The sequence below is a fragment of the Dipteris shenzhenensis genome, chromosome 20 (assembly GCF_047967505.1).
Source record: "Dipteris shenzhenensis isolate YYH24624 ecotype China chromosome 20, Dip_SZ_1.0, whole genome shotgun sequence".
In the NCBI taxonomy this organism is placed as follows: Eukaryota; Viridiplantae; Streptophyta; class Polypodiopsida; order Gleicheniales; family Dipteridaceae; genus Dipteris; species Dipteris shenzhenensis.
The window spans coordinates 17,939,608-18,079,186 of NC_141615.1; the positions used below are offsets into that span (position 1 = coordinate 17,939,608).

The window sequence follows — 139,579 nt, forward strand, 5'->3', positions numbered from 1 at the left end:
TCTGTGCACTTGGCCAAGTGACACTATACTTTCTTTTTCTCCCCATGTTTGTCAGGTGAACCACCCATGTTGGACATTTGGCCTTGCATTTTTCCTTCTTGAATATTGTGCTAGAATATGAAATTCTAAGTACTCACCTCAAGGTCTTTTCTCGCTCTTTTTGGGATTCAAAATTTTAAATTTTTGAATTTGAAGCGATGTTCCTTCTTATTGTCTTCTTGGGTCCTATAGGTGGGTGTCTCCTCAAATGTCACGCCAAAGGGGGTGGTCGACAACAAAGAGAGGAGAGTCGAGAAGAGGACTCTTTTTGGGGCCTTAGGCAACGCTACGGTTGCAATGGCATCCAAGCTTGGCTCAACCAAGCTAGGGAGCTACCAAGGGTGGGCACAGAACCGAAGGCCCTGCCACAAGCATGGCGGGAGGTGCACCCACACCCTCAACATTTCAAGAGTCTTTGATAGCCTATCGTCAACTAGGCCAAGCGCCAACAACAGCACGCCGCTGGTGCACAGAAGCAGTAGGAGTTGCATGAGCAAGTTGGCGCAATCAAGCAAGAGCAAGGTGAGGCTGGATAGGAGTTGGATGGAGGGAGGGAGAGAGTTGGATGGAGAGAGAGAGAGAGAGAGAGAGAGAGAGAGAGAGAGAGAGGATATATTGTGTTAAAGTCCACTTGAGACCCTTTAGGATCTATGGGATTGGTGACCATTATTAACAAATAGTGATAGAGAGAGAGAGAGAGAGAGAGAGAGAGAGAGAGAGAGAGAGAGAGGATATAATGTGTTAAAGTCCACTTGAGACCCTTTAGGACCTATGGGACTGGTGACCATTATTAACAAATAGTAATCTTTTACATCTAGTGTGAAAAGAGATCTTTCCAAACTTTCTATGTTGTGAGTATTGCTTAGCTAGCTTGTGCACTAAACCCAAGGACTTTACTGCGGTGCTCCATTCTTTATTTACGTAGCTTCCAAGCTTTTGAGCTGGTTGTTCCAGCAGGTTTTTCAGGTTACGCATGCACATTTCTCGCCCTCCCCTGTGACAGATTTTGTAGATTATTTCCTCTCTTGGGATCCTGGTCTCGCTTGCCTACCCATCTCCACCTGTAGCTCATGTGTGTGCTGGTCCTTATTTGCGGATTAAAGGCCTTTTGAACATTGAGAGAGAGAGAGAGAGAGATTATCCTTTAGGAGAGCAAATATAGAAAGGATTATAAATGAATGTAGATCCGTGCCAGTATCCACATAGACTTTGTGCCCGTCTTACCACCCACATGCTTTAGCCTGAGTACTAACCTATTAATAATAGTAGACAAATTATTTGCAAAATCTAAAGAATAATGTAGATTTCCAGTTAAGCAATCATGGTGTATAGCTTCTTGTTCAACTATATCATTATTTAGATATATGTCACAGGTATTGAAGCTGTATAATCCTCCAAACTGGCATTATGGCACGAGTACCAACATTGATCTCATCTTGATAGACTGCTCACTGTATCACAAAACTGTCGCAAAAATGCATTATGATTGGTGTTTGCTCACAGAAAAGTCATATCCCAGTTTTAGAATTACTCCAAACTGACCTTATCGGTACGCAGGGGGATATGGTTGCCGCAAATCTCAATGTCAACCAGTATACCTTCAGCAAAATAATTTGTGTTCTCACATGATGTGAAAGCAGTTTCAAGCTTACAGCTTTGAAGGGCATTGCAATTCCACAATTAGCGACTCGAAACTGGAAATGTTCAAGTGGGCAAATGCATTCCCCTATTAGCCATGATGTTGGCTGTAGAGCCTGTTGGATTGTGATCTTTGCCTTCTAATGTGGATGGAGACAGCATGACTCACAATTCGGAGGCATTTTCACATTTCTCATGCCTCATGGATATATCCCATTGCTTTATCTGGCTTTGAAAAATGATCAGCCTCCAAATGTCTTTCCACAGGTCAACTTTTCACGAACTGTCAATCCATCAAAACACAGTCTGGCCTCAAAGTCAGCCTAGACCTTCCTGTAATATTGTAACCAGCAACAATCTCTGCTCGTAACTCACATGGGCATTCAGGTATCAAATGCTTTTGTCCCAGAATCCTCCCAGGCAGTCCCAGGCAGTCACCCATCTGTCAAACCCCCGTGTATTGCAGGAAAATTGATAATAGGCAGTCATCTCCTTAGATATTAGTCTAATACAATGCATTGCTTACAAAACTCAGCATACACCTCACATTCTGAAACATGTTATCGAGTCTCTGCCAAGTGGCTGACTGCAAATCCAACAGTATTTTTGCTTTTTCCTGTAATAAAGGCTGCTGCAAAATGGTTTCTCCATGTATCTGCAGGTGAAAATTTAAGGCCTATTCAGTAGCTGAAGATATGCTCCCCTAGATTTCAGCCATTACGGAATGCATCCAGAATCCAGAATCCAGATTCCAGAGATTCAGCTACCTTTCCCTCCTTATATATTTCCACAATCTTTAGACAGTCTCTATGAAAATTATTTCACAAACAACCATTGAGAAGCTTTAGTAGAAATTTGCAAGGGCATGAAAATTGAGAGAATGGACTTAACACATTGACCTGCTTATGCTCACCTTCAAAAATAGTCGTGTCAACGCCTGTAGAAATTCAAAATCTTTGTTCGTGGCTATCTCATTGATTAGGAAATCCAACAACATTTCTATCTCCCGCAATTGCTTGCCTCTAAGCTCATCCAAGGCACTGCTGTCATCAACCATCTTCAGCATGCAAAACTCCAAATCTATCTCAGAAGGTGATAAATCCTTGAGGAAAGAAATAAGAGGTCCAACTGCAGTAAAACAAGAGAAATAGTTTACCCCAAAGGCACCTTAACCAACATACAGTAAATATTAAGAGACATGGAAAAAACTGGATTTATACATACAATTATCTAACTCTGAACAGGAGTACAGCAATTTTAGGAAAGCCGATCCATGGCCTTTGCCAGCTTTTTTCACAGCACCACGCTTTGATGTCTGACTGCCCTCAAATGTATCTGAAATTCCCGTGCTGCTTGGAGCTACAAAAGTGAGCTCACCAGAGACGGAAGGAAAACTAGGCAAGAAAAAGGGAGCTTTCTCCGGCCTTTTAGGAGGTTCTGTTGGTTTATTTCGCATCTGTAAAATCATTGCATTGTAAGGTGTCACACCTGACGTTATCAGCAGGACTGAGATTACATTGAAGCATTAATAATCAGATTCTTGGGCCCCACTGCTATTCTTCCAAACAAAATTTCAAGAAATACTGCCACAGTAAGCACAGAGGTGCACATGCAGAAATCTATTTAACACAGAGGTATGACCCTGTAAAAATTCTATTAAGAGTACAAAGTTCCTCTACATATTAACCCAATATACTCTCAAAATCAAGTTGAATATGGGATAAGTGAGGAGCCGTAAGCGCCCTTAGGACGGGGAGGAGAAAAGGCATCTGACCAGCAAGCCGTCATTGCTGGCCCACAAACAGGCCCTTTGTGGGCCCACTAAGACTTGCTGGTGCCAGACCATTCCAGTCCCTTGTGGCCTTACAAAATCAAACCCACGTGGACCCCATGTGGACTGTTATGCATAGCCCATCATGGGGATATGTCCTGACCGTCTAACTAGCCATAGCCCTCTAGACCTCTTAATATGGGACTAGGCATTGCCTTATACTATTCTAACAATTTCAACATTCACCAGCAATCTCTAATGTGTCAAAAGACTTTGGTATCTTCAAATAAATTTCTCACCTTCAAACTTAAGTTCTCTCCTGAGTAGATGCACATGACTCCTAGCCTGACCTTGAGCACTTTTGTGTGCTTTCATTGATATGTTTTAAGCTTTAATTCATATCTCTTTGTACCTTCTCTGTCTTTCGCCCAGTTGCTATTGGGGATAGCATGACTCATCCTCAGCTAGAAAAAGCCATTCAGAAGAGAACCTGCATGTCCTACATACAGACCATCATAGCAGTTTAGCACATCCTTTCTTTGTCATTTGGGACACGTGTTCTACACTTCTAGAATATATTCTACAATTTTCCCTCCTCTTCACTCCTTAGCCAAGTGCCTTCTGAAAATTGTATGATGGAATGCCTTCTTCTTTATTTTTATTTGTGAAATGGTTTTGCCACTGACCCATTTGACTTTCAAATGTCTACTTCTTCATAAAATCTGGCCTTTGAGTCCTTGAGGCCTCAAGATTTGAGTGCACTTCTTTTCCAGGCCAAGCCAAGAAATTAACAGTGACCCAAATTTTCATATGAATTTCCTGTGATACCCCCCATAAACTGGTATTCTGCACTGATGCACACCAAACACACTACATTTTAATCTACTGTGAAAGTTTATTGTTGGAATACCAGCTTCTGAGCCCCAAATGAGGAGGAAATGGGAGTAGGACACCTCCAAGAGGATAGGCTATGATGGAGCTGCCACCTGGCATGAGCATAGGTGCCACATTGGCAGATCTGAGAGACAGGTGAGATCTAGTGTCTGTATGGAATGTCACATGGGCAGTAGGATTTGCTCAGCGAATCGCGATGTGGGTAAGGCTGCATGGAGGGCCCAGCTAGAGGGCTAGGTAGCCTGGAAGAGGGCCAAAACGAGAGCCCAGCAAAGGGGCTCATTGGATGGATTATGGGGACTTTTAGAAGCAAGACCCTTGTTGGCCAAATTGACTATAACAAACATCAGCGGTATCCTCCAAGCAAGAAGGCAAATGTGGGGGAAAGGTGAGGGATGAGAAATGAGGACTGAAGGACATGATTGGGACAGAAGTTGGGAAGAGATGCTGGAGTTATCCACCAAGGACGACGCCAAGTTGCAAAAGCTACTACCGGTGTTGTAGTAGCTGCCATCACTGAAGAGTACTCTTTGGAGTTTTACTGGCCTCAGATGAAGCTCTCTCTTCCTTGCCTTTTTCCTCACTTGTTCTCCAGTTTGCACTTCTTCCTCCCCTTTCGAGTTGCAATTGGTCCCACCACACATAGCTTGTTGGTCCAAGTCAACGAGAGCTTCGATAAAGATGGTAGCTCGAGTGACTACTCTGATGGACTCATGTTGTGCTCAAAATTGTCTGAACTGCTCGATCGAATAACACCCACTCTTTGCTCCTCAACACAAAAAGAGTCTCACTGTCATTGCCATAAAATGTATGAGAAGGGGTCCAATCTCTTCCGAAGATATTAACAGAGACCAACTTCCATTTGTGCGAGGTGCAAGAGATCTGTGGAACTTACGACTACATCTATTGATGTGACACTACATGCAGCTTCATATGATTGTGGCCTATGCTCTTGCTTGCGAGAACAAGGAGGATGATGACACCAAGGGCATACTCTTTCCTCCTAGTCCTCTTGCACATTGATTAGCTTGGACCTAGTAGCTCCTTTGTGGGCTCTATTATCATGGTGATCTAGGACCACTTGTTTCCGAATCCTTTGTGTCCCAAATCACTCTTAGGTTCCTCTTCATCAAGACCTATGTTGGTCATCGGGGGGTGTGTGTGTAAGTGAGTGTATATATACAAATCTATCTCTCTACAAACACCCCTCCTCCCCTACACCCCCCTCCTCTCTCTCTCTCTCTCTCTCTCTCTCTCTCTCTCTGTGTGTTGGTCCTCCTCTCGTCCTTTGAGGCTATCTCAGATTACTGTGCCTGCATTATACACAATCCTTTAGCCTCAACCCTGGGTTTCAGAAAGGGGTAATTCTCTTTGGCAAATGCATCGGCCAACTAACTGGTGGAGGAAAAGACTGCAACAACTTTGGGCATACAAGGTTCCACTTCGGCAATAGGCTTTTTTATGGCGAGAGCTTTTGGGAATTTTTCCATTTGGGAAGATATGCAAAGGTATCCATGGAGGCAGTATGCTTTTCTTTGTGGTGACTTCAACAATGCTCCTCAACTAAGGGATAATACATCTGGCCATACACATATGTTGGCCTCTGAGAGGTAGAGCTGGTCTAAATTGTTGCTTGAGTTCAATTTTGTTGATCTTTGGACAGCATCTTAGGTTTACTTTCCAACACAATGCGCAATCTACATATAAAGCTAGACTGGACAGGTGGTACAGAGTTGATCCTCAGCACTTTTACTACTACCTTGTCAGTTGATTATGCTTTTGTGCATTCTGATCATGCACCTCTATGTTTGAGGATTTCTCTGCATGACATGCCGGATGATCGGCTTCCAAACAAAAGGCTCCTCATGGTTAACAATAGTTATTTGGATCATGTTCATTTTAAGGCCATGGTGTATGATGCATGTCACCCTCTTTCACCTCAGAGTTTTATTGATATTGATTATGCCTGGGATGCATTTGTTGCTCGTATGCAATCAGTTATTCGGGATTATGGCAAAAATTATCTCAAAACATTAAGGGATATGGTTGCTTGGGTAAAATCTACCTGTCAGTCTTTGACGAAACTCAATCATTTTCGGTCTCTGTCTCTTGAAGAAAGCACATCTTTATGCCAAGCTAGACATTGTTTGCAAAGTAATGAACATAGAAAAATTGCCAAATGGGAGACAGGAGTTCGTTAGCGAGCTTTCTTGGATAAAGGTTGCTCATTGAAGGGTTTTTTAAAAAGCTTACATCATAAGCGACGAGCTACCAATATTTGCCGTACTCTGCTTTTTAATGGACATTGGACTTACTCTCGAGCTCAACTTGCTGCAGCTTGTGTTCATCATTTTTCCAAGCAGTTTGGATAGGCTGATCCTTTCTCCGACAGTATTGGCAGCCCGGACTCAATTACTGCAGCATGTTTTCCCTATTGTTTCTCATGCACAAGCTCTTGAGCTTGAATGCCCCTTCACCAAAACAGAATTGACCACTGCTGTCCGAACATGTGGTAAATGGAAATCTCCGGGATGGGATGGCCTTACAGTGGAATTTTTTCTTGCATACTGGGATCTTCTCAAGCCCATTTTGCTGCGTATGATCAACCATGCTTGGGAACAGCAACATATGCCAATTTCTTGGAAAAAAGGGCTAATAAAGCTTCTTCCTAAAAAGCAGATTTGTGAATCATTGGCTGATTGGAGACCCATTACTCTTATGCCAGTCATTTATAAAATCATCACCAAAATGGTGGTTGATCGTATTAAAGGATACTTGCATGATGGTTTACACCCTGCACAATATGGTTTTGTTCCTCGCAGGCATATCACTGATAATATCGCAAATGCTTATGTTGGAATTAAGTATGCCAAATATACAGAGCAAGATGTTCTTTTACTGCAAGTTGATATTGCCAAGGCTTTTGATACTGTTCAATGGGACTTCATCTCTCAGACAATTCATGCTTTGGGATTTGGACAGAAATTGCAGCATATCATATACTGGCTTTATAGTGACAATCAAGCTGCTTGTATTCTTTCTGGGGATATCTCTGAAGCATGGAATCTTCGTTGCTCCGTGTGTCAAGGCTGTCCACTTAGTGCGCTCCTGTATGCTATAGCCACGCACCCCATGCTTCAGTATATGGATCATCTCGTAGCTATGGATAAGCTACATGGTTTGGAAATTCATGACAGTAAACCATTGCTTGCTCAAGCTTATGTAGATGATTCTTTTTTCACTCCCCGCAATACAAAGCAGGATCTTTCTCAGCTGATACAAGCTCTTTCTTTATATGGTTTAGCTATTGGGATTCATGTAAATTTTCAAAAATCAAAATTGTTGCCTTTGCATTCCAAGGAATGGCACTCTCTTTTATGGCATGGAGAAATCATCCCACCAACTCAATTGGTTCGTCATCTTGGCTATCCTTTGAGTTGGACACTTTCTCCTCGTCAACAATCTGATTAGATTCTCGCAGCTCTCAAGAAAAAGCTGGAGTACTGAAAATTGGCAACTTGACCTCTGCATGTTCGTCTTCGAATTGTGCAATCTATTCTAATGGCGTATATTCAATTCTACTTGCCTCTTATTATGTTCAGCAAGGCTGATCTTGCCTCTTTTATGTCTGAGGTGCTGAAAATCTTCTAGTGTTCTCGCCATGGTAAAAAAAGCTTACGTTTGCTTCCGGTACAGCAGCTTTGTTCTCCAAAGATGCATGGAGGTCTTAATATCCATCTGCACATTCTTGCCCATAAGGGAAAACTCATGCTGCAGTTTTTGCAAGGTTCTCAACCATGGGCTGCCATGATTCGTCATTTACTCTTGCATGTTGAATCTCCAGCTTTTGGTCATTGGTAGCTTTCCTAGTGGGAGTTTCTTTTTGGTTCTGTGACAGGCAAAATGCCCGGCTGTCCTTTGGTTTCCCATTTGTTGATGGATTGGAAACATATCCTTTCCCACTTGGATTGGCATGGCAGTGATTCCTTGCAAGGCAACTCTTTCAGAGCTGAAAGTATACATTGGTCTAGAGTGTTCGCCCTTCCTTTGGCTTTGCAAGAGCCTCAACGTTCGTATTTTCTGAGTCTCAAGGGGATTCGTTCGGTTCACGATGTTGTTGATGATGCTGGAATTCTCCTTACTTTTCCTTTGGCCGCTACCAAATTTGACCTTGGAATGCATAATCGTCCACTTTGGCATAAGATTACTTTGATTCTCCAGCCTTTTCAGCCGGTTCCTCCATTGCATCTATAGGATCGTCTTCAAGATTAGACACTTTCTTTTGTGGGTTTGTCATACCGTCCTCTGCAATTTGCACATATTACTGTCTCTTCTCTTTATAAAGTTCTACTTCCTCCGCCATTTATCTCGCAAAAGGCAAATCAGCTTTGGCATCTTTATCGTCCTGTGAAATGTTGGCGGAAACGTTTGAGATAGGTTTGGCATTCTAAGATTCCTCTCAGTCAGCAGGTTTTCTTGTGGACAGCTTTGTTGGGTGTTCTTTCTCATGCCCTTGGCACGACGACATATTGCTTCCTCTATTTGTCACAGATGTCTGGCTCCGAGAGAGACTGTGCCTCATCTCTTTTGGCTTTGTCCTTCCTCTCGTGCTTTCTTGGACTTTGGGCAGATTTTGAGAGCTTGGTTTCCTCAGATTGCTTTTGGCAAGTTCTTCTAGCTTTTTAGTGTACATCAAACCAGACAGGAGTTTGATTTCTTTTTTTGTTTGGGTTCGGTACTGGGCACTATGGACTCTCTGGAAGGATTGTAATCATAGGGTCTTTGGTGATCCTGTTTTTTCCACTTTCTCTTTCTTCAGACACTCTTTGCAGCAATCGCTTTTAAATTGCTTGCAATCTCATGTCTTTGATCATGATGTATATTTGTCCTATAGTGAGATTTTCTCTTGATGTATTATAGCTCTCCCTTTCTGGGATAGTTTCTTTGTAATATAATGACTCAAAGATTCCACAAAAATGTGTGTGTGTGTGAGAGAGAGAGAGAGAGAGAGAGAGTGTGTGTGTGTGTGTGTGAGCGTGGAGCGTGAGGACGAGGAGAAGCACTCAGCTATGGTCTGTCTGCAGTAGCATGTCATCCTAGGATTTTTGGCGCCTTTGGAAGCCCTCTCTAGGTCTCATATTAGCTAGCGACTGCCCTGCTCTGCCCATTTCAAGTTTTTGCGCCCGCTCCGGCTCTGCATTCATTGACGCCATCTGCGGGTTATTAGAAACATGGTGAAAGGGGGGGGGGGGAGAGAGAGAGAGAGAGAGAGAGAGAGAGAGAGAGAGAGAGACTAGGGAGAGAAGAAGTGGTACACAAATGTAGAAACCATGAAGGCTTTCATTCATCCATCTAGTATGACAAGACAAGTGAAGTACAAGCCTTATGTAAGCTACTCACTCACACTCTCGCACCTAGTGCATATGGGATCAGTCCCATGATGACACGTGGCACTCACACAAGACTCACACACATAAACTAGTACTAGATCACCTAGTACTACACACTAACACACTCTTTGACTGTGATATCTCTTCTAACACCCCCCTTCAGAGCAAAGAGGTGTAAGACCCAACACACAAGAGCAGACCGATCCCCCCTCCACCACAATACTGCAAAGAGCAAGTCCAACTATTCAACACCTCCCGTGTGATAGTGACTTCTCAGTCACTTACTCATCATCCCCACTTACTCTGAACTGGGTGTTCAATACCATCAACCAAAGTAAAACACAATACAATCATTTTTTAGGGACAACCCAGGGCAGAGGACCTCTTATTGACTATTCAAACATTCATTTTAGAGGGACAACTCAAGGCTGGCTACCGCACGAGTGTGCACATCCTGATGCGAAGAGGTATATCGGTGAAGAACCAAGTGAGGATGCCCTCGAATGATGTGTCAATGAAGTCCATAGGAGCAGCTACCAGGGGAGATCATGTCATGACTCTCAATGTGTTGATCGAAGAGGTACCGAATGCAAAGAAGATCTTCAAATTTGAGCAATTATGCCCGAAGGAGACAAAATGCCCAAATGAATGTACAAGATAGTAATGAAATTACATGAATTTTGAGAAATCCCCAAATGTCTACATGCAGGAGACTTCAATACAGCTCAGGGGATGCAAACAACAGAAATGCCCTAATTTTGAAAATTAGGGTTTAGCAAAAAAATTAGGGTTTGGAAAAATTTGGGCTTTTCAAATTTTCTTGCAGGAGAGTGTTCTTGTAAGACTCAGGAGCCCTCAAATCATAAAAGCCCTAAAAATTTTGGAAGATCTGAGAAGATATTGCAAATTTTGACTTTTAGGGTTTCGGGGCGAGATCCGAAATCTGCATGGAGCAAGTCATGGACTAGAGAAGAGGCGAACTCAGCACCTCCAAAACACGAACTATATGGGCAAGTTGTACGACGGGCAAATCAGAGGGCTGGTCATACAATCGTACGGCAGATCCGTACGGTGGTGCAGCAATATTTCGTCCGTGCAGGGTACAGTACAGATGTACGGCGAATTAATGACAACAGATCTGTACGGTGGCACAACAGAAACGAGGTGGTAGCGCAGGACTGGTATGGCACTGTACGAACAATCGGACAGGAGCATTGACAACTGGTACAGATCGTACAGTTGTACGACGGAGCGTACAATCAATCGTATGTTAGTTTGTACGATTGTACGACTAATCGTACGTCTGTACGGCTGCTTATGGCGAGGCTTCCAGGCTGATGTTTGCAGCTGATGGCGAAGCTTCCGAGCTGATGGAGACTCTAGGTGGCAGGTAGGGGTGCAAACTTCAAAGGGCCGATGAAATAGGGTTAGGGAAAGGGTGACGTGGCAGCTATGGAAGGTGGCTCTGATACCATGTTAGAAACATGGTGAAAGGGGGGAGAGAGAGAGAGAGAGAGAGAGGCTAGTGAGAGAACAAGTGGTACACAAATATAGAAACCATGAAGGCTTTCATTCATCCATCTAGTAAGACAAGACAAGTGTACACACTCACACTCTAGCACCTAGTGCATATGGGATAAGTCCCATGATGACACGTGGCACTCAAACAAGACTCACACACATAAACTAGTACTAGATCACCTAGTACTACACACTAACACACTCTTTGACTATGATATCTCAACACATGTCTTCCTTCTTCTGTACTTGTACGGAACTATTCCGTACAATTCTGTACTTTCCGTAGGGCATGTGCGGTACTTGTTGACACATTTGTTGTTGTTGGTCGTCTGTCACATCTCCTCTTTCGGCGTTGGCTGTTGGTCGTTTGTTCTATTTGCTACCCTGTCCTTCCTTTGGTCGTCTGTTGTTTGCCTTTCTTTGTTCACTTAGATCTTCCTTGCTTTCTTCTAACGTCGTACAGCTCCTCTATCTGTCCTTTAGTTTATGCTTTATTTTGCCTTCATTATTCATAAGCCCGTCATCTTCTTCTCTTTCCCGTGTACTTATTTCATCTCATCATCATGGCTTCAATGAAGATTTATTCTCACAAGAAACAAAAGTAGGATTCGGGTCAAGATGACCCTGTGCATGCTTCTTATGAGGCACAGCTGGTTTTTGATGTTATGCATGAGGGTTTTGAAGATACCCACAAGGATTCGGAAAGATTCTACACCCACAGTTGGGATTATGGTGGAGGTTGATGATATTGTTGATCCCCTGCGGAATATAAGAAGCATGCTGTCATCATCTTTCTCCCAGGTCGTATGCCGGTTGCAGCAAATGTCAGGAATTGGTTAACCAGAACACTGGGAGGTTATTTTGTTCGCAAAGTGCATTATACAGCTAGGGGATTTTTTGAGGTCATTATGGTTGATGAGCAGCATAAACAGATGCTTCTTGAACATTCTCCGCTTTTTTATGGGCAGCAGATGGTTCATGTTTTGCCATGGTCACCCACCCGAGATTATCAAGCACTGATTCGCCATCGTTGGTTTGCCCACCTAGGCCAAATGGAAACTCAAATAGATTTTGCATTCTCTAGGATACTGATAATCCCACCCTTGACTCCTATTCTATTACAGTGAATCATGTGGCAATGGGAAGTGCATTTTATAAGCTCAAATGGGGGTTATTTGCAGGTCTCTTCTTTGAATGTAAAAAGTTTGGACACATGGCCTCTCAATGCCCTTTGGTTTTACACAAAATGCCTCCGGATGCTATGCCAGCTCAAATGCAGCAAAAGGATACGGGGGGTTCATCAATGGCTGAAAATAAGTCCAATAGGCCTGTCAGTGCAACCCAAGATAAGGGTAAAGCTCCCATTGCCTCCAATGGCAATGCTTCTCCTTTCATGCCTTCGACATCTCAATCCAAAGTAAAGGAGAAAACATTGCAAGAAGCTTGGAAAAACAGTGATAGAACGAAGACCTCTTCCTTCACGTACTTGGAATGGTTTGTCATCGAGTGGGAATACACCACAAGAAAATTCAGGGATTGGAATTACTTGGGCTGCAGTGATAGTAAGTCGAACTCTCTTTCCTGAGGAGGAAGTGGTTGCTCTTTTATCTTCTCCACAGACATTAGTTTCATCTCAGGGTCGGGGGCCGGATCTTGAGATTGAAATGCAAACTTAATCTTTTTGGTTCTTACATGTAAATACTTTGCAAATATGCTGTCATATATAAAGTGTCTTACTCTCAATGTATAGGGTCTATGTGATCCCAGGAAATAGAAGCTTGTTTGGGGATATCTGCATCAATTGCAACCTGATATAGTTGCATTGCAAGGGCATAGTCAGCATATGTATGCTGGTCAACAAGGACATTTTTCTAGTTATGATATTTTTTATGCAGAAGAACATTCTTTTTCAGAGGTGGTTTTCATGGTGAAACATAAGTTACAGCCAGTGGTTGCTTTAAATGATAGTCAAGGTAGATGGATGATCATCCAATGTCTTATACAGGGGGAAGTTTTTGAATTTGCATCGATCTACTTTCGCAGCAGAGGTTTGATTTGAGCTGATATGCAAAGTTATCCCTGGAAACAACATGCCTTCATTCGTGGAGATTTTAACAATGCTCCTCAACCAGGTGACAATACTTCAGGTCACACTCACATGTTAGCTTCTGAGCTTTAGCATTGGTCTACTTTATTGCTCAGCTTCCTCTTATTGATCTGTGGAAAGAATCACAACCTATGATGCCTGGTTACACATTTGAACACAATGCTCAGTTAACTTATCGGACTTGGTTGGATCGATGGTATAGAGTTGATCCTCAGCACTATGATTTTCTCACTGTCACTTTATGGGTAGATTACACTTTCACACATTCTGATCATGCCCCTTTGTGGTTGAGGATTGGTCTCCATGAAATACCTGATGACAGGCTTGTGCACAGAAGATTGCGTATTGTCAACAATAGCTATTTGGAGCATGAAGCATGTAAGGCTCTGGTTAAAGATGCGGTTCAGCCACTATCTCAACACGCTACCATTGGCATTGATTTTGCTTGGGAAGCTTTTGTTACACGAATGCAGGCAGTCATTCGTAGTTATGGTAGAAGCTACGTGAAGACCTTGCGGGACAATGTTGCTCAAGCAAAATCGCAATGTCAGTCTTTGACAGAACTGAGTCCCTTCAGGAATCTTTCTTCTCAAGAAAATCAGATTTTATGTCCGGCACGATATTATTAGCAATGTAATGACATAGGAAAATTGCCAAATTGAAGACACATGCACAACAGAGAGCTTTTTGGATAAAGGCTGCTCCTCTAAAGCATTTTTTAAAGGGCTGCATTACAGAAGGTCTTCACAAAATATTTGCAGGGCTTTGTTATCGAATGGTGTTTGGACTTCTTCTAGGGCACAGCTTGTGTTTGACATTTTTCCTCTCAGTTTGGGAACAGATTTACCTTTGCAAGAGGTCATTTCAGCAGGGGAAACATTATTATAGCATGTCTCTCCAATTGTCTCACCGGCATAGGCCTTGGATTTGGAAGCCCCTTTCACTAAAAGAGAGTTAAGTGATGCTATTAAATCATGTGGTAGATGGAAATCTCTTGGCTGGGGTGGCTTAACGGTAGAATTTTTCTTGGCCTTTTGGGATCTGCTGAAAATGCATTTGCTAAAAATAATTAATACTGCTTGGCAAAATCAATATATGCCAAATTCTTGGAAGAAAGGGTTGGTCAAACTTCTTCCCAAGAGACCCATTTGTGAATCATTGGCTGATTGGAGGCCTATTACTTTGATGCCGGTAATAAACAAGATCATTACCAAAATAGTGGTTGATTGGATTAGGGAATACCTACATGATGGCCTGCATCCAACTCAGTATGGTTTTATTCCAAGGCGGCGTATTACTGATAATATTGCAAATGCTTATGTTGGGATTGAGTATGCCAAGTACACTAACCAGGATGTGCTCATTCTACAGGTGGATATTGCAAAGGCATTTGACACCATTCAATGGGATTTTATAGCTCAAACTATGCAAGCTTTGGGATTTGGTCAGAAATTGCAGCATGTTGTCTTCTGGCTTTATTAGGATAGCAAAGCTGCATGCATTTTGTCTGAGATTCATCAGAGCATTGGACACTTCGATGTTCAGTCCGGCAAGGCTGTGCTATTTTATATGCTATAGCCACGCATCCAATCCTTCGATATATTGATCATTTGGTGGCGACAGATATGTTACATGGGCTGGAAATTCCTGCTAGTCGCCCATTGGTTGCTCAGGCCTATGCAGATGATCCATTTTTCATGCCCAAAAACACTCCAAGGGATCTTTCTTCGCTTATGCATGCTCTCTCCTTGTATGGACTGGCTGCTAGCCTTCACATTAATTTTCAGAAATCCCATCTGCTTCCATTGCATTCTAAGGATTGGCAAAGACTACTCTGGCCAGGGGAAATTGTTCCACCCACTCAGTTGATTCGTCATCTTGGATATCCTCTGAGTTGGAGCATTACTCGTTGTCAACAAATCAATTGGGTTCTTGCTAAATTGAAGAAAAAATTCAAATATTGGAAGTTGGCTTCTTGGCCGTTGCATGTCCGTCTTCGCATTGTTCAGTCTATCTTGGTGGCTTATATTCAGTTTTATCTGCCATTGATTTTTCATGCCGTCTTCGCATTGTTCAGTCTATCTTGGTGGCTTATATTCAGTTTTATCTGCCATTGATTTTTTTCACTAAAGGGGATCTGTCTTCCTTTATGTCCACCATTATGGAAATTTTCTGGCGCTCAAAGCATGGCAAGAAGCTTGTGAATACTTCTAGTACAGAGATTATGCTCACCCAAATTGCATGGAGGGTTGAATATTCTTAATATTCATGTGCACATTTTAGCTCACAAAGGCAAAATGATGCTTCAGTTTCTTCAAGATGATCAGCCTTGGGCTGCTATGATGCGCTCCTTACTTGTTCACATCACCACTCCTGCTTTGATTTTTGGCAACCCACGCAGTGGGATTTTCTTTTCGGCTGCATTGAAGGCAACATCAAAGGTTGCCCTATGCTATGATGCACTCCTTACTTGTTCACATCACCACTCCTGCTTTGGTTTTTGGCATCCCACGCAGTGGGATTTTCTTTTGGGCTGCATTGAAGGCAACATCAAAGGTTGCCCTATGGTTTCTCAGATGTTTCTAGATTGAAAGCATATTCTTTCACACTTGGAATGGAATGGAAGAGACTCTTTACAGGGTAACTCTTTGTGAGCTGAGAGCATCCATTGGTCGCGGGTTTTTTCTCCTCCTTTGGCTCTGCAGGAGCCCCAGCGCTCTTATTTTCTTAATACAAAAGGGATTTCCAATGTTGTTGATGTTCGTAAGGATGATGGCACTCTTTTATCTTTTCCTTTGGCTACTGCAAAATATGGTTTGGGATTGCACTATCGTCCGGTATGGCAAGTCATTTCTCGAATGCTTCAGCCCTTTCACCCGGTACCACCTCTAGAACTTCAAGACAGGCTTCAAGATTGGACTCTTCTTCCTTTATACTTGTCCATTCGTCCTTTGAAGCTGTCACATATAATAGTGTTCTTTATATAAAGTTATGTTATCACCATAGTTGCATCCATACGCGTATGGATGGCCATCCGTACGTACGGCCTTCTTTTTTTCTTTTTTTCTTTTTTTTTTTGGTGTGTAGTTTGGTTTTTGTGGGAGGGGGAGGATCGATTTTGTGCCTGGCCAAAACCTTGGAAAACACATTTTTAAGCACTATTCTATATATCTACATAGATAAAACCCACATGTTAGTGCATTTTGTGGTGTATATCATATACTGAATGATATAGAAAGTATGAAAAAAAGAGAGAGACAAAAACCGCCTCCCCCTTCAAGAGACTCTAGGCACCTGACCTTAGGAGTAGTCCCATATAGACCCCTGCCTTCTGGGCATGTAGAGACTATGGCTGGAATTTGATTTGTTCTTTCCTTGGGTTCGTTACTGGGCACTCTGGACTCGCTGGAAAGCTAGAAACCACAGTCTTTGGTGATCCAGTTTTCTCAACTTTGTTTTTTTCCGTCGTTCTTTGCAGCAATCGCTCTTAGATTGTTTGCAAATTCACTGCATAGATCAGGATCTATATTTGTCCTATATGGACATTTTCGCTTGATGTAATATTTCAGCTTGCTAGTTTTTTTCCTGGTTAGCTATCTTGTAATATAAAGCATTCAGAGTTTTCACTAAAAGACCACTAAAATGGGCTTCCCTACCCAAGGCTGATGCCTATGACAAGAATATATATATATATATATATAGAGAGAGAGAGAGAGATACCTTTATAATATCAAGGTTGACAAGGCTTTGCCATTGAACTTTTGGAAGCAACGATAGTGTCACCAGATGGGGCATTATCTGACTGTTCTTACTATGAAGTTGCTCCTCATGCAGCACCAATGTTGATTGTTCGTTCTCTCCGTTTACTAATTCCATGCTTATAAGATTTGGAGCATCACCATCTTCAAAGTCTGTCTTCTCTGCTGGAGACACTGTTGGTAGCGACACTTCCACCACATCTTTCCCACTTCCAATTATTTGAGACTCAAAAAACACTCCACCATAAATTTGTCTATTGGCCCTGCACCCAACAGGGGTCCAAAATTTCATTACATATTTCCAACTTCTTCATAATAACAATTCAAAATTAAAAAATCAACGAGATGACTAGCCCACTCTCCAGGACTTTAACTCACTTAAATGACAGCTGAAAGCAAACGATACATGAGACAAATTAAGCATTTATGTGCACCAATGCCAGAAAATATGTACGCTACTTGTGAGTTGCAAAAGGACATAAAGTGCAAACACACATATTCAGCTGCAAAGAGATCCCTTCTTTGAAGCTGTAAAACAGAAAACAATATTTAGTTCAGGTACACACCATAAGTAAATGCCATTATGCCCAACATGAGTGGTTGCTAACATATCCATGCTTGGTGATAAGGAAAGAGACGTCACAGCATCTTTTACATGCATTGCATCCAATTGCTTGGCAGAAATCACATCCCAAACGCGCACCGTTCCATCCATGGAAGCAGACAAAATCCATTTTCCATCTTCACTGAAGCACAGATCTGTTATGCGGTCATTATGTCCTTCAAAATGGCGGACCATCCTTGCTGCTACAATGTCATAGACACGGACTACCATGTCATCTGAAGCAGTTGCAAGAAGTCCTGTGATAAAACAGTTCATTAGAAAGTAAATTTCTGATTAGAGAACAAAATCACACCTCGCCTCTCCCAAATTCAGGAGTAGAAACACTAACAAAACGAATTCTCAGCTTAGTGTGTCTTAAAGAACAGTTCGCTTTTATAATAGATTCCTATGTGCGTGCATGCGCATGTGTGTACAAATATTCCTATGCAGATACATACATATGTATGTAGACATTGGATTGAGCCTGTCCTGAGGCTTAATATGATGAACACAACAAACATATGCAGTCTTCACAACTGCATTGCAAAGATTTAAAGTGAAACTAGGTGGTCAAGCCTAGTAGCCCAGAGCACATATACTGTAAAAAAGTCCTTGCAAACCTATTACAACCACAGCTATTGTAAACAGACCTTTTCAATTCTTTAACTAATGCCTTATGTAATATGTATTTTATTTACACATGCATATATACATACACACAAACAAACATACCACATCCACAGTATACACATCCATACATATGTGTGCATACATACATACATACATACATACATACATACATACATACATACATACATACATATATATATATATATATATATATATATATATATATATATATATATATATATAGAGAGAGAGAGAGAGAGGTCGGAAGGCCTCGCAGGCCTCTGAGACAAAGTACAACCAAAATAGTATCTCACATAAGCCACCATGGGCTGACACAGGGCTCGCTAGGCTCTCACTAAGAAACTCAAAAGAACTAGCTAGACCTCAAAACTCAAAAATGTTGAGAGAGAGTAGGAGATGTGATCAAATCAACAATGATTTTGGTGCCGTGGTAGTCTCTGATGGGATATGAGGATATCTCGCATCTGCCTCTACTGGGTCGCCCCTCGTTGTGGTGGGAGGTGTGGCATCCATGATCTCTGTATCTAGTGGGCCATCTCAAGAGTGATACCCAGACTCTGACAGTCCCCTCTGAGTAGAGCCTAGATGAGTCAGACCTCCATTGTGCATGCTTTGGTCTCTCTTTGCCCTGTGTGTGTCTCTATGGCTCTTGCTCCATAGCTCCTCATCGCCTCTTTCCACGATTCCGCTCTGCCCTCATATCAAATGGCTCCTCTTCCTCCACTCCACTATGTCCTAGTGCCGACTCGAACGTGTACAAGTCTATGACATGCCGCTATGTCTGATCTAGCCTAGTCTCCCATGTCATTATCACCTCCTACTAGCTACTCTGTCTCGATAGAGTCTCTTTGTGTCACCACATCTCAATAAAGTAGAGACCTATACAAGCCCGATCATGAAAGTAGACCAATCAAGGAAGTGGTCCAAACCCGTGTTCCTCCAAAGATATCTTCCATGAATCTCATAGTAGATTGGGCATGTACATGGAAAGTGCTCCTCTATCTTCACCTTCTCCAATGTGCATAGCCTACAAAGCTGTTGTCTCAATCCTCAACTGGTGGGATGAGACCCATAGCTGCCCAATGGCAATCCCTAATGAATGTGAACCTCGTCTGTCCTCCACGTACTCAAGTTTTATAATCACTCCATCCTTGGATACTCTCAAGATGTGATTATAAAAGAATTGGACCTTGGTGGGGAACTCATAGTTTCCCCCCCTAAGTTTGTGGTGTATAGAGCTAGAGTAGATCAAGTCCTATAGTACGGTTGATCTCATCTCGTGGGATATGAGAGAGCAAGCTATCCAAACTACAATGAGAAGTATGGAGTCGATCTATCTGAATACTATGACTAGCAAACCATTGAATATAGTGCATTCCAAGCAACTTTACACAATGGGATTACCCAAGCAGCTAAGTAGCCCACCCAAGCCCATGGCATTTTTTGAAGCTGAGCCTCTTCCCCTAGCCATGGAAGTCCTCTTGCCTAAAATGCTGCCGATTTTCAAGCTCCCACTCCAAGCCATCCCAGCTCACAAAAGCCTCTAAGTCCGGCACAACAAAGCTTCCTACGGCACCCACCTACACCACATTGTCCCTAATTGAGGGACTACAACCTCCACATGAGTCATTCATTACTCTTACCTTCCGACGATAGTCAGCCTATACAGCAAGATGGCCCAAGCCTCCAACGACAAGCAAAAGGCTATGGCTCAAACAAAGCGAACAAAGTACAAGACCCAGCGTGGCAAGCTGTCCAAGCACACATCACGGCACTCTTGAAGCCTATGAAGCTAATATTGCTCGACTATTTCCCAAGCTGCTTCGATAGCTAGAGAAATTACTAGCCATAACTCTAATAAAGTCTCGATCCATGTGGATCTCTTTACTTAGCATGCCCGAGGGTCATGCTCAATAAAAGCGTGCCCAACTCCGATTCATGCAAATAGGCATCATACATCCGGATGTTGTCCACGTGATCAAGTAGCGGAAGAAAGAGTGGTACATCTACTCGCACACATAGTTGTCTGAGCACTGCTAGCACACCTCTGCAATATAACAATAACATTCCCTTTATGAATCTTTTGTATTTTGACCATTTCTTCCGAATTCCTTGCATGTGCTAACATCTTTAAGCATCTTCACATGCCCATGCACCGTGTTGCAGCACGAACTAATCACTAAGTTGACATTTGCTTCCTTTCTAAGAGTAGCACATAGATCTCGGTCTACACCCACGCATAGGCACGTATAGAACCACAATGGAAGGAAATTTTCGGCAACATTAGGACACTCAACATTCTTAGGGTTTTAGAGGACTATCGGCACTCTCAAATAGACACTCAGCATTCTTAGGGTTTTAGAGGACTATCGGCACTCTCAAATAAACTTTCTTACCTTCTTCAAACTCCACTTTGCATCTACAGCCAATTAATTAACTATCACCCGCAAACAGGCATGACTTCTTTGTGTTCTTGGTAATCAATAATAAAGTGAATAAGGATACTTTCCCATCTGCCAGCAGACAGAATCTCTAACTGATGTAGCAAACTACCAAACTTAAGATGTTCTTCCTTATTGGCACTTCTGGTACTTAACAACCTATTCTTAGACGTCCTTATCCATACTAGGCCAAAAGGCCTGTCTTTTCAAAAGAGAGTAAGCCTTCTAAATGCCACACTCAGAGTATCATGATACTCATATAAAAATTAGCCTAGTGTCTTTGTTATCTGAGATAGAAATTCGACTCTTATAGAGTAGGTATCCATCCACTATGGCATATTTTTTTTATTTTTGTGCTTGCTCAACACCAACTATAGGTGCTTGACCAACAAGGGGCACAATTGCTTCATTTTGAAAAGCATTACTATTTTCACCAACATTTGGTGCAGATACATCAATGCCAACTATCGGCGTTGAAACTATAGGATGTTCATAAACACCCACAGCTCTAGCAATTGCATTAGTATCAGGTATGAAACGTCTATTAGAATTAACTATTTTAAAAATGGAACATTTGCTATGAACTATTTAATAAGCTGAAAAGTTCTCTCAGTCCAAGTAAAGGTACTTCTCTTTTCCAACCTTAGAATATTCTTGACATGATAGAAACCTGAAAGACCAAGAAATATTTAAAGTTCTTCTATATACCTTTGTAAGACTAGAATATACCCAATCATACAAATTTAGATTTTCTGTGGTTCCAAAGTCCAAAGTTCTACAAAGACAATAAAAGAGAAAACGAAAGGGAACGCAGGGGGCGGGGGGGGGAAGAGAGGCTTTTATAAAAAAAAGAAAAACAAAAGATATATTTGACAAGCAAAGTAACAATTATGTCGTCATCAGTGTCTGAGCATAAGCAGCTATACTGAGTTTCTAAAGACTCACGGAGTCTCTTGGACAAACCGAGTGCTTACTAAAATACATCAAATAAACAAAACAGAAAGAAAACAAGAAATAAAGACGAAAGGAAGAAGGTGACTAAGCAAAAACAAATAAATCAAAAAACAGGAATAAATCTCTCTCTCTCTCTCTCTCTCTCTCTCTCTCTCTCTCTCTCTCATTTTCTGCATTTTGCATTGGTGTGGATGCTCGTTTAGTAGCTCCACCACCACAGCTCGTTTCCAAGATTTTCACAATCTCATAGACCCATTGGTCTTTCGAAGACTTTAATAAATGTTCTCTCTCTCTCTCTCTCTCTCTCTCTCTCTCTCTCAGGAACGAAAGAAATAATTTACAGAATTAATTAATTATTTAAAACATAAGAGACTAAATGAACCTCTTACACTTATGTATCGCTTCCTACAAAGATGCGAAATTGCATTCCCAACTTAGAAAGCACATGCATACTCAATCAAACTCTCTTTTGAAACTAAAAGAAAAACGGGCTATTCAGCTCCCCACTTTTGGTTTTCAGCTTATGTTCAATCATTCTAAACATGCCTAAGGCTGATACACCATAGATAAAATACTTCATATCTAAGATTGGGCGTATTTTTTTCATTATTTTCCTTGGATTATACCTCTTGTGTATTAGTAAAGTGATCAAATTACTACATTGAGTGATAAAAGACTCCTTAGATGTACAAAGGAGGAAAATCTATGGAATTGGGAAGAAATGACTCCATATTTGGCCAAATCAGAAATGTTTGAGTCAATGTGAGGCATTTTTATAATGTGTAAACCACCATATTCAAGTTGTTAAAGTTTATCATATATATCAACCTCTAATCCGACGGTAGATTGAGAAAATCTAAGATCTAAGAAAACACAAGAATCCCCTCTTGAACTGCAATTCAGTTCACAAGTGTCACGATATCCCTTTCAAGAAGATAATATGAACTAGATACTTCACTTTGGTACAAAAGAAGTCTCAAGTCTCACTTAGATTGTTTGTGGCATACAACTTACATTACTTAAGCAACTCAAAAACTACCTTCAAGTGCTCCAAATTATCGTGCTTAGTCTTACTGAAGATAAGAATATAATTCAAAAAGACAACTACAAATTTCCTTCGGTAGGGTCTAAGCACATTGTTCATCAAAGTCATGAACGTAGCAAGTAACCCAAAAGGAATTACTCAAAACTGAAAATGACTTTCTAGGGTTCTAAAAACAATTTTGGCTGCATCATCAAGATGAATCCTTACTTGATGGTATCCAAAACGTATCAATTTTACTTAGCTCCTTGCAACTTATCAAAGAGCTCATCAATGCAAGGCATAGGATACTTATTTAGGTGTCACCTTATTAAGGGCACCATATTCTATGCATATATGACCAAGTGCAGTCACTGACAACTTTTGTTGCCAAGCCTAAAATCATAAGAAACAGAAAAATAACTTACCACTTCCACGATGAAAGTCCATCTTGATCAGGGGTGAGCCAATAGACCAACTAGATCGCAACTTGCCTTCTTTAAAGTTCCACACCTGCAAATGGAAAAGGGTGCAATCAGCTTATTGACATTACAGAAATGTCACCCGTGCTAGCAATATCCCAGACCTTTTGCTCTGAAACTACATTTTCAACTTTTCTCTGCAACTCTCAAATTGTGAGCATCCAGGTCAAAATAAAGATGGAACCATGATTGCAAATACCACAATTCAAAGTAGCATCTGCAGTTTTTACCATTCTAATGCTTCTATGTCTTAAAAAAAGAACCAATGGTTAAAATACTAGCTGATACGTCCTTGTTTTATTAGGAATGACGTAAAATTCCAAGAAAACATGGCCAAAAACTTTTCAAAAGACAAAGTCCCACCATTAGACAACTTAAATTTCAAGAAATAAATATCAACGAGAGGGGGCATACACATCCTGACCTTGAGATTTCAGAACAAATCACCATACCTTCACATAGCAATCATAACTCCCACTTATTAAATAAGTGTTTGTTGCATCACAAGCAAGACCAAGAACTGCTCCATCATGAGCTTTGGAATGGCTCAGAGCAACATCATGGTAAATCTGTCGGCTCAACCCTGATTGAATATTGAACCGTTCCACGCAGCCTGATTCAGTCCCAAGCAATGCAAAGTTCCCACAGGTGCTTATTGCACAAGCCTGGGAAATCAAAGTTTCAGACCCTTAGGTATCAAAGAGCACACTATAATTCAATCATTTGCAACCCCATTACAAAAGGTTACCTTCACAGGCCCTGCATCTTCAAGTGTTGGCTTCAGAACATGTTCGCCAATCACAAAGTTTTGGAGACGCCATGAATATGCTGCATTATCATCCATGTGGCATGTGACCACATTGCACCAATCTCGCTCACGGATATCAGCTGGCACAATAAAACACCATTTTAGCTCATACTATATGAAAGAGAATCCAAACATCTGAATGGATCTCAGAGATTTGACAATATGAGGTGGTCCATATGTACAAAATATCAATTTAAGACAGCTACTCCAACAGCACAAAAGGAGACAATGTAAACATACCCGTCTATCTATTTGATCCCCTAATAACAAGATCTGGACATGCAAATTGTGATCATGACTGACTGAATGACTGAAAACCATAATTACCACCACATTTCTACGGAGAAAAATATAACGTCCAGAAGACCAGATTTTGAAGATCTCTGATTGATCCAGGTGTGGGGAAGAAAGAAAGACCGAGGGGGGGGACTAGGAGTAAATGTACAGAATTGTTTGAGCTATAAGGCATTTCAAAAGATACACAACGGATGTGCATCGCTAGCAAGATTGGAGCGACAGCATTTCCAGCTACACTTCAGGCAATAGACGTCAGAGGGCATAAGTTGTGATGCTCTCTCACATTATCTGAGGGAAGAGATGTACCCCACACGATATCATACTTGCAGAGTTTGCATCAAGACCTCTGCACACTAACACCTGTTTCTAGATCATCACATATCTTGATAGAGCTAAAAATATGATCCAACACACGCAAGAAGACCGAGATTACCATGGAGAGAGTTCTTTCATCATCTATGCAGCTTGCAGGTGAGGGGGATGAGCAGTATCAGTATGTGAGATTTACCAGCTGCTTTCACTAACATGGCATGTCTATTGACCACTCACCTTCGTACCAGTGTAGAGGGGAAGGAGCACAGAGAATAAGAAGGGAAAAAAAGATAATATGGAGTGACAGTGAACAGGGTGTGAAGGGGGGACAAAAAGAAGCTTGGGAGACTATTGATGATTATCCTTGAGCACATTTAGAGGTTTTCAAAAAGAGGAACATACAAGCAACAGAAGAGATAGGAGGGATCGACTCCAGACTTGCAGCTTCGTCGGTTAACATCTAAGCCAATCTGAAATCTCAATGTCATCTGCTGCAGCTAGGGAAAGACACAATTCAGTTTCTGGGGAATGCAGAGTCTGTAAACATTATTTATCGTCACTTTCCATTCTAAAACAGTACCAGAGAAGGAAGCTTTACTTTCGTAAAATTCCCTCTCGAGTAGCTTCTCCAACACAGCAATTCAGAGTTCAGCACAGCACTTTTGAGATAATACAAACCACTCATCAATATAATTGTGCCCACTTGTATGTTCAGAATAAATTAGTTGTATGGTTTATCTGTCTGAATGCTTGACTACAAAGCAACCGCGTACATTCTTTGAGAGTAATTAAATTCACGAAAAGGGAAACCAACAAACCTGCAGCAAAAGAAACGACCGGAGGTAGCTTCAATTCTTCCTCCTGTCAAAACATGTGATCTGTACTATTAGTGTTCTTCTTATTTGTAATTCCAAAAGGCATATATCTTTTGAGCAAGAATAAAATGTGCTCTATAACATGCACTTCACTGTTTTCATCCTACTTTATGCAAACTCCACATTATGGCATTTAATCATCATTGTACTTCAAAAATATGACTAAATATAAAATGAAAGAAGAGAGTCTTGGAGCCCCCCAGAGAGGAGGCAGGGAATAACAGCTTTATGCTGCAATCACAAGCATACCTTCATTTTCAGCTTTTTCGCTCGCCTTGACACATGTCCTTGCGAAAGTTCTTTGCTTTGCTGGTCCTGTAGAGGTACATAATCCCATTACACTAAAATGTAGGCATAAAAGTTTGTTCCTGCTAATTCTCTATAAGAGACAAAAAAGTCAGCATAAAGACTGTCCACTGACCTAGCTCTTTGTGATGAATTTCATTACAATGGAATGATACTTGTTGGCTGCGACTAGGGTCAATGTAGCCTTTCACGCATGTACCTTATTAATTCCTATACTCGGACTTCAAGTAAATCTATAGGCTTGAGCTGTTGGTGAGATTATTTATTACATCCACCAATGTCTCAAAGATGGTGGATAAGCAGGAGAAGCCAAGTGTGACTGCCAACTTAGCACTATGCTCTAATTCTATATGTATACATTTTACGAAGAAAATCAACGGTTCTTTTCATATTAGCTCCCTCGCAAAGACAGAAAGAAAGAAAGGCTTTTTAATGTCTGCAAAAGACCAAAAATACCTCTAAGAGAGAAAGAAAGAAAGAAAGATATATTAACGTCTACAAGAGGTCTCACAGGCTTACGAGATTACGCATAGCATTTGTTGATCTTATTGTCCATAGTTGCTGTAATTTCATGCTTCACTGATTTGAGCTGAGTGGTAACCATGTCCTGGACTTTGGCCACCAAATGTGGTCTAGGTGCTGCTTAATTGTGTATCTGCAATACTTCCTGCTTTCCATGTTGAAAACTTTCAATTCCAAAGAGGCAAGTCTAGCCTTAACCTCTCTGATCTCCTGCTATAAATAGCAGACTTGAACCATGAGCTTGCTTCTTTGCCTTTGATAATTCAAAGCATAGGGGGAGGGAGTCCGGGCGAAGGCGGTGATGGCTGCATAAGACAGTCTCTCTCCCTGAGTTGAGATGGCAAGAGCAAAGATTGATCGCTATTTCTTTCCATATTGGCTGAGCTACAAACAATTTCCCCCGGGTGTTCGTAACCCCCTGAGCAGGGCTAGGGAGTCAGCCCTAACTCAGGGTGGAAGAAAGGAGGGGGGCAAAAAACTATTCGAGATGCCCTGACCTGTCTGTTCTGCGACCCAGCTGGAGGCTCATGCGTATGACTCCCCCGAACTGAGCTGTTGTGCATAGAACTAAGGTTGAGGGTGGCTAAGGCGGCCCGACCTGCTACTTGCTGAGGTGTTGAGGCAAGGCTCAGGCCACTTAGGGCTATAAGGCAGGCTTGAGACGCAGGAGCTGCAAGCTGAGGCAGGAATTACATGTTGGAGCTACACGCTGAGGGAGAGACACGTGCGCGTGCACACACACACATAGAGATTGATTAACATCCTCGAAAGACCTCACGCCACACGGGCCTATGGGACAAAGTACATTAAAAAGGAAACCCATACAAGCCTCCATGCACTGAAGCAACGGGCGCGCTAGGGCCCTTGCTGAGTGCTATGCTAAGCTAACTCAAAAATCAAAAACTGAAAAACTGCAAGCTCAAAATCTGAAACCTGGTGCCGTGGTGCTCTCTGATGGGCTGCAAAGATATCCTGGATCTGTCTATCGAGCTGTCTCTCGCTATGGCAGAGGACGTGGTCTCCTCGACCTCTATATCCGATGTGCTATGTCAAGGGGCCCTCATCTCTGGCGGTCTCCTCTGAGGTTAGCTGAGATGGATCAAACCTGGATCGTGTGTGCTCTGGTCACTCGTATCGTGTGTGGTCTCTACGTCCCCCGATCGGTAGCGTCACATCGTCTCTCCCCGTTGATCCACACTGCCCCCATGTCAGCTAGCTCTTCCTCCTCCACCCCGCTATGTCTTGGAGCTGAATCGAATGCATAGAGTCCGTGACATGTTGCTGTACTCAGTCTATCCCAGCCTCCTACGGCACAACCTCCTCCTACTACTCTCTAATCTGATGCAATAAAGTCTCTCTGTGTCATCGCATCTCAATCAAAAAGACCCCAATGCAGACCTAGTCATGGAAGTGGATCAATCGTGAGAGTGGACAAAAGCCGTGACCCTCCTGAAAGAGGCAGTGGTATCGTCCGCGGATCTCATGGTAGGCTGGGCAAACACATAAGAAATGCTTCTTTGTCTCAACCTCCCCAAGTGTGCATAACCTGCAAATCCATTGCTCTCTAGGTATGCATGCATCTCTCCCTACCTTGATCCTCAACTAATGGGACGAGACCCGCATCTGTCCAATGGCAATCCTCACTGCAAGTGAGACTCCTCTGTCCTCGAGGTACTTGGATCTGATGATGAGTCCATCCTTCAATACTCTCAAGAAGTGGTCATGGATCTTGGTGGGGAACTACTGGTTCCCCCCAAAAAGTCTGAGACGTATGGAGCTGGAGGAGATCCAACCATATGATACAGTTAATCTTGTCTCGTGGGATCAGCTCGGACGGTACATCCATACTAAACTGGAAGAGGGAAGCCAATTCATATGAATACCGTGACTGGAAAACCAGGTGGATACACATGCATACCATACTGTACCGACCCTACTCTCTACTAGCCTCTGGATGACTCTAGTGTCAGCCTCAGTAGTCTCTCAGTGGAGTAAGCTCAAACTCTGTAGAAGAATATTACTGTCTAAAAAATGGCATCAACCTAGAGAGTGTCATGGCGAACTCTGCCTGTATTATCTAATGGAAGACTAAGGGCTTACTCCGAATCATCCTAGATCCCATAATCCCCTATAGCCGCTCAAATCTTCTGCACTCCGTCACCAAGAGATCAATCTCCCAAAAAGGTGCTACATACATGGTGTCGGCCTCACTAGGATTGACTCAGTACTAAAAAACTGAAGCATGTCAGACGTAATACTGTAGCTGACAAAACCATTGTAGTCGGAAAGCTGCATCAGGGAAACTATTGCAGAAGCGAAATATCTCTTACGGGAATAGTGTATCAGAAAAACCCAAAGTGGTAAACCTATAGCACAATAGAAGTAGGAGGCACAACAAGACAAAGCAACTATAGACGCGCTTGATAGACGTGCAAAATAGCGGGCGCGTCTATAGGTGCTACTATAATAGTGAAGATATGGGCACGTCTAATAGTGTGTCTGCATTGTGAATTAGACGCGGATTTAGATGCAATACAAAGAAATACTTGTTCACATTATTGCGGTAGTACTAGTGTGCCCTTCTTACTTTGCCAAAACTTTGTGGAGTCAATAGTTACAAAGCCACTTGCATGGCGTTTGATTGTTGCATTAGGGCCTCTTTCCACCATGTCCTTAAACCACTTTACATCCAAAACATACATAAAGAAGCATCAAAAGTCAAGCTTAATAATATCCACAATAATCATCCATGGCTCCATTGGCTCCCTCAAAGCTAGCAATGACACTGCAATCTTGTCGAAAAGCCAGCCCTTCGTTGGCCGATCTTGAAAGTGTGCCTGAAAGTTCTCTCTCTCTTTAGTCGGGCTAAGGCTCCCTATCCTTGTGTGAGTCGTGCATTGACTGCATGAGTCATCGTGAAAACCGGCCCTGTGAAGACTGCCCTCTAGATATGTGTAAGACTGCACTATCTCCACTGACTCACGACCGTCTGTGACATTATGACGGTGGAGTACTGCGTGAGAGGTGTTGAAGCTCATAACCTTGGTCTTCCCAAGGTTAACTGTCAAGTCTCTCTCTCTCCAAAACACCTCCAAGGCCTCCAGATGTCTCTATAGTCCCTCTACTGAAGATGAGATATGAGGACTACATCATCCGCATATAGCAGGTGATATGATGACATAATCCTCATATCATCTGTTGAAGATGATATGAGGACTACAGATCTTGACTTCACCTCCTCCATGATAGCCCACAAGGGGAAGACATGGTCTAGAGTAGTGTTGTCGCCGGAGTCCTACATGTCCTAGAGGCCACTGCTCATGTGCCTCTGTGTAGCCATTGATCTCCCTCTCTAGTATCGACCTATAAATCTTGGCCAAAGTGTGGCCAATCATAAAAGTGCGGTAGTTCCCAATATCCATGGGTTCGCTTGCTTTGTGTATAGGCACAATGGTGGTAGTACTCCAAGCGAGTGGAAAGCCATGGCATACAGCATGGTTGAACATCCGCATCTCTTGCCCATGCGCGAAATGCTCAATCCATAACCCATCATCACCCTAGGCTCTATGGTTATGGAGCCAACGGAGTGCAGCCTATACATTCTGTACACTGAACAAGTGACAAGTAGTGGGCCTGGGCATAGAGGACATATCAGGTGGTACCTACATAATAGCATCATAGATATGTGTGCCAGACATCTAAGTCTATGATGGGAATAGGTGGCTTCCCCTCGGATAGAAGCCACCATCCAATCGTGGGATCTCCCCCTTGAAAAGATTGGATCACCTCATCCATCATGTGTAAGATGAAGGCTCACATCTTACGACACGTCAATAGCCGTGAGATCCGTTGCGCCTCATGTGTCGTCAGATGGCCTAAGGCTCACTCACGTGTGAGGTGAGATCTCCTCTCTTTGCACTCGTCATCGAACCAAGAGTTTTGAGGCATCTTCCCAGCTGACATATGTGTAGCGCCTCACTATCCAACACTCTATTGGATCTAGCTTCGGTACTATGACTATGAGGGAATCAGATGCAAAATCTAGCAAGACCACCACTCTATCTCATGTGCGCGCATTGAAGTCTCCAAGGAGGAGGATGTCTCCCTGCCTAGAGAACTCCGTGCTGTCATCATATATCGCCTCATATGGGCTTTGTTCATCTATAGTGACCTCATGCACGTAGGATGATGTATCTTGGAAAAATAGCGCACCATAATGAAGATCGACCATGCATCCAATAGCTGGACTTGTATCCACCTCTGTCGTGCCTGCTCCTCTCGCCGTATCACCAATATAAGTGGTCTCAAATGTGATCTGAAGAGAACTGCTACAGTCTACTCCTTCCGAGCCCCATATCCCTGATATCTCTCCTATATGCTAACTCCCAAGTATATCCTGTCACTGTGGTCAGCCTCCTCTCTCGACTCTCATGTGTCTCAGTGTACAAAATCATGTCTCTGTCCATGTAGGTCTCTGAGAAACCCCCTGGGTCAGACCAGAGCCTGCCATTACAATTCCACACTGCCATCTTCTACCTGTTTTGTGCTCTCATTCCGTCCATGTAGGTCTCTAAGAAACCCCCTGGGTCAGACCAAAGGGTAATTCCACACTGCCATCTTCTACCTGTTTTGTGCTCTCATTCCATGAGTCAGACACCATCATGTGCTGCCTATTTTCCCTTCTTCCCTTTCATAACTATATGCCCTCTCTTGAATGATCACTTTGCCGTCTCTATAGGCTGCCCCTTTCCTTTCCTATCTTGCTGCCATTACCTGCACCATTCCCTCCCTCCTATGCTCTTGCTGCAGGCGTGTGAGATCATCATCCAAGAAAATCCTAGTGCCCTTCAGTGTTGCCCTCATGCTCATGACGGTAGATCTATCTATCGCAGTCCGTAGTTTCACTACCATGGACCATGTCAGTGCATCTGCCTTACCCACTCTCCACGCTGCTTCACAGGTAAGGTTGACCCCCATCTTGACAAATAGGGCTTCAACATCTGCCATGGGGGTGTCACCAACTTTTAGACCTCTAACCAGCACATTCAATGCCTTGCTGCTCCGCCTCTTTTCTTCCTCTAAAGTTTCATATATGAGCTCCTTTTTGGGTGCTATTGTGCCCTTTTTAACCACTCCTTTCCATGCAAGAATATCTGCTTTCCCTTTTGTGATTTGCTGTGTGAATTCAGCATGTTTTCCTTGCACGGTTGCTTGCAAATCTGCAATCTCATTCTCCGATTTCAGCTCATCAATTATCTTGCATCCCCCTCTAGTGTCCCCTTGGTGTACTTGAGTTCCTGTATTTCAGTAGACATGGCTTGCATTTTATCTTTGAGGCAAATCCTTGCTGTTTTTTCCTTTTCCCATTCCTCTCTTTTGGCCTTCTCTTTCCTCCATTCTTGTTGCATCTTTCCTCCCTGCTTTTTCACTTCAGATAATACCTTGCCTACCTGTGATTTTTCAGCTAGTAGGGTCACATTTATAGCTTCCAAATTTTCCATTTTTTCAATCAAGACCAAGCAGATTTAATTGAAGTGGGTGATGACATCCAAGCTGGCCTTAAGTGGTGTCCCTGCTAAATATGCTGTCACAGCACTTTCTAGAGCTTGCTTTCCCCATGTATCCTCTACACACCCCAATGTAGGCATTGTGCACAAAAAATAAATTGAAAGCCCCACCAATATACCTTGAGATACCTTGAAAGTCCTTACATGTTTTGGCAGCTTCTTGTACCCTGGTATGTCTTTGGACTTTAGCAGGTTCTTCGCAGCTCCAAGGTCGTTTTGCAGGTCCTTGTGGATTCGGGAGGTACCAGCAGGAGAGACACTTGATTTTCTTAGTTTTCTTGACTGTGGATGGTTGTTTTTACAGGAACAGAGACTGCCGCAGCATGGGATAGGCCCTTACGAGTTGCTGCAGCACCAATGGGAGGCCGGGTGGAAGGCGCAGCCTAGGTGCTGCAGTGGCTATGTTACAGTCCCCCGAGTGGGCTTGGTGGCCTGCTGCGATCCCTCTGAAGCAACAGCAGCCCCCAAGGGGAGGCTTTTGGTACAGCCATGGCACAAGCAGCAGCCCCCGAGTGGGCTGGCGCACAGGATAGAGAGCAGCCCTTAGAGGGGGCCTTTGGAGGTCACCGCACGATAGACAGAGCTGAGGCGCCATGACAGTAGAGGTGGGGGGGGGCGGGGGGGGGGGGGGAGAGAGAGAGAGAGAGAGTTTATTGAAGATTGATGGGTCTATGAGACTATAAGAAACCTGATACAACAAGCTGAAAGGGTGGAGCTATTGAAACGAGCATCATCACCCATGCCAGTGCTAAATGTCACATAGTCATAAAAGGCATTAGTACTACATAGTCCTAACATACATCATCATCATCATCATCATCATCATCATCATGTCAAATAAAAAATCTCAAGTCCTGTCCGGTATATAGTAGAGGTCCCTAGAAGGGAGGTCATGAAGGACCAAGTAGCTGGCATGGCTGCGGTGGTATAAGATTAGAAATAGAGCGCTGATGGTTATCCATGTGTGTGGTCCGGCGTGTCCTCCTGGCTGCGGCTCTACGTCTGACAAGGGCCATGGTAACTCCTGTGCGTCACATAGGTCGCCCCCCGGGCCTTAACATGGAAGGGATGTCTCCAAGCATGATCTATGCATCCTCCCTCTATCGGGTGTGCTGTGTCATTGGCTCCGAATCTCTACCTCACTGACTACCCATCAACCGTGGAACAGTAATCTGTGCAATCTAGCTGGAAGAACTCTACGATCATACTCTGAGATGGGCATGCCCGCGTCCCTTGTCCCTGTCTCTGTTCTGAGTAGGCGAGAAAGAAAGAAAGAAAGATGTATTAACATCAGCAAGAGGCCTCGCGGGCCTATGAGACAAAGTACAAGCCAAAAAGTAACTCATACAAGCCACAGAGGGCTAAAGCAAAGGGTTTACTAAGACCTTTGCTGAAAGCTAAAATGCTCAACTAGTGAATCAAGTGTCCAAGTACTAGAGTAGCAAAAGCAAAATACCAAAGAAAGTATCAGGTGCTCAGATCTAGCACCCCTAGTACATGCTCAGGTTCCGTGTATCCATGTAACCAAGTGGCTCTCTGATGAGATGTGAGGAGCTCTTGTATCAGTGTCTGTAGAGTTGTCTCTCGACGTGGGGGAGGGTGTGGTCTCCTCGATCTCCAGATCCTGTGGGCTACGTCAAGAGTGATACCTCGTCTCTGGCGGTCACCTCTGAGGAGGGCTGAGATAGACCGAACCTCGATCGTGCGTGCTATGATCCCTCTCTGTGTCGCACGTGGAGTGTGTGTCCCACGTCTGACAGCATCGCGGTCGACACGCCCACTGCTAAACCATGATGCTCTCATCTCATCAAGCTCCTCCCTCTCAGTCTCACCGGTAGTTGGCTCAGATGCATAGAAGTCTGTAACAAAAGTTTGTGATCTGTCGATCTCGGTGACCTGTCGCATCAGTCCCTGCTGCTCCCTGGTTTGTCGCATCAATGTGTCTCTCCATCGTCGCATCTCAATCAGATAGAGCCCAACACAAACCTAATCATGATGGATCAACCGTGTAAGTGGACCAAAGCCATGTCCCTCCTGAAAGAGGCAGTGATATCGTCCTCAGTGATATCGTCCTCAGATCTCATAATACACTCGGTAGACACATAGAAAATGCTCCCCCCTCTCGATCTCCTCCATCTGGCATAATGTGCAAGTCCTATGCTCTCTGAGCTCTCCCTGCCTCAATCCGCAGCAGTTGATGTGATGAGACTTGCAACTAAACAATGGCGATTCTCAGTGCGTGTGCGAGTCTCATGTCCTCGAGATACTGAGATCTAATGACAAGACCGTGCTCTAAGACCCTCAAGAAGTGACATGGTAGAACTGAATATTGGTGGAGAACTCCTCTCTCCCCCAAGCCCTAGATGTATAAAGTTGGAGGAGGTTTGACCGTATGATACAATTGATCTCATCTCGTGGGATCATCTCGGGTAGTGCATCTAGACTATACTGAAAATGGGGGAGTTTGTCCATCCGAATGCTGTGACTATCCATGCATACCATGCCGCATCGGCACCGCTCTCTGCTAGTCGCTACGAAGAACCAACATTCTCAAGAATGCAAATGTGTGCAATGCATGCAGAATTTGAATGCCGATTGGCCCTCCATGGAAGAGCGCCCTCGCGAGAGTGCTTGTTTCTATTCTGACCTACATGCAAGGTGTGTGAGAGATGGCAAATGAATGCAAGGTGAATAAAGAATGCTACGTGAGATTCACAATGAAAGGGTGATACCCTTTCATTAATGTCCCTTGAGATCACTCAAGTTCCATCTTCCCATTTACACCTACCCTCGTCCTACGACCTATGCATCTACCATTCAATGCACCTTAATGCACCCTTCCCTTCCTATTGCCCCTAGGACCTAGACACGTGTGTGCACATTTTTATTAATAGAATGAGTGTCACATGTCCAAATTTGATCCCGTTTGAAGCAATGGCTCCAACTCAACTAGTCCTATCTACTGAGATGATCCACCGCCATAACAAATCGGTCGATGTCCATCATAAATACATATACATGTTACATCATCGGCGTATAATATATAATAATGTTTTAATGTCTACTAATCACGGATTAGTGATTTCTCTTGTCATGACATTCGCTTGGAGGACTCTAATGCTAACCTCGGTAATCTCCACTGGGGTAAGGCCCACACTCTGTGGAGAAACGTCACTGTCTAAAAGATGGCATCAACCTGGAGGGGATCATGGCGAACTCTGCCTGTATGATATGATGGAGAACTAAGGGTTTACTCCAAATCATCCTGGATCCCACCATAGTCACCTGTAGTCTCTCAAAATCTCCACCACTCTGTCGCTGAAATATCACTCCCCTAGAAAGGTGCTGCATACATGGCAGTCGATCTCACCAGCCTGTCAAAAAGCCAACCCTTTGTCGGAGGGTCTTGGAAGTGTGCTTGGAAGCATCACCTCTCTAGTCGGGCCAGAGCACCCCGTCCTCGTGTGAGTCGTGCCGTACTTGCATGGATCATCGTGACACCTGGTCCAGTGAACACTATCCCCAAATATATGTAAGACTGTACTATCTCCACAGGCTCGTCACAGTATGTGAAGCTCTGGCGACAGGACACTGCTCGCGAGATATTGAAGATCATAACTTTGGTTTTCCCAATGTTAACTACCAAGTGTCTCTCTCTACAGAACGTCTCCAAAGCCTCTAGATGTTTCTACACTCCCTCTGTTGAGGATGATATGAGGACTATGTCATCAACGTGCAGCTATATCTACACCATCAGGTCAGCCAGAAGCGAACCCTCTCCACCTAGGCGATCGACAAAAGAAGTGATCTCATCGATATAGAGCCTGAAAAGAGTCGGTGATAGGGGGCAACCTTGTTTTACTCCGATGGTGCTCTCAACCCACTCTGATAGGCCTTCTAGGGCACGTACCCTCCCTCTGACGGACTCATATAGACTCATGACTCCCCAAATCATGATCTCTGGGAGCTGCAACTCCTGTAACCTCCTGATCATGCAAGAGCGTGGGACAATATCAAATGCCTTACAAAAGGCTACGAAGCAAGTGTAGACTTTCTGATGCCTCGACTTCACCTCCTCAATAATAGCCCTCAGGGTGAAAATGTGGTCCAGGGTGGAGTGTTGTCTCCGACAACCTGCTTGCCTAATTGCCCGCTACCCGTGACCCTTTGTGTGGTTGCTATCTCCCTCTCTAGTACTGACCCATATATCTTAGCCAAAGTGTGGCCAATCATAAGAGTGTGGTAGTTCCCAATGTCCATGGGATCACCTGCCTTGTGTATCGGTGCTATGGTGGAGGTGCTCCAGGTAGGCGGTAAGCCATGGCATACGGCATGACCAGATGTGCTAGGATCAAGGTCAAGATCTCTTGCCCATGCGCAAAATACTCAGTGTGTAGTCCCTCACGATTTGGTGATATCCGGTTATGAAACCGAAGAAGGGCAGCTCATATATATTCTGCGTAGTGGATCTGGACATAGAGGACATGTCAGGTGGTGCCTGACTTGGGACATCATATAGGGAGCATGCATATGTATACCGGACTGCTGACTCTGTGATGGGGATGGGCGACTTCCCCTCCAAAAAGAGCCCCCATCCTGTAGTAGGGTCTCCTCCGCGAAAGGAGCTGATCACCTCATCCATTCTATGCAAGAGGAAAGCCCACTTCTTACGCCATGTCGCTCGGCGTGAGAGCCGTTGCGTCTCTTGTGAAGTCAAATGTCCCAGTGCTTGCTCACGCGTAAGGTGGGCTCTCATCTCTCTGCACTCATCATCGAACCAGGGGTTTCGGGACATCTTCAATCTAGAACACGTGCAAATCGTGTCGTGGGAAAGGATCGGGTGGCAACATCCTATATCACTAAGGTAAGGGTGTCTGATGCATGTGCAAGCCATTCCTTCCCTTCTATGCTCCTGCTGTAAAAGTGTGAGATCTTCATCCAGAAAGATTTTGGTCCCCTTCAGTGTTGCCAATGCACTCATGAGGGTGGATCTATATGTGGCAGTTCGTAGCTTTACAACCAAGGGCCTCGTCCATGCATCTGCTTTATCCACTCTCCAGGCTGATTCACGAGTAAGGTTGACTCCCACCTTGTCAAAAAGGGTTTTGGCATCTGACATGGGGCTGCCACCTTCTAACCAGCACATTCAAAGTCTTGCTACCCCGTCGTTTTTCTTCTTCAAGTATTTCAGAGATTGGCTCCCTTTTCTTGGTGTCGTGTCTTTCTTTAGTTTATCTTTCCATGCAAGCATATCTGCCTTCCCCTTCATGATTTGCTGTGTGAACTCAGCATGTTTCCCTTGTACCGTTGTTTGCAAAGCTGCCATTTCCTTTTTGAGCTGTTCATTCTTTCATTTCAGCATATCAATGATCTTGCATCCTTCCTCTAACATCCCCTTTGCATCTTTGAGCTGTTGCATTTGTTTTTTAATGGTGTTCAGCTCCTCGTTTAAAGATGGCTGAAACTCCCCTTCCTCCCAATGTGTACTTGCTTTCAGTTTGTCATTCTCATCCTAAGGGCAGCAACATGTGCTTCCAATGTCTCAATCTGAGAGGCCAAATGACTGGTTTTTTCCCCTAGAACACGAATCATGTCCTGCAGCATTTTACCTTTATGTGGTTTGCATCTCCTCTTGCCATTTCTTCATTTCATCTTGCATTTGGGCTCAAAGGTTTGAGAGCTCGTCTTCTCTAGTCTCCCTCAGCTTCTTGCATAGGCATTCAATTTATGTGTCTTGCATCTTACATGTTTCCTTGAGTGTTGATATGCAAGCCTTGATATTCGGGTCTTCTATCTTCTCCGCCTTTGTCCAAAGGAGAGGCTATACTTCCGATCCTTCTCACCCCGTGTTTTCTGGTCTGGTGAGTTCTCTTTTGTTCCCATATTGGCAGCCCGATGGGGATGGAGAGAGCCTTCTTGTGACTTTCTTGATCCTTTCTTGAGTCTTCTTGAGAATGTTTTTTGCAGGTGCAGATTTGGTGTAGACTAGAGGATCAGGCCTGAGGGTTTGAGGGGCTGGCAACCAAGGTCAGCCTCGGTCTTTAGCGGCTCAAGGCTGCCTCACAAGCTGCTAGGAGCCACGGGGCTCCCCTATGGCACTGTTTGGCGCAACTGAGCAGCTTAGGAGCCTCAAGGCTCACCCGGAACCTGGCAGCATCCCGCAACAAAGGAGGGGGGCTGAGAAGCCCCCGCGACAACGTGGAGGTGCAGGAGAGCCCCCCCCGCGACGGTGTGCAAGCTCATGCAACCCAGGCGATGGCTCCCACGATGACCTGGGGGCAAGCGATGGCTCCCGCGACGCAGCAGCATGGCGCGGGGGGGGGGGTGGGAGGGGGAAGGGGAAGGGAGGGGGGGGGGGGGGGGAGAGAGAGAGATTTTATTAAAGTCTTCGGAAGACCGGTGGGTCCATGACACTATGAGATTATAAGAGAGAGAGATGGTCTATGAGACTATGAGACTAAAAGAGAGAGAGAGACTTCTACTTGTCATCACCACTACTTCATTTTCCTTTCAACTATTTGTTTTCTCTTGATAATCATCTATTTCTAGTTCATTACATGGTGTGCTCCTCTTTGATATTTTTCTTAGTCCTGTCTATTAGAGTAGCACAAAACAGCTCAGCTGAAATCTTGTCTCAAGAATTTGCATTTGTTGCTTTCTCCATCGACGAAAAATGATAATATCATTCAAATTTCAAATTGATAGTTGAACTTCGCATGTCTTCACGCAGCTCTTGATTGCATAGATAATCGTAATAGGACAAAAGCCTCTCTCTCTCTCACTCTCTCACTCTCTCTCCCCCCCCTGCTCACTACTACTTGAATTGAGAGAATAATGCACTCAAAACACAAGTGGAACTGTGGAAAGTGTGAGAGTCTGAGGGAGGAATATAATGGGCCTCCGAAGAGGGAAAACAATAAATAGAATGCAAAGAACCTAGGCATGAGACTAAGCCTCAAAGACACTCAAACAGCTCCCAAAATAATATGAACCTTAAGATTTAAAGCATCCCCACTATACACTGGATTAAACCCTTCATCTAATATTAAAGGAACTATATTTTGTTGTCATTTTGTAGTTCTAGACTAATCCTTTCCACTTCTATTCAGTGTCAAGTCCTCTCTATTAACGGACATCAAGGCCAGGTTTTCAATAACCACGGTTAGTTTGATGAGAGCGAAATATATCTACACTCAGTCACAACTCCATGCCACATGGCAGCAGCAACATTGCATAACTGTCAGAAAGGGCAAAGAATGCTCTCCACCCTTACCTTCTCCTCTTTTCTTTTCACGCTTTTCCTTTCCTTCCTCTCCATGACAATCGATACCTGATTATAGTATTGTGCTATATAGAATGTTTCCCGTGAAAATGGAACTTTCAAACTATACCAAAGAAAAATAGTCACTTCTCGCTGCTTCTTTCTATGCCAAAATTTATCCCAAGCTAATGGTTATTATCACAAACAAGGCAAAATGTAAGAAGTCTTATGGACAATAGCGACCAATCTTACATGAACATACTTTGGCACAGGGATCCATAGGTCTCAATTGCACAAAACTACTATACAAATGGCAAACACATACCTGAATAGTTGAGAACACTCTGAAAGCACGATCTTGACCAGCAGACAGAATATGGCGTCCATTTCCATAATACCTTAACATAAACAACATAAAGCATATCTTGTCCTAAGTCTCTCTCTCTCTCTCTCTCTCTCTCTCTCTCTCTCTCTACTATGAGATTTGCAAACAATACTATAACACGAAAACTTGTTTACTCCTAGCTTGTTACGTCGAATCACGGGCGCAGGCACATTGAATCACCTCCCAGCCGATCTTGGTCGTCGTAAGTTCTCTCTTCTTTTGTCTAATTCGTTACGTGAAGCTCTTGCTTACTTAATTTCCACCAAGCCCCAAATTTCCCTAGATGGATCTAGTATGCCACATGTCTTCATTTTAGGGTCCTTCCTTAATGCATCATTTACCCCTCTCTTGGGATATCATTAAAACCATTTGCCCCTTGGCACATTTCATTAGGTCCCTTAGCCTTAGATCCACCTAGTCTAGTGCCATATCACCCTCACCAAGGACCTTGACCTTGATTCCTTTTTATCATTTACATGAAGCCCAAACAAATATAATACAAACATTGATCCTCTAAAGAAAAATGTCGACGGACCCTTCCGAGGTCATGTTACCTCGACTTGAGCGTAACATTCCTTCCCTCTGCACGCATCATCGTCCTCGATGATAAAGTCTGGGAACACTCTCCGTAACTTGTATACGGATTTCCAGGTAGCTTCTGATAGAGGTAAACCATGCCATGCAACCAACACCGTGGGTATCTTCCGATTGCGTACTTGCATTGTTCCTCGGTCCAGGATTCCTGTTGGTTTGTGTCTTGCATTATCCTCTATCTCTTTAAACAAAACAACACCCTCGATTAGTGAGTCACCTGTATGCAAAATTTTCTTTAAACGAGAAACATGAAACACTGGGTGCACCTTACAACCCTGTGGCAAGTCTAATTTATAGGCTACCTTGTCTATTCTTTTTAGAATTAACCATGGCCCACAATATCGAGGTGATAATTTAGCACACTCTCCTGCAGTCAAAGACTTAGAGTGCGAAGGAACTCTGAGAAAAACTTTTTCTCCTTCCTTAAATCCTCTAGCGGATCGGTTTTCATCCGCATACGCCTTAGCTCTATCCATAGCTTGGCAGATGTTAGCTCTCGCAAGTTCTGAACCACAAAGTTCGCGGCACTAGGCACTTTCTGAGGTATTCCAACTATAGTTGGATTCGCTCGTCTATAACCATAGTTCAGCTCAAAAGAACTGAACCCTGTAGAGGAATGTTTTCTATCATTGTAGGCAAACTCTAACAATGGCAATCACTTGTCCCATGTATGTTGCCTCAATAACACATATGCTCTAAGCATATCCTCTAAAATTTGGTTGATTCTTTCCGTCCGACCATCCGTTTCTGGATGATCCCCACTACTCATTCCCAACTCAGTCCTTAGTATCTCAAACACCGCAGTCCAAAAATGACCGGTAAATTTGACATCTCTGTCTGACACTATGGATTTGGGTAATCCATGCAAACGAAATATATGTCTAATAAACAAATCCGCCACTTGCGAGGCACTAACAGACTCTGTAGTTGGAATGAAGTGAGCCATCTTGGTAAGACGATCAACCACCACAAGGATAGAATCATATCCACCTTGTGTCGTAGGCAGACCTACAATAAAGTCCATGGAAATGCTGTCCCACCTACTCAGTGGTATCTCCAAGGGCTATAGAAGTCCGGGTGGCTTCACCCGTTCTGCCTTACTTACTTGATACGAAAAACAACGTGTCATATATTCATGAATATGCTTTTTCATCTTTGGCCAAAAGAAATCTCGTCTCACGAGATCATATGTCTTCTCGACTCCTAGATGTCCCGCACATGGGCTATCATGGCACTGTTGAATGACTCTCTGCTTGAGATCATTCTGATTAGGTACTACTACCTTGCCATTTCTTTTTAGCATACCATCCCTTATGGCATATCTTGCATAAGTTTGGCCTTTTCTGGATGCCAGGTCATCCTTTTCTCCGGGTTTGAATATATGAGCCTTAGGCCAAAGACTCTGGACGAACTCGTCCACCTTTTGAGTTTCTCTAATCTCGATCATTAGAGCACTCTCTAATACCGTGAAACTTCATATTATGCATAATGCGTGACACGCATCAGCAACCTTATTATCCTTCCCTCTTCGGTACCAAATCGTCAAGTTAAACTCTTGCATGAGTTCTGCCCACCTAGCTTCGCGACCTCTCAAGTCAGGTTGTTTACAAAAATGTTTCAGAGTATCGTGATCAACACCAACATAAAACTCTGACCCATACAAATAATGTCTCCATGTTTTCAGAGCATGGACAACAGCATATAACTCTAATTCATGAGTTGGCCAATTTCGTTGAGAGAGAGAAATCTTCTTGCTTTCAAAGGCCACTGGCCTTCCCTCTTGGAGGAGAACTGCTCCTACCACAATGCCACTTGCATTGGTTTCTAGGAAAAACGGTTTCTAGGGATCAAGTATTTTTAACACCGGTCCTGTGACTACACCTTGTTTTATGGTGTTAAAACTTTCCTGATGACTCTGTCCCCATATAAAAGGTACTTTATCTGAGGTCGGATCAATCAATGGCGATACTATTTCAGAGTATCCTTTGATATGCCTTCGATAAAATTGAACAAATCCCAAGAATGATCACAAAGCGGTCAAACTCTGAGGGATTGGCCAAGTCAGTATCGCAGCCACTTTCTTTGGATCCATTTCTACCCCCTCAGGAGTAATTATGAATCCTAAATATTCAAGTCTTACCATACACAGTATAGTTTTCTTTTTATTTACATAAAGACTGACTTTCCTCAAAGTACTGAACACTATTCTTAAGTGTTCGTGATGCTCGGTAATACTTTTACTGAATACCAGAATATCGTCAATAAAGTGTACTATAAACTTTTCGATATACGGACGTAGTAAATCATTCATAAGCATGACGAATATAGATGAAGCATTGGTAAGTCCAAAGGGCATTACCAAAAACTCATAATGTCCAAACCTGCTTCTAAAAGCGGTTTTATGCACATCCTCGGCTCTAATACGGATCTGATGGTAGCCACATTTAAGATCTATCTTTCTGAAAATTACGGCCCCATCTAATGCATCTAGCAAATCATTGATCCGAGCCATCGGATACCTGTGCTTGATAGTGATATTATTCAATGCTCTGTAATCTATACAGAGGCGAAAAGTATCATCTTTCTTCTTCTTCAATATCACTGGCGAAGCAAAAGGTGAGAAACTGGGTTGAATCTGTCCCAACTTGAGGTATTCTTCCAGTTGTCTTCGCACCTCCGTCTCTTCAGTAAAACTCAACCTATAGGGAGGTCTATTTACAGGTTATGTCCCCGGGATTAGTTTAATCTTATGCTGAACATTCCGCTCTGGAGGTAACCCATAAGGTAGCTCATCCCTAAAACAATCAGAGAACTCCTCTGCTATTTGATCAGCCAGCTTGGCCATCTCTCCATTTTGAGCAACATCAGTGCTAGCCGAAGAATCATCAATCGGCTCTACCGATGCTGTACAAAGAAACAAAAACTCTTCTTGAGCTTTTCGAATTTCCATCATGGAATCCAACGGTCCTTGAGGTATATTTTTTTCATCTCGTAAGACATACAGCACATCATTCATCTTGAATTGATAAATGTGCTTTTTCCAATCTATGGCTGGATTCTTCCTAGAATGCCAAGCCTTACCCAGGGCTATGTCTGCATGAGTAAGCTTAGTCATTCAAAATCAAGCTTCTCAACACCCAACTGGGTAACCCTTTGGTCCCATACTTCAATTGAACTTCCATCTGCCATTCTGACTGTATATGCATAGTCAGATGGGCTAGTCTTTAGTTTCAGCCTCTTTACAAGCTTGGAGTTAATTACATTGCGTTGACGCTGAGTCAAACAACACAATGACATCATGATTAGCTACTTGCCCTTTCATCTTAATTAACTCCGTATCATTAAAGGCTGTATACCCCGTTGCTGCAGGCTTTGACAGGATATTATCAGGTGCACTAGTTACTAACTTAGCAACAGACACACATAACAAAACAGGTACTGACCTTTGAGAAGATCCCGCTAGTTGAATCTACATCTGTTCTGCTCTAGGACTTCCCTCCATTTCCACGTCACACTCTGAGACCACCATCTCAGCCATCCGACGATCCTTGTTTCGTGGACAATCTTTCTACTGATGAGGCTGAAGGCATCCAAAACACAAGCCTTCTCTCCTCGCTTTTTCCCTTTGCTCTGGGTTCAAAGAAGACTTCGACCAAGCCCGGGCTGCCATTGGTGTTACTTTTCTTTTCATTTCAATGGTGGTACTTGATTTTGGAGTCTCAACTGGTTTCGCCTGCTTGGCTTGACCACTAGGCTGTGAGGCACTCCCTTTGCTAATCCACTTCTTCTTAAACCCAATTTTCTTCGGGTACCCATACTAAGTCCCAACCTGCACAAACCCACTTGGTATGTTTCCTTTTGCATCCTCATAGTTCAGGGCTATGGCAATTGCTTCATCTAGCGTGTTCACATACTTAGCCAAAACTTCCATCTTTATCCGATCATTCAATCCAAAGATAAAATCGTTTACTTGGATTGACTGAGGTAGAGGTTCATCAACCTTCATTACACTTTCTCTGAATTTATCAGTGTACTCCGCCACTAATAAATTTCTCTGACGAAGGTTTCGATACTGATCCCAAGCTCAGGATGCTTCGTCAGGAGGTAGGAAGTATCGTGTTCACATACTTAGCCAAAACTTCCATCTTTATCCGATCATTCAATCCAAAGATAAAATCGTTTACTTGGATTGACTGAGGTAGAGGTTCATCAACCTTCATTACACTTTCTCTGAATTTATCAGTGTACTCCGCCACTAATAAATTTCTCTGACGAAGGTTTCGATACTGATCCCAAGCTCAGGATGCTTCGTCAGGAGGTAGGAAGTATTTTTTTTTAAATTCCTTTTTAAACCCCTCCCAAGTAGTGGATGCCACTCCATCTTTCTGTTGTTTTATCCACCACCTATCCGCTACCTCATTAAACATATGGGTGGCCTCGCGGATTTTCTTCATATCATTCCTGATTTCACAAATGGCGAAAGCCTCGTCCCATTTGTAACCAGGTCTCAATGATATCGGAACTACGGTCAGACATCCGACCAGAATACTTTTCTGGCCTATAATTGACAATATTAGGCACCTTAGCCCTCCTAGGCTCGACCGTATGAACACTGGACTCCGGTTCCATATTGTCCGTCGCCAAATCCTTCCTCAATTCAACGTTAGCATGTCAACTCAACAAGATCCCAAATCTGCGCTCTGATACCAAATATAACACGAAAACTTGTTTCCTCCTAGCTTGTTACGTCGAATCACGGGCGCAGGCACATTGAATCACCTCCCAGCCGATCTCGGTGGTCGTAAGTTCTCTCTTCTTTTGTCTAATTCGTTACGTGAAGCTCTTGCTTACTTAATTTCCACCAAGCCCCAAATTTCCCTAGATGGATCTAGTATGCCACATATCTTCATTTTAGGATCCTTCCTTAATGCACCATTTACCCCTCTCTTGGGATATCATTAAAACCATTTGCCCCTTGGCACATTTCATGCATTTAGGTCCCTTAGCCTTAGATCCACCTAGTCTAGTGCCATATCACCCTCACCAAGGACCTTGACCTTGATTCCTTTTTGATCATTTACATGAAGCCCAAACAAATATAATACAAACATTGATCCTCTAAAGGAAAATGGCGACTGACCCTTCCGAGGTCATGTTACCTCGACTTGAGCGTAACAAATACCACTGCCTTCTCCAAAAGGGCACGGTTTCAGGCCACTCTATCTACTCATCTACTTTCATGACCAAGTCTGTGTTGGTCTCTATTTGATCAAGCTAGAACAACACAGAGAGTCTCTACTGAGACAGACCAGACAGCAGGAGGTGATGGCACCACCAAAGATAGATCGAGCAACAACAACATGTCACTGACTTCTAACATTCGAGTCAGCCCAGGGCACAGTGGAGTCGAGGATGAGTTAGCTAATATGAAAGCAAAGTGAATCAGCAAAAAGAGACAACGTGAAACCACAGAACCAGATGCATAAAGACCACACATGATACATAGGATGTGTAGATCACGTACGATATAGGTCCATCCTATCTCAGCTTTACTCAGAGGGGATCGCCAAGATGTGTCACCCTCAATATGGCCCACCAAATACAGAGATCACGACGACCGCGCGATCACGAAGACCGCGCCTCCCACCATAGCAAGAGACAATGCAACAGAAACAGATACGAGACATAACATCGGAGAGCTATCAAGCACACCGAGAGAGCAGCAGCTCTGCAAGTTATGCACACTAGAGGATGTGGAGATAGAGGAGCATTTCCTATGTACTTGTCCAGTCTACTATGAGTTCGTGGACGATACCATTGCCTCTTTCAGGAGGGGAAAAATTTTAGGCCACTCTCTTGGCTGATCCACTTTTCATGACCAGGTCTTCGTTGGACAGCAAGCTTTGGGATAGGTTGGATTCTGAAGGCATCATTCTACTCTCGATCACATATTCACTCTATGGGCCATCATCAAGGAGGCAAGATCGAGATCCCAAAAAATCTACGCTTGCTTTGTAGAGTTTCGAAAGGCCTTTGACATAGTCCCATGATCACGCATGATTAGGAGACTCTAGGAGATGCAGATACCAAGAGATGATATGGGGGTGATGAGCATGTATGAGTCAGTCAGAGGGAGAGTACGTGTCTCTAGAGGCTTGTCAGATTGGATTGAGAGCATGATCAGAGTGACGCAACAATGCCCCCTCCCACCGACACTCTTTGGGCTCTATATTAATGAAATCATTGCTTTCATTGATGAGCTAGGAGACGAGAGCCTTACTTGCTGATTTGATTATGCAAATACTATTGTATGCAAATAGTCGTCATATCCTCTTCAGCAGTACGCCTATAGAGACATCTAGAGGCCCTCGAGGGGCTTTGCAAAGAGAGAGACTTGATAGTCAACTTTGGCAAGACCAGCATTATGATTTTCAACACCTCACGAACAATACTCCATCAACACAACTTCACTTACAGCAGGGAGCCGGTAAAGATCATGCAACCATACACTTATCTAGAGGCAGTCTTCACGAGACCAGTTTTCATGATGACTCATGCAACTAGGGCACGACTTACACGAGGGCGGCGAGCTCTAGCTCAGCTAGAGCAACAATGCTTTCAGGCACACTTTCAGGAGCTCCCAACGAAGAGATGGTTGTTTGATACACTAGTGAGATGGAGCACCCTTCTAGAAGGGTTATCTCTCAGCAATCGACGGGTAAAGATTTAAGAGGCTACATGTGATTATGGGGTCCAAGATGATTCGAAGTAAGCCCTCAATACCTCATCAAATCGTATAGGCAGAGTTTGCATTGACAACACTCTAGATTAATGCCATCTTTCAGACGGTGACATATCTTCACAAGGTTTGGGCCTTGCCTAGTTGGAGACTTCTAAGGTTGGCAGTAGAGTCATCTAGAGACTCGACGAGAGAGGGGTTAGGACGACCTGGTGCACACGTATATCCAATGGTTTTAGTATTCACGTGGACCGACCCCCTCTTCCAGTACAGCTTGGATGCCCCATCCCCCCTACTCCCACAAGATAAGATCTAACCGTATCGGTTAGATATAATCCAGCTCTATAGTCATGGACTTGGGGAGGGAACCAAGAGTTCCCTACCAAAATCCAAATCTACCGCCACGCGACCACTTTTGAGAGTATTAGAGGATGGAGTGATTATCAAACCCCCAGTATCTAGAGGACACGTCTTACATGCACTGAAGACTGCCACTAGACAAATACGGGCCCCATTCAACACGCTACAGATCAAGGCAGGGAGAGCCACACGCACACCTAGGAAGCAGTGGATTTGTAGGTTATGCACACTGGTGGAGGTGAAGCCAGAGGAGCATTTCCTATGTACAGCCTGTCTATTATGAGATCCACGGACAATACCACTGTCTCTTTCAAGAGGGGCACAATTTTGGGCCACTCTCTCGGCTGATCCACTTTCGTGACCAAGTATGTGTTGGCCTATATCTGATGAAGATGTGGCAACACAAAGAGACCCTATTGAGGCAGATGAGACAGCAGGAGGTGATAGTGCCACAGAAGATGGAGACAGATCGAGCACAGCGACATGTCAAACATTTCTGTGCATTCAAGTAAACACCGGAACATAGTGGAGTAGAGAAGGAGGAGATAGCTGATATGAGGGCACAGTGGATCAGCGGAAAGATACGATGCGGAGCCAGAGACACAAACACCACATACAATGCAGAGGCTGACCAAAGCACGCATTATTATTACGGCAAGTAAAGGCTGACTCATGGCTACTTACCATTTTACGTTTCATAATTAAGTACAACTACTAGTAACTTACTCAAACTTGTCGGCATGAAGGTAAATATATATAAAGGTATGCGAAAACACGACTCAACATGTACATATTTGCAGCATCAAGACACCAGTTCTGTAAATTCCTTGTACCTCATGCACGTTGGTGGAGCACTGTGGCCACTCCTGAAACGCAATAATCGTGCCTCTCCATCAGTTGAATCAAATATCCACATCTATCACACATTAAACATATGACTTTGTAAGAACAAAAGATTTCTAACCCTGCAAACTAAAGCTAAATGTTTAAATACATTCAAGTTGAGTAGTTCTTCCTTAAGGGATCTACAATGGATTCTTTACCCAGGGAGTAACATTTAAACCCAATTGAAAAAAGAAGGAACCTTGTAAGCAAAGTGCAGCCTATGATATCATCAGATCCAAAGAACAAGCCTGACTTTAGGAAAACTCCATAGCAAATTAGGCCCAAGGTTACTAAACTACCGAAACCAATAAAGTGCCTATGAGAATACCCACCCAACGAAGAGAGACATACATACCAGACAAAAGTAAAAAGAATGGAAACTAAGTTTGGAAGCAAGAAGAAACATAGACCATTGGCCTCCAGCTTGCTCACTCTGTCTCGATTACTCTATTCATCTTCTTAATCGCACTTCTCAGTTATTATGTTTGTCCTTTTCTTAGTCACATTTGCAATAGGGTGTCCTTAATTACATTTGAAACAGTGAGACATTTAAATTGGAAACTCCACCATCTTCCCAATCAGCATCTACAATTTGAGGTATGATCAAGCTACACATATACCTGGATGAATCCAGGAACATTCCTAAACTCATCCTCTAAAAACACCAACATAGTGCAGTTTCGATCTCACGATAGTGTTAGAATTATTATTATATTCTAGCAGTGACCAATGTAATGTAATAAGTAGGTTAGGGGCACTTTTCCCTCCTTAGAGGTTTTTTCCCCTAACCACAGTTAGTTCACTAACTGTGGTTAGTGAAGGATAAGGTTTTGCCACTTAGACAAAACCTTTCCCTATTGTTATATTCACTCACTTCATCTATTGCATATCGATGTTCAGCTCTCTTGCTCTCTCTCGCTATCCTCTTTCTCACATTTGGTATCAAAGCAGTAAGATTTTGCTCCTAGCTTCTTGCCCAGCTCCCTGCTCTTTGCCCGCAAGCTCTTCCTACTCGTCGTACAACAACTCGTCCTCCGTACAACCAATTGTATGTGTGCCGTACAATTCTCCATCCGTACAGCGTACGTGAGCCATACAGTCTGCATCCTATCCGTACAACATACGGACTTCCGTACTGCAGGTGTCACTCCGTTCGTACACACACTGTCAGTCCGTATGTAAGTCGTCCGTACGCATTTCGTACAAGCTGCGCCGTACCTACAGTTCGTCCGTACTGCCATACCGTACCTGTGCTGACTATCTGTACAATCCGGACGGTACTCTTGCGCCAGTCCGTACCTGCCATCCGTACCTACGTTGACTGTCCATACAGTCCTGCGCAATCAGTCCTACAATGCTGTACAACCAGCCGTACAGATCTGTACAGCTTCAGTCAGCTGCACCGTACATCTGTACTGTTGTTTTCTTGTAACTTGTTCTTGCATGTGCATTGCGCAGTAAGCCATTGTTTGGCTGTGACTTATGGCAGGTGGGTGGTCAACAGTGACCACATTTGGTGAGAATTTGGGCATTTGGCGAAATTTGGGGGCTTCTGTTGAATTTGCCTTCTTCTAGTCGCAATTTCTAGTGACAAATTGGGGCTTTTGCAATTAGATTGCAATTTTGCAGAAGAAGAGCAATTTTGGAGCTTTGCAGGTTTTTTGGACTCAATTTGAGTCACATTGACCACTTGGGAATTTCCATTGGCAGTAGAATTTACTCCTTTTGCATATAAATTCCAAATTGGGGCTTTCAGTCAATTTGCCCCTTTTTTTGTTGCAATTTCTTGCAAAAATTTGGGGCTTTTTGCTTTACACAGCAATTTCTTGCATTTTTGGGGCTTTCAGGCAATTTTCCCTCTTTTGGATGCAATTTCCCTGAAGAAATTGGGGCTTTTGGCATTCGGATGCAATTTGGCAGTGTAAAAGCATTTTGGGACTGTTGCAGGCAATTTTGGACTCATTTTGAGTGTCATTGCAGACATTGGTAAATTCTCAGTGTTTTTTGAAGTTTTTGAGAGCATTTGCAGGACAATTGAAGTGCATTCTGAGCCTTTCAAAGGCTATGACAGTATTTGTCACTATGGGCAGATTTTTCTTTGCAGATTTTACTTGTGCATTTTATATCCCAGGAAGGGATTTCACTTGGTCAGTCTGCTGTATTTTTTGATATTATCTGGTATAAATGGCTCAGAACAACTCCAATGAGGTGTTCAGGGTTTCTCACACAGGAGGATAAGTTGGATGGCACCAACTACTCCTTGTGGAGTTTCATGGTTCGCAATATCTTGGTTGGCAAACATCTTTGGGATTATGTCAATGGAGATGAAGACAGACCAGATACAGCGACTACAGCTGGAGGCAGGGGTAGAGGTACAAATACAGCACAGGTGGTTGGAGCAGCCGCTCCAAGAGCTCCCACAGCAGAGCCAAAAAGATGGGACTCTAGAGATGCACAAGCTCTTTCAGTAATTTCTCTTTGTGTCAAAAGGTTCATTATACCTCATATTTGGTCATGCAAGACATCTATGGCAACTTGGGAGATACTAGAGAGTATGTTTGCAGCAAGAAATGATGCCAGGGTTTCCTTTCTAAAGCGAGAACTTTCCCATACACATATGGAGGAGGGAGATTCCATGAATTCTCACCTCACAAAGCTTCAGGACCTCAGGGAACAATTGTTGAATATCGATAAAGTCATTCCGGATTCAGAGATGATCACCACCGCTCTGAACTCTCTTCCTGAGTCCTATCTTGGTTTCCACACCTCGCTGAATTTGTCATTGAGGGGGGGCAGCAATCATCTCTCCTTTCACGAGTTGGTAGGACTTCTGTTGCAGGAGGAACAAACTCGCAGAAATATGGCAACCCGGGCTGGCGAGCATGCTATGCTCTCCAAGTTCAAGCCCAAGGGTAAAGGGCAGCAAAAGCCACATGCCAATCAGTCCACACATCAACATAACGCTGATTCTGGACAGCCTTTTTATAAGGCAAAGGGTGATATAAATAAGCAAAAAAAGAAGGGCATCTGTCATTATTGCAAGAAGCCAGGTCATTATATTGGAGAATGCAAGAAGTGCATAGCCAAAGAGAAGAAAAGGGATTCTAGTATGGCTGTGTCAGATGCATCAGTTCCACATTCTCATGATGGAGGAGATGTTGCAGCCAACTTTGTTGAAGAGCACTATGCCTTTCTGTCTTGCACTTCAGATTTTTCAGCCACTAATGGTGATGACCCATATGCTTTCTTGACTTGCAGTACAATCCTTCAAAGGATGAATGCTCCTTTAGTGTTGATGAGACATTTCATACTTGGTATTTTGACAGTGGTGCTTCAAAGCACATCACTTCCAAAAAGAGTCTGTTTGTAACTCTGCATTCTTCACCCACCAAGAAGAAGGTAACTTGTGCGAATAATTCTTCTTATTCAGTGTGTGGAGTGGGAGACTGTAGGCCATCTCCTGGTGGTTCTAGTGATGCCCTATAGGCCATGGTATGTGCCTTGTAGGCATAAATATAGGCACTTGTAGTGTTAGTGCCTTTTAGGCCACATAGGACACTTAGTCCTATGTGACACCTAGGACACTTAGTCCTAGGTCTAGGTACAAGTAACTTGTGCTCTCTATTTTCATTATCCTAGTTGACGTGACAGCAAACTCTATCGACCCTTGTACCTTATACGTGTTCACTTTTGTCTACGTGTCCCTTCAGTGGTATCAGAGCTAGGCTCGACTCGTCTTCCTACACCCGGACTCCCTGCACCCCCTTCCGTACAGTCCGTACGACTGTACGGACGATTGTACTCAAAGCCTGCATACAAGTCCGTACTATGCCGTACATCTTTCGTACAAGCGCACGAAAGGTCTTGTATCCATTCCGTACCTGTCACGCCGTACAGATAAGTAGTTCAACCACCTACAGATTCGTACTTCAGTACTTGCGCCACCGTACAACCTGCTCAATACTACGTCCGTACCAACTGCGTACATACGCATGTACATCGTACAACCACGTACTTGCATATTGTTCCGTACAACCACGTACTTGCGTACTGTTCCGTACAACCACGTACTGTTCCGTACAACGTACTTGCATCGTACAACCACGTACTTGCTTCCGTACACTGCACTCAGTACCTACGCTGTACGTTGTACATGCACTGTACTTGCTCCGAGATTTGGTACATCCTTTGCACGTGTGAAATCATTTGCAGAGTATTCTCAAAATTTGGGGCTTTTGAGGGCTTTTGCTCTCCTTATCTTCCTTCAACTGTTTGAAGTCTTCTCAAGCCATTTCAACAGCTTGGAAAGCCTACATTTTGAGGTCCATACTTTGGGACAGGTGCACTTTTACAGACAATTTGTGGACAGCAAGTCCTAATTTTGCAGTTGCAAGCCTTGAGGCTATTTTTTGGGATTTGGTCTGCAATTTCACTTTTGATTGCAATACATTGGGACAGATTGGAGAACATTGAGTCACATTTGCAGGACATATTTCAGCAAAATTTGGGGCTTTTCTGCAAGTGATGGACATTCCAAACAAAATTTGCAGCCATGACAATAACTGACCTTATGGGGTGATTTGACATACCTCATTAAATTTGGGGCTTTTGCCAGATTTGCTGTCTTTGCAGTGAACGTTGCCTAACACAGTCACATTTGGGTCAGATCTGCATTTGCCCTTTGTTTTGGGTTAAAAATTTGCAGATATTTGCTGTCATTTTTGGACAGCCAGCTTTTTGCAGTGATAGCCTTGAGGCTTTTGGGTTTTCAGGTCTCTTTCAGGGTATCACATTTGCTATGGCTGGGAACAATCAGGATCTATTTGGTGTTCTTTGTGAAGATGATAAGTTGGATGGCACCAACTATCCGATGTGGTCCTATCTCATGAAACATATTCTTGTTGCAAAGCATTTGTGGAATATTGTTTCTGGGGTTGATCTGAGGCCAGCCAATCCTACAATGGTTGCCTCTACTGCTGGTCCCTCTGTAGGGGGTACTCCTGATGATGCCTCATCTTCTAGCACTCCTGCTACTACTCTTCCAACTCAGGAACAGTCAAGATGGGATGCAAGAGATGCAAATGCACATTCATGCATTGCTTTATCATGCAAGAGAATCATTATTCCACACATCCGGTCTTGCAGGACAGCAAAGGATGCTTGGGATAAATTGGCTTCTCTCTAACAGATTCGCAATGAAGCACGTGTTGCATATTTGAGAAGGCGATTACAGGAAGTCAGTATGCATACCTGACAAAGGTCAAGGACCTCATGGAACGACTTGCCAACATTGATGAGGTGGTGCCAAATTCACAGCTTGTCAGTACCACACTGAATGGACTGCCAGATACATATCAAGGGTTTGCTACAACCCTTCAATTAGTGGCCATGGGTAATCCAGACCACTATTCTTTTGATCAGCTAGTTACTTTGCTTTTGCAGGAAGAGCAAAGTCGAGCTAATAGACAAGCAATTATTCTTGATCATGCTTATTGCTTCACAGCAGACAGGAAGAGGCAAGGCTTCCAAGCCTATGGGCAAGCCAAAATCTGCGCATAGCAGCTGCAATTCCTCCCATGCATCTAAAAATACAGCAAATAAGTCAAAGAAGAAAAGATGCAACTATTGTCGCAAGCCTGGACATGACATTTCGGAATGCAGGAAGCGCATTGCTTCAGAGAAAAAGAAAGCAAGATTGACAATTAATGCCTCACATGCTATTGAATGTTGAGATATCAAGCTCTACCCCCGATATATCTCCTGGATGACTATCATTTATGTCACCACCTATGTTAGTTGTACTCGTGGTGTAGTTAGACTACCACGTATGTTTTTGGTTTGGGTTCACATATGAACCACGTATTCTAGGGTTTGACATATAGGGTATTTCCCTCTTCTATTGTATGGTTGTTGTGTGCAAAAGTGAAGAAAGGCTTCACCCTCCAACCTTGTGTCCTCTCTCTTTTGTGTGTTGTGAAGAAAGCTGAACTTGAGTCTCCTATCTCTCTCCCTTATTCTTTACATGGTATCAGAGCCTTGTTCGTGGTAAGGAGCTCAAGAAAGCAAGCCAAGTTTGTGGTGTTCTGGTAAGAGGACCAGTGTTGCTTTCCTATTTCGAGTTTGGGAGCAAATCTCTGCAGGTAGCATAGTTAGAAGTGCAGGAGTGCACTGTTTCAGATTGAGAGGCCCTTCGTGGTGTGGCGAGAGCGCAGTATATGCTGCGGATGAGGGCGAAGCCCTCGGTGACTTTATTTTTTTGATTTGAGGCCGTTTCGGAGCCCGTTTTGAAGACGGAAGTTCTTCGCAGGCACTCAGAAAAAGGCCCTGTTTTTCACTGCGCGGCTAGTCGGTGGAAAGGTGCCACAGAAATTGCATCGTATGCCTGTGTGCAGAGATATTGGGAGTTGCAGATTCATGCCTGTTACCTGTTGATGCAAAATCGTCACTAGGAAGTGACTGTGTGGTGAAATACCACTTTCGTCAGTGTTGCAGATCTGCCCCTGTGAGGCTTTTTGCAGAAGTTTTGCTATTTGCCCTTGTGAGACATTTGCTGTGTTTACAGGTTGCTGTTACAATTCGTGATTTGTAAAATGTCTGAGAATCTGTCTACCATTGTCAGTGAGAAGCTTGACAAGAACAACTTCCAAGCATGGAAGTTCAGGATGACAAACTTCCTTATGGGAAAGGGAGTTTGGGAGTACATCAGTGGTGAAACTGCAGAACCAGTTTTGGGTGCTGCTCCCACTCCTGCTGAATTGAAGGCCTTTAAAGAATGGCATGAAAAAGCCAGAAAATGCCTGTATTGGCTGTCTGTTAGCATTTCAGATTCTATGATTGTGCATATACAGGATCTAGAGACGCCTAAGGAGGCATGGGATACATTGGTGAAGCTGTATAGCACAAATACCAAAGCACGAAAGATGCAGCTAAAGCAGGAGTTGCACAATGTGCAAAGGAAAAATCTGAATATAAATGAGTATTCCTTGAAGGTGAAAGGCCTTGCAGATTCTCTTGCCTCCATTGGAGCACCTGTTGATGATGAGGACTTAGTGTCCGTGACCTTGAATGGTCTTGGGAAAGATTATGCACAGTTTCGGACATCCATTGGAGTCCGTGAAACATTTCCTGATTTTCAGGAACTTATTGCTCTCTTGCTGAGTGAAGAGCAAAGGAATGGTGGTTCAGCCACCTCAACTTCTCAAGAGACTGCTTTCTACTCGAATACAGGTAGAGGCAGAGGTAGAGGAAGAGGCCGTTTTGGTGGCCGTGCAGGAAATCAGAACCAACAGCAACAACAGGAAAACCAGTCCTATGGAGGAGGACGTGGTAGTTCTAGAGGCAGGGGGAGCCAAAGAGGCCGTGGTTCATGGCAAAGGAACCAGCAAGTAAATAGCAGCACAGAATGCTATTATTGTGGAAAGCCTGGACACAAGGAGAATACATGCTATAAAAAGCAGAATGACATCAAAAGTGGGAAGTTGCAGCAAAGCAACTATGCATCATCAAGTGGGCATGGTGACGACAGAAATGAGCACCTTTTTGTGATGCAGCATATGGTTAACTCCATGTCAGGAGATGCTGCAGCTTGCAATGATGTTTGGTATGTTGATTCAGGTGCCTCTAACCACATGACCAGTCATGGTGAGTGGTTTCATGATGTTAGAAATTTGGATAAGCCAGGTTATGTTGAAACAGGTGATGATACTGCACACCCAATTACGCAGGTTGGTAAAGTGCCATTGGCTATGCAGGATGGCAAAACGAAGTACTTGGCAGATGTACTTCATGTCCCAAAAATCACTAAGAACCTAGTTTCAATTGGTCAGATGGTTGAGCAAGGTCTGCAGGTTAGATTTAATCCTGATGGATGCTTTGTTGAGGACTTGAAAAATAAGTGCCGCTTGGTTGCGAAAGGCAACAAAAATGGCAGAATGTTCACCTTGGATGTTGATATGCCTGAGGTGAAAGCTGCTATGTTTGCACATGGGAGAGGTGTCATTGCAGATATTGAGATATGGCACAAGCGCATTGGGCACGTGAATATACAAAGGCTGAAATCTATGCAAACGAAAAACATTGTTGCAGGTTTGCCTAAATTCAGAGTTGAGGGAATGCAAAAGGTATGTGAAGCATGCCAAATGGGTAAGCAGGCCAGACATGCATTTCCCAAAAATGCTAAGGTGAGCAGAAGACCTTTGGAAGTGATCCATTCAGATGTTTGGACAACCAAAGCTGCTTCTATTGGTGGATGCCATTATTATGTGACGTTTATTGATGACTACACTAGGAAGGTGTGGATTTATTTTATGAAGCACAAAAGTGAAGTGTTTAGCCATTTCAAGGCTTTTAAGGCCATGGTTGAAAAAGAGAAAGGTGTGCATATTAAAGTGCTAAGATCTGATGGAGGGATCTGATGGAGGGGGAGAGTACTTTTCAGAAGAATTTTGTGAATATCTAAAAGAACAGGGAATTCAAAGGAAGTACTCATGCAGGTCTACCCCTCAGCAGAATGGGGTTGCAGAGAAAGGAAGAACAGGCATATTGCAGAAGTAGGACGGGCGATCCTAAATGAGAAAAACATGCCTGATTATTTTTGGGCTGAAGCAGTAGCAACTGCTGTTTATATTATGAACAGAACCCCCACTGCAGCTGTCCATGGCATGACGCCTGAAGAAATGTATACAGGCCAAAAACCAGATATTTCTCACTTGAAGGTATTTGGTTGCATAGCTTATGTTCATGTTCCTGATGAGAAGAGAACAAAGCTGGATCCAAAGGCAGAAAAATGCATCTTTATTGGATACGCTCTGCACCAGAAAGGGTATCGCTGTTATAACCCTTCCACCCGCAAAATGCAAGTGAGCAGAGATGTTGTTTTTGATGAAATGAGCAGCTGGTATGCACCAACTGTTATGGTAGGAGATGCAGATCCAGGAAATGGGAATGCTAATAAATGCAGAGCAGCAATCTCAAGCCTTGAGTGGACCCAGAGAGTCCTCTACTAGTGGATCTAATGCATGGACAGGGAGATTGAGATCTAGTGAATCGTCACATGGCAGCCCTGATAGTGTTGTGCAGGTATCACATAAGGGAAAAGAAAAAGTAGACCATGCTCCAGTGTTTGATGTGTCTGCTGGTAGCTCTCATGTTGATGGAGAGTCAAGCGGCTCTGAAATGAGCCTTGATGAGGAACTTGGGATTCCTTCTGTTGTTACACCTGGTGCAAGGAAAAGCAGGCATGATTTAAAGACTCCTGCAACTGATCCAGTTGTACGGAGGTCCACTCGTATTAAGTATCCAGTTGACAGGCTGAGATATGATGGGTATACAGCACATCACTATGCTTATATGGTCAAGGTTCTAGAGGAGCCAGAGCTATGATGCAGCCAGAAGGTTATGAGGATAATTCACACCCCGATTTTGTATGCAGGTTGCGCAAAGCCTTGTATGGCTTAAAACAGGCGCCGAGGGCATGGTCAGACAAGATAGGGCAATATCTTGTCACTATTGGATTTCAGATTTCCAATTCAGATTTTTCACTTTATGTGAAAAGGACAAACAGAGGGATTGTGCTTGTAATCATCTATGTTGATGACTTGATTATTACAGGTGATAGTGATGCAGACATTAATGAAGTGAAGCTGCTGTTGAAGCAGAAATTTGAGATGAAGGATTTGGGAGAGCTACGTTACTTCTTGGGCATTGAGGTTATTAGATCCCCGAGTGGGATATGGCTGTTGCAAAGGCAATACGGTTTGGACATGCTGTCCAAATATGGGATGACAGGCTGTAAGCCTATCTCTGTTCCATTGGAGCAGAATGTGAAGCTCAATGCAGAGACAGGTGAGCTTCTTGAAGATATTACTATGTACAGGCGCATAGTAGGTAGCTTGATTTACATGACTATAACCAGACCAGATTTGAGCTATGCTGTGGGGCTGGTGAGTCAGTTTATGCAGGCACCGAGGAAGCCACATTTGGATGCGGCTAGGCGCATACTGCGGTATGTGAAGTCCACATTGCATTATGGACTGTTTTATGAAGCTGGGTGTGCATTACAGGTACATGGATACACAGATGCTGACTGGGCTGGTAGTGTCTCAGACAGGAGATCTACTAGTGGTTTTATGTTTTCTCTTGGGAGTGGTGCCATCAGTTGGAGCAGCAAGAAGCAGCCAACAGTTGCCTTGTCGAGCACAGAGGCTGAGTACAGGGGTGCAACAATGGCTGCATGTGAAGTAGCTTGGTTACGGAAGCTACTTGCAGATATGGGACAGTCAATTCATGCAGCAGTTGTCATTCATTGTGACAACATTAGCAGCATCATGCTTGCTAATAACCCAGTTTATCATGCTAGAACGAAGCACATTGAGGTGCATTATCACTTTGTGAGAGAGAAGGTTCTAGCTGGTGAGATTGATCTTGTCTATGTCAGCACTGAGGAGCAGGTGGCTGATATTTTTACGAAGGCATTGGGTACCGAGAAGCTTCGCAGGTTTAGGAGCTTGCTTGGTGTACGTGAGATGGATTTGAGCTTGAGGGGGAGTGTTGAGATATCAAGCTCTACCCCCGATATATCTCCTGGATGACTATCATTTATGTCACCACCTATGTTAGTTGTACTCGTGGTGTAGTTAGACTACCACGTATGTTTTTGGTTTGGGTTCACATATGAACCACGTATTCTAGGGTTTGACATATAGGGTATTTCCCTCTTCTATTGTATGGTTGTTGTGTGCAAAAGTGAAGAAAGGCTTCACCCTCCAACCTTGTGTCCTCTCTCTTTTGTGTGTTGTGAAGAAAGCTGAACTTGAGTCTCCTATCTCTCTCCCTTATTCTTTACATTGAATCCCATGAGCCACCAAATGCTTCACATGCACATGCTCTTCAGGATGATTGGGCATGGGCTGTCCATTGCTCATTTGATCCCTCCAAAGCTTATGCATTCTTTATTGCTAATGATGCTCAGTCCTAGTACTTTGGTAGTGGTGCTTCAAAGCATGTCACATCTTGCAGAAAATTGTTTCACTCTTTAGTTGATTTACCTCGAGGGGGGACTGTCACATGTGCTAATAATGCTTCATATGCTGTAAAAGGAATTGGAGATGTGCAGCTCACATCTATTTCAAGTCATCCTGTCACATTGACAAATGTTCTCTTTGTGCCTGGAATTGAAGTCAACTTGATCTCAATTTCAACAATTGCCACTTCAGGTTTCAGAGTGATTTTTGATGGCTCAGATGCCTAGTTTATGATCTTCATGATGACAATGCCATAGTTCTCACTGGCACTTTGCAAAAGGGGATTTATCACCTTGATCATCACTCAGCTGCACTTTCTATTGAAGCATTTGCTATTTCAGATTCACAGCTTGCTGAAACTCGTCTTTGGCATGAGAGAATGGGTCATCTCAATTATAGAGCTCTTGCAAAGCTACATTCACAGCAGATGGCAAATGATGTACCTCAAACTCACACAGTTTCCAAACATGTGTGTGAGGGTTGTCTTTTGGGTAAGATGCATCAGTTTCCTTTTCAAAAGAATTGTCCAAAACTCTCACAAAGGAAATTGCAGCTGGTGCACAGTGATGTTTGTGGCCCAATGAGGACAAATGCCATTGGGGGGTACAAATATTTCATGACTCTCATTGATGATTTCACAAGATATTGCTGGATATATCTTTTAAAAGCCAAATCTGAAGTTTTCTTATGCTTTCAGAGGTGGCTGAATATGGTTAAGAATGAATCAGGATGCAAGCTTGTCACCCTCAACACAGATAGGGGGCGAGTATATGTCAAAGGAGTTTGATGCATTTCTGTCTTCACGGGGCATTGTTCACTCATGCACTACTCCTTACACTCCTCAGCAGAATCCTGTTTCTGAAAGGAAAAACAGGTCCACAATGGAGATGGCCAGATGCATGCTTAAGGCCAAGTCTTTGCCCAATAAATTTTGGCTTGATGCAGTGATGTGTACCAACTATGTGCTGAATAGATCACCTACACGGGCACTGAAGACTGTTACACCTTATGAAGCATGGAAAGGCAGGAAGCCTTCACTTTCACACATGAGAGTTTTTGGGTCTCTTATATATGTTCATGTACCATCTCAGCTGAGACATAAGCTTGATGACAAGGCAATCAAATGCATATTTATTGGTTACAGCCCGGAGAGCACAGGGTATCGGTTATACCAACCAAATACTCGGAAGATTATTGTCAGTAGAGATGTAATCTTTGCTGAGCATTCAGCTTCTCCTCTTGTGGACTGCAAAGCTAAGCCAAATGTTGACATGTTTGATGCCTTTGAATCTTGGTTACCTCTGTCATCCTCAGAAGAGGACTTTGACCAGCAACATGAGCCTCCTGCAGGCCCTCCGATGTAATCTTTGCTGAGCATTCAGCTTCTCCTCTTGTGGACTGCAAAGCTAAGCCAAATGTTGACATGTTTGAAGCCTTTGAATCTTGGTTACCTCTGTCATCCTCAGAAGAGGACTTTGACCAGCAACATGAGCCTCCTGCAGGCCCTCCACCAAGCAATAGGCAGCCACTACCTCATGCTGATTTGCAGGTTTCTCTTCCGGCACAAAATGATCCCACTATTCATATTGCAGTCATTGAAGAAAGAGCTGTCAATAGACAGCAAAGGCAAGTTCCCAGATGGCTTCTTGATACATTGAGGGATAGCAAACAAGATCAAGCTTTTGCTGCCCAGACAAGATCAGGGAATAGAGAGATGCATGGTCACTTTCTTGAGTTTGCACTCCTTGCTACAGCTTGCAATGAAGAGCCTTTGTGCCATAAAGATGCTTTTGACAGTAAAGAGTGGATGGATGCAATGAAAGCTGAGTTACAATCCATTGCTAAAAATGACACATGGGAATTAGTAGATCTCCCTCCCGGCAAGCATGCCATTGGTACCCGGTGGGTCTACAAATTAAAAAGGAAATCTGATGGCAGCATAGATCGATACAAAGCCCGTCTTGTTGCAAAAGGGTATGCCCAACAACAAGGCATTGACTTTGAGGAGACATTTTCTCCCACATCCAAGATTACTACCATTAGATGTGTCATTGCCATTGCAGCCCATCATCATTGGCAAGTGCACCAACTTGACATCAAGACTGCTTTTCTTCATGAGGATCTGCAGGAAGAAGTCTATGTCACACAACCTGTAAGAAATCCTAGATTTACTATATTTAGAAATGTGCTAAGGAACAGAAAGGAGACTGAAATAGCAGAGAACAAGGAATAATTGTATTGCTTGAGTGTCTGTAGTATCTGTAGTGTATCATCCATACAATTGGGCCTCTCTTATATAGAGAGTGAAGAGTCACACATGAAAAGGTGTGTACTCCAAAGTGTATGTGCATGAAGAGGTGTGTACCCCTTGTGAAGGGTGTGACCCTTGATGAGAGGGTACATTACAATAGGAATGTCTCTTCAATAGAATGTCTCTTGTGAAGGGTTGTGCCTCATAGGAAGTGTCCCATCGAAAGGGCAAGGGTTGTGCCTCCTAGGAAGTGTCCCGTCGAAAGGGCATACCCTTCCACAAGTGTCCATTCATCAAACCATCCATAAGTCTAAGGTATAGAGAAAGGAATACGTCACAGATCGTGACACGACCTCCTGGCTTTGAGGTTGTTAATTCTGAAAATAAGATATGCCGGCTTAGAAAAGCCCTTTATGGTTTGAAGCAGGCACCCAGGGCATGGTATGCCAAAATTCATGCACCCCTTGGTTTTCCACAGAGCCCACTCTTTATGTCCGTGGGAGTGGATCTGATTTTTTAGTGCTGATTTTATATGTGGATGATATGCTCATCACGGGCCCAGATACTCAGCATATTGCAGCTTTCAAAGCTGATTTGCAGCAGGTTTTTGAAATGTCAAACATGGGACAGCTCCACTATTATTTGGGCATTCAATTTGCTCATGTTGAGGGGGGTATCATGATGTCACAGTCCAAGTATATTGGACAGCTCCTTCATCGTTTTCAGTTCGAGGATTGCAAGCCAATCTCTACTCCAGTAGACCCTAGCTTCAAATTCTCAACTCATGATGGGAGCCCACCATGTGATATCACTCTTTATCATCAGGCTATTGGATGTCTTATTTATTTATGTCACACCAGACCTGACTTACAGTATGCAATATCTCAGCTCACCAGATTCATGCACATGCCCAGTTCACAGCATTGGCAGGCAATGAAGAGAGTCTTCAGATATCTCAGAGGCACTCAGGATTTAGCCCTCTTCTATGGTGATCAGGGTTCACTTACCATGCATGCTTACACGGATAGTGACTGGGCAGGATGTTCCGACACCAGAGTGTCACATACTCGCAATTGTTTTTTGCTTGGCAATTCATGTATCTCTTGGCTCAGCAAGAAGCAACCAACAGTTGCCACATCTAACTGTGAGGTTGAGTACAGGGCAGCTTTCACCGCTACAGTAGTGTGTTTGGCTTCGACAATTACTTACAGATCTTGGTATTCGCCAGACATCCTCCACTATTGTCTACACTGACAGCCAGAGTGCTTTGGCCATTGCGCGTAACCCAGTGTTTCATGCGCGTACCAAGCATATTGAAGTTCACTATCATTATGTTCAGGAGCGGTTGTCACCAGGAGACATAGAGTTGTCCTTCCCATAGAGGACAACATAGCAGATATGTTTACAAAGGCACTTCCTCGTCCCAAGTTGTCTTCCAACAGGCTTTACACTTGGTTCCCTTTGTTACATGATCTAACATCCCTTGTACATTCATAGGTGAAGGCAGTGACAAACAAGGTCTCTGAGGCTGTGCACAGAACTGAGCAATGTCATGGTGGCTTTTGTTTGTGTATGTTGTCACAACCCCGAACAACTCTTACATGAACAACTAGAAGCCACTCCCACCCTTAATCCATCGCACATTAGGACAGCTCTCGTCTTCATCCATCAAGCTTTTTCCTTGAAAGGAAGATGTCTTGCTAGAGAACCTTCTCATGAAGCAGGACCAACTTGAGCTCATAGAGGAGTAGGGCTCTGATACCAACTTGTAAGGTTTTGGAGTAGAGGCAGATAGAGGGTGGAATAGAACAATACAGTTGTGGAGAGCACAAGAAAGCTGAAGTGCTATTACGAAATGTCAAAAGGCCTTAAAGTACAATAACAAATACCTCCAACATAAAGATCTAACCCTAAGGTGAACACAAACCTCCTAAATGGAGGCAAAAAGTTCCCTAGAAATTTTCACACCATACTAATACAACACTCATGACAGCAACACGAGATCACAAATGACAAACCAAGTCGCATCTGAAGGAGGTTTCCAGAAACCCAATCCCCTTTCACATGTGAAACTACCCATGACACTAACAAGGGATGAGAAATAGATATTTTTGGGGATTCCAGGTTTTTACCGAATGGAACTGATATAAACACTGGTCCTTTTTGTACCCCACCCCACAAAAAAGCAAGGTATCCTCTTTTTGCTTTGACCTTTGCACAAGTTGGGAATAGCTCTCTCTCTCTCTGTTTGCTGATCGTCAGCGCCACCGTTATGCTCATTGTATCAGTTATCTTTAGTCTCATAGACCTTCACGGTCTCCCGAAGACTTTAATAAACTTTCTTTCTTTCTTTCTTTCTATGTCGTTGATCTACGTTTGAGCTATGCAAACCCACCCCTACAGGAACCCCCCTCTCCCCTCCCATAAGGGCTGCGTCCCCTCTCCATCAACACTCAACTTCTCCACCGCCAATCTCCTATTGATACCCACTCTTGTAACCAACATCTCCATCAACACCCACCTCCTATATTGCCAATCTCCCGTCAACACCCACCCTCTCTCCAACAGCACCCTCTCTCCTCGGACCTCCTTCATCCATCCTCGCCCGTACTTCTTGAGGCAAGAACAGCTCCACTAATCCCGTTCAAGAGGAGGCTCCCACATGTGCTCCGACTTTGCCTTCAGAAAGCTCAACAGAGACAACAATCGTTAGAAGAGCGGGAACATTCAGCCAAAAATGTAGGGAGGAAGCATTCCCTGCAGCTCAGGCAAAGCTCACAAAAGATGGTCAATTTCAGGACGAGATCTCTCTAAGAACACCCATTGAGGAGGAGGGATTAACTATATAGAGGAGACGATAAACAAGGTAGGCAAGAGAAGCCTATGAGGGCTGAAGCGCGTAACAATTGTGGGAAGTTTTTTATGAATGGGAATAAGTGGAGGAGATGCTGCAAAGAGAAGACAAGCAAGGAGTGTGAGCTTTCTATCCTCCTTTCTTGTTCTTCTCTTGTTTAAAAAATAATTCAATTGAAGACTACTGTCTTCTCTGACTGAATCAACTTCTTCCTCATGGGGGCCATTATCATTGGTTGCTTGTAGACTTTTCACTATGCAAACAGGATGCTTCTGCAAAGGTTGAGCTCTATGCACCTTCCTTTAGCAAATCATACACAATTAGACGAGAGCTTTTCACTTTGTCGTCCAAGACCTGCAGCAGGCAAGAAGGCTGAACCAAAGTTGATCCGCAGATCGAACACACTCACAGGACGACAAGATCACAACACAATACCAAGAAGAGAGAGAAGGGAAAGAGGGGGAAGGGGGGGGAAGAGGGGGGGGGGTTGTTTGCATAGGGCAAGAAATACCTTGAGAGAATTATCAGCAGCAGCACTAAGTAACACTGGCTCATTTGCAAAAAAATGTAAAGCAGATATGGCAGCTTCATGAGCATCTCTTATGACAGCTTGCAATTTACGTTTCTCTAGATTCCATATACTTATGCTTCCTGAAGAACCTCCAGCTGCTAAAATAGGTTGCCCATCTGCATCATAAAGCATCACTTCAGATTGGAACCCTTGTTATTTTCTGCAGCATGAAACAGTACAGCCCTAACAACATTGCTGTACAAGAAAATGCCAAGACAGACAAAGGGCAAAAGACATAAAATTTCCCTTTACTGCAAAATTTTCTGAAGTTCTACAATTATTGTTTTCCCAAAAACACATATTAAACACTTGCAAATAATGGTTAAATTCTGCAGGCAGGCAAATAATGGTTAAATTCTGCAGGCAGGCAAATAATGGTTAAATTCTGCAGGCAGGCGAATAAAAATTATTCCACAGGCAATAAGAAAGTAATAAGGTTGTGTCTGAAATATGTGAAGATGCTGAAGCTTGGTTTCATTTTGTCAACCGAAAACTTTTATAATGCCTTGTCTTTTCACACAAATTAACTAATCAAACCTTATGAACAGGTCATAATTCACTAACTAGTTCTATGGCCTATTTCCAATGTGGGTCCCGCTTCAATGTGAAGTCAAGTGTCCATTTACATCAGACCAGTTTGATATCATTTTTCAAGACAACCTATTCTTATCTGTCTTTTACCAGTTCTAAATGATAGTGCAGTAACTGCTCCCCTTGCTGTATGCTGGAAAGTCACTATGGATTCGTCAAATCGAAGATTATGAATATATATTTTCCCATCCGCACAGCCAATACCAACAACATCCAAGGCTGGAGATGAAACACAGCAGCAAACCAGAGAACCCCAGCCCGAAAATCTGTAGACCATTTTTCCTGTGTTGATATTCCAGAGGTCGAAAGATCCATCTTGGCTCGCAACAAAAACCTGCAGTCTCACAGAATACACGAAAATTAGCACATAACACAAATTGAGAACGTTTAACATGTGTTTTGAAGCATTTGTGCATTCACATAGGATTCAACCGTGATGTATGAAAAAGGCAAACATACTTGCAAAAGAGTCACAGTTCATAGTCAATCTCTGTTCAAAACCTGAGAATCTTCCAGAATATGTACTGAGGCTAGGTAGCCTACTACCCTCACCTCATGCGTGCCTCAGCCTAAATGTTGCAAAACACGTGCTAAAGTTTATTGGCTCTCCCTAGAGCGCTTAGGTGTTAGACATACACATTTGGTTGAGGATTGCTACCACTTTAATGTTAGAGAGAATGAATTGCACCCATTGAATAAACAAATGTAGGATTTGTACTAAAACCCTAGGATTAGTAAATATTAAATCCTAGAGGGGCACAAGGCGTAATATGATGCTGCCAATGCTTAAAAACTTATGCAGCAGAACTAGGTACCTACAGGATCTTGAAAGTTTGGTTACACATGTTTCGGTCCTAGTGACCAAAGTAACATAGTGTGACACACAAATGATAATAACTTGGGAAGGTATTGCCAATCATGTGACCTCTCCTTTTGTTTTTAGAGAAACCAAGGGAAAGAAGAAACCAAGCGAAACCCACCAAAATGAATCAAGTGCTTTGTGTGCCCATTCGTGCAGAAAGTGATTTGAGCATGGTTTAAGTCCACCTCATCAAACTCTAGATGCCCACGTCTACAACCTACAAGACTGACATTAAATGATTTATCCATGGTGAATACACAATCAAGAGTCTCGTCCTACAAGCTCCACAAATGCAGCAGCATGAGTGCTAATTGAGAAGAGAGAGAGCAAGAGAGAGAGAGAGAAACAAACCACCAAGGACCCCAATGAAAATAAACTCCAATACACCATAAAGAGTGCTTCTATTTCTTGTGTGCTAGGATATACCATAGAAATAAACTCCAATACATCAGCCAAAAATGACATGCAAGGCATGGAGCATGACCAAAAAGTGACCTCCTTTCATACGCGAGGCCTCGCGAGCCTATGGGACAAAGTGCACAAAAAAAGAGATTCATCCAAGCCACATTGGACTAGAGCAAAGGGGGCGCTAGGGCCCTTGCTAAAAACTAATCTATGCTATGCTGATCTACTGAGCTCAAGAGCTCAAGCAAAATCAAAAATCAAATACAAACTCAATACTAATCTATGCTATGCTGATCTACTGAGCTCAAGAGCTCAAACAAAATCAAAAATTAAATACAAACTCAAACTGAAGCAAGCTGGAGCAAACTGAGAGCTGGGACTTAGAAACCGAAGCCCGCTAGAACAAGCGTTGGCGCGGCCTCCTCTAGTATAAACCTTTGACAGCCTATATCTTTTGATTAACAAACCTTAATGGGTTCATGTAGCATATTAAATCAAATGGCAAGACATGATTTACACATATATCATGTTTGTTTCAACACCAATAAAGTTACATGCATGAGAGTAAGCATTTTATGAAGTTATGGCTAATTTATTTCACCGAGTTTAGAGCATGATCACCCATTTTAGGCTATTGTTTTCAAGGGTGAGATTAGCAGGATAGCCCAATTAGGCACTGCTTTTCAAAGAGCGTCTTTGAAAAAAATTCATTTTTTCACGCTATGTTGACATTGGACAAGCTGCATCAGGCTTGAGAATGCACTCTTATAGACTAGGTATGTGTAGGAAATGGAGAAATGCCCCATCTGAGAATGCTACCGAGGTTTACAAGAATGAGCTCAGAAAAATTTTGCATGCTGGCCATGCCATGCAAGGTGAGATTCTAGCATCGGAAACTTCGTCATTGGGGTGTAGATGCCTCAAACAAATGATTTTGTGCTGAGTGTCACAGTTGGTGTTTCAATTGTGACTCAGATTACAGCAAATGCCTCGAAGGTCGTGAGTGGTATTCGCTCTAGATTCAGAGATGGGAAGGCAGTTAAATGGAGGTCCAAGCTAACAAAAGAATGTCATGAGAACATAGAGAAGGTCCGTACTTTGGATGCTACTGTTATTCATGAAGCCATATTGCTGTGCAATGAATCACATGTGTTTTATGTCAATACAGAGGGATCTAGAGAAATTGGTGTGAATTATTCTGTGTTGATATCAGAATTGCCACGATGTAGTTGCGAAGGATTTTAAAAGAGCGAAGGCAAAAAGATGGTGTATGTTCCTTGCAAGCACGTGTATTACATCTTCTTGAATGCTTTGGGTTGGATCCACATGCACACGAGTACATGCCCTTGTTTGGAGGAAGAGGTGCAATGTGCCAACATAGAGGGCGTGACAACACGGTGTTGCGATAACTTCGTTTTGAGGCCATTGGCCCTGAGGAGCATTTTGGCATTAGTATCTATTAGTAAAGTAAAGTATGGCGTAGTTACACTCTTCATGTTCCATGCTGCAAAATTATATTAACGGACATTAATCTCTCTCTCTCTCTCTCCCCTATGGATTTTGAGTTTATTTGTTACTAGGTTGAATGGTAATTTTCTAAGCATTACTTTAGTTCAATTTTTTCAAAACATGCTTCCACATATGCGCAGTTCTGACAGGTATTAGAATTTGCTTTCTTTCCAAGAGATTTTAGCTTGATATCAATGGTTATACAATGTACAGCATGGTGATGGATCTTTAGTATCCATAGATAGTCACATTCAATGGATGCTAGTATGTGGAGTAGACTTGATACGATTGATGTTACAAGTCGATTGACTATTACGCAGCCATTAGTATAAAAAAAGCACATGAGATGTGCTATTTCAATCACACATCATAAAGAACTTGCAGTGATGAAGGAAGCTCATGGAAGTTTTCCTGTATCTCGACACAGCTCAATGATGGAACCAGTAATAACGATTATTATCTTCAAGAGGTTAATTCTAGAATCAAAATTGTGACTCTGACTACAAACTTGCGGGAATAAGTTATGGAAAAATGCCATAATCCTTCACTTGTGGGTCATAGAGGAACGTTTCTATTTAGCCTCCAATCAAGGAGGACATAAATTAGTTTGTTCATTCATGTCCCACAAGTCAAAAGTCGGAGTATGATAGGTCACAGCCCCATGGGTTATTAGAGACTTTACCAATTCCAAACGCAGCTTAGGAACACATGGCAATGGTTTTTTTACAAGATTTTTGAGGTAATCTCAAGGACTCGATATGAGATGGACAGTAATTAACATGTTTAGTAAGCACGTGCAATTCATTCCATGCAGAGATTCTGAAAGCTATAGAGGCCACCTCACTATTTATAAATCCTATCTTTGTTCATCACGATATCCCAAAGAGCACATCAGCGAGCAACTTTTGGCAAGTGTTTGGTTCGACAATTTGTCCAAGCACCTAATTCTTGTTGCTGTGTACCTGTTACAGCAATTGCAATTTTAGAGTTTGAGCAAGAGAACAGACCAACATACACCATAAAGCAAGCCACTAGAAGGTAACTCCCAAATGAAGCTAGACTCCTCAAACAGGTGAAGAACAGGGGCAAGAGCAAAATCGCAATTGCAGGATCAAGCTCCTAGATAAATCACAACTTGCGAACTTGCGAATTGCCTAGGAGCACTCCTAGGTGCAAATCGTCACCCAAGAATGGTCCTGCATGGATTTTCCAATTGCAACCCCATGTGGATGAGCAAATCGTTGAAGATGGGACCCCTCCAAGCTAGTAGAGCAGCTTGAAATTGCAATAGGCATGCCATAGGTAAGAAGAACTTGCATGTGGAAGCACTCAACCATTTAGGGGAAGAAACGAAGTGTTAGCACTGCACTAGTTGATCATTTAAAGATGATTTGTTGAAAATTTGAGTTACTACTATGATTTCTATTTGGTTTGAAGATAGATTTGTATTTAGATTGAAAATACTCACGCTTCTAGTAGGTAACTTATTTCAGCTAGCTTCTTGGGCTGAGTTCTTACCCTTGAGTTCACAATCGTTTGGACTACTTTTTGTTCAATATATTTCTCGTATTTTAAGAAGAAGGTTGAAAATAGATAATTGGTTTTGTCCTAGCTAGATTGCTATTATAATGATAACCAAGCATCATGGAATGGAGAATATTCAAAATTTTCTCTCTAAAATGGGGTAGTCCTCATTCGCACACTATGTGGTGCGACCCGATGCCTGCCTTTACACTCTCTCCGATCGTAATAAGGTAGAGAGGGAGGAGCGCACGCTTCTCCTTGTTCTGCACATGCATACGCCCGACAAAAACAGGAATACATCTTGCATGGATCTTATCACCTGTCATACATACTCATAACCCATGACACTTGGCAACACTCGGTGCTTTCTTTGCACAGGTGCTCACCCATCGGGATTAGCTTCTTAGCTCAAGTTCAAGCTAGGGCAAGGCATTTGGTCTCTGATTTATCCAGGTAAATTTTAAGGGCAAATATTTGCCCAATGGCGAATTTAGAAGCTTGTCCAAGTCAGGATGCTAATATTTAAAGCTTTAAATTTGATAAATTCGCCCAAAAATTAACATAATTTCCTCATATAAGGTTCAAATTAAGCCCTCCAAGTACTCAAATAGATTAGCATAAGTCATCTAGAGCCATCTATAAGATTAGAATTCTCAAATTCTAGCTTATAAAAAATCATGTATATGAACTTTAAGTATACTCAACCCATTAAAGCTTTGAAAATGGTAACATAGGCTAATATTTATAACTCAACCCGTTAAAACCTTGAAAGTGGTAGGATAGGCTAATATTTATAACTATACCTTGGGAAAGTTTTGCCCGATGACCTACGATTCCATAACTCTATAGGGAAAAGATTCACCAAATGACATAAACTTCCATAACTGTGTTCCCCTCTTAAAAGTTACCCTGCTTCTATATGCAGCATTGGCACATGGCTCAACTTGATACAACATTACACCGTACTTGAGGATTGAAGTTTTCATGCTTTTGCTTTTGCTTATGTATTCATAAGGGGTTCTCATAGACCATATTTTGTCTCCAAAAAAACTATATTAGTCACTTAGAGGCATGGAACGGGCCCGAGCAGCCACACTAGATTGAGAGCACGATAGGTAAGAAACATGCCTTTATCACCAACACTTTTGGGCTTTACATCGATGAGATCACGACCTTCATTGATCGATTGGAGGTGACAAGTCAGTGTTGGTAGATGATGTTACAGTTACTCTTATATTTAGATTACATTGTCATACTCGGCAACGGGTTTATGGAGACATCTAGACCCCGGAGGTGCTTTGCACGGGGAGAGGCTTGACTATTATGTGAGTGTGTGTGGAGAGAGAGCAAGAGAGTGAGCTGAGAGCTTGAAAGCTTGAGAGCTTAGTTGCAATAGAAGAGTGTAAGAGTGTTACAACTGAAGGAGTGAGATAAGGTTTTGTCCTAGTGACAAAACCTTAGTAACCATAGTTAGTGGACTAACTGCGGTTAGGGAAAAAAACCTCTTAAAGAGGGAAAAGTGCCCCTAACTAGCTTATTAAATTACATTGGTCACTACTGAATTATATCTATAATTCTAACACCCCCTTGCAGTACCAATGTCATGTACAAGGATGATTAATCACCAAACGGATATAAGTTCAGGGCACTGCGAAATGCCTCAAACTTTTCACGTGGAAGTGCTTTGGTGAAAATATCTGCAACATTGTCATGTGTGGACACAAAGATCATACTGATCTCTCCAGCATGCAACTTCTCTCTGCCGTAGTGATAGTGAACCTCAATGTGCTTTGTGCGAGCATGAAACACTGGATTCTTTGCCACTGCAATGGCACTCTGACTATCAGTGAGAATTGGAGAAGGACCCTCCAATGACAGATGAAGATCAGCAAATAGACGATGCAGCCAGACACATTCAACTGTTGCTGTGAAAGCTGCCCTGTAGTCAGCTTCACATGATGAGGTAGCCACTGTAGATTGTTTCTTGCTCAGCCAAGAAATGCAAGCTTTACCCAAAAAGAAACAATTGCCACTAGTGGACTGCCTAGTGTCATAATCACCAGCCCAATCTGAATCACTGTAGGCATGCATCTGCAAGTCACCTCCCCGGGAAATAACAAGCCAAAAAACTTTGTGCCTTGCAAATAACGGAAGATGCGCTTAACTGCCTGCCAATGCATAGTTTTTGGGCTGTGCATATACCTGCTCACCTGAGATACTGCAAACTGAATATCAGGTCTAGTGTTGCAGAGATAAATGAGGCATCCAACAGCCTGACTGTGAAATGTGGCATCAACTGATTCTCTTGCATCATGCATTGTGAGTTTCAGCCCCGGCTCCATGGGAGTGGCTATGGGCTTACAATCATGCATGTGAAATCTGTCCAAGAGTTTCTGCACATACTTGGACTGAGACATAATGGTGCCACGTCTCTCTTGAGAAAACTGGATCCCCAAATAAAAGTGAAGCAGCCCCAAATCTGACATGTCAAAGTTGGTCTGCAAATCAGCTTTGAAATCTGCAATATTATCTTCATTAGACCCTGTGAGTAGTAAGTCATCGACCTAAAGAATGATGACTAACATTTCCCCCCCATCCTTCTTGATGTAGAGGGTGCTCTCAGTAGGACTATTATGCAGCCCCTTGCTGGTCAAAAAGGCATGAATCTTGGCATACCACGCACGAGGGGCCTGTTTCAGCCCATACAAAGCTTTATTTAGCTTGCATACCTGAAGTGCATTTTCTGAAATTTCAAAGCCTGGAGGTTGTTTGACATAAACCTCTTCCAACAAGTCTCCATTTAGGAAGGCTGTTTTAATGTCCAACTGATGAACATTCCACTCAAAATGTGCAGCCATTGCAATAACAGATCAGATGGTGGTCATCCGGGATGTAGGAGCAAAAGTCTCCTCGTAATCTATGCCTAAATTCAACTGGCACATGAGCATATGCAAGGCATCCAAAGACACGGAAATGATCCACTGAAGGCTTTCTCCCATTCCAGACTTCATAGGGAGTTTTTGTTTTCAAAGCCTTAGTGGGAGACCGATTTAAGATGTAGTTGGCACACATTAGACCTTCAAGCCAGAATTTGTGAGGCATGTGTTTGCTTTTTAGCATACATCTGTCCATCTCCATAAGAGTTCTATTTTTCCTCTCAGCTTTGCCATTTTGCTGAGGGGTCAGCCTCACTGTGAGCTGATGCACAATACCCTTGCTTTTCAGAAAAGCATCAAAATCTGCAAACAAGTATTCCCCACCTCTATCTGTGCGCAATGTCTGTATCTTGAGTCCAGATTCATTTTCAACCATGGCTGAAAAGTGTTTAAACGCCATGAACACTTCTGATTTGCGCTTCATCCCAAAGACCCAAGTGAAATTGGAGTAATCATCAATAAAAGTAACAAAGTAGAGATGACCACCCAATGATGGAGTCCTCATGGGACCACAGACATCACTGTGTATAAGCTGTAATTTTCGGACAGCTTTAACTGAACCATCCTTTTTGAAGGGAAATCTGTGCATCTTGCCTAAAATGCACCCTTCACAGGCATGTGGAGGAGGTATCTCAAGAGGTGGCAATGCATCAACCATAGAGTGCTTCTGAAGTGTCATCAAGCTGCTGTAATGCATGTGGCCATATCTGGCATGCCATAACTCTGCATTCTACATGGCAAGCAGTAGGAGTAGAAACTGCAAGAGCATGGGCTGCTCTTTTCTCAAAAAGATCAAGCTGAAAAAGCCCACGCAGCAGAGTACCAGATAATCTCAAGGCATAATCGTTTTCTCTGTCTCGGACAGCACATTTGTCATCCTCAAAGATGACCTGAAATCCAGCTCTGTTAAGAGTGGACACTGAAAGGAGATTCTTGGTGATACTAGGCACATACAAGACATCTAAAAGTCTGAAAACTGAGCCATCAATGGCAGTAAGCTCAACTTCTCCTGTACCACGTACTGAATACGACGAGTCGTTGGCACAAGTGACTTTCTTACCAACGGGAGGTGGATGCAAGGAAGTGAAGAGACACTTCCTAGAAGTGATATGCTTGGAGGCACCGCTGTCAAAATACCAAGTATTCAGTGTTTCATTGACACTGAAAGCTGATGCATCCGTGGAAGGATCATAACTGCAAGTCAAAAAGGCATATGTATCGTCATTACAAGTGGCTGTACTATCCCGAGCATCTGGAGCAGCCAACCTAGAATCTGAAATGCAAGATAAAAAGGCATAATCCTGTTCAACAAAGTCGGCTGCAGCATCCCCATTGTCAGATGCATGAGGAGCAGAATCTGAAACAGCCATACCAGAGCTGTTTTTCTTCTCTTTTGCAAGCCTTTTCTTGCATTCTGCAATGTGATGACCTGGCTTTTTGCAGTAATGACAAAAACCCTTCTTCTTGGGCTTACTTGCATCATTCTTAGCCTTTTGTGAAGGCTGTCCTGACCCACTAGAAGGCTGATTTACTGATGTCTTTGCCTGTCCCTTTGTTTTTTACTTGAACTTTGAGAGCATAGCTTGTTCACCTGCACGTGAAGCCAAGTTTTTCCTGGTCTGCTCTTCCTGAAGCAGAAGTCCTATCAACTCATGAAAAGTGAGAGGATTTGCACCCCCCCTCAATGATAAGTTCAGCGAGGTATGAAAGCTGAGATAAGTCTCAGGAAGAGAATTCAGAGTGGTGGTAATCATCTCTGAATCAGGAATAATCTCATCAATGTTCAATAATTGCTCTTTGAGATCCTGTAGCTTCGTGAGGTGGACTGACATGGAGTCACCCTCTTCCATATGTGTATTACTTAACTCTCTTTTCAAGAAAGATACCCTTGCATCATTCCGGGCTGCATACATGCTTTCTAAGATATCCCACGCTGCCTTCGAGGTCTTACACAACCGGATATGCGGAATGATAAATCTTTTCACTGAAAGAGAGATACATGACAAAGCTAAGGCATCCCGTAAATCCCATCTCTTTTGTTTTGGAGTGGTGGCTACAGCTGCACCAACAACCTGTCCTGCAACTGCACCCTGTGCACGACCTCTTCCACCTCCTTGCTGGGGAGGGGTATTAGGTGCAATACCTGCTAGTCGGATCTCACCCCCATTCACATAATCCCATAAATTGCGAGAAATCAGAATATTGCGCACCATAAAACTCCATAGGAAGTAGTTGGTACCATCCAACTTGTCTTCCTGTGAAAGACCACCGAACTGGAAATCATTCTGATTTTGCTGGGCCATATCTGAGAAAGAGATTTTGGCAGATACAAAACTGAATTCCCTTACTGGGAATGAAATGCACAACTCCCAAAAAACACAGCCAAGCACTGGCTGTAAATGCAACTCAGATTTCTGCACTTGCACTGTCAGAAATCTGTCCAAGCATCAAAAACTCTCCGGAATCTGCCAAAAGTGCTGCAAAACACTTCAAGAAAGGCAGTATGAACTGAAATCTCCAAAATTACTCTCCCAACACAAAAGCCCCAAAATAGGCCTGAAATTGCAACCAGAAAGGGGCAAATTGATCAAAAGCCCCAAATGTTGCAAGAATTGCGCTCTGTCTGGAAAAGCCCCAAATTTCACTGCGAAATTGCAGTGTAATCACAAAATCCCCAAATTTCTGCAAGAAATTGTACTGCAAAACTGAAAGCCCCAAATTTCGAGCTTGAAATTGCAACCAGAAAGGGGCAAAAGCACAGAAAGCCCCAAATTTTTGGGCTAAACCTTTGAATCTGCCTGCAAATGAACCTTGCAAGTAGATCCCTGCTCAGAAGTCCTGCAAAACTGTAAATTTCCAAGCCCACCTGCAAACAGTATGGCAGTTTGTACGGCGCTGTGCAACTCAGCCAGTACTGTCAGAATCCGTACGGTTGTACGGATGTGTACGGCAAGCTGGCACAAATGTACGACGAACGTATGGACTAGCTGCAGGTGTACGACCTGACAGATTGCAAGACCTACGAGGCGCCACACGTGTGGTACGGTCGACGATGTACGGCTGACGCAGGCTGATAGTACAGATGGAGCACTGGTACGGACGACGAGCAGATGTAGTACGTGCTGGAGTAGACGGACCTGTACGGAATGTACGGTTGCAGGCTGTACGCCGCAAGTACGTACGGGGCTGCAAGCTGTACGGCGACGAGCTATACAGTCATACGGTCGTGCAGTACGAAAGCAGCAAGTACGAGCAGATATGCAGTTGACAAAGCAGTACGGGTGTACACAGGTGTACGGTAGGTACGGACGACGAGACTGCAACAGACAGAAGGTACAGCCAGCAAAGGGAGTTCGCGGGAGCTAGAGTCCGGGAGCAGGAAGCAGGTCCAAGAGCACGATCTGCTCTGATACCAAATGTGAGTGTGAGTGGAGAGAGAGCAAGAGAGTGAGCTGAGAGCTTGAAAGCTTGAGAGCTTAGTTGCAATAGAAGAGTGTAAGAGTGTTACAACTGAAGGAGTGAGATAAGGTTTTGTCCTAGTGACAAAACCTTAGTAGTCACTAACCATAGTTAGTGGACTAACTGCGGTTAGGGGGAAAAACCTCTTAAAGAGGGAAAAGTTCCCCTAACTAGCTTATTAAATTACATTGGTCACTGCTGAATTATATCTATAATTCTAACATATTAAGCTTGGGAAGACCAAGGTCATGATCTTGAATACCTCACAGCTGGCTTTGCATTGACATAGATTCACGTATCGGAGGGAAACCGTGGAGACTGTAAAGGCCTACACGTACTTAGGGGCAATACTTACCAGGCTAGTGTCCACAATGATTCGTGCAACCAAGGCATGACTCACAAAAGGTCATGTAACTTGAGCACAACTGGGGAGACAATATTTTCGGGCGCAATTCCAAGATCCCCCGACAAAGGGGTGGCTGTTTGATACGTTGGTGAGACCGATGGCTATGTATGTGATCTCTTGGCCATTGAGTGGAGGGGATTGAGAGGCTACAACTGGTTATGGGATCCAGGATGATTCGGAGTAAGCCCTCAGCCCCTCATCAAATAGTGTAGGCAAGTTTCTTAGTGCCTAGTCATGCAAGCTCTCTAAAAGGGATTCAAATAAATTCACTACATTACAAAGACATTTCAAAATCAATTCATTCACACTTGCACAAAAGCACCGTCCCAATACCAATATCAGAGCACCTTGTTTAGATAGGTTTCTGGATGCATTATGCACGTTGGTGAAACCCCCCCTCCCAAATCGAGCTTCCCCACGGGAACAGATTCTGTGCCAACACTCGTAGCTTCCCATATAAAAAGCCAACCCTTTGCATCAACGCTCAGAATATTCTTGCCAATAGAAAGTAAATGTGAAACTTTGCTTTCATGTGCACACCATTTGGTAACCTGCATACAGATATAAATGTGTGAGTAGTGGTCTTGAGTCTTTATATCTAATTGGTACTCAGTATGTTGAAAGCAGTCATTCCTCTAAATGCATACCAAACGCACAAAATTATTCAGAAGTCAAACCCTACATCAACCAAGGACAAAAGCAATAAACTGCATCGTTATAAATGGCACAAGGAGAAACTTATGAGATACAGCATCCATGCGCATGCAAGGAAAGATACGAATTTGAATAACTATAGGTAGCCTACATTGAACAAGGATAGAAGCCCCCCAAAAAAACATATTATAGATTCCAGAAGGAGAAATTAAGAGACAAGGCATTCAAGTATATCAAAGAAAATGTAAATACACAACTTGAACACATACAGGCTTCATAGGCAGCAGGCTGATGAGTATCTCTACTGCAGCCTGCACTTAGTTTGGCAAAAGCATTCCCGTACAAGGAAAGAGCAAGCTTGAACCAGGATAATGATAGGTAACAGATCAAACAGATAGGTGAAAGCATTTGCAAAAATGAGGACAAAAAGTGTAGGCCATCTTCTCCCGATCGTATTGATGCCCTCTGGGCCCTGGTATGTGCCATGTAGCTTTAGTTATTGGCCCTTAGGTCACCTAGTACTTTTAGTGTCTTATGACACCTAGTAGTAGTGGTACCACTAGGACACTAGGTCCTAGGGTTCTCTTTTATTGTACCTTGTACTTTCATTTTCATTCTAGTTGATGTGACGGCTTCCACTCCTTTTCTCCACTCTTTTGCATCCTTTTGCTTCCGCGAGCCTACAGTGGTATCAGAGCACTTCCTTCCCACACCTGCTCCCTACTCCCAGCTTCTTGCTTCCAGCTCCAGCTCCCGCATTTCTGGTCCATCGTCAAGCTTCAGCTCCCGGAAGTCTGCACAGCTCCGACGCGACCTGCTGTCCATACAGTCCGTACAACTGTACGGATTCCGTACAACGCCTGCACGTCACTTCATCCGTACAGTCCGCACAGTCATACGGATTTATGGTTTGAAACAGGCACCCAGGGCATGGTATGCTAAAATTCATGCACACTTACTGTCCCTTGGTTTTCAGAATAGCCCCACAGAGCCCACTCTTTATGTCCGTGGGAGTGGATCTGATTTTTTAGTGCTGATTTTATATGTGGATGACATGCTAATCATGGGCCCTGATACTCGGCATATTGCAGCTTTCAAGGCTGATTTGCAGCAAGCTTTTGAAATGTCTGACATGGGACAGCTGCACTATTATTTGGGCATTCAGTTTGCTCATGTTGAGGGGGGTATTATGATGTCACAGTCCAAGTATAGTGGACAGCTCCTTGATCGTTTTCAGTTTGAGGATTGCAAGCCAATCTCTACTCCAGTGGACCCTGGCTTCAAATTTTCAGCTCATGATGGGAGCCCACCATGTGATATCACTCTTTACCAGCAGGCTGTTAAACGTCTCATTTACTTATGCCACACCAGACCTGACTTACAGTATGCAGTATCCCAGCTCAACAGGTTCATGCACATGCCCAGTTCACAGCATTGGCAAGCAGTGAAGAGAGTCTTCCGATATCTTTGAGGCACTCAGGATTTAGCCCTCTTCTATGGTGATCAGGGTTCACTTACCATGCATGCTTACACGGATAGTGACTGGGCAGGTTGTTCCAACACCAGAGTGTCACATACTGGCAACTATTTTTTGCTTGGCAATTCATGTATCTCTTGGCTCACTCTTTACCAGCAAGCTATTGGATGTCTCATTTACTTATGCCACACCAGACTTGACTTACAGTATGCAGTATCCCAGCTCAACAGGTTCATGCACATGCCCAATTCACAGCATTCACAGGCAGTGAAGAGTCTTCAGATATCTCAGAGACACTCAGGATTTAGCCCTCTTCTATGGTGATCAGGGCAGTTCATGTATCTCTTGGCTCAGCAAGAAGCAACCAACAGTTGCCACATCCAGCTGTGAGGCTGAGTACAAGGCAGCCTTCACTGCTACAGTAGAATGTGTCTGGCTTCGACAGTTACTTACAGATCTTGGTATTTGCCAAACATCCTCCACTATGGTCTACATTGACAGCCAGAGTGCTTTGGCCATTGTGCGTAATCCAATGTTTCATGCGCATACCAAGCACATGGAAATTCACTATCATTATGTTCGAGAGCGGTTGTCAGCAGGAGACATAGAGTTGTCCTACCTTCCCACAGAGGACAACATAGCAAACATGTTTACAAAGGCACTTCCTCGTCCCAAGTTCAAAGTCTTTCGACAGGCTTTACACTTGGTTCCCTTTGTTACATGATCTGGCATACCTTGTACATTCATAGGTGGCTATATCCCTTTGAATGAACGTGTGCCACCATGACCAAAAAATACTAGGTATTCTGAGACATTTCCAGAATACTTCAGCCCATACCATGGAGGGGGGTTTGTAGGCCATCTTCTCCTAGTCGTATTCATGCCCTTTGGGCCCTGGTATGTGCCATGTAGCTTTAGTTATTGGCACTTAGGTCACCTAGTACTTTTAGTGTCTTATGACACCTAGTACTAGTGGTACCACTAGGACACTAGGTCCTAGGGTTCTCTTTTATTGTACCTTGTACTTTCATTTTCATTCTAGTTGATGTGATGGCTTCCACTCCTTCTCCACTCTTTTGCATCCTTTTGCTTCCATGAGCCTACAAAAAGTACTCTAAAGCATTTCTCAACTTGTCACTAATCCTTTATCTTCTGTCTCAGTTCAGACCAACTGTATGTAATCAATCTGTATGCGTAGCATTTGGAGGTTTGAGGGTTAATTACACATTAGTATTACAGCATCTCTGAGTTACATGACAATTGTATTTGATGGAAAAGGAGGTAACAAGAGCATCATGAATGCTCAATCAATCTGTTTGCAGATGTTGATTTCACCAGCCCCTTTTGGGGTGGAAGAACTAAGCGAACTGTGCCTGACCGGTCATGGAAATATGGATGCATTGCCATTCATGTCGAGACAAGAGGTTTCTCTTCTGCCTGATACTGGAGCCTTAGTATTTCTATATAGCAGTTCTTTAGCTTCGTAATAGCATTGAACGCAGATGAAGAAAATAATAGGAAGGGGCTGCAATTGGGATGGATGGACATTCGTCAGCGTCATATGAAAGGAGAACGTAAATTTCTGTTTGACAGGTTTGATGGGCTCTGGTACATGTTTAGAGGAGAGCTTTATGCATACAGTTTGACCACTAATAAGTGGATTGTGTAACACGGCTTCAAATAGACACATGGACACAAATTGAAGGATGGACAGATTTTTGCTAGCTTCCAAATTGAAATTCTGTAAGTGCCTGAGAAACAATTGATTCCAGCAAATAAGGGGTGCCCATATTTGTGGTTGAGTGGCCAAGGATTGATGTTTCAGAAGACAACCCACAAAGACTCCAACCCAAAGCCACCCCCCAACCTCCAGCATTAATGATTGGAAGATATTTTCCTGGAACTCTGACTTCCCTACCCTCTTAACCCTACCCCATCATCCACACAATTCCCTGCCGCTAAACCCTACCACGATCTTGAATGAGTTCAACATGTGTGTGCAGACAAGGATACAGAGGAAAGAAACATCTTGTGAGTGATATTGTACCATCAATTTTTGTCTCATATCCTTATTACTCAAATATAAGTCCAAAATAATTATTGTGCTTGAACCCAATATTATCGTATCAAACTCTTAACCATTATAGGCCTGGATGGGCGGGCAGAATCATCCTGCTTGTGGAGCCTCTCCTTGATTTCCCCCTTGCCCCACATTGGGGAAGTTTTGGAACCCCAAGTGCCTGCCACCTCGACGCGGCCAGCCCTATGGGGGCTAACCCTGAGTTTGAATAACACTCTATTAGGGGTATTTGCCCCTAGGGGTCCTCTTTCTAAGGTATCCCTAGATAACACTATTTATTGCTTACCCCCCAAGGGCATCATTAGCACTCCTATGCTAGCTTAGCCATAAACCTAGCCCGTGCTTGACTACTTTTAGAGTGTAACACTCCACTCAATGTATCATTTCATTACACCATTATAGGCGACATAATGTTCTTTCCCCTTTAAAGCTTACATCCTTGGAAACAATATCTGGAGACCTTTCTTTAAGTTTGCTTATGCTTTGTCATATGGCACTTTCTTCTAACCATGCTTCTATTCAATCAAATAATTCTGAAGTGCTGCATAATGCGTATGTTGTTCCTTTACATAAAAGATACTTTCTAGTTCATGTGGAATAGCCGGTGGTCTAATCAAATCGATGAGAATCTCTTCCCCTACCAGACTATTCTCAGAGGTCAAGCACTCTCGCTGTAGCACCTGTACGCAGCAAAAACAAATGCGAACTCTTTCCAAAACACACCCAACAGTACGTGGTAAATGAACCCACAGTAACACAGATATGCAGGGGACAAAACAGCAGAAAGTACTTCACAAAATACTCAGTCTATTCATCCACCGATGTGGGAAAACAGTAGCTCAAGAATGACCACGAAACCTCCAGCAGGTGATGGGTAAAACACAGGACTGAGATAGGAGGAAGGCTGCTGCTGCCTTGGCGACAAGGGCTTCAGTGGGATACATAAACTGAGGCAAGAGCCTCCCTTTTATAGGGCATTCCAGCCCTAAACCTGGACGGCCAGGTTCAGCCAACCAGCTGACCAGGCCAGGTCAACCTGGTCTGTGAAGAAGTCAGCCAACTTGGTCAACGTGTTGACCGGGCACTATGGTCGACTCTAACCATGCTAACTACACAGCTCAATCCTGCATGCCTTCCAGGCGCTGCTGTGAGAACTGAGCAACGATGGAGAGAAGAGAGCGAACAACTCACAAGACAGAACTGAAAACAGAGAAAACCAAGAGAGACTTGCACAAAGATCGCAGGACAAGCCCCTCTACTGCTGGGGAAAACCTCAACTCCGGCGAGCAAATTGCTGAACTCTGAGATGAGAAACAATGAGGGACGGGGCCCTATTTATAGGGCCACCCTCTGCCCAAAAGAACCGACCAGAGGGGGGTGAAACCGCCGACCCTGGGTCGGTCAGACCAACCATCAAGTCCGGTCATATGGCCCTGGTTAGGGCCTGTGTACCCCGCCAAGAAAGGCACCATGTGTGCGACCTGGTGGCAGCCTTGTAGCAGGCACAAGATGGGCTCATGTGCCCCCACAGCAGGCTTGCATGACCCCGCATCATCCTGCAGCAGTCGTGGACAGGTGGCGAGCAGATACGAGCTCAGTATGCCCATGCTCCTGCTCCGTACAGTCCATGTGCAAGGACAGCCATCAAAGTGATCCCCCTCGATCTCCCCGAGTAACCGGCGGAGCCAAACTGCCTCACAAGGAGCGGAACACGCAGCACGGTACTCAGCCTCAGTCGAAGACAAGGCTATAGTGGGTTGCCTTTTACTGCTCCAAGTGATGGCGGCTGAGCCAAGAGTAAAAACAATACCCAGTGGTGGAATGACGAGTGTCAGACTATCCTCCCCAATCTGAACCACTCCAGTCTAATAGCTGGATCCTGGCTGCTTCCCTAACTGATAAAATAACCCGCGATTGCAAGAACCTTGAAGATAGTGAAGGATCCGCATACCAGCATCCCAATGGGTCTTCTTAGGTGTCTTCATGAATGAACTCAGTAGACCAACAGAGTAACATAGGTCCAATCTGGTATTGAGTAGCCAAATCAGGGAGCCGGTCAACTTGCGATATCTGCTTGCATCCACGGGATCACTAGGGTCATACTTGGACAATTTGGTACTAGGGTCCACGGGGGATGAGATGGCACAACACTGTCATCTGAAAAGCCTCCAAAAGCTCCTCAGTATAGCTTTTTTGGGACACAAAGTAAGCCATCTCAAGGCTTGGGAAAGAGCAGCCTTAGCCTCGGAAATATGAGCAGCATGGCTCGCTGTGATGAACAAATCACAACATAAAAGATGATGAGGCAAAGAAGACCACCTTGACGGAAGATGTACAAGTTGGGTAGCACGTGACCTCCGGAAACGCTTCCATACAAAAAACTCATCAATTATCTGATTCCAAGCTTGACGAGCTTGTTTAAGCTTGCTTTCCTTAACCGGTAAACCATCCTTCTGACTTGGTAAACCCAGGAGGTCGCTCCACATAAATCTCCTTTAAATCCCCATTGAGAATGGCAATTTAACATCCATTTGGTAAATGGGCCACTACTCATGAGCAGCAACTGCCTACACTATCCGAAGAGTGGCCATCCTGGCAATAGGAGCAAAAGTATCATCATAGTCAACCCGGATCGCTGTGAGTATCCCTTAGCCACATGCTTCGTGCTTATCCACAGTACCGTCCAATGCATACTTATTGAACGGTGCTTGGGGCAAGGTACTAACTCCCAGGTCCCATTTCTTTCAATAGAATCCAACTCCAGTTCCATGGCCTGCTTCCAATGTGTCTATGAGAGTGCTTCCGTACAGTCGGAGGCTCCTTGTCTTTGAGGATGCGGGTCATCAAGGAATAATTGACCTACAACGGAACTACCTCCAGAACCTTTTCCTTATTCCGGTGTGATCTACGTGGACCGTCCTCTTCTCGAAGACATGAAGAAAGGATATCTCTGACATCTGGGTCACAAAGGGTTTCAATCAGCCGACGGGATCCTTTCTGGGAGCCAATCCCGAAACTTTCCCCTGCTGCCTAGGGAGGTGGGGAATCATCTGGATCACTGTCCAAGTCGCTCTCGGTCTGCAGATCTAGAATTGTTGCTGGTTTTGGAGGCGGTGTAGGAATAGGATCTCACTACTGTCATCATCCACCGTCTCTATGATAAGAGGAGGGTCGACATCAATCATCGAAGACAGAATCTGTTCATCAAAGATAGCATCCATGTTGAGAATAATCTCCCTCTTGGAAGAATCATACAGCCGGTAACCTGTTGATAAAGAATTGTACCCAACAAAGATCATCTGGGTGGATTTAGCATCCAACTTCCCCCTCTGTTTCTTTGGAATGTGAACAAAGGCATCACACCTGCGCACATGGAAATGGGATACACATGGCTTCTTTCCAAAGTAAGCCTCAAAAAGAGAGACTTTAGGAAAAGCAAACGTCGGAGACCAGTTAAGAATATGTACTGCCGTGGCAATGGCCTCAGCCCAAAGAAACTGAGGAACCTCAGGGAGCAATCATGGTCCGAGAGATTTCTACCACTATGTGATTCTTCCGCTCAACAACACCTGCTTTTGAGTATTGAATTCAATCAAAGATACTTAACCTTGATTAAGTAAACCTAACCCCAATTAGAAAGACTTGGCATATGCCAAGAGGGTTAACTACGATTAACCAAAGAACCTCTGACTCCGGTCAAAAAGAGTTGACTTCAGTTAACAAGACTTGGCTTCAGCCAAAGCAAGCTGACTTTGGTCAACCTAGATCATTACCGACTCCGGCCGGAGAGTTTTGGCATTAATTAAGACGCCTTGACCCTTGGTCAAAGTCCTTAATTATGGTTAGAAGGGTTGGCTTCGGTCAACCACAGAGTTTGTTATTTTATGTGCACATGTTTGCTTGGTGGGGACGCCCACAGATACTAGGATTAATCTAGAATTTATTTGCATGCAAAAGCGCTAACGATTAATGGGTGCCATGGCTATGTGCGGTTTATTTAATGGTTGCAAGCTCTAAGAGGGGTGGAATCCCAAAGCGCTATGGAGGCCCAATGGGTAGCCAAGAGAAGCCCATGTGACCGAGGGCTACGAAGACCCTAGAGTTTTGCCCTTTGAGGCAAGTAACATAGTTTAGATTTTTGACACTTGGCATGTTGCCAAAGAAATGAGCTGAGAGCTCTTTTGTAAAGAAGATTTCACGTATGTTTTTGTGCTAAGCAGCCCGTGAGCTGAATTGTAATCTGTACTCAGTTTTCATTGAATGAATAAAGACCTTTGGGGGGGGCCAGCCCAACGATTGTCCTGGGCCCTTGTGCTGTGTGAGAGAGAAAGAGAGAGAGAGTGTGTGTGTCTGATTTCTCAGCGTAGAGTTTTTGCTCAGCCAGCAAGAAGAAGAAAATAGTCAACGCTGCTCAAGGAAGGGATTTGAGAGATAAAAGAGAAGCTGAGCGCAACAAAAATACCTCTCTACCAAAGCTTGGGTGCTCGCCATCCTCTCAGGTGGTGACGGTTCTAGAGAGAATTCTGGAAGAGCGTTGAAACGATGGATTCCTTCAACGCCCACGATTTGCAAGCATTTGCGTCGGGTGGTGAGACACACTGAGCGACGCTAGCCCTAGTGGCAAACTCTCCGTCAATGTAATCTATCTTAAAGCACAACGAGACCTAGTGGCTATGACGCAAGAAATGTGTGTGGACAAGGTGTTAACTGACACCCAACAGGATGAAGTCTGCCAAGTCGTAGGCTTGCAATACCAACTCTATCAAGACACGCCAAATGCCATAATTGTTCCTATCCAGCTAACAATCTACAGGGAACGTGGGCAAAACTGGAATCTTCACCTTGTTTTCTGTCAATTCCTCCTGCATACAAAGAAGCCATTTGGATAAAAGTGGAGAGAATAGAGAAGATCGGGGAGGAGGGTAGGAGAAGGGGTATGAAGGGAGAGAGAGAGGAGGGAAGTCAAGGCTGAGAGGCTTGAATGAGACTTCTTCCTCCAAGCTCCATAGCCTTGGTAAAACCAAGGTCATGATCTTCAACACGTCTCGAGCATCCGCACATCGAGAGTAGTTCACCTTTGACAAGCTAGTTGAGACTGTTGCACCCTATGTGTACTTGGGAGTCCTCTTTTCATGCTCGATCTTCAAGTGAGGCCAGCTATGCACACCTATTTGAGCAGAGGTATGGCTTGCCAGATGCTAGCATCAATGCTTTCAGTCTCATTTTCGCAACCCTAGGCCCAAGTCTCTCCTATTCAAGTCTCTTATTCATCTAGCTAGGATGTATGGCAGTCCCTTTTGGAGGGTAATATCTATTTAATGTGGGTTATCGCTAGACTTTTTCTAGGGGGCATTTTAGCAAGAGGGCTAAAAGGACTATGGAGGGGGACTACATAAGTCCGCCTTACCTCATCAAACATGTGACCATGCACTCCCTAACCTACTTTGACCTCTCATCTCCGTGCTTTCTCTCCAACAATGTTTGCATTGGATCTGTGTGGAGCTGAGAACCCGGTGACTCTTGGCGGTGCACCTTCGTTGGCTTGTATTGACTCTCATTGATGGGAATGTCATTGTCTTGGCTGTTGGCCTTGCATTCGCCATTGACAAGAAAGCCTTGTGTAAGCCATGGGACCTTTGGTGGGTGATGATTGGACTTTTGTGGCAAGAGCTCTAGGAAGAATTGAAAAAAATGCAAAAACTGGGTTAAGTTAGTGGGGTCTAAGCTAATTTGGCTAGGGGTTGTTTGGGTCAAATGGGTTATTGTGGAGGGAACTATATAGGTCCACCTCCCACTATGGTAAGAATTGATGTGATGTCTCCACTCCCCCCGCCTCCTCCACTTTCTCTTCATGAGTTAGAGATTTCTCTTTATGTATCAATATCGTTATGATTGTGGTATTTTTTGTATTTGTCATGGCCATTTAGACCTTCATCTCATTGTATCGGGTTTTTTCTATCTCAGAGACTGATTGGTGGTAGTAGGTCCCATGAAGTCCCAGGCCTGCAACCCATCTGCGTTTTCGATCGTAAGAACTCCTTTGATCCCCCCTTGTCTCTAGTGCCATAGATGAGGTCAAAGGCCAGCCACGGTAGCCTTCACTGTCCGGAAGTAGTGGTAAGTTCTTGAGTTTGTGAAGGTATGTGACCACTTGGGAGGATGCATGAAGCTGTAGAGGGGTAGCCCCAAACTTTGCTAAAAGGATATGATGTGGGACAGATGGCTTTGATACAAATCATTAGAGCAAAAAGTATAATCTGTAGTCTCTCGGCACAAGACCAATCTCATTAGCTTAGCTCGTTTTTATCCTTTATTACAATGATTATATAGACAAAGATAGCAACCTTAATGGCTCTAAAAAAAGCCACAAGATCAATAATCCTCGGTTGACCAAACCCTTTCGGTCAACTATTGCCCCCAAACCACTACAGTACTCAATACCAACATAAAGCAAAATTTCATTATATGAATTAATCCCAAAGCAAATAACAATCTCCAAGGCTTTTAGTCATATTTTTCAAGTATATAGTAATTGCCCACATTAAAGATAAAATCTAGCACACAAGTTGTTGAATTTGTTGGTAGAATACAATGTCTAGACTACGCAAAAACTTCAAACATAGCCTTTTTTTGTCTTAAGCTTAACATCTATAGAAAGTCTCAATGTTAAAACTATTCTAAGACTGCTTCCCTTGGATTTTTGCAAATCCATATGAAACGCAAACCTAGATTAAGGTATGCATTTGTTCAAATCACTCTCTAATCGTGTTTTGTCTAGCAAACTATATACCTTGGAGACAAGGATTATGTAAGAATGAAGTGGGGGGAAGAGATGCAACCAAAAGAGGAAAGAACTATCTAAGCACAACTGCCCTTATTTCCTCAACCAAGCGTAAGTTGTTTCTAGGTTTCAAAAGAATACAAACATTTATGGTTTTTATACTACAAAATGCAAGATATTCCAAGGTCCTTCAAAGAGAAAAGTGTCAAACATACAAATATGAGAATGGTACACTAGATGTAGACTAGTTTTTCGACATGAGTCTTGCACTAATCTTAACAATTGAATCAATTTGGATAATTCAAGCCCAAGCCGCAAGCGAACGCAACAACAACGCCAACCAACAAAAGACAAGAGCCAGGATGAGAAAGAAAAGGAAGAACAGCCAGGATGGGTAAGACAGGCAAGAAGAGAAGGCAAAATCGAAGTGACAACTAGAAGAAGAAAACCTAGGTTTCAAAATAGTTCAAAGGCATATACATACCAAATGTGCACGCCGGAATACCAATATGTCTCGACCTGAGGCAGCATATGTAAAATCCCGCCAACATGCAAGAGCGTGTATCTTTTTATGAAGTTGTGGCCCTACACATGATAACAAAGTGAACAAAAAAATCACGTGCATATATACTACTAGTTGAATCAAATGAAAAGGGTGCAGATATTTACTTATAAAGTGGACAACATGTAGAAATGCAACCCCTTCATCGTCTAATTTCTAAAACTCTCATGACTCTTTATCACATACAGAAGCGAAACAACTACCTACAAACCCTACTTTAAGTAGATGTTGAAAATCCAATCTCTAGCATCCCCTCTCCTTCTAGTGAAGTTGCTCCTCAAAAAACGTGCATCCCTAATTAGAGCAGCTGCATCTTTTGAGTTACCAATATTCAACAGCACAAGCAATGGAACCTACTGTTAGAAAACCTGAATGTAGGTTGCTTCCTTAGAGCAAACACTCTCACACAGCAGAAGACACAAGAGAGAATAGAACACAACTCATTGCTTGTGCATGTAGAGAGAACACTCAAGATATGGAGAGAGTACTCACAGATGTACAGCAAAATCTCATAGATTGAGTAATATCCAAGTACAAAATAAGCACAACACCTTTAGCAAACAAACGCTGAGGTAAGCCATCAAGAATAGGTACTGTTTGCTGATGCTTCTGCTGTAGACCTCTCCTATATCAGCCCATGTCCACAATGGACTTCAGTGGCTGCTCGATAGTTCCTTTGTCCCACGAGATCCGGCCCTTCTTCTTTGGGTAGATCTGCCCCTTCATGTGCTGCTGGAACATCCAAATACTTGAGGACTTCTTGTGCTGCAATCAGCCTCTCCTCTTGCATCCACCAGATGGCTGGTCTGCTCCCTGGAGGGGCTGGATTGCCCAAACACTGAACTAGTGAATGAGCCCCATAGGGGCCCATTTTATAGGCTGGTACCCCTGCCTTACTGCCCGACCCAGTCTGTGACCTGGCCAACCATTGCACAGACTGGCCTGACCTGCTCCAGCAGCCCAATGCTGCCTGACCTGGCCACCTGGCGGCCTGCCACTGGTCCGCCACTGAGGAAAGGCCCTTTACCTGGCCCAAACCTGTCCCAGAACTGCCGCGTGGCAGTCCAGCTCCTACACCCATGGTTCTGCCCATTTCTGACCTCGAGCAGGTCCATACAGCCTCTGCCAGAAAGCTCCTGACTTATGCAACGCCTGCCAGCTCCAGTCGCCTTCTTCAGATGCTGATCCTACTCCAATGCCAGCCAGGTACTCTTTTATCTGCTGCCCACATGGCAGCCTGTATGCTGCCCATGTGGCAGACCTGTTTTCTTTTTCATCTCTAACTCCCGTAGGGATCCACGTGGCCTTCCTGACGTCTCCCTGTTGCCCCTCCCCCATGCACTCGTCATTTGGCAGCTCACAAATGGGAAGGTGACAATCTAAACTCGGATGCGTCAATTTTACGAGCAAAAACCTATGAGCAGGTTTATACGAGCGTGTTTTTCAAGAGATTTTAAAAATAGTATTTCTTTAGGAAACATGGTTTTTACACTTTTATTTTCATTAGGACTAGATCCCTTTATCATAAAATTATACAGACTAGTCACTCATTCATTTTTACATAACATAAATCTTCTTATTCATAGACATCCCTTTGTACCCTTGTTATTACCTTAAAAAAGTATTGAAAATTAATTTATTTAAGAAATGTCTCTCATAATCACTCTCAATATAATAATATTATACATAAATAATTACTTATTAAACATATCATATGGCAATATCTTTCAAGTGTTTTTATAGTATTAATAACAAGATATTTATGGACATGTTTCTACAGAAGTTTAAATTACTGTAAATAAGTATTAACTTGGGCTTATATATCACTCTCATAAAATACATGTAATATTTAATACTATATATGCAAGGTTTTCCAAAATATAACCCCATAGATGTGCTCAAATGGGGTTTTCCGATCAATTTGAGTGGCTGAATGACTATATTTGGACATTGGATGTGAAAGTTATGTCACTTTTAAAAGTGCTGTCCAAGGTAGTTTCGCCAGCGAAACTACCTTGAAAGACCTTGTTCAAAGGGGTTTCGCTGGCGAAACTACCTTGATGGCTTGCTTCAATGAGTTTTCTTTGGAGAAACCCTTTCATGAAGATAGGTTGAGAGAGGTTTTTCAATGTTTTCAATGTCACCCCCTATTAAGTAAAAAGTTATAAGAAGGATCATAAGGGAATTTTCATAGAGAAGTCTACTCTACATGTGGGTTTCTTCAAAAGCCATCCCATTATGTTCTCACCATTCCCAAAGATTCACATAAATATTCGTGTATAAAATAGGCATTCCTATAATACTTTTCATATTTCTAAGTGAAACTATGTTTTCTTTTGATCCATTTTTGTCATATTTTTGCATAGTTGGAAGCTTTTTTTTTCCTTCGCTCGGACGCTCGGAAGATTTTGCTCGGAAAATGCTCGTCCCCATCTAAACTCCAACACCTACTCCCCAACAATAAACCACATTACAATTGTTCTCCAATGTATTCACATCTGCCACACACATAAGCCTTGGTTCATTGGTTGGCTCTCTATCTCTTAGACAGTAGGATACGTGTTTGCACATGCAAAGGCATGGTATGAGAGTGCAGGGTGTAAACAAATGCCTAGAGTCGGTAACAATGTTGTAACTGCCCATTTCTTCTAGAGATTATATCAACCATGCTCTACAAAGGTTGGCAGACCGCAAGAAAGAAAGAAAGAAAGTTCATTAAAAGTCTTCGAAAGACTGCAGGGTCTATGAGACTAAAAGAACCTGATACAATGAGCTAAAAGGGTGGAGCCTCTAAGCAGGCATAAACACTCAAGACAAATACAGCATAGCCATAATCGTAGCACCAATATAGAAGAAGAAATCTCTCTTAGCCCATGGAAAGGATGGAAGCTATGATGTGGCAACACCATGATGATCATCCGGAAGCTAGTGGAGGGGTTAAGCATAAGAGGAAGCATGGGTGTGCATAAGGCTGCGGTGGCATAAAGCCTCTCATAAAGCGCTGGCGACGATTTGTAAACTACTCGGTGCTTTCTATCAATTCAAACAACGGATTTTGCAGAGGCATTTGAATGAGTTGATTGCGAGTTGCCAAACACATATACTTGAACTTAAGAGTTTGCAATTAAGCTGGAATTAAGACTTATACAGCTTAAACACAAAGTGACATCATTGGAGAATGCAATATGATTGAGGGGCCAAGACGGGCCCCCCCCCTTATCCAGGCTCTATCCAGGCTCACTTTATTCTTGAAAATGGAGATACAAGACCAAGGTGCAATGCACCTTCCAAACTGATGAACTCAGTGAAAACCTAGGACCTAGATACAAGACTCAAGAGCATATGTACAAGGTAGACAACAAAAAGGAGGACTCCAAGCTCAGGTTTCAGCTCTTGGCTTGCCCAATCCACAAGGAAGAAGCCTGCAACAATCACCACTTACATCCAACATTAGAGACAAACACTAGTTTCTAGAAAGATAGTAGAAACAACATGAAATAGTGCTGTAAATGAGATAAACTTGACAATACAGGCTCCCTTCGTGACTTGGCAATTTGTAGATGAAGTCCTTGATGCCTCTGAAGCTACCTTGGGTGAGGAGAGTGTGGAAATGGGGCTGGAATGAGAACAGCTTAGAAAAACAGCCTGTAGGCTAGAGAGAGAAAGCTTTTATGGAGTGATAGCTGTAGAGAGAGAGTGCCTATGCTGATCCCAAGGGAGGAGATGTAAGAGAGGAGCTGCTGCTGTTCCAGAAGTGCACAGAAAGGCAGATTTCTGCAAGGGAAATGGGCTGGAACAGTAAAGAGAGAAATTCTGCAGTAGAGAGAGAGAGACTGCAGCAGGAAAGAGAAAGGGGCTGTGGCTGCTCCGGGCTAGGTGAAGGAGAGAGGATGATGCTGCTGTTCCAGAAGAGCTGAGAGGGGGCAGATTGTTGGAGAGGAGGGGCTGGAACTGTAGAGAGAGAATGTGCTGTTGTAGAGAGAGAAAGTGCTGCTGAGGTGAGAGAATGGCCTGGGGAGAAGCTGGCTGCACCCAAGGAGCTGGAGAGGTTCTGCTGCATCATCTAAAAGGAGGGAGAAGAAAAGTGACGAAATTTTCATGTGTGGAATGAAGGGGAGAGGTCTTCTTTTATAGGCTCAGCCCCCCTCCTAGGCCTAGAGTGGAAGGTGGACACTTGTCCCAGATTTTTGGTGGGCTGCAGTCCCAAAGAGGACAGCCCACCACTTGCCCTAAATCTACCAGATTTGGGGCCAAACACTTGGCCTGCATGCCCTGCCACTTGCCATGCATGCTGCCACATGTGTGGGACAGGTGGACTGACCTGCCAGCTCAGATTCCAAGTGGCAGTCTGCCACGTGTCAGCTGCCACGTCACTCCCAAAAACCCTAAAATTTCAAAGTTGTCAGAATTTAATTCTGATCGCACACACGGGTTCCTAACAGCTTAGACTATCTATTGACGTACTCTAAGGTCATAATTGAGCCATACTGAGCTCATTTGTTTGTCGTCTTATCTTGTATCTCCATTACTCTTGGCATGCTGCCAGGCCCACACCCAAAGCTCAGGGAACATTCTCTTGAATGGTTCCTAGGTCGGTATGCAATCTGTGCATTTGATTGGTCCCATGTTTGGGTACTCAGGTGGGGTGTGGTTTCTAGATGTCCCTCTCAAAGAGAGGCCATCACTCTTGTGGGTCACTAATGCCCATAACCCCAAGCAAGGGGGTCCACCCTCAAATGCTAGACCTAGTCCCCATTGTCCGTAGCTGAACAGAAGGAAAACATTTCATTTCTTAATAAGCATACTATTGAAAAACAAAAAGAAATAGTACCAAGCAAGTGGATACATGTTGAAGCAGGATGACATTCCCTCCGTCTTTCATTCGGTTGTCCGCAACTGAAATGCTTCCTCATAAGCATCCAGGATTTCAGGACACTCCTGAAATATAGCTCTGTCCACCCATTGGGCATCGGTGGATGGGAGCCCTCTGAACTTCAAAAGGTACATTTTGCGAGTCGTGCCTCGACGTCCCGTAGTGAAGTTATGCAAAATAATTTGCTCTGGGATCAACAAGATCTCAGTGTCCTCTACTTCAGGTGCATCGTCCAGTGTGGGCTCTTGAGGTGGTTCCCCAATGAAGGGTTTCACCAAGCTTACATGGAAGACATTGTGGATCTTCCAATGCTCTGGAAGTCTCAATCGGACCGAGACATCATTTATTACCTGCAACACCTGAAAAGGACCATAATATCGAAAGGATAGCTTGAAGTAGATGCGCTTTTTGCCCACTTTGGTTTTTAACCGGGCTTTCTCAAATTTCAATAAGACCCATTGGCCTTCTTTCACTGCAAACGCCCTCCGTCTTTTATTTGCAGCTGCTCTTTGTTTCTCCTGTGCCTTTTGAATGGCTGCTTGAACCGTGGCATAAGCAGAGTCATAATCCTCCACGAATTGATCAGCGGCAAAGATTTGCTCTTTTGTTTGCATGAGTGGAGTTGGTAAAGATCTACCATATACAATTTCGAAAGGAGCTTTTCCAGTGGAGGAATGAATTGTGTTGTTATAAGCAAACTCCACAAGAGGAAGGAATTTCTCCCAAAAGGTTTGCTGGTCATGCACATAAAATTTCAGCAAATCCAAGAGTGTACTATTCGTAACTTCAGTTTGGCCATCCGTTTGAGGATGAAAAGCTGAGGAGAAACTTAGAAGAGTTCCAAGGTTCTCAAACAAAGCCTGCCAGAAGTTACTAGTGAACTTTGAGTCTCTATCTGATACTATAGACTTGGGCATGCCGTGGTGTCTAAAGATGTGTCTAATAAATAAATGGGCAGCTTCAGGTGCCTTGAGATTCTTTCTGCAAGGAATGAAGTGGGCTTGCTTGCTGAATCGATCTACTATCACCCAAATCATGTCATGATTTTGATTGGTCCTGGGAATTCCTGTAATGAAGTCCATGGTGATGTGTTCCCATGGTCTCTCAGGAATGGGTAGGGGCTGAAGTAAACCCTTGGGTTTTCCTCTCTCATACTTAGCTTTTTGACATGCGAGACAAGCTAAAATGTACGCAGCAGTGTCCTTTTTCATGTTAGGCCAGTAGAAAAATTTATCCATGGCTGAAAAGGTGGCCACAATACCCCTATGACCAGCATAGGGTGGGTTATGGCTTTCCTCCATCACTTTAGATCTAAGCTGCTTTGTGATACATAGTTTGTTCTCCATGAATAAATAGCCATCCCTGATGTGGTAGGCATGATGGGTGCCTCCATCTTTCAAATGTGCCCATGGCTGAGCAAAATCAGCATCTCCCTCATAGAATTCTTTGAGGGCTGTTAGCTCATCATGATAGGGAACTGAAATATGGTGAAGCCGTGGTCTACGAGAAAGGGCATCAGCCACTACATTCTCTTTTCCAGGAGTATATTGTATCTGAAAATGATTGCAGAAAGGTAGACCATTTCATATGTCTCTCTCTGATCAGAGGTTGAGTTAGAAAATATTTAAGACTTTCATGATCAGTTTTTACAAGAAAATCTATCCCTAAAAGATATTGTTTCCAAAGTTTGAGAGCATGAATTACAGCTAAGAGTTCTTTTTCATAGATATCATAATGAAGTTCAGCATCTCTTAGTCGTCGGCTTTCAAAGGCCACAGCATGACCATCCTGGGTAAGAGAAGCCCCAAGGCAATTGCCACTGGCATCAGCTGCTACTAGGAATGGTTTCCTTAAGTCAGGAATGATAAGTACAAGAGCTGTAGTCAGGGCATGCTTTAGAGCATTAAAAGAGTCCTTTTCTTTTTGGGTCCATCTGAACTTTAGATTTTTCTTAGTGAGATCATGTAGAGGGGCTGCAAGTTCAGCAAAATGCCAAATAAACCTTCGGTAATATGAGCATAGGCCTAGAAAAGACCTTACCTCATGGGCATTCTTCAAGTCAGGCCACTCTACAATTGTCTGTATCTTGGCTGGGTCCATACGGACACCTTCTTGTGAGATAATGTGACCAAGATAGTGAATCTCAGGAAGAAAGAACTCACTTTTCTTCTCATTGATGTAAAGAGCATTTTCAGCTAAGATTTGAAATACAATCTTTAGATGTTCCTTATGCTCTTCCTCATTCTTGCTGAAAATGAGGATGTCATCAAAGAAGACGGCAGTGAACTGTCTATAGTTCCTGAACAACCGTTCCATCAGTCGATTGAACGTGGCTGGGGCATTAGTAAGGCCAAATGGCATTACCATATATTCATACAGCCCAAATGTGGTTCGGAAGGCTGTTTTATGAATGTCCTCAGGTACAACTCGTACCTGATGGTAGCCACTCTTAAGATCTATGCGGCTGAAAATTTCAAATCCTCCTAAACGATCAAAGATATCGTCTATACGAGGAATTGGGAAACGATTCTTAACCGTCTGTTTGTTTAAGGCTCTATAGTCTATGCACATCCTGAAGGTTTTATCCTTCTTTTGGACTAGTAAGACAGGAGAGCAAAAAGAAGAACTACTGGGTTGGATCAATCCCTTGTCCAAGAGTTCTTGGACTTGCTTGAAGATTTCATCTTGTTGAGATTGACTAACTCTATATGGGGGTCTATTTGGAGGTGAAGACCCTGGAACTATGTCAATTTTGTGATCCTCTGGTCTCTCAGGAGGGAGGTGACTAGGAAGTTCCTGAGAGAAGCAACTAGAGAATTCCTGAAGGAAATCTAATCTTTCTTTTGTGAGAGGATCTGACTTTTCTTCACTTGGTTGCTTATCGCGTACAAACACTAGAAAAGAACATACTCCTTTCTTAAGCAAATTGGGAGATCGTGCATGACTTACCATAGGAATGGTGTTTCCTGAAACTCCCGCTGTAATGCTCACATCTCTACCCTTATGTTGGAGGGTTAGAATATTCTTCACATAATCGATTCGGGGGTTGACTTGCTTATGCTAGGGCATGCCGAGAATTACATCTGATCCTTGAAGTGGTGCCACCATGAAGGGTAGATGATCCAAGTACCCCTGGATGTGTACCCGAAGCTTGCCGATGATGGGGTACACCTTCTCTTCTTGGTTCTTGAAGGCTGCAGTTGCCTCCAAGGCTTCTCCTTTATCCTCTGGGGCTATCCCCAAGTTCTGTGCCATCTCATGAGAAATAAAGTTGTGAGTAGCTCCACTATCGAACAAAAACAAAGCGGATTGATCCTTTACCTGACCCCATGTTTTCAACAAACTATGGGTGTCGTTTACAGCTCCCTTTTCCGGAGGTGCTTCCACCTTGTTGACTACCAAAACTGGCTTTTTGAGGGCTGGTTCTTTATTGCTGTTGTTTTTGGCAGCTTGAGGGCATTCGTAGAAGTTGTGGCCTCGATCGCCACACTTGAAACACCGCCCTTCGGAGTAATACTTTTGCTTCTGTTGTGGAGACAATGAGCTGAAAGTGCGGGCTGCTTTCTTCGAAGGAGGCTGGCTGGCTGACTTTTGCTCTTTTGGTGCGTCCTTTGCTGTCTCCTTACCCTTTTGTTCCTTGGAAGAGGTTCCCTGGGACTTCCGCTTGTTGTTGCTGCCATTCCGCTTGTTGGAGAAAGATTGTTTCTTCTCCACCTTCAAGGCGATGTTGATGGTGTCTTCGAGAGAAGTAGGAGTGGCAATGTCCACCTCATGCTGAACGATATACAGTAGGCCAGCAAAGAACTTCCTTTGCTGCTCTTTTTTATCCTTCCTACTGAATGCTTGAACTTTTAACAAAGTATCCCAAAAACGATCAACATACTCACTGACTTTCTCTTCTTGGCGTTGGCGGAGGATGTCCCACTGCACCATTGTATCTCTCTTAAACTCCTTGGGCAAGAAGTGCCTCATCAAGTTCTTCTTGAAGTGCTTCCAGGTGTGGGCTTGCTGTCCAGTGTTGACCATAGCTGCCCACCAGAGTGAAGCACGGTCTTGCATGTGCAGGACGGCAAACCGGATCTTCGCCTTGTCTTCGTACTCGTCCCCCTCAAAGAAATACTCGAGGTCTCGGATCCAGGCCAGCAAGACCTCGGGCTTGTCCTCTCCCTTGTACTTGGTAAACTTGAAGAGCTTATCTCCAAGAGGTACCTTATGCTTTGCATACCTTCGTCTCCGTGGACGTCTCGAAGGAGATGGACTCCGATGACGCCGTCTACCTCGAGGAGGGGAAGAAAAGGATGATCTTCCCTCCTTGTTGGAGTTGGTGTTGTCCGCACGGCCTCTTCCTTGGGATTGGGGCCCTATGTCATGAGTTCCTGCTTGGCTGCTTTCCAGCACTTGAACCTGTTGAGCAATGTTTGCCAAGAGAGCACTCAACTCATGCAGGTTAGGAGGAGGGTCAGGCCCATTGGCTGCCATGATGACAAGATAACTCAATGAAGGAGAGACTCAACAAGAGAAAGCACAGAGTACAGGACCACTGCCTAAGCTCTGATACCAATGTAAACTACTCGGTGCTTTCTATCAATTCAAACAACGGATTTTGCAGAGGCATTTGAATGAGTTGATTGCGAGTTGCCAAACACATATACTTGAACTTAAGAGTTTGCAATTAAGCTGGAATTAAGACTTATACAGCTTAAACACAAAGTGACATCATTGGAGAATGCAATATGATTGAGGGGCCAAGACGGGCCCCCCCCCTTATCCAGGCTCACTTTATTCTTGAAAATGGAGATACAAGACCAAGGTGCAATGCACCTTCCAAACCGATGAACTCGGTGAAAACCTAGGACCTAGATACAAGACTCAAGAGCATATGTACAAGGTAGACAACAAAAAGGAGGACTCCAAGCTCAGGTTTCAGCTCTTGGCTTGCCCAATCCACAAGGAAGAAGCCTGCAACAATCACCACTTACATCCAACATTAGAGACAAACACTAGTTTCTAGAAAGATAGTAGAAACAACATGAAATAGTGCTGTAAATGAGATAAACTTGACAATACAGGCTCCCTTCGTGACTTGGCCCTTTTGTAGATGAAGTCCTTGATGCCTCTGAAGCTACCTTGGGTGAGGAGAGTGTGGAAATGGGGCTGGAATGAGAACAGCTTAGAAAAACAGCCTGTAGGCTAGAGAGAGAAAGCTTTTATGGAGTGATAGCTGTAGAGAGAGAGTGCCTATGCTGATCCCAAGGGAAGAGATGTAAGAGAGGAGCTGCTGCTGTTCCAGAAGTGCACAGAAAGGCAGATTTCTGCAAGGGAAATGGGCTGGAACAGTAAAGAGAGAAATTCTGCAGTAGAGAGAGAGAGACTGCAGCAGGAAAGAGAAAGGGGCTGTGGCTGCTCCGGGCTAGGTGAAGGAGAGAGGATGCTGCTGCTGTTCCAGAAGAGCTGAGAGGGGGCAGATTTTTGGAGAGGAGGGGCTGGAACTGTAGAGAGAGAATGTGCTGTTGTAGAGAGAGAAAGTGCTGCTGAGGTGAGAGAATGGCCTGGGGAGAAGCTGGCTGCACCCAAGGAGCTGGAGAGGTTCTGCTGCATCATCTAAAAGGAGGGAGAAGAAAAGTGACGAAATTTTCATGTGTGGAATGAAGGGGAGAGGTCTTCTTTTATAGGCTCAGCCCCCCTCCTAGGCCTAGAGTGGAAGGTGGACACTTGTCCCAGATTTTTGGTGGGCTGCAGTCCCAAAGAATGACAGCCCACCACTTGCCCTAAATCTACCAGATTTGGGGCCAAACACTTGGCCTGCATGCCCTGCCACTTGCCATGCATGCTGCCACATGTGTGGGACAGGTGGACTGACCTGCCAGCTCAGATTCCAAGTGGCAGTCTGCCACGTGTCAGCTGCCACGTCACTCCCAAAAACCCTAAAATTTCAAAGTTGTCAGAATTTAATTCTGATCGCACACACGGGTTCCTAACAGCTTAGACTATCTATTGACGTACTCTAAGGTCATAATTGAGCCATACTGAGCTCATTTGTTTGTCGTCTTATCTTGTATCTCCATTACTCTTGGCATGCTGCCAGGCCCACACCCAAAGCTCAGGGAACATTCTCTTGAATGGTTCCTAGGTCGGTATGCAATCTGTGCATTTGATTGGTCCCATGTTTGGGTACTCAGGTGGGGTGTGGTTTCTAGATGTCCCTCTCAAAGAGAGGCCATCACTCTTGTGGGTCACTAATGCCCATAACCCCAAGCAAGGGGGTCCACCCTCAAATGCTAGACCTAGTCCCCATTGTCCGTAACTGAACAGAAGGAAAACATTTCATTTATTAATAAGCATACTATTGAAAAACAAAAAGAAATAGTACCAAGCAAGTGGATACATGTTGAAGCAGGATGACACGATTGGTATGTGTGGTCCATAGTGGTCTCCTAGCTATGGCCCTGCATGCCACTGTCACCCCATCGGCTGAAAATCAGCCAATCATTAGACAAGAGCTAAGGGCCACAAGCGACACCCAACCAATACTTTTCTCCAAGGTAATCGAGTGGAGGCTGTGGACACTTTTAAGTGCTTGGGAATAAAGGTTCCCTCCAATCATAGATGGCATAGATGTATAGAAAACTGAATGGCACTAGTACTCTACTTTTGCAAACATATGCTAGTCGGTTGACATATAGTGCTGTGGCTGGAAAAAAATTGGATGTTCTATACACTCTTACGCCAGTGTTGCTTTATGGAGGACATAACACCATTGCCCACTTCCTCTCATAGTGCACACGAATGCGATGGATACATACATCGCCCAAATCATGAACACTACAATATCTTGAGCAACATGTCATCGCATTCGCCATAGAATTGCTCACATCATTTCTAACATTTTTCATACTTTTTTCATGTTGTGTTTGGCACCATAGGTTGCATTTAGTGTATCCGACATCACTGTCCAACCATGGCACATGCTCACATCACTTGAGCTAGACAGGCCGGCGGAACATGGTGGGAAGATGGAACACTCTAAGAAAAGCAGCTTTGTTTAGTCTACAATCACGTCATAGTTGAGACTAATCAATATGGCTTTAGACTGTACAACATACTCCAATGGGTGAGACAAACTCCACTACAGCCTAGATGGCATGACACCATCACCTGCTTCCCCTCGCATAAGGGTCATACAAATGCTACGGATGCATATATTGCCCAAGTCATGAAGACTAGAACCCAACTTCTTACGCAAAACCTTGCATTGCATGCGCCAATTATTCCAACTACACAACAAGCTAAATTCTTACCAACGCTAGTGAACATCATAAGCCAATCATTCAACCATACAAAAGAGAACCATATGACCAATAGAAAGAAGGGCTAGCCATGGCATGGGTCTATGAATAAATAAGACCACCACATACTCCCAAAGAAATTTTCCTTCTTTGTTGATAATCAAGACTGTCCTTTACTTGGTGAACAAGTCAAGCAAACAACAGATGGATTTCAAGGTAGCTGCCCCTCATGAGATTTGATTTCACAATAGTGGCTTCAAGATGAAAATAAAATTACATGACATATCATTTTTCCCAAACCACTACTCGTGAATTGGCTAAGCATTGTGCCCCATTGGAAAATACCCTTTCACAAAAAGCAACCCTATGGGTCATAAACTATGGCATGCTAATGTTGCATTAGGGTTGGTCACCTCCCCGCCTATGAGGCCCCAAATGAGGAGTGCATAGGGGGGTGGACCATAGGATACTAGGATGGGACATGGGGCTGTCACATGAGCAGCACATGGGCTGCCATGTGGGCAGCAGAGAAAGAGGGCAAGTACTTGGCAGAGGAGATCCACCACGGAGAGAAAATCTGATAGAGAAGGTTCCAGAGGCCGTCCATGCTTGGAGAGGACAGCACTGCACAGGGAAACCAGCAAGAGATGGCTACGTCAACAAGCGGGATGACATCAGCCAGGTTACGGAGCAGTACGGACCTCAGTTCAGACTGGTTGGAGGCTTTCCGGGACCGCGAACACAGCTGAACAGAGGCAGAACCAAGGCAAGAAGAAGGAGCAAGGTTTGCAGCTGTTTGGCAGGATTGTTGGGGCAGCATAGGGGCAGATGTAGGCCCTTAACAGCCTGGGCCAGTGGCTGGATGCCACGTGGCCAGGCAGGGCAGCAAGAACCTGCAAGAGAAGGCCCAGGAGGAAAATTATAGGCTTCCGGCTGGTGGGGGGATTCCTATCAGCCATTATGAGGCTGGCTGGTTGGTTTTATCAAGGGGGCCTCAGCCCCTATAAAAGGGGTCTTTTGGGCCTCCACTTTGGCATCATAAGGCAAGTTGCCCACCTAGGCTAGTTACCCGGACAGCAAGGTGGAAGGAATCACTAGACAGAGAGTCTACATAGCTCAAAGATCTAGAGGTGCCAGGCATATAGTAGGAGGACCTTCTTGGTAAGATTGGAGGACCACGATTTGGTGGGACTCCGCATCTCTTTTGTACTTTGTCTAGGTGGACGGACAGAAATATATAAGTGTTGCTTCTATATTTGTCTTGGATGCACTGTCTATTTACTGGCTTGCACACACATAGATGTAGTCTCTCGCAAATGAGTATATAAATCTATATAAGTGTTGCTTCTATATTTGTCTTGGATGCACTGTCTATTTACTGGCTTAAGCTAAGAAGTTTGATTCCGTAGTGAAACACTCGCGCATGTAATTCCTAGCTCATCTAACACTCTTCCGTTAGGGATAACCTCTGGTGGGATTTCCATTTTCTAACAGCTAAGGCATACTCATAGAATTCACCACCCTCTTACCATAAACCCTATGGGTCATAAACTATGAGTGCTTTATGTTGATGACTTGATCATCACCGGCTCCAATGGACATCTCATCTCATAAACAAAGAGTCAACTCACCTCAGAGTTTGACATAAAGGATATGGGAGAACTCCATGATTTTCTTGGTATAGAAATATGGAGAGATGACACAAGGATCACACTTTTTCAGGGAAAGTACACTCAAAAGGTACTTAAGCAGTTTCATCTACATGACTGCAAGCCACTCCCTACTCCTATGGAATACAATATCAAGTTGTCACCACTTGACACTTCTCTAGCTTCAAATCCTTTACTGTACAGACACCCCATGGGCAGCTTGATCTATTTAACTATCACCATGCCAAAAATATCATATACAGTTGGTGTGCTCAGCCAATTCATGCAGAGTCCCAAGAAGACTCACCTCCTTGCAGCGAAGAGAATACTCAGATACCTTCATGATACTCGGATCATGGACTACATTATGCCAGGTCATCCGACTTACACTTCCATGGATACACAGATGCTGATTGGGCAGAAAGTGTAAATGACAAAAGATCCACCAGTGGATAATGCTTTAGTCTTGGCTCTGCAGTTTTGTCATGGCAAAGCAAGAAGCAACCAATAGAGGCATTGTCTTCCATCGAAGCAGAATATAGAGGATCCACCAATGCAACATGTGAAGTAATTTGGTTCAAAAGGCTTCTTTGAAAGATTGATAAAAGTAGAGTACATTAAAAAAAGTGTTCATCACATTTGTGAAAGTAGTTTATGATATAACTGAGGGATCCAAGTACAAGTAAATCTCAGAGCCATATGGTGTCAAAAAACACCTTATAGTAGTAGACATAAGTTACAATCCTACCATCATATTTGCCATCTCTATCTCGCAGGTTACACAATCCTCTGCGTCGTTTTTTTCATCTTCATCAATATAATTATAATATATAAAGATGCACAAAGAATCAAAGATTCTTTCTTTCAATGCTTCTTGTCTATTCCTAATACTTTCAGCTTGGTTTGCTAAATATTGCCCAGAACGAGCGACTCTATAAGACTCGTTAATGCAAATAATTGAAGTAAACTAAATAGAGAAGTAATTGCATAGAATTCTTCAAGTAACAGCTTAGGCATGCCTTTCTTCCAAAGTAGAGACCTCTTAGTTTTAAAGAACCTAAATGGCTATTCCAAAATCTTTGTCATGAGCAAGTGCCTTTCAAAAGAATTCAATGTGCATAAGGAAATCATCACAGTCAATGCTACAAGAAGTCTGCTATGAGCATCTACAACCACATCATATAATTTTATAATGCATTCGATATTCGTGTAGAAATTTATCACAAATTCCACCTAGCATGCATTCCATATCTATGTGCAAATTTATCACAATCCACCACTCAGTCAACACCTAAAAGATGCTTCCCGTATAGAAACCGGATAGCATGACCAAGTGTCAAAGGCAATCGTTGTCCCTTGTTACCTTAATATAGCTCAAATAGCAACATCAACAGCCATAACTCGAAAAGGAGTTCATTTTGGTCTCTCCCAAACAAGCACTTCTAAGCAAAGCTTTCAAAACATGCTGGTTGGCAAAGCACCGCTACGAATAGAAAGAATTGATCACAATATCACATGCCACAACCTGGACAAAAACTTCACAAACTGAATTTTGCATGTCTGCTATATTGAAGAAAAATATATCTAGATAAATCTAGCTATTATGGCATCCCCACCAATGTCATCAGCACCCATGGTGGGTGTAGATCATACATATGCTCTCACACATACACATCGACGCACCTACACCTTACCGTCAATAGTTGGACTTTGGAGTTACTAACAGTGGAAGTGCCTATGGCAGTGCTCTTGGTACCTATTGTTGAGATTTTGCACTCAGCTTTTGCCTTTGCTCAGTTTCAGAGTGGATACAAGCTTTTGGGACATATTTTGGTTATCCAGACATCACCTAGCTTCGTCATAGATCATAGGGCACCTACAGTCTTATTTCTATTGTTGAGCTATGTTCCTTTAGGAGAGATCCTTGTATTTATCATTCAGCTGCTTGCATCAGCCCCCGCCTCTTCCTCTTCAGCCCCCTTCTCTTCCTCTTCAGCCCCAGTCCCAGCTCCAGCCCCATCCCCCATCCCCCGCCCCTCTCAGTTCTCCTGCAGTGTCAGCTTCGCCGGTGGTTCCTCAACCGCGGGCAGCCCCCACTCCCCCTCCTCCGCCCCCCCCGCTAGCCGCTTCCCTGGAGTCTAAGTTGCCTACCCCTCAGCCTCCTTCCCCTTCCCCACCCCAGGCAGGCCATCCCGAGTCTGCACCACCCTTGGAGCAGTCTTCCCTGTCTGCTAGCCCGACCCCCTCAGTTGCAGACTCTGGCGGGCCTCAGCTCCAGGAGAGAGAGCTTCCTCGCGACTTCTACACATCTGGTCCCTGGGATTACTTGGATGTGGCCGACCTCGGGACCTTCCCTGCTTGCCTCGACATCAGTATCTTCCTGCTCCGAAAAGGGGCGGATGGGAAGATCGCAGCCTTGGCCCCGAGGGATGGCCCCAGCTTTGCTTTCACCTTTCTCAGCGACGGCACCGAGACCTGGACAGACGACTCGGTTTGGGAGGCTCTCAGAGAGCAGACGCACGCTCATATTTGCTCTTGGATAGGCCCGTCGGGTGGTCAACTTCTCGAGACTCAGTGGTCCGAGGGTGACGTGCGCCTGCGGTGGCGATGCGCCGCCAAGCGTTTCAGATTGATTGTGATCCTCAGACCCCCTCTGTCGTGGCCCCTCCCCCAGGATGTCAGAGCATGGACTCCCCAGAAACTTCGCGCCTTCTACAGGATGACTACTTCAGAGATCTCGAGTTGGCTCGAGAAAGCGTTTGTCCATGGCACCAAAGGCCTCACTCCTTTGCTAAAAGTTCTGAAGAACGAGCAGGATGACCCCGCCTCCCCCTCCAAACCCTCACAAAAGCGTCAGCGCCTTCATTCCGAAACCTCAGCCTCTTCATCAACCTCAGCCGCGAGCAGACAGTTGTTCGCAGCCTACCAGTCCTCATCATGAGCTTACACCTTGTCTCCTGGAACGTGAACGGGTTTCATTCTTCTGGCACCCCGTGGTCCTAGGAAGCTCATCTTGAGACAGGAACTTCAGCCAGCAGTGATTGGTCGCTTGGATATACTCTTGCTCCAGGAGCATAAGCTTTCAGTGGCTCACTTCCGTAGCTGTGGGAAGATCCTCCCTGGACGCTCTCACACTTATTGGGAGCCTTCGATCAGAGCACAGGGGAGGAGTGGCGGTGTTTGTACTTCCGTTTGCCAACCATTTGCCCAGGGAGTTTTTGGTCATGGTACGTTGATCCCAGGCCGTGCACTTTGGGTTGGCCTAGAGTTGGAGGGCTCCAAAATAGGAATCCTCAACATCTATGCACCCACAGACCTCCGATGCAAAGCCACTTTCTGGAGGACACTCACAGAGATTCTCCCAGACATGGATTCCTAGATTGTTGGAGGTGACTTCAACAATCGAGAGGCTTTGGAGGACCAGCAGGGCCGAGGACCAGAGTTTACAGGTATAGCTCAGGCAGAGCAGTCCGCTTGGGACTCCTTTATCTTCACGACAGGAGGTAGGGACAGCTGGAGAGACCCGTCCTTCCGACGATGGCATGGGAGCTTGGACTTCTCGTGGGGCTTCCGCAGGGAAGGAGGCAGACTCCTGGAGAGACTGGACAGATTTTATGTCAGTGATTGGGCCATCAGCAGAGGTGGTCAGGTGGGTATAGTGCCAGGGACGACACTCTCCGACCACGCGCCAGTGCTCTTATCACTAGACTCGACAGCTCAGTCCCTTCCTCCCCGTTCGTGCAGGATTCCTAATTACATCTTCTCTAGGGAGGAGGTGCGCAGCAGTATCGGTAGCCTTTGGGACAGAGATTGGGGCGAGTGCGTGGATCTGGTAGAGTCGGTGGCACAGGCTTTGCAGGAGTCCAGCCAGATTTGCCAGCTCGCAGCCCTTCAGGTTCGCCAGGAGTGGTGGGGCAGAGAGAGAGCTCTTCGTAGGGACCTCGCCTCCATTCAGCGACTCCAGCAGGTAGCTCCGGGTTCGGAGGAGCTTCGGATCCAGGCCCTTCGAGCCAAAGCCCTTCTTGAGGAGACTCTCCAGCGTCACTCAGAGTTTTCTTATCACGCCTCCCTTTCCTACTGGGCTCGGAAGGGCGATCGGATGAGCAAGGAGTTCTTCAGGACGCATGGCCAGAGGGCAGCAGGTGATCAGCTCCGGAGTCTTAAGACAGCGGAGGGGTACATCGTTACTGATCCGGAAGAGGTCTTGGGGTTCGCTACCGACTTCTACAGGACTCTTTTCCAGCAGGAGCAGCTTGCCCCCCGTACTAGACGCTCCCGCGAGGAAGTGTGGAGGCACATTCCAACCCTTGTTCAGCCCAGTATGCAGACGATGCTGATGGCTCCGTTCACCACTGTCGAGATGCAGGAGGCCTTGATGGCCATCGATGGGTAGATATGCCCTGGCGAGGATGGGCTCTCTCGCGCTTTCTTCACCTCTTTCTGGGATCAGATCCATCAGCCCCTCCTAGCAGCCCTCCAGAGGATTTTCAGTAGCGGACATATGCCAGAGAGCCTCTCTTCTGGATTGATTTGCCTCATCCCGAAGGGAAGAGACCGACAGGAGATCCGTCAGTGGCGCCCGATCACTCTTCTCACCACTGCCTACAAAATCCTTGCCAAGATGATCAGCGCCAGAGTTCGGCCACTACTTCCTGACCTCATTCACGACACTCAGACAGGCTTTGTCCAGGATCGCTGCATCCTCGATAATGTCTTTACCTTCTCAGAGGCAACGGAGTGGGCTCAGCACAGCGGGTCGCACTTAGCCATTCTACTTCTCGACTTTGAGAAGGCCTACGATCGAGTGGACTGGTCCTTCCTGGAGGGTACTTTGGAGAGACTGGGATTCCCAGTAGGATGGATTCAGGGTATCTCAGCGTTATACAGGACAGCTTCCAGAAGGGTCATCATCAGTGGCAGGATGGGAGAGCGTTTTCGATTGGAGAGATCAGTGCGTCAGGGTTGCCCCCTCGCTCCTTACCTGTTTCTATTCTTCGCCGAGGCGATGACATACTACCTTCGGGCGAGGTCCGACCGGAATCCGGGGTGTTCGCCTTCCCATCAAGGAGGACACGGAGCTCCTGGACTCGGAGTATGCAGATGACACAGTGCTGTACGTTCAGGATGGCCTTAGAGGTCTTCTGCTCGACAGCTGGTGTGAAAATCAACTGGAACAAATCAGTTGGTTTTCTCACAAACCCTGAGGCATGCTCACAGTGGGGGAGGTTTTTGGGTTTTAGATGGATCCCGCGGGGGCAGACAGCTAGATATCTCGGCTTTCAGGTCGGCTTGGACATCACGCCAGCTCAGCAGTTTCTCTCGGTGCTAGATTCCATTCGACGGAAGCTGGCTTTCTGGAGCACTGCTAAGCTCTCTTGCAGGTCGTGCTCTTATAGTCAACCAGGTTCTCCTGTCCACGGCCTGGTATGTGGCCTCTTGTTGGTGCTTCTCGAGATCCAGCGTGGCACAGCTCAAGAGGATGGTCCAAAATTTCCTTTGGTCTGGGGGGGATTGTCTCAGAGATACCACAGCCAGGGTAGCTTGGCAGACAATCATTCTTCCGCAGGCTGAGGGTGGCTTGGGGGTCATTGATCCTGAGCTTCAGAGTCAGGCCCTGCTGGGCAAGTTAGTTATCCGCGGTTTGACCCCGGGGGGGCAAACGTGGAAGATGTTACTTCAGCAGGGGATCAGTTCTTGCGTCCCGCGCCGAGGTGGAGAGTGGCTACCGTCCCTCCGGTGGATCTTCACCTCTGCACCGCTTACTCACCCCCGCTCCCCACTCATTCAAAGCCTTCTCATGGTTTGGAGGCGACTCCATCTCAGTCTCCTTCAGTCCCCTCCTAGCAGTCAGGAGGAGATCGACCGCCAGCCGCTCATCTGGAACGATCAGGTCAGAGATACCTTGGGCCTTCAGCTGGGGGAGAGGTCACATATCCTGTGGGATGGTTGGATGCAGGGGCCAGCCCGGTCCCTTCGAGTTTGGAGGGACACTTACAGACACTTGGAGACCGTTGCTCTAGCAGCCGCAGCTGGAGGTGTCCGTGGAGCTCAGGCAAGACGCACAGAGATAGACGGATCGATTCCTGCCGGTTGGTTGGTTCCACCCGAGTTTCAGATCCTCATGCCTGGTGATGACCGTTGGCTTGGACAGTTCACCCCCCGTGGCATCCCACTGGTGGTTGCAGGCCGGATGGACGACACCTCTGTTTCCTTCTTTGCGGTTCTGGGGGACGGCCGACTCAGGAGAGAGGGTGTGCTCATCGACCCCCTTCTCTCGTGGCAGAGGGTTCGAGTCGTAGGCCTCGTGGGGAAGGTTTGGCGGATCGATCCTAGTATAGAGCAGGATCAGCTGCAGTTATGGCGACTCTGGCTTTGGGAGGGGCGGGCCCTGTTAGAGCTTGATTGGGACCCAGGTGAGTGGAGATGGCCAGAGGTTGTGGCAGGCCAGGGGCCGATCCCTTTCTTCGCTTATAGTACGACATTGGGCAGGAGAGTTCTCGGGAGGATGCAGAGCCGCGCGCCCGCCCACCCAGCGGCCCAGTTGGTATGCTCAGGGTATCTCCAGGCTATTTTTGCAGGCCTTCTGGAAGGCCTTGTGGGAGAGCTGGCGGCCGCGGAAGATTTCCTACTTCCTTTGGCTACTCGCCCACAAGGGTCTTCCAGTGGGGAGCTGGTTGCGGCAGATTGGTCAGGATGGACTTTGTCAGATTTGTCATGAGGACGAGGAGTCACCAAAACACTGCCTGTGGAGCTGCACTCGCGCCCAGGAAGTGTGGAGGTGGACCTTCGGGATCCTTACACGCGCAGCACCGGAGCTAGGTTTGATCACCTGGGACGCGTTCTGCTGGTGCAGCACCACACCTGGCTTTCATCAGTTGTTCGAGGCAGGCCCGCAGGACCCCATATTCCTTATCACACAGGGGACTTGGGGGCTGCTGGAGGGCATCCCGCCGCCCCTGGCAGAGGTGGACACAGGTTCTCAGGAGAGGCAGCCAGTTTGGGAGATTATTAGCAGCATCGCTGGCTGGCACATTTGGACATCGCGCTGCACGCAGATCCTCGGTGGTACCTCTCTTTCGACTGCCCAGATCATGGCCGACATCTGGAGTGAGATCATCCACACACTCAGAGGCCAGTGGGACCAGATTCAGGGAGACTCCCGGGCTGGCCGAGAGAAGCGGAGACGTTTCCTCCGAGATTGGGATACGCGGGGCCTCTTCTTCGAGCATACTTCTCAGGGCCTTCAGTGGCGCTATTCACCACCTCTCTGGCTGTTTATTCACACCCTCCTGATCCCTCCGTGAGAGAGAGCTTTTTGTTTCCATTTAGGGTTGCGTCCGATTTGTGAACGCAGCCCGTCAGTTGCAAAACTGACCTCATGTATCTTGTTTTTTCGAAGTAATATAATCAGCACTGTTTTTTCGGCAAAAAAAAATCATTCAGCTGCTTGCATGTTATAGGAATTCTAGAAACTTTTCGTCCAGAACTCAAAAACGTTGTTGTCTTCAAACCAAGTATCATAAGGAAAAACAGTTGGGAGTAGTCTGCAATTATGCTCTATGCAACATCCTACTTCTTTGTTCTTAGTTCACTTTGAACCCTACTCTCTTTATTGATGCCATGTGTGATGTTCTAAAGGTTTTTTCATTATTCCACTATTTAATTCAAGCTAACTAATTAGGTGTTTGTTCGGATGTCACGATTCCACAAACACGATTCTAGAGCCGTAATCAATATACTAAGGACCCAACAAAATACTTGCACAAACATCCACTATCAATTAGGATAGAACATTGTTGGATACCACTCTCCATAATCATTATGGCAGTGGAATAAAGACTTGGGATGGAGACACAAGGTCATTGAATGGCAATGGCCTGAATGGCTTCGACAATGAATAGGCATTGGCCAGTTAGCCAGTTTTACTGGTCATTCTAGGCAAAGTCCGAACCAAGGTCAACCTTAGGTCACATATAACCAACCTAGGTCAGGTAGGGGTACAGGAGGGAATAAGGCCCTCCAGGGCTGGCCAACGTACTACAGGGCCTATAAATGGCTCATTGCAGGCCTCATATTCAGCACCACTTGTGGGCCTTTCTGCCCACCATCTAGGTCCATTCTTCACCGCTCTAAGTGCTGCCCAGGTGGCATTGTATCTTGCTGTCCACATGGCAGCCACAACAGTAGTCCATGCTTCTCTCTCAATCCAGACCCCATGGCCTCTTCATTTTCTCTCTGAACCCATCTTGTGCTGCTGGTAATCCTCCCCCCATGTCCTCCTTATCCAAGGGCTCACAAGCGAGGAGATTCAAAAGAATTCTTTTGACATTCAAAGATAGTCCTCGAACCCACGCTCCTACTAGGTCTAGCTCCATCAAGGTACGCCTTCCTTACCACAAGGTGGCTCCACAACTTTACATTCCAAATTGGGTAATTGTCCCCATCTATTTAGCCTCTCTCTGAAGAATGGAAAAGTCATCTGTGAAGCCATTGGATTCAAAGATCCTCGACTAGATCTAACACCACATGCAATTAGACAAGCTCTACAGACCTTACTTGAAAACGGCACACTTATCTAAATCTTGGTCGCCTTCCTTCTCACAAAGGTACCTGTCATTAGATGTTGGAGTCTTCAATCCTAAGTTGAGATCACTTTCCTTTTAAGCAAAGATTCTCTCCTTTAGGGCAGGATGCACTTGTAACTCACCCTTGGGGCTCTAATACCATGTTAGTAAAGAGAGACCCCTTGTTGTAGCCGACTCCCACAGAGGAAGGCATGTCCCAAGGTTCACAGGATGCATAAACAAATCTCACTCCATCCTTTGTGTACACAATTATTACTGAAATAACTCTCAGATACAAACTACAGAACACTCACGAAGTAGAATAGCCAAAAGATGTAGAATAGATTAACAAAATAGGCAAACACTGATACAATAGTTAGTACACAACCTAACACCATCTAGCAGCCTATGTGATGCCTAGATGTTGACTGTCAGCACTCCGATAGACTGCCTTCTACCTCTGTAGAGCACCTCCAAACTTACCGATTTGCGTGCTCCAAAGGAGCTTCAATACTCCTACTGCTCTTCCCCTTGGTGGAGATCTGCAGACCTGAGTGCAACTTATGCATATCTAGACCCCCCAATGGAGCCCCTTTAAGAGGACTCAAACTCTCCTAATCTGGTAGGCCAATCTATAGACAACTGACCCAGTCAAAGCTGATGGGCTCCTTCTGTCATTACTCCTAGCAACATGACAATGATGGGAGTGGCTATCTTTGCCAAGGTGCTTACGATAAGCGTGGTGAATCTCTTAGAAAATGAAAATCCCACCAAAGGGTATCCCGCAGCGGAAGTGTTTCACTACGGAATCAAACTTCTTAACATGTGCTTACTTCACAACCATTGATGTGTGTGTGCAAGCTTGAATAAACAATGCATCCAAGACAAATATAGAAGCGACACTTATATATTTCCGTCCGTCCACAAACTAGACACAATACAAAAGGGAGATGCGGAGTCCCACCAAACCGTGGTACCGTGGTCTTCCGATCTTACCAAAATGTCCTCCTACTATCTACCTGGCACCTTTAGATCTCTGAGCCGGTGTGCTCCTCTGAGCTTATGTAGATTCTCTATCCAGTGATCCCTTCCACCTTGCTGTCCGGGTAGCCAGAATGGTGACACACCATAGGTTGGTGGTAAAGGACTCAAATGGAAAAAGTATACGACTGAAGATGGCTACCTCCTCTACAAGGGTAGAGTATGCATCCCGAATAATAATGACATTAGGCGCCAAATTCTATTTGAGTGTCATGATAGCCTGAGTGCTAGACACCCGGGAATTCAAAAGACGTATGCACTTTTGAAGAGGCAATTCTTTCCGCTTGGAATAGATAAGGACGTTGAAGTGCCAAAATGCCAGTCAATAAGACTGAACGCCTTAAGGTAGGAGGTCTCTTACACCCATTGGAGATTCCATCTGACAAATGGGAAAGTATCTCCATGGATTTTATTGTTGGATTACCTAGGACATAGATAACTATGGATCGATTGACCAAGATGGCTCACTTTATTCCAAGGCTATTTGTGGAGCATATTTATAAATTGTATGGGCGACCAGCCGCTAGGTGGGCAGCACCTTGAGCTAAGACGGCAGCACCTTGAGCTAAGACTGCAGCCCTTGTAGGTCTCCTTCACCTCCTGTGTATAGGCCTAGGCCCAAGGATGGTCCTCCTACTGATCCTTCCTGCTCTTGGACTGCTGTTCTAATTGATGCCAAAGGAGGCCAAAATGGCCCCCTTTGATAGGGCACAAGGACCTCTTGAACTGGCCAATTTTTCCTGCCCCTACCAGCCGACTGGCTGCTGGTCTATGGGCCGACCCAGAGCCCTGGATTTGGGCATGTGGGGACCCCCATTGGGCTGTGTGCTGGCAGACCTGGTTGGCCAGCCAAACAGCCAGCCCTCGGCGCTATATAAGGGCAAGTCCAGTGCCCTTTGCACTCCTTTTTCCTGCCTCTCCAGGCCCCCATGCTGCTACACATTTTCTGCCTCTGCCTTGGCCCCATTCAGCCTCCGCATCTCCTGTACATGCTAATGCAGACCCTCGGGCATATGCTGACATCATCGCTGCACCATATCCTAGCCTTCTTGCTGGTTTCCCCGCGCAGGCCTGTCCTATCCATGCATGGATGGACAGCCTCCACCAGATTTGCCCTCCATGGTAGATCTCCTATGCTAGATACTTGTACTCTCTCTTTGCTGCCCATGTGGCAGCCCCATGACCCATCCTATCAATCTATGGTGCACCCCCGCATGCACTCCTCATATGGGGCTTACTGGTGGGGAGGTGACCAACCCTATTCCAACAGAATCCCCATGAACGTGTGAACTAATGAATTCATGGACACATGCCCACTCATCGTTGTCTTTGACCTTTGTAGGGTCCAAATTGACACAAGAATACTAAGGTATGTACCGGAGGAAGTGAACCTCCTCTTTAACAAACTTCATAGCATTGATGTACAACGAATTGTCCTTCAAACGCTGTAAGACCTGTCTGAGATGATCCATTGCAGGGTACTTGTTCAACGACTCTATCAAAAACTAGGGGTCGTTAAAACCCACTGTACATTGATACCCATGCTAGTAATCAAGATACCTCAAGCCCCTGTAAAGACCATGAGCATAGTGGTATTAGTAAGTCATGAAACTGTTCTTGAAAGCATTTTAACGAAAGCGTTATCATCGGCATGTGATCAGCTCCCGATTTGACGTTGTAACAGGGGGTCTCTCTTTACATAGAACTTGGTACAGTTGAAAAAAATACAACCAGTTGGCCTTTAAAAAAACTCATGCAATTGATAGGATGATACAGCACGTCGTTTCCTATGATACTAGTCATTCACTTATGACTCCTTTCTAACAGTGACATAAATAGTGCACATTCTCACAGTCTTTGAATGTACCGATCAGAGATGCAGTCATTCCCTATGGAAATCTGCCTTACACTAATTTGACAGCTTGCATATGTTGATGAAGGCGTACCACCACCCTTCTGTAGTTATCGCATTATTAACACTGATGGCGGGCTGCAGTACTAACTTTTGCATGGCAAGCACGCTTAAGCCAATTAAAATGTGCAAGAAGTGAAAGAAGAGCTCACCTACAAAAACCAGCGAGAGCTTCGCGCACTGCACCCAATAAAAAACAACGAGCAGTGAGTGAAGGGTTCCAGCACAGACAGCACTGTCGAATTTCAATATCTTTATGTAATGTGTTAGTACGATAGAAACGAGGTTCGAAAGGCTGGATGTGTTTACGTTGAATATTTGGAAAGTCTTGCCAACACTAACGGTAACAAATGTTTCTAAGCCGCGTCGTTGGACGGAAAAGGGAGTGCTATCGGTGATGTAGCCAAGGGCGCGGTAAGGCTCGAAGATAGCCATGGCCCTTGACGCTTGGTGAGCTCAGTAGTGATGGGGAAGACGATGAAGAATGTCAACTATAGTTTAAACATAATCGAGGCTAAGCACAACCTAATTCGACTACATGGCAATTGAAAGTGCCCATATGGGTTCCCGAAGAGGCTGAGTGGCACATACACACCCACTGTCAGGTGTTGGAGTGTGCACCTACTGGCAATTGAACGTGCCCATATGGGTTCCTAGAGTGGCAGGACCGGCACATACACACCCACACTGAGGTGTTGGAGCGTCCACCTAAGTGTGCACCTAATGGGTCTCCTAATCTAAAAAATTCTTGATCTTCACATTCATGCATCGCATTTCCACTCGATTTGTTCCATTAGGTTTGTAATTTTGTTGTTTCATTAGTGTATGCATTCAAAAAATGCATTAGATAAACAAAACTTTAAAGATTTGAAACAGTCATGCGGCACAGGATTGAATGCATTCGTGGCACATGCAAGCATTGTAGTTTGAAGATGAAGAATAAGACATTCAATGTATGTCCAAATCAAATGAGGGAAGACAACCATGTTGTTCTAAAGTGGAGGAGATTTGAAAATGTCAATGTTAAAGGATTCGATAAAAAGAGATGGCTACTCTCATAAGGGAGCTTGTAGGTCACTTGGTTCAATCCATCCCAAAAGATGTGCTTCACAGTTTCACGGCCTGTTGGTAGGATAAGCAGTTTAGGATGTGCCTTGCCAATTTTCCTTGTGACACTATTGTATCTGTCATAGATTTTACAAAAAAATTATTCTTTTCAAAAAATTATTTGGTGATCTAATGGACCCCTATTCTAATCTCATTAAACCCCTTAATCTAATATACCTAGCCCCCCTAATTTAACTCTCGCTCCCCCCTAGTTAATCTAACTCCTTCCCCCTGCACCTCACTGCCCTCTGCTCAGCGCACGCTACCCCTCCCCCTCCGCCTCGCCTCCCACCATGCTCCCTCCCTTCTGCCGCGCACTGCTCATCCACCCCCCTTGCATCGCTCAGGAGAACCCTCGCTTGCACCGCTCAGCTCCAACCCCCTCTTCTATCTCCCGATGTGTCTCCTCTAGTCCTTCGCCTCCAACTTCTTCCCTACCTCCTTCTCTCTCAACCGGCATGGAAGGGGGCGAGGTAAGAGAGCAAGCAAGCAGCAACCATGGCTGGTGCCAGAGCTTACAAGAGGAGCTCGAGTAGAGGGGAACTCATGCAAAGGCAAAAATAGCCATGAAGATGAAGAAACAGGGGCTTTTGGGAAGACAATACAGGACCCCAGCTCACGCAACAGAACTCAATAGCTTACCCTCCTCCTACTCACGATCACGCAAGGTGGAAGGATAACAAGAATGGCATTTTTGTGTTCGCCCTCCCAAGTTTCATCGAACTATCGATCGACCAATGGCTCCACTGCTACAATCACAATTCATAGTGCTCCGCACAATGGATCGCCTCGACTTCATTGCCTTCCAAGTTTTCCCCTCCGCTACAACAATCTTCTCTCCCTTCCTTCCCACAACACCTCACTCACTTTCTAATCCCTTTCGCGACCACCAGTTTGGCAAAGTCGATGCTACTGCTGATGGAGAACGAGGCAAAGAGAGCGAGGGAGAAGATGCGGGCGGTGCTTAGAGGGCAAGTCGAAGGAGCAGACGCCGTGATGCTCTCTTCAAATCAATACATCAGACTCCAGGAGAAGGGACACGTAATTTATCCCTCTCCCCCCCTCCCCATATCCCCCCCTTCACCCCCTCCCCATGGACTAATTGAATTTTAGCCCCCCTATTAGCTGCTTGGTCTACACGCTATTGGCAATAGTAGCCAGTCTCTCCCTTGCAAAACTCGAAAATTAGGCCAGCACTGAGTTTAAGCCCATTCTCAATTCAAGCCTCAGGGGTAGCTCAGGTCCTCGTCTTGGTCACCCATTGTATGGCACTTGCAATACCTTTATAAAAAAAAGGGAATTTTGACTTATCAATCGATGGGCAAAAGGAAAAGAGAGGTAGCAAGAAGAGGGGTGACCATCGAGAGACCATCTAGATCCGATGACAAAGGGGGAAATCCCAATTATTATAAGAAGATCATTAAAGGAACAAGTTAACCAATTCCTATGACCTAGCTTTACCTATGCCTTAAACAAAATGATTGGTTATTCCGAGGTTATTCCCTATAATAATGGTACCATAATCAAGAATGAAATGCTTTGCTTTTTAGTAGACTAATGCATTCCATATACCCCTTGAGGAAATCATCCTTAACTAATGCATTTCATATGTTACCCAATGCATCACATTCACTACCTTTATTCAAATTTTATTTGTGGTTTATGTTGGTTCTAAGCCTCCTTTTATCCAATCAAGACAATGTGATCCAACTCCATCGATTTGATGTATATTGTCAATGTTCATCAGCTCCAAAATTATCCACAAGCTCTTACATGAAGATTATGAGCACTAATAAGCAAGCTGTACCAAATAAATTTGCATGTGTGTGCCTTTTTTTGGCTCACGATCATTGATCTTGAGTATGAAGGACACTACCAAAGCAAAATTTCCTCGTGTTATCTAAAAATAAGCCTCATGTACCTCACTCTTATAGCCTATGCATATACTATGATTGCATGATGCTTGAAATGGCATGCTATACAAATAGGTAATTAAACATGAAAGAACCATAGCCATAGAACCATAGCCATCTCTCACACCTCCACCCAGTAGTTGTTTCTTCGTGCATCTATCCAACCATCCTAAGAGCTAATGTAGTCCCATCCTTTTAATACCATGGCCATACTTGGACCTCTACATGCTTCTAATTATATAGTTCTTCTTTATTGCATCCTTGCATTGCCCAAAGTGGTTGATCTTGATGTCTTTTTGACCAACTCATTCGTTAGACAAATTGGTCTCCATTGGCATTTATGCCCCTAGGAAAGAGATTTTCTAAGGGCACTCTCCTTACACTTTGTCCACCATGGGTTGTCTTGGGGTAATGGCCCCATCTTTGGGACCTATCACTACTTGCACTTACAAAGAGGTTTGAATAAGCTAAATGTGTTGCTTGTGCCTAAAGGTTAAGGAATTACCATTTTTTGTATCGATGAGTTGTAATCTAAAATCTAGCCATTGCTCAACATTACTAACTACTCATAGTGCTCCTTAAGATCTCTTGAAAAAAATATTGTAGAGTTCTGATTTATGAATTCAAGAGTTCCAATTCTAAGCTAAAGTCAACTGATTGATGTAATCTTGTATCTCTTCTAGATCTACTCTGCCAATAAGGTTGGTTGTTTGTTAAGGGAGGATATGAATTCAAAAATAATCCTTTCAACCATCTGATGGATTAAAACTAATTGAGATGGGCGATCCCTCAATTCTCTAATTTGTATAGTTTGTTCACCGATGGGGGTCCATCCTTCTTACCTTATAGATACTCTTTAATTATAAAATGTGCATGGTTACAAGCAGAGTTCACCATGACACCACTCCATATTGATGCCATCTTTCAAACGGTGACATATCTTCACAGGGTTTGGGCTTTGTCTAGTTGGAGACTATTACAGTCGTCCAGATGACTAGTTGAGAGAGGGGTTAGTACAACTTGCTACAAATGCATATCCATATGGTTTGCCAGCCAAGGTATTCAGAGTCTGTCTTTGCCTTCCTCCTCCCTCTTTGTTGTCCTTGGTGTCGTATTTCAACTAAATCAAGGGAAAATTAGTAGAGATGGCATATGGCATGAAGATTGATGTCATTAAAAAGATGAAGGAGCCAAACAATGTTAAGCAAGTTTACTTATTCATAGGATTCTTGAGACAATTCACTAAGAAGTTTGCTAGAGTGGTTGAACCATTGCACCAACTTACAATGCAAGAAATAAACTTCAAACAAGACAATGAATCAAACAAAGTTCAAACTCTATAAGAGATGGTAGTGAAGGCATCAATACTCATAATTCCCAATCGAAACAAGATATTCCATGTACAAGTTAGTGCATCTAGGATAGGAGTTGGGTCGTGCATCTAGGATAGGAGTTGGGTCGATTGGACTCAACCCAAAGGGATCATGGGTTTTCTAGTCTTTTGTGCAAGTCAAATGTTCTCGATGGTAGATAATAATTGCTCCATGACTGAGAGGGAAGCCCTGAGAATGGTGTACAATGTTTAGAGTTTGTTAATACTTGCTAGGCAACCTTGCATGTTCTTTGTGGATCATCAAGCAGTGTTGTATTTGGTAAACAACATACTTATGAAACTTAAATTGGTAAGATGTATGCTTTTGTTGTAGGAGATTCAACTTTAAGATACTACATAATCCTAGGTCATCTCACTATGGTTAGATTATCTATGTACACCTAATATTGATGATGAACTAACTAATACAAGATTGTTTTTTGTGTTAACATATGAATATAAACATGCAATGTCTCTCAAAAATAAAATTTCCTAAGGCGCATCGATGAATGTGAGGAAATGGATTGCATTCAAATACTAAAATTATACATTCATTGTAATACAACTAATTCTATCCCTATGCTAGCAAAGATCAAAGCTCAAAGATCAGATGCCATTCAATCCCACATACCCATGGGAACCCTTTCAAAGTGGAGATGAGATCACATAGGACCATTTAATCTCACATACCCATGGGAACCCTGTCAAAGTGGAGATGAGACTTCATAGGACCATTCAAAGTCACCAAATGCGTTCAATAAGTATATCACAGTGGCAAAATGACTGTCACCAAATGTGCCAAAGAAGAGGCTTTAAGGAACAACACAGCTCATAGTGTAGCAAGGTCTTTGTATGGGTGGCCTATTGAACTCATTTCAAATCAAGTGTTCAATTCATCATAAGAAGTGAACCCCATGATCTATGGGCATGAAGAAGGTGCACAAGAACTTCCTTCACAAGATTGTGAATGGAAATCACAATGGCTTGAATCATAAGTTGTAGACTGTGATATGGGCCTGTCAAAAAGCATTCATAGTCACCATGAGACACACGCCTTTTCAATTAGCAATTGGCTAGGATTTGGTAGTGCTAATGGAATTTCTAGTACCAATCCTAAGCATAGTAGTGCAAAATACACATGATAGGAATTAATGGGATTTGGTAGTGCTAGTGGCATTTCTAGTACCAATCCTAAGCGTAGTAGTAGGATTTGGTAGTGCCAGTGGAATTCCTAGTACTGACCCTAAGCGTAGTAGTGCAGCATACACATGGTCACGAGGAAGCACTAAAGGCGTCAGAAGAGTCAAGGGAATTTCCAAACTAGCATTTGGCCATGAGTCAATAGTGTTAGTGGAATTTCTTATATTAAGCCTAAGTGTAGTAGTGCTCATACAAATGGTCACAAGAAAGCACTAAAGGATAGGCCAAAGGAGTTGTCAAATATTGATGAATTGTAGCTTAATTTAGAGGAGGAAAAAGGGATGGCATGACCAACACATTGAAAAGAGGAATTCATGGAAGACACCATGCTTTTTCTATACAATGCCAAGTTGGGGATGACGAAGGAAGATCTTTGTTAGCTTTGGATTTGGCCATACAAGATCAAACCCTATCACGATAATGGGACAATTATTTTTGAAGATTTGGAAGGAAATGAATCATCAAAACTAGTGAATGACATCAAGATCAAAGTGTACTGGCACACAACACACTTTGTTCCTTTGGAGGAGGGACCCATGGTAAGAGACAAGATGGGCACAACTAACTAGTAGCCAATCAAGATTAATGGGATGAAGGGAATTGATCATGAAGAATAAGGCACTCAATCTAGCTAAAATACATTAACATCTAGGAGCATTAAATAGAACAATGCCAATATAGGAGAAATCGTATATGAAAATGATACTATGAGTTTAATCGACCAACGAAGTGATAGTTTATGCACAGTCATGGGGAGTTAACCTAAATCCACCATAGTTTAAGCTCGTTACAATTACATGTATCCATTTACAGGAGAAAATTGAAGCTCGCTTAACGTAGAAAACTATTACTCAATCTGTCGTGTTGAATTTGCCCTTGCCCTTGAGTTCATATCATCTATTCCTTATTAACATTGTAAAATTATCTAAAAATTTTAAATGCTAAGTCCAAAAAACCCTCATTTTTTATACTAAATCAAGAAAGGTTTTGAATTCCTACAATAGATTTTATAAAACCATAAATTTTGTCGCCATAGTTAAAAAATTATATGCTTGGAGCAACAGGCTATGTTGCCCCCAAGTTGTCTCTTCCCCAAACCTATTGCTTGAACAATACATTGGAGTGCAACATAACCTCTTGTTCAAATCAAGTAATTTTTCTTCATTCAAGCAAGAGGTTGTACTGCACCTCATGCAATAGGTTGGATCTAAGTTATTTTTCATCTAACCTATTGACCAAGCAACATCTTGGAGTAAACACATTTTCTTTTGCTAAATAGAGTGGGTGTCCCATATATTGACTTGGAGGGTTGTATGAATCTAGAATCCAATATCTCCTCAAGCTACCTCTTGAGCTCCAAGTTCTTCGCCTATTTTAACCTATAGGGTATCTTTACTATAGTAAGTACACCATGATCTTGTGATCTATCTCATGCTTCAAAGTCAACACACTAGGCAATGCCTTTGGAATGACATTTATGAAGTCCATGAGAAGCACCTTAAATTTTTGTATGTTTAGAGGGTTAGGCTAAATCTGTAACCACTCTTTCATCTTCAAGTAGCTCCCTCACAAAGGCCATGAACAATGTCCCCACCTTGTAGGATGCACACATCAACTATAGCATTATCAACAACTAAGTTGCAAGATTTAGAGGTCTTTTCTTCTTTGAACCTCTATGATTAACCATCTTCCATCCTTGACAAAGAGGAGATAATTCGATGTGGGTCCATAGGGGCCCTACAACCAAGTTTTCCAACATGACCATGAAGTTATCTATTAAGCTATCTTCAAAAGCTTACATGGAGGTCTTGGAGGAATGGATATGAGGTATAATGAACTTCTTTATAGACAAGTCAATAAGAGACATATCGTGGGCTAGCATCCCATCTCCTTTGATCCTAAGTAGGAGTAATAGATTCAGTCAGCTATTTTGGAGCTTGTTGCCCATCATGTACATTACCCTTGAGGTGTAGTAGGACTTAGAATTGCATTTGTTGGACAAAACTCATTACCTACGACAAAATAATAGGAATGAATAGATTCCTCACCATAAAATTCCTCGAGGAATAATTGGTGCCATACAATTTATCCTCCTTGTCCAAATCCCAAACACACTCCTAGATTTTGATTTTGCTTCTGAGAGCCATCTTTAAAGATGAATGTGTGGCCAAAAAATGCAACTATGAAGGCAAAAAGTCCAAAATTTGAATGTATAAATACTCCAAATGTAAGCATAGAAGACCATATTGCTTATTACTTAAGAAAGAAAAACAAAACACCTCAAAAATCGCTCCAAATATTACTATACTAAATGAATTTGTAAGTAATTGCACATTCCTCAAATGAAAAAAATAGGTTGTGTAGAAATAGAACTAATTAAAACTCGCTTTTGCTATTGTTTTAGTAAGAGAACAACCCGAATCACCTACAATTATGGTGATTGCTTTAGACCAATAAGAAATTCTCTAAATTGGATCAAAATTTGACTAGACATTGCAGCTTAAAAACCCTCCAAATGTGGTGGCTTGAGTGAAAATCAATTGTAGCAACCTCAAAAGCACCTTAAATGCTAGGATGGGTGAAGGCCTATCTTAAAATAGGTACAAAAAAATCAGAGAAAACACTTTTAAAAAGCAATTGATTAGCTCTATAGCATCTCCAAGTCATCTCCAAAGTAGGTGACCAAGCCCAACATAGGGATGGCTGATTACCACATGCTTTGCCAGACCATATATATTCGGTGTAACAGGGGGAAATGGACAATGGATTCACACTATATCACACCATGATGGTGTTCATAGAGTGTGGATATATGCTAGATGACCCCAAGGAGAAGGTAGAGAAAACCGTTTAAATTGAAATGTAATTTGAAAGAATCCACAATAACATTGACAATGTCATGTGTTGCTATGCAATGTGGTGACAGATCAACTTGCTTGTTTTAGCCACCAAGGAAGCAAAGTTCCCATGCACTTCAATTGGATATTAGTAGAGAATAAGCTTGGGTAGGTGATTTGCATGGGTGAGTCCAACTAGGTAGGGGAGTCTCCATTTGACACCTTCAAAGTCACAAGGGATGAGTGCAAGCTTCTACAAGGTGGTGTGGAGCAACAACTAGCAAACTCATTGTAATCGATTTTGGTGCCTCGTGTTAACCAAAGCCATTAATGATTAGTTAACAAGTCTTTCTTCATTGCAGGTTTCTCTTGCACACCTTCATGAGGGAAGGGGATGTGGTCATTGATGCATTTGCATGCACAGGCAACCTAGCCCAAAGCTAGGGAGACACTGTATTTCTCTTGAAAGAGATGATGTCATGTTGTTTGCTTGCTTGAAGCCCTTGGAGTGCCCTCACCCAAATGCTAAAAAGAGAGATTTAGACTATGAAGGGAGCTTCGTTTTTTGGAACTCTTGTAGTCAGTGGAGCTTATGACCACCTACTTATTATTGTGGTGCAATGTATGTGGAGCTTATGACTCATTGCATTTATTATTGTGAAGCTTATTACCACTTATATTTATCATTGTGGAGATTATGATTGATTATTGTGGATTGTATGACCAATTATTTTATTATTCAGTGGAGCTATGTCCGCTTACATTTATTGTTGTGGAGCAATGTGTGTGGGTTGTAAATTCTATTTTAGTGATAATTGTATCATTCCTTCATACTTAGAAAAGAAGATGCCTTAGAAGTGGGATGAAGAACATTATGCTTGTTCAAGGGAGCTTAATAGAATAATTTTTTGTTTTGGAATGAAATTTGGGGGGCCATAAAATATGTTCTTTTATTAATGCAACATTCCAGTTTATATAGTTGAAATGGAGCCAACGATGCACTACTTTGCTAGAGCCCTTATTCTTCCATTCCTCACTAGCTCAATGATAGAAATCACATTCTTGCACAAAATAGGGCATGGAGAACATTAGTCAATACCTTATCTCATACAAAGCTTGTCATAGAGTAGGGCCCGCTTGCCTAAACTACTAAAAGCTCCCGAAAAATTGTGACCCCTCACCTAAAATGTGGCAGCTCACCTAGGTCCGCTCGCCTTAAGATTTTCCCTAGTACAATGTTTTGCCTTCATGCATGCTCACTACATTCTCTATCCTCCAACCCTTCTTAGAATTTGATGTTAGACCAAGATACTCTTGGTCCTCCCACACCTCTTGCGTGATTTCCAACCTTCAGAGCTCAATTCTATCATGTAAAACCACAATTTTTTCATGAAAACCAAATTGGTTGACCACTTTTCCTCAACCATCATTCTTGATCTCATTTTCATCATCACCTATTGTAGGGAGCTATGTTGGTTTGCTCACCTATAGTTTATGTTTATTTTGGACTTGGTTGACTTTTATTTCATTGCTTGTCCTTGTTTTTTCCCTTTTCTTTAACCACCACTTGGAATGCCAAGGTTGGTATAGCATCCACAAGAGTGACCTACAATATGTTCCACTCTGGCACTTCCTTTCTAATGAGACGCTCGACTAGGGTTGATGTGGGAAAGATTGCCCGCATCATGCTTGCCACTACCTTGCTAGGTGAGCCACCTATTGTGAGGGATGGAGGCATCAGTGATTTCAAAAATATCTAAGTTTTATGACAACCTTGCAAAAACAGACCATGGAATCAATACTCAAATTCAAAGGCGGCCTGAAAAACAAGTTTTATATCTAGGCTTAACTAAATGAATACTCATGCCACTTTTTTTTTTTTTTTTGCACAAGAAAAAAAGTTTGTATATTAATTACATAATCGGTTTACATCACATGAATCTTATAAAAGATTCACCAAGAGAGTAGTTGTCACAACTGAGGAGATTTGCACCTCATTTGCACAAACAAAAAAACCTTTTGATCATCAAGCATTCAAGATTCTTCTTCCTTAGCCTTCTCATTTTTTGAGGCTTTCGTTCTCTCAATAGGAATCCATGTAGATGTTCCATCTAGCGTGAGAAGAAATAAGAGGGACTTGAGGAGGATCAGGCTTAAGCCTTGTAGTACCAAATTTTGTAGAGTCAAGGTCCATGTGGTCAGGTTTGTGAGAGTAGCAAAGGAGAGGAGTTATTTTTCTTGGCGAGGGGGTTCTAAAGCATGGCTCAGTAGAGAAAGGGGTACCAACAGCATGGGTAGAGGGACTTGGAGGTGTTGCGCAATTAACAGGAATCTCCTTGGCTGAGAAATGTCAATCAACTTCAACAAGTAGCTTTATCACAATGGTATGTGATTCTTCAACGCAGTTGAGTGCGTGTAGTTCAATTTCCATGTTCAACTGTGTGTGAGTCTTATTGTAGAGCTCAATGGATTTGTGGAGATGCTTTTATTCTTATCCCACCAATCAGCAAACAAAATGTCAGCAGAAATAATCGTGTTATTAAACTAAAAACCGTTTCTAGCTATCCATATAAACCAGATAGCCTATGCCCTTGTCGGATTCCACAAGGCCTTCTTGACCTTGGAGGACTCCCCTAAAAGAATAGCCTTCCAATTTAAAGGTTCGCCACTAACTAGATGGAAAAGTTTCTAGACTTTCCTTACATGAGGATAGGCCACAAAGAGATGAAATACATCTTCATGAACTTCTGGGCATCATTTGCAACAACCATCAACTTTCCCAATTCTTAAGCTTATGCTATATGTCTAGACAACCATGTGGAGTATCATCCATAACAAGGTTGAGAATTTTTCTAGTGTGTTTTTCTACCAGATAGTCTCAAATCAGTTCTTCTAGATAGCCGCATTGTCTCCAAACCTCCACCTTTTATTAAGTTCCTTGTAGACTTCATCAATAGTGGAATTTGGAGTTGGTATGGGAAAAAAGAGGGAGCTACCCACCCAACTAAATTCCTTCTTGTAGACTAGCTGAGAGCCACCCTTCAATTGAATTTTACCTTGCTAAAGAGTTATTCTGTTCATGACTAAAGCATGCTGATTATTAGTAAGTGAGAATTTTGTTCGCATTTCCTACTAGCACTTCCATTTGAGGTCTCCTCGGTCCCATAGTTGTCCCTAGCATTGAAGGCCCTCTTGCTCTCAATAAGTCTTCATCATTCATAGATTTATCCTTGAAGATTGCCGAGACCCAAATGGAATCAAGTGCCATGAAGGAACCTTTACCTAAAAAGACAATGAAGCTCTTGAGTTGCTCAAAAGCAGACCAAAGAGATCTCTATAAAGGGCTCCCTTTTGTGGTGCAAAGTTTTGGGGAGCAGAGAGTCGAGAGAAGAGGAAATTTTTTCCACTCAGGTGCTCTAAGAGGTCGAATATAAATAGTATTTTTGAGTAGAACCAGGGATCTCAATCTTCCAAAGTGTTAAGAATAGCTTTAACAATCTAGGAGGCAGTGAGCTTATGAGTAGCTTTCTCAATATCAACTATCCCCAGACCTCCCTCACCTTTGGGTTTAATGCAGAAAGACAACCTCACTTTAGACAACCTAGTTGGACCTCCCCAGAGAAAGGATCTAGACAGCTTAATAAAACTATCAAGACCAGCCCTTGATAGTGCCCAACACGATAAGTAGAAGATGGCTACATGGTATAGGCAATGGTTAAGAACTAACCTCCTTCCAGCAAAGTTGGCTTGGTATGCTCTCCATCTATCAAGCTTCTTCTGGGATTTGGAAAGGAACCAATCCCATCCCTATTTCATTGAAATTTGAAATCCCATAGTGATCCCAAGCAAGCAAAAAAAGGAGCCATGGGGAATCCTCAAACATCCAAGGTCCCTCAACAACTCCTTTTTGTTTCCACTTAAAGTTGCATACCTTGTTTTTGACTGATTTTGATGAGGGATCTCGAGGCTTCATAGAAAACATCAAGGCAGTTCAAATATTTTGGATGTTTTGTCTTGTGTTTTTAAGAGTGAAGTTAGTGTCATATGTTCCCTGCCCACCCTCCCATTTCCCTCCACCCCCTCCCAGCTCCCTCCCCACCCTCCCAATTCCCTCCCATGCTACTCCACACCCTCACAATTCCTCTAATTCTCCTCCACACCCTCCCAACTCCCTCCCCACCGTCCGAATTCCCTCCCATTCTCATCCACACCCTCGCAACTCCCTCCTCACCCTCCTAGTTCCCTCCCATTCTCATCCACACCCTCCCAGCTCCCCTTCCCACCCTCCAAGTTCCCTCCCATTCTCCTCCCCCCCTCCCATTCTATGTTCCTCTTGTCTCCCCTGCCATTTTGAGTTCCTTCCATAGGCTCCCATTTGGAGTTCCCTCCCTCTTCCATCCATTTTGTGCACCCTCCTATCTCCCTCCCAACCCTTACATTTTGAGTTCCCTTCTATTTCTAAGTTCCCCTCCATTTCTAAGTTCCCTTCCACTTTGTTCTCCCCACCAACTTCTCTCCATGCCTTGAGCCTATCATTTTGTACTCCCCACTACCTTCTCTCCATGCCTTGATCCTGTCATTTTGGGCTCCCCACCAACTTTTTTCCATTTCCTGATCCTGCCTTTGCCTTGAGCCCGCCGAGTACCCAACAATGAGAATTACAACCACTGCATTTGGTTTACAATGCCTATTGCCAGATATAGAAATTCCATTGAAGGATGGAAAGTGTGTTGTGAACAAAAAATTCTTAGCAAGTAAGCTTTCTACAAGGTTGCAATTTGATGGATTGAATGCAGTGATTACTGATCCTATAGGTGGTAAAAGCCTAGTACCAGTGGTGGAGCACACTAACATGGAGGTTGCTTTGCATTTGATTATGGATTAAGCTTAGCTAGTAAGTGTGTAGTGTTCGCAACGAGGCCATCCTCACTAGCCAAGGGTAAAATATGGTCTAGACACCATCTATGTAGAGGATGATAATGGTAGTGACACCTCATATGTGCTTTCTTTTTGTGGTGGCCTTATAGAAGATCAACACCAATTGATATGGGTCCTTTACTCCAATATATTTATTGGTGTGTGGGGAGAGGACCCTAATAGTGCAGATTTCCGATCCACTATGGATTGCATGCTGTCATCCTGATCCACCTGAATAGTTCCAAAGCTTCTCAGTTGGTTCATCTAGGAGGATGCCTTTTCCAATTGTTGATGAAAACCCTCCAATGCACTCTACAGTAGAGATGGTGCAAACAGACGAGGATGAACCCTCATTTGAAATTTCTAGAGCAAGCAAAAATGCAATATCTCTTGGGCATAGTAGTGATTGAGGAAAATATAAGACAATTTATGCTTTCGATAAGCTCTCCATACCCTTGTAGAGGATGTGTGGCATTAATCTTGTGGCCTTTTTTGGGTTATGCAAGCAATTGGTTAGCACAATTTTAGAATTCCTAATCATTGGAAGGAATCTATAAAAATGTGCAAGGTTGCTATGGCACAAAGAGAGAGAGAGAGAGAGAGAGAGAGAGAGAGAGAGAGAGAGAGAGAGAGAGAGAGCTACCCAAGAGTACCTGAGTTACCTAGCGAGAGGCCACTTAGGAACTAGAGAGAGTCTAAGAGGAGGAGAATGAGGAATTGTGAGAGAATAAAGAGAGAGTGGAGAGTTCATAGAAAGGGCTACGTAGCTTTTCTAGGCTTGTCTTTTTAGCAAAGTTTTAGGGTTTAGTGTAGCACCAAACATTACTTTGGAAGAGTTTAAATATGTTGAGGAGCATTAAAACAATTCAAGATACTTTGTTTCCCAAATATATGGAATTAATAAACCCTTTTCCAATGGATAGAAACTACGAACAATGTTGGTGGATATTCATACTCTGGTGACGATCATATGCCAAAAATATGTAGCCTATAAATGCTATTGCGACATAAGGACCACTACATATGTTACTAGATCGGCCTTGAGCTCTATGCCTATATCTCTAGACATCCATTCTAAATCAAGGGGTCTTGTCATTTGGATAGCCCCATAGATTCTATTGCCACCTAAGTACCACTACACACATTACTAGATTGGCCTTGAGATCTATATCTATATCTATATCTCTAGACATCCATTCCAAACCAAGGGGTCTTGGTGTTCCTTCTAAGAACCTAGCTGAAGGCCCATGACCAAACTAGATAAAGGACCAATGCATTGGGGAAAAACCAAAGGGGAGACTACACACAAAGTAAAACTAGGAAGACTGTTGGGTCCTACCACCTCGCTAGAAGTTAAGCTTCTACTCATGATCGACGGCTCATCATGGAAGAAAAGTGAAGTGTGGAGTTAGTAAGAGACCTAGGTGTCGCTGACCCTTGCCAATGAATCCATTTTGTTACACTTAATTCAACCCCATTGGGTGAAGATATGCACAAAGTTGTAAGCTTGTACCTACTTTTCCAGCTACCAAAGAGTGGCAACTAAAACCATGAGTCCTCACTAATTAGCCAACCTATCCATCAATGGAGATAAGTTTGGTTAGGACCAAATCAGCTCCACCATCAGCTCCCGCTTGTGTTCCCGCTTGTGTAATAGGTTGAGTTGTACCCAATCTAAACCAATTTCTCAATCATGTCTTTCTTGGTCCAACATTTCTCTCATCGTTGCACAAGTCAACATGTTTCTTACATTTTCTTTAAAATAAATTCTTTCTTTTGGGATATATGTGTAGTGTGTTACTCAAATCAAAGTAAGGAACCTATTTTAACAATTATTTTCTCAAGGTCTATCAAATAAAAATCTAGGTGTAGGGTTGAGGTTTGTTAATTGTTTGATGCAAGATATTTTATTCTTTTTCAATTGATAATCCATTTTTTAAAGTTAAATATTCACTCTCGAAGAGAGTTTAAAGATGACATTGTATGGGAGAAATGAAACAAAGAGCTTTGGACAAAAACATAATTTTAATCCCACAAGAGGGTGTCATTTTCAATGTTGTAGTGAGAGAATATGTGTGGTGATAATCATCAATATCATTAGCCCTAAAGTGCAATTTCATTAGAGTAGACTTGAGCCATCAATTTAGGATGCAATTTTGGAATTTGAGTACCAAACTTTGATGAGTTTTAATGAGAATAAGCATGGGAAAGCAAACTCTATGCATCGGGTCAAAGCACGATCGGGTGTAACCAATCATGGAACAAATTTTGGGTGCATCGCAACATACACTAGTGGAGGATTCATAATATAGATGGTGGATCACAATAACATGGAATAGCCCATGGTATTGTAAGTTTTTTTTTTGGGTATGATCATTATCATATGGGAGGACGCCAATTGTTTACACGATTACATTTTTACCAGCCACCATCTCATGAGGGACTCATTAATGGCACCAATATACTTGCATCATCAAGCTTATTGTGTGGTGGCAACATGCCACATGGAGTTGGAGGATATGGTTAATCTTCTACATGTGTTGGTCCTAATGTGGAACATATGGCACTGCACATGCATCTTTGAAGCCATGAATAGGATTCTTGGTGGAGACAATAGGCTATGCCACCTACCGCAGTGTTGGGAATCTACTCGCTCTTGGTAGAGGAAGTCTCATATATTAACCATCATTAGAATTATATTCTAGGTGCAGTGGCCCATGTCAACCACAAAAATGGTCAAAACCAACCACGTCAACCATCGTGATGACTGATACTAGCCACATCCACCATTGTGATGGCTTCTAGGTGTGATTGAGCCGTTGGTTTAGTTATCTCTTATGTATTTGATGACTTTCGTTCTAATTCTTCATCAAACACTCTTATCTCTAGAGATAATGACCTTTTGGTGGATGGGATCATACAATTAGTATGTTTTCTCTCTTCACTGTAGACAACCATTATGCATTTGCATGACTTCAATCCAACCTTTTGTGGCTATCATCATGTACATGATTATGTGCTATGCATACAAAATGCAAAGATGCCCACTTCATGGCTTGTATTGTGGGGGTTAAAGGTCACTGTGCCTTTACCCCGGTTATGTACAATACTCAAACACATATATAAATGAATGAAAAAGAAGATTAGGGTGGTTCTGCACCCACCAAACTTGTGTGGCTCTCTGTCCCTCTCTCTCCCTCTTTCGTTCTTGCTTCCGTTGAGAGCACTCTCAACTGGTATCAGAGCCCGGGTGATCTAGCTGAGCGTGCGTGAATGCTTGGAAGCTCAGCAGCTCTGTGGGAGGAAGGAGAAGCTCTGTGGGAAGCTTTGTGGGTGACTTTACTTGCATCCGAGTGTGCAGAGACCTTGGAGGAACCTTTGGAAAAGTTACTTTGGCTTTGCGAAGTGGTTTTGAGAGCCTGTTAAGAGTTTTCAAAGAAAAAGTCGTTTTTTGAGCTTTTCCCTGTTCTGTTCGATGACAGAGACTCCGTATTGACTTGTAGAGGCAACTATTGCTTGCTTTTGGTGTCCACTTCACTTCAGGAGCTTGGAAACACCTTCATTCTTGAATCTGGGATCATTTCATTGGATTTCTGACTCACTGTGTCAGTTCCTGTGTTTTTTGCCCGGGTGTTGGAACTCAAGTTTGAAGCAACCATTTGCAGATCTGTCAGTTCCAATGGACTCAGGAGGTCCTAAAACTTCTATGTTGCTCATCATTCGCACTTCGGTTGAGTTTACAAACAGCTCTGTTTCCAAAAACGTTTTTCAGTCCGTGTGTTGGACCCAGTGATTGAGACCACGGTTTCCAAAACCGTCTGTCCCATTGTGTTCCGGACGCTGAAAAACCATGCATCTTTTGATGCTTTGAGCTTTGAGTTTTTGGTGATATTTCACTCTATTGTGGCATACACTGGATTGGGAAAAGACATTTTATGTGTTCTCTGATGCCTCAGATCATGCAGTAGGACATGTGCTCATGCAATAGAATGAGGCGAGTTGGTTCCAGTTAGTGTTACTGCTAGTCACATACTATCTACAGCAGAGCGGAACTACTTAGTGACAGAAAGAGAAGGCTTGGGGATGGTCTTTTGCATAAAGAAGTTCCGGCATTACCTTTTGGGATGCCGATTTATGTTCCATGTCGACCACTTTGCACTGTTATATTTGGTGAAGTAGTAGAACTTGATAGGTTGGCTGATGCGATGGATGTTGCTTCTTTAGGAGTATGATTTTGAGGAGGTTCATCGACTAGGGTCACAGCATGTAGTGGCAGATTACCTGTCTCGCCTAGAATCAAGGGAGCCCACAATTGATATTGAGGATGAATTTTCGGATGTGGAGCTCAATGCAATGGTTATGGTAGCTGTTGCAGAAGCAACTGGGGAGGAGGTGAATCAAGGGACCCCATGGTCATGGTATGATGAAATGCTTTACTTCATGACGTCCAGACAGATGTTGAAAAACCTAACGAGAGATCAAAGAAAGCGGTTAGCAGTGAAAAGCCGCAGATTGAAAGTGGTGGTAGGTTAGCTCTATTGCAGGCATTTGACAGATGTCCTGCTTCGATGCGTGCCACCACACGAACAGGAAGCCCTGCTCACAGAGGCACATTGCGGAGTGGTAGGTGGTCACTTTGCAAGAGCAATCACAGCCAAAAAGGTGTTGTAAGTGGGGCTATGGTGGCCTACACTATAGAAAGATGCCTGCAAATTCACACTGTGGTGTGATCTATGTCAACGGTTGGGGCAACCTTCGAATTGGGACTGCATGCCAATGCAGCCACCAGTGCTCCCTTTGGGCCTATTCCAGAAGTGGGGATTCAACTTCATAGGTCCATTCAAGCCCACAGTCGCACGGCAATGTGGTGGCAGCAATAGACTATTGCACCAAGTGGGTAGAAGCATGGGTATTGTAGGACAACTGTTAACCCTGTGGCAACAAGGGCCTAAAGTGCGTATCTGCACATGTGAATTGCCTTTCTTGGTCAAGTGGGCTCCATATGCACCACAGCAGGTTTTGACCTTTTTGGGCTCCTCGCACGATGTTGAATGCTTTTCCCTTCTGCGCCATGTTGAAAAAACATCATTTGACCACTCAAATTCACACTGAACTTGCAAAAAAACTGATGGAAAGCATCACATAACATGTATAATAACATGGGAATAGTAATAGAGCATAAAAATATCTTTTATTCATTAGCTCAAAGGGTAGAGATTTATAAAATGATTCAGATTACACCAAGTGAACCTAAACAACATCTAGGGCCTAAAGGAGGGATCCGAGCGGATGCGCTTGGTGAGTGCAAGGTCCTTGTCCATCACTGTTACTCTTTTGGCATGGATAGCGCATGGATTTGCATCTTCAAAAAGACCTATTTCCATTTGCTTTGTTGCCTCTTGAATTGCTCCCACAGTGCTTGAAGGGAAACACACATCATCCTTCTAATGCTGTGCTATTTTATGTACAACACGTTGGAAATGAGATTGTCCACAGTGGTCTGGAACTTGCAGATCTCTTGAAGTGCCTTCATGCTTGATTTCTTGCACCTCTTAATCTTTGGAGGACTCTGCACCTGCCTTTGGACATGGCTCCATGGCCACTTGTCTGCTTTGAACTTCTTTTGCCTCTCCTCCCTTGCAACCTCCTCTTTAGACTCCTCTTCCTGTGTTTGGTGGGTTTGTCGAGGTGGCCTCTCACACCTAGGGGTCTGCTTTGTCCTTGTTCCCTTTCCTTTTTGTTGAGTCTGTGAGTTAGGCTGAGGCTCTTGCTTAGCTTGTACTAGAGGCTCCTCATATGTGACAATCTCGAGGCATAGAGGGTTGATGGTGCTCTTCTGTGCAGTCTTCTTGGTTGGAGGATTGGGGCCAAGGTTCATGATATTTATGAGCCCGCCAAATACTTCCTCTTGTTGTGGCTCCTTTAATTTCTCCATCTCCTCGCTTTGCCTTTCTTGCTCCCTTGTTGGTCTAGATGCTCCATGCCAGAATCCCATGGAGGAGGAAGGGGCAGTTGATCACAATTGATTGGACTATTTTGTCCCTCTTGGGAGACCTCTCTACTTCCATGGTTAGTTGTGTGGAAGGACTGAGAGGACCCCTGATCATGTTGGGATCCCTCATCATGTTGAGATCCTTGGGATCCCCTATGAGAGTCGGATGGTGGGGACTCGCGTTGCTTGGACTCTTGATGATGAGAACTACCTTCAGATCCCTGTTGATCTCATTGCTCTATTGGCCACTAGGGCTCGTAGTGTGTTTGATGGCCACGGAGATGTGAGGAGGAGAGTGGGTAGCATCTAAACGCTGTCCAATGGGTCTAGTAGTTTGTTTAAATCGTTCCATAGATGTAAGAGCATAAATTACAAGATCTCTAGCGTATGTGCATAGAAAGCAAGATCTCTAGTAGAATTCAAGAAACAAAAACTTCCAAAAAACTCTCTCTCTCTCTCTCTCTCTCTCTCTCTCTCTCTCTCTAGGGTTTTGAAGTGTTTTATATAGTCTTTTTAAAAGCACTTGATAGTTTTTATTTATAGGCCCTTTTAAATTAGGGTTTTTTGAGTGCACCCCCTCCCCCCATCTTTCGTCCGCCAGTTTGGTAAGGCTAGCTCTTCACCACCCTCCCTCCCAACCCACCCACCTCTCCGCCTTGCCATGTTGCACATGCACATACACATGCAACTCTGCAATTTCCAAACAAATTTGTGAAACTTGGAATCTGTAATTGACTCAAAATAGTGTTAAGTTTATTCATCAAACATTTTACATTTGGGGTTCTCCTAGGACCCAATGCCTCCCCTGTCTGACTCTGTGTTGCAACCAAAGCGCAACCCCTTGACTCCCTATTGAGGACTTCCAAGCGGCACATCTCCTTGTCTTCTTAACATGTTGAACCACTTTTGTGAGACTTGAGACCTCTACCTTGTTGCGCTTTAGAGTCCTAGCCTCTAGACATCTATAAAACTAGTTGAACATTTCGTGTATTGCATTGCTTCACGTGATACCACCCCCATGCCTTGTATTCTTGAAGTAGGTTGCCTTTGATCTGTAGTGTAATGTCTCCATTCCTTGAGTATTCCAAATGGATAGAGGGACCCATTGCTCCACAAACCATGGTGCATGTGCATAAAGAATATGCTGTAAAGAAAAACATCATATTAGAAACATAAATTGACTCAAGTTTAAAGCACAAAATTTCAACCTAAGGAGGATTACCATGTAATGTGTATTATGTGACTCCCCCCATGCTTTTACATCAATGATATGAATTCTCCCAATGCTTTCCTGAATCTCTCATAATAAAGCTCATCTATTTGTCCTTGTCTAGGCAACTTTATAAATGCATCAATCTTTGTCCATAGTTTTGCTCTCAAAGTAGCAATGTAACACTCTTTCTCTGATGAAGTGCTCTATAACATCAATGTGCTTTGTCTTGGAGTGATATAATAAATTCTTGGCTAATTCTTGAGCCAATTGATTATCATAGTATATAGTTGCTAGCTTTGATTCATCAAAGTAATCTATTTTTGACAATAGTCTTCTGAACCATATAGCCTCACATGCACATGTTGTGAGTGTAAAAGTGAGGGATCAAGGAGGATTGTAACACCATGAGAGAAACATATGGTAGGCAACGCTCAATCTATTGCAATCTGTACTTGAACAATACAAAGATAGGCTTCTTATATAGAGAGAGCCTTTAGAATAGTCAAACCATGTGGGATCATCTCATCCACATTTCTCCTTGTGGATATCCTCGATCCACATCTCCACATCATGTAGTCCACATCCTAGGGAGGCTACTTTGATTCTTTCCTTAGCACATACCTCAGCCTCTAATTATGTGCTCATGGCACCACAACTCTAAACACCTCCCCTTGGTGCCATGATCCTTTGGCTACTACAAGGTGGTCAGATGTGAGTTACAAGATCAAATCCTCTCCCCTAGGTGCTTACATGGCTACTCTCACGTGGTCAAGTTTGATTATGGGCTGAAGGTGGTAAGGATGTTGCTTCTCAATACATGTTGTTCTTGTCATTCTACTCATGGCTTGATGATGACTCCACGTAGTTGACGTGCTAGTTCTTCAATCTGCAATCTTCTTCCTTGTGTACCAGCTTCTTGAAATGGTGACTCTTTGGTTTGTTCTTCAGTCTGCAGTCACTTTGATAGTGACCCATCCTTCCACAATGGTAGCACTTCGTTGATGTTTTACTAAACAATGCTTGTTCTTCATTATAGCTGTTGCGTGTAGATGTCGATGTCGATGCCTTCAATTCTCTTTCTTTTTCAAGAAGAGAGGATACACATTCCTCAAACTTTGGATTTGGAAAATTCTTCAAAGTGGGTGTTAGTACACTGTACTCTGCAGGCATGCTTTTAAGGAGAATTGCAATTGCACTCTTTTACCCTACTTTTGCATTTATGCCTTCTCATTGGGTCATAATGCTTTTGATTTTGTTGACAAATTGTGCCATGGATTCATTGAAGATAAAGGATGTAAAATTCTCAAGGAGGGTGAGATCTTTTGTCTCAGATGCTATTCCAATGGGCTTTAGATGCTTAAACAAAGACAGATGGGATTGGGTAATTGACAAGGTCAGGGGCAAAATCAACAGATGGCAAGGTGTTCAACCATCATTAGCGAGGAGAAAGTTTGTGCTGAACCGCTACATTTACCCGTCCATACTGTATTTTATAGCTTGTTGGTTCCCAACAAGAAAACAGTTTGACCAACTCAACAGATTGTTCCAAACTTTCTTGTGGGGGGGCTCCTTAGAGCAGAACAGAAGCTCCAAGGTTAGATGAAATTTTTGTACTCTGCCAAAGATGGAAGGGGGTCTAGGAGTGGTGGATGTCGACAAATCATCAGCAAGATTTATGGCTCAGTGGATTCTAAAAGCCTATCAAAATCCGAAATTAGTTTGGGCTTCCTTGCTGTTAAAAAATGTGAGGAAAGTTAAACCTGACGGATGCAGGCACTGGAAAGAAATTCCTCTAGGCTCTCTCCTCTTTGGGCACGAAAGGTTCAAAGCTATGGAAAGGAATGTGGAGAGCCTAGGAAAGTGTGCGGCAGGGTTTTACAAGGAAAATAGCCACCTTCTGCAGTCAAGACTCAATCTGGTTCTCGATTCTGTTCAACGCTCAACCGCTAAGAGAGGACCAACTTAAAATAGCTCTCAAACTAAGCAAGAGAGGGATCAAAGCCTGGGGAGATCTCTCGGACCGTGGTCAAGGTAAGTGGCACAACAATAACTTCCTCTTGGTATTGTACAAACTAACCAGATTTGATCTTCTCCTTGTAAAGGAATGGTAGGCTCTCTGGACCAAAGAAAACCTCCCCTTGCTAGGCGGTCGACTACTTCCTTCTATGAGAGAATTCAGATGGGCAGGTCAATGGAATCTTTCACCGGTCCCGATCTTCTATGATGGATAGGAGGATATGATAGTTAGACTCAACAAAACTTGGTACAGGCGAGATGACGCTAACAAGTGGTCTCTCAAATTCTCCAAAGTCTGGGATAGAGAGGTTTCTGAGAAGCAATCATGCCTTCTTTGGCTCATCTTACACTGGGGAATCTAGACCGCAGTCCGAGCCCAAAAGATTTATCATGGGAATGGTTGGTGTAAATGTTGCAATAAAGCACGAGAGGATATTCCACACTTGTTTCTCAATTGCTTCTTCTCTAAGGAAATATGGGACCAGTTACACATACGCATTGCTCCCTTCCATCTTAGCTACTCGGTCATACTGCTCAAAGACTCTCCTAATAGGGCTCCGCAAAATTGGAATGTCATTAGAGCTGCAACGCTTTGGTCAATTTGGCTTCAGAGATGCAATAAGCTGTTTAATAATGTTCTAATGGATATTAAAATTATTTTTGAATCATTATGCCTGACTACAAGAATGAAGAGCTAACGTAAAAAAACTCAGCCTTTTGCACACTCAAGCCCAAGATTGCTTCAATGTTGAAGAGAGACTTGCAAATGAAGAATCCATGCTAGTGGACCAAGCCAAGGTGCTGGCAGAACTGGTGGAAGTAGAAAAAGAAGAGTTTGTGTGGAACAGATGTGCCCTAGCTCCAGCCCCCTCTGTCTTGCCGATTCCTACTTCCCCTCCTTCTCTAGCTACCCCTTTGTCAGCACCTCCTTCTTTAGAGGGCCCAAAAGTCACCTTTGCTGCTACAGTGGATCCTCACCGGATCATTTCTCCTCCTGTGCATCCCTTCAAGAGGGCAATTTCATGTGCATATCCTTCCAACGTCTCATACAAGGTTCGTCGGAGAAGCACTTACTACTGTGGATGAATTCAGGGAAAGAATGCATAACCCCATCGCCTCTCCACCATCTCTTATTGCCGCTCTGCCTGCTCCTAACACCTCTTCATTAGATCTCGTTGAAGTCAAAGAAGAACTGGTCTAGATGTTTATCTTATGAGGAAATCTTATGTTATGTTACCTTCCTGATGCAGTTGCGTTTCCCTGCTGTGATAGTGTGTATGATGCCTATCAAAGAAAGTTTTTCTGCTGTCTGATAATGCACAGTTGTATATAATCTTTTGATATCATAATATAACCCTCATTTTTTGAAATAAAAAATAAAAAAATTCAAAGGCATGATAACTATAGCATGGATTCTATCGCATCCCTTGAGGCCAATAAAGTGGTCCAAACTCCTTACACTATGAGTGAGCATCTCATCAAATTCACAGAAACAACCATTACCTAAAAGGGTTTCAATGTCAAATAGATTAATACTATATCCATTGGTACCTGCAAGTGGGATATTGAGACATGATCTATCATATATGCATTGGTAAGTGCAATTGGGATATTAAGACATGAGCTATCATATATCTAACTTGCAACTATCCCAATATGATAAAGTAGATCACTTGGTGTATTGCATGGAGGATCTACATAGGTCACAAAGGATCTCCACTTCCTATTACACTACCTCAAATGTAAGCTACTAGCACATCCCATTGCATGAAGAGGTTTCTTGATTTGGGATGAGATTCACATCCCCAAAAGAAGCTACCTATGAGGAGACCTCATGTGAGGCTATGTTGTTATGCTTGACATGCATAGATACGGCTTTATTGCCTTTAGAATTTTGACTCCATACTTAACATATATTACTTTTTGAGTTGTTCTTTTAGCACACAAGTAAGCCATAGTAGACCTAGCATCCATTGGCAGGTAAGCCATAATATAGAGCTAGTATCGATTGAAAAAATAACTTGCAAAGTAAGATGCAACATTCCATGATATTGCAAAAGCTCACAAGTCTAGCACAAATAAGTACTTAAAACATAGCAAATACATATACTACATATAGATGCACATATATAGATTCTTAGTGATTCAGGATTTGCAATTCCCAAAACCACAGTAGGCCCTTGGGATATCAAGTGTATGAGTCAATCACACCATTTGGTTAGATATCAACTGTATGACTCAATCACACCGTTTGGTTAGATATCACCTTTGAATCTTACATTTTCACTTGTGCTACTTTTGCCTTCCGGTCTAATTCCCATCGGTGGAGATGCATAATTGAGTCGCATGAGGGATCCTTTCACATGCTATAAGGTCTTTGCACTATGTTTGCTTGGGCACAACTAGTAGGTTTTCTCATACAACCAGTTGAGGATGTACTTAGTTGAAAGGATACTTCTAGCTCCAAGAGTTTAAAGAAAGAATACCAAACTTCTCATGCTCCACATTGAACATTTACCTACCTACAACCTTGTGTTCCTTATAGGCATTATTCTTTTCATAGACCACTTCATCCACATAGACACAACTGCTTCTTTAGAGCCGAGACAAATCCATTGCTTAATATGGACTCCGATTCCCATCAATGTCAACCTTCTCCACATAGAAAAGACACACAAGAAGGCAACCTTCAATAAGAAAAAAGAATTAGGCATGTAGCCTTATCATTGTGCAACTTCCCCACATCCAAAACTTGGACAACCTAACCTATTGTCATCCCTAACCATGAATGGTTAAGTAAGAATTTATCCAATCCTAGTTACATTTCTAACCATAATTAAGCCTACATATGGTGAAGATGCCATATTATGTTTCTATAATATTCCTTAAGGAAAAAGCCCATTTACACATGCCCTTAGAGACCAAAGAACCCCTCAAAAGCCATTTTCCCCCCTAAATTTGAAAACCACACAAAACCATTCATGATGTGCCCCAACTCAATAAAAAAAATAGGACAATTTGCCATTGCATATGCTATTTACATTTTTTCAAACAAAAGGAGTTGTAAGGAGGGGAGATTTAAGGTGGAAAGAGTTCATGAAATGCCAAATGCTTTGTACTTTCTCTTTGGAGTTGCAAAATATAGATACGAGCGTAATAAGAGATTCAAAAAGCTATGCATGGCTACCATTGGCTCAGTTGTTTTGGGGGCTGGATCCCTAGATAGCCTTTTTTTGGGAGTGTAACATGGCAACCTCTTCTTGCATTCCCATTCAATGATATAGTGTGGCGTTCTCTCTCCATGTGTTAACATGGCAACTTCCTATACTTACATTCCATGCACTAATGTGGTAGCTTTCCATGCAAACCACTTCTTGTTAGCAGATAATAAATAGATAGATCAAGAGATAGAGAATCTCTAAGCTCCTCCATTACACTTTTAGGAAATCTACCAAGGTGCGAGGAAAGAGAACCGGATCTTAGCATGCAGCTGGTTAAAGTTCAAATTGGCTCGATGGCATGCTAGTTAATAGGAAACTAGTTGGTTAGAATTTTAGACTTT

At 43.6% G+C, this 139,579-nt stretch overlaps 1 protein-coding gene across 1 annotated transcript; it reads right to left on the bottom strand.

Moving 5' to 3' along the window:
- Positions 1 to 1,264: 1,264 nt before the first annotated feature.
- Positions 1,265 to 113,973, bottom strand: LOC147889373 (transducin family protein / WD-40 repeat family protein). The gene is made up of 18 exons (XM_087391571.1): positions 113,760 to 113,973; positions 113,603 to 113,630; positions 88,048 to 88,148; positions 76,919 to 77,122; positions 65,561 to 65,804; positions 64,820 to 64,995; positions 48,131 to 48,213; positions 39,545 to 39,617; positions 25,813 to 25,878; positions 25,507 to 25,549; positions 24,020 to 24,159; positions 23,724 to 23,936; positions 23,218 to 23,302; positions 17,685 to 17,979; positions 17,081 to 17,381; positions 2,902 to 3,133; positions 2,591 to 2,805; positions 1,265 to 2,332 (listed from the first exon to the last, which is right to left on the bottom strand). Exons 1-18 carry the CDS (start codon positions 113,883 to 113,885, stop codon positions 2,183 to 2,185), a joined length of 2,775 nt encoding a protein of 924 aa, XP_087247697.1. The 5' UTR covers positions 113,886 to 113,973; the 3' UTR covers positions 1,265 to 2,182.
- Positions 113,974 to 139,579: the final 25,606 nt, after the last annotated feature.

What these genes read in the sequence shown, in the direction of transcription:
- LOC147889373 (XM_087391571.1), bottom strand. Translation starts at nt 113,885, where the DNA reads ATGGCTATCTTCGAGCCTTACCGCGCCCTTGGCTACATCACCGATAGC. An exon ending in GCTCCACCAACGTGCATGAG is followed by an intron (nt 39,618 to 48,130) that starts GTACAAGGAATT and finishes GTTTATGTTAAG; the next exon opens with GTATTATGGAAATGGACGCC. An exon ending in GTTATGATTGCTATGTGAAG is followed by an intron (nt 23,303 to 23,723) that starts GTATGGTGATTT and finishes TTCCATTTGCAG; the next exon opens with GTGTGGAACTTTAAAGAAGG.